Source organism: Bos grunniens, chromosome 19 (assembly GCF_055505025.1).
Source record: "Bos grunniens cultivar Pamir isolate PY7600 chromosome 19, Bosgru_T2T1.0, whole genome shotgun sequence".
NCBI classification, from domain to species: domain Eukaryota; kingdom Metazoa; phylum Chordata; class Mammalia; order Artiodactyla; family Bovidae; genus Bos; species Bos grunniens.
The window spans coordinates 24504378-24630707 of record NC_141183.1 but is presented as its reverse complement, the minus strand read 5'-3'; the positions used below and the strand labels follow the sequence as shown (position 1 = coordinate 24630707).

General features: G+C 38.3%; 1 protein-coding gene and 1 non-coding gene across 5 annotated transcripts; both read right to left on the bottom strand.

Annotated features, from left to right (window-relative positions):
* Positions 1 to 8415: 8415 nt before the first annotated feature.
* Positions 8416 to 118724, bottom strand: NPEPPS (aminopeptidase puromycin sensitive). 4 transcript variants are annotated; one of them, XM_086358002.1, is made up of 24 exons: positions 118471 to 118620; positions 104724 to 104808; positions 102401 to 102533; positions 56723 to 56800; positions 47527 to 47648; positions 39720 to 39827; positions 38259 to 38459; positions 37717 to 37813; positions 37568 to 37601; positions 36024 to 36138; positions 33638 to 33802; positions 32696 to 32800; positions 32205 to 32265; positions 30552 to 30661; positions 27729 to 27792; positions 25823 to 25962; positions 23836 to 23970; positions 22368 to 22587; positions 17501 to 17643; positions 16828 to 16884; positions 13692 to 13799; positions 13057 to 13212; positions 12739 to 12786; positions 8416 to 9893 (listed from the first exon to the last, which is right to left on the bottom strand). In XM_086358002.1, the coding sequence occupies exons 5-24, from the start codon at positions 47599 to 47601 to the stop codon at positions 9741 to 9743; spliced, it is 2295 nt and encodes a 764-aa protein (XP_086214128.1). In that variant the 5' UTR covers positions 47602 to 47648; positions 56723 to 56800; positions 102401 to 102533; positions 104724 to 104808; positions 118471 to 118620; the 3' UTR covers positions 8416 to 9740. The 4 variants fall into 4 exon arrangements, with proteins under 4 accessions (XP_086214128.1, XP_086214127.1, XP_086214126.1 ...); XM_086358001.1 differs by lacking the exon at positions 118471 to 118620 and adding an exon at positions 112508 to 112895; XM_086358000.1 differs by lacking the exon at positions 102401 to 102533 and having other exon boundaries at positions 118471 to 118724.
* On the bottom strand, positions 48671 to 48774 carry LOC147351765 (U6 spliceosomal RNA). The gene has a single exon (XR_015148527.1). It is a non-coding gene; the product is annotated as a U6 spliceosomal RNA (small nuclear RNA).
* Positions 118725 to 126330: the final 7606 nt, after the last annotated feature.

Here is a 126330-nt window from a genome sequence, read left to right as displayed (position 1 = left end):
ATTTCAAAAAATGATTCGAGGCCATTGTCTCAGCACCTTCTTAAGTATATATATATATATATATATATTTTTTTTTTTTTTTAAAGGTTCTGAATTTTGAATGAATGAAAAAAGGGCCAGAGAGGAGACAACAGAAAGGAGTGGCCTAACAGAAGTCTAGTGGGATCAAGTTTTTTATCTTTACCCTGGGGAAGTAGCTGCAAATAATTAAGACCCACCAGCGGTAGACTGGAGTGGCCATGGCATTTTTTTCTCATCTACACTAAGATCTCCAAAACATTCTCAAAGTTGCATCCAAACAGAATAAGCCCTGTGCATATGAAAGAGTCACAAAGGGGGGATTCCATATTCATGATGCCTGGTGTGTATGGGGGTAGGTATACAAACTCATATTCTGGAACTGTCATGGGACCTTCATAAAAGATCTAGTCAGAGTAGGGACAGAGGTAGAGTGTGTTGGTCAGAAGACTCTGCTCATCTCCAAAGACTGAAGTCAGATCTGATTTTTCAAGAAAAGCTGGATACAACTGAAACTTAACACTGTAAATCAACTATATTCCAATAAAAATTTTTTTTAAAGGGAAAAGCTACAAATCTGAACTTTGATGTGCAATCTGACTTTTAAAAACTGGCATTAAAATTTTCAAAAAGTTTTAAAGATATTCTGAACGTCAAAGACAAAAATGCAAGTTTGCAACCTCTGGTGTGTGGTAGTGTGGAGCACTGATGATATTGACCTCTGGGGAAGAATTAAGTCTGGTTTGGTTGACCAGATCAAATGCTACACTTGCAGAAACTCTGCCCTTCTATTGTTGGATAGAACTTAATGTGCTGCAGGCAGAGAGGAAATGGCCTAAAATGAACCATTAAGTTCTCCTGGTAGCATATCTGTGCCGGTCAGATAGGAGAGCTCCCGGTTTTGCATCGTTTCTATGATATTCAGTTGTGCCTACTTCACAGAACCATTGTAAAAGTAAAACGTCACAGAATTGGAAAGGTGTCAAATTTTTTGTAAAATGTAATGCAGGTGCTAACTGGGATAATTATCTTGCCACGAAGAGCTCAGAAAAGTGTAATGTTTTGGGAACAGTGACAGCTTCCACAAAAGCTGACCTAGGAAGGAGATACTGGGAGCCAGCTCTGGCTGGAAGAAATGAAGAGGAAAGAATGTGTCAGCCATTATGCTCTGGTGGGTCTGAGAAGGAGGCAGAATACTGATCTTTTCTGCAAGTGGTGTTGGGGAGTCAGTGTGGAGTTGAGAAACACACATGGCCATAAATGGTGTGATCCTGCTCCAAAGAGCTGAGCTAACGCCTGGGTTTCATGAACCTCACACTGCAAGTTTCAACTAAAATAAACTTCTGACCTTTCTGTCAGTTCCCTAGAATAAGTCAGAGTTTTATACTCTATAGACTGTTTCAGGGACTTCCCTGGCTATCCAGTGGTCAAGACTCTTGATTTCACTGTGGAGAGGCACAGGTTCGATCCCTGATCCAGGAGCTAAGATCCTGCAAGTTGCACAGCATGGCTGGGGAGGTGGGGTGGGAATGACTGCCTCATGTTCCCATTTAGAAGATTTGTACTGTTACTTCTATTACTTGAGAAAGCAGCCCTGCTTATTATTACTACTAATGATATTGCAATGTTAGTAACATTCCTATCATGCTTTGTAACTTACAAAGACCTGTCACTTGCGTTTTTCTCATCTTGTTTCCTGGTAGCTCTGAGATTATTATTTCTCACTTTACGATAAGGAAACTGATGGTTTCCCATTGTCCTTTAGTTGAAGTTTAGAATCTTCAATGTGGCCTAAGTCCCACCCTAGCCTGGGCCTTCCCTACCTCTCCAGAGCCTCTTTCACCACCTTCCCAGGAACTCTCTTTGTTCTAGCTGTTCTGGGTTTCTTTTGGTTCTTTCAATAGGTCAGGTTCTCTCCAGCCACAGGCCTGGCATCGCATGTGCTGTTTCTTCCATCTAGAACACTCTTCCCTGTCCTCTTTGCCTGGCTAGCATCTTTTGAGTCTCAGTTTAACAACATTTCTTCATGGGAGTCTTTCCTAAACATTGAGGCTATGTGAACTTGCCAGTAACATCCCTTGTACCATCCAGCACTTCCCATTCCAAGACTCATTCAGGACTTCCTTGGTGGCTCAGTGGTGAAGAATCCACCTGCCAATGCAAGAGATGTGGGTTCAATCCCTGATCCAAGATCCCACATGCTGTAGGGCAACTAAGCCCCATGTGTCACAGCTACTAAGCTCATGCTCTATAGCGTGCGAGCCCCAGCTACTGAAGCACACTCGCCTAGAGCCTGTGCTCCACAAGAGAAGCCACTGCAGCACGAAGCCTGTGCACTGCAATTAGAGAAGAAGACCCTGCTTGCTGCAACTAGAGAAAGCCCACATAGCAACGAAGACCTGTGCAGCCAAAAATAAAAGTATATATTATTCATTCAGTAGTTCTTGTTCCTGCTCTGTGTCTTGTATAATATACTTTTACTCTGAATGCTTTTGTAACGAGTCTGCTGTCTGGATTCCGTGGCCATGAGACTAATGCATCAGAACCTTGCCTTCTAGTCCAGCGCTGTGGGGCTTCTTCTGATATTACAATAATCAGGGTCCTTTGTGACCAAAAGGCACACCTCCCGCATCAAATAGCAGGTGGGGAGGTTGGAACACAGTGCCACTGTATTCTTTGTTAATGACTAGAAGAGACTGGTGCTGTTCTCACCTCTTCGGTTGTCTCTGTGATGCTCCTGTACCAGTGACCACCTTTGCCCAGCACCCTTTTGAGATAGTCAAGGGTGGATCACAGATGACAGGGACATTGAAAGCTACTCAGACTACTCCTGTCTCAGGTCTTGCCTTGGTTTGATGCACACAGGTGGGTCCTTTAGAGTTGTGTGGCACATTTGTTTTCCATGTTGGAAGCAGTGAGGTATAGTTACCAAATTAGTGGTACAAGCACAGGAGTGGAAGTAACACAGTGGCCCAAGCTGGCAAGGCAGGCATCAAGCAGGTAAGCAGGGGCCAGTGGGAGGAAGTCATGGCCTTATTTCAACAGCTGCAGCAAGCTGACCTCCCTGTGGGTTTTCAAGCCAGCTCTGTCTCTGCATAGCACTGTCTTTGTGAAATCCATCACCATATACCTTCCTCAGTCCAGTTCATGGTAATCAAAATGTGTGGCTAGATAGCCAGGCAGTGGTGTATAAGGTTGCAAATGTTAGTTCCAAATATAGTGCAGTTCACATTGCCAGTGAGGAAAGAACATTGAGTGAATTCATTACATGAACCACTTAAACTAACTGAACCCAAGAGCTTAAAGCCACATTCTTCAAATATGTACACTCCACAGAACTGGCACTTAGCGTCAGGCAGTCAGGCTGATGAAAACATTTGTGAACCAAAGAATCTAAACAAGGAAGATTTTCTCAAGGTGTGCATTTGCCAACTGTCTTTGTTTTCCAGTCATCTTTGGTGGTGAGTTCCATGACTTAGAGCTTGACATCAGGGGTTGCAGGTGTATGCCTGGCATACTTAGATGCATAAGGCAAAGACTGAAACTCTGTGGCACTGGTTACAAAGGGGAACAGGCAAAGAGGGCACAGCCTGTCTTCGTACTAAAAATAATTAGATGCCTAGTGTATAAAAACATAGCTGGAAGAATATGCCCCAAACTTATCTGGGAAGCATGATTGTCTTCAGGAGGTGGATTTATAAGAAGGGATAGTCATTCTCTGGGATGGTTTTTTTTTTTCATTTCAAAATTTGGAAAATGGATATGTATTACATTTGTGAACAGAATTAAAAATTTAAGGGGATACTTTGTTAGATGAATAGCAAATTGTTACAATGAGGTTGGTAAAAGCATGCATGCGTGCAAAGTCACTTCAGTCCTGTCCGATTCTTTGTGACCCCATTGTAGCCCATCAGGCTTCTCTGTCCATTGGATTCTCCAGGCAAGAATACTGGAGTGGGTTGCCATGCCCTCCTCCAGGGGATCATCCCCACCCATGGATCAAACCCATGTCCCTTATGTCTCTTGAAATGACAGGCGGGTTCTTTACCACTAGCGCCACCTGGGAGGCCCAAAGAAGAGCATGCTGCTGCTGCTGCTGCTGCTGCTGCTGCTGCTGCTGCTGCTCAGTCGCTTCAGTCGTGTCTGACTGTGTGAGACCCCATAGACGGCAGCCCACCAGGCTCCCCTGTCCCCGGGATTCTCCAGGCAAGAACACTGGAGTGGGTTGCCATTTCCTGCTCCAATGCATGAAAGTGAAAAGTGAAAGTGAAGTCGCTCAGTCGTGTCCGACTCTTCGCGACCCCATGGACTGCAGTCCACCAGGCTCCTCCGTCCATGGGATTTTCCAGGCAAGAGTACTGGAGTGGGGTGCCATCGCCTTCTCCGAAAGAAGAGCGTAGACTATCTAATTATTCTCTACCATACACAAAACACACATTTGCACATACTGGGTATAGAACAGGGTGCTCAAATAGAACTGTCTTCGGCTATGGATATGATCTATATCTGTACTGCCCAACATGGCAGCCATGACTGAAGCGACTTAGCAGCAGCAGCAGGAGCAGCCATGGGTGGCTACTGAGCACTTGAATGTGGAACTTACTTTAAACTTAAATAGCTGCATATGGGAAACTTAAATAGCTGCATATGGCTGGTGGCTACTGTATTTGGACACACAGGTCTAGAATTTTCCATTTATAGGGAGCAAAATGTCAGCAGAGGCAGGGAAAGACCAGCTTTGGTAGCCAAGAGATCTTCTATAAGACATGCTGTCCATCCAGTGGAGATAGAGTCTTTTTGTTTCGAGGATGACATGAGAGGAGGCACTTCTTTACACTTGTAAAGGCCACAGCATTAACTTCATCCTTCTACATCCTTCATAGTCTCCTGACTTTAAATGCTCCATTGATAGAAGAGCCACTGACCTATTAGGAAAGCAGCAGTCATCTCACGCATCCTCATTCATGTCAAATATTTTTAATGTTTTGTATTTTTTTTCTTATAAACTGTTTCTCTCCACCTCTCCTCCACTATCTGGTATCCTGTGTTGTCTTAAGATTTCTCCTATTAAATCATCAGCCATTCAGTGTACTGTTTCCTTCTTAATGTCTTTAAAAGTCTAATAAGCATGAAGAAGAGTATATCCATAAGGTTAGTATACATAATACAAGGTAATCAACACCTTAATGAATCAGAGTGGGTTAAGATTGCAGTGTAATGTATACCTGTACAATTAGTCAAATTTATGATAAAGGTTAAGGTTGTTTGGAGGTGAGAGGAGGTGGATGTCACAGAGGACCATACTGGTATGATCAGCCAAACTATGGCAAGACTGTTTTTCCCTTCTTGGTTTTCATTGTAATTGGTGTATAGCATATCTACTGGCAGCTGGCAGCAGCTTCCTGAGAAAGCACAAGTTACAATAGATAGTAAGCTATATTCCTTCTCTGTTGCTAATTCCACCCCAGCATTGTACCAGGAGCTCAGGAGTGAAGGCTACAGCTGCCAGGTATCAGCAATTAAATGAGAGAAGCAGAGTTCTCTTTGGTTACCTTATGTGAAGAGCCAACTCATTGGAAAAGACCCTGATGCTGGGAAAGACTGAGGGCGGGATAAAGAGGTGACAGAGAATGAAATGTTTGGATGGCGTCACTGACTCAACGACATTCGAGCAAACTCCGGGGGATGGCAAAGGACAGGGAACCCTGGCTGCTGCGGTTAATGGGGTCAAAAGAGCCGGACACGACTTAGCGACTGAACAACAGCAAGACTTATGTACAAGTGGCAGTAACAACCCAATCAACTTTCCTTCCTGACACTACCATTCATCACAAAGTTAACCATCAAACCATTAGAAGGACCAATCATCCTCTGACTTGGTTTCCTAGGGAAAGGAAGTTATTTGGCCCACACGTTTCCTTACTATCAGGGTCCCCTGTCTCACTCTTGGATTAGAAACCAAACACCTTGACCACTTCACTTGTACTAGGATTGTTCTAAGAAGGCAGGTCAATTTGGGGTGGGTACTAGGATTGTTCTAAGAAGGCAGGTCAATTTGGGGTGGGTATTTTGCATTACCAGAAAAGATGCATGCTGAGTCATGCACTCTTTGCTATCCTACTCCATGGACTGTAGCCCACCAGACTCTTGTGTCCATGGGATTTCCCCGGCAAGAATACTGGAGTAGGTGGTCTATCCCTTCTCCAGGGGAACTTCCTGAATCAAACCCGAGTCTCCTGCATCGGCAGGTGGATTCTTTACTGAGCCACCTGGTATAAGCCCACAGAAGGCAGAGTCTTATTAAAAACAACTCCGAGATCCTAAAACTAGTATCTAGTAACAGCAGCTTTATTCTTCAGTCATGTATGATACTGTAAGTATAAAGTCAACATTATATTACCAAAAGCTTATTTTCTTGCTGAGAAAAAAATCACTAGCCCTACAAATGTGGCTCCAAGTCCAGGACTCATTTGGATAACAGAGTTGAAAGACTTGATTTAAAGCTATAAACCCCCTCATACTCCCCAAATTGCACACTACAGAGATACATTCTTTATAAAGGGGTTCCTTACTTCCTGAAACTCATTCTTAGAAAATGCCAGATAAGAATTCATCCACCGCTGCCCACTGTCCCAAAAGCCTCTACTGCTTCCCATGAATATAAAATAACATTTTCTATAAGAAACTAACACTTTTGTGTTTCTTCCTAACTTCCTCATTTCTAAAAATTTTAACCAAGGGATATTACAGAAAAGGGGTTTCCCTGATATCTCCATTGGTAAAGAATCCACCTGCAATGCAGGAGACCCCGGTTCGAGTCCTGGATCAGGAAGATATGCTGAAGGGATAGGCTACCCACTCCTGTGTTCTTGGGCTTCCCTTGTGGCTCAGCTGGTAAAGAATCTGTGTGCAATGCGGGAGACCTGGGTTCAGTCCGTGGGTTGGGAAGATCCTCTGGAGAAGGGAAAGGCTACACACTCCAGTATTCTGGCCTTGAGAATTCCATGGACTACTGTCCATGGGGTCGCAAAGAGGCAGACACAACTGAGCAACTTTCACAAACATTAGGGAAAAGGAGAATCACTAAGTATTTTTAAAGCTATTGCTTGTATCCATTGTGACTGCATGATCTTCTAATTGTGGAAACCTAACAATCAGCCGGAAGAACACAGGTTTGTGCAGACTGGCAAGCTTGAGTTGACCACTAGGACTGAGAGTTATTTGCTGTTTAACTAGCTAATTTTTCTGAAAGCTAATGCTTTCTCATCTGTAAAATGAGTATATTACCTAGGATAGGGAGCTATTTGGAAGGCAAACAATAAACTAAAACATCTGACAGGGAATTCCTGTGCAGTCCAGTGGTTAGGACTCCATGCTTTCACTGCCGAGGGCATCAGTTCAATCTCTGGTCGAGAAACTAAGATTCCACAAGCTTCACGGCGCAGCCACATAAAACAAAACAAAATATCTGACATGGAAAAGGCTGGATTAAGACCTTTAGAGACCCAAAGCATCAAGACTATGATGCCCAAATCAATCAAGATATTAGTGGAAAACAGAGAATACACTTAAAACTGGGTAATTTGAGGAAGGTTTAATAAAGGGACTGTTCACAAAGACATGGGCAGAGTTCAGGAGCTAGTAAATAAGTGGTCCATTCTATCCCTATGTCTGGAAGCTAAGGAGGGCTGCTTGTTAGGAGTCACAGTCTTTGGTAGAAGAACACAGACAACCTATGTGACCTGGCGACTTAGAAGCCAGGGAAATAAATACCCAGGCTTCTAAATATCCATTCCTCAGCCTTTTGATCTTCTGAGGGTGTTACTAACTGGATCAACACAACCTGAAGTCAGAGGCAACGGAACCTGTTGATGCAGTCCACGGGGGTCAAGACCTGGGACACCAAACAGGACGAGCAGCAGTTCTGAAGAGGAATGCAGCCAGCACCATCTCCTCCCCAACACGATTCAAACCACTCAACTGTTATATACACACAACTTGCATGTGTGCTAAAACTGAGACAACTTCTTTCCAGCATTTGATTGTGAGTTCTTTCATTAAAACAATGTCTCTTAGTCTGTTGGTGTCTTTACTTTGCTGGTACCGTAAGCACATGCCTAGATAAAAGGAAGCCTCAGGACATAGGAACTGACAGGCTAAGGTTAGCTCCTTAATGCTGACTCTAAGGAGCTATAAGAAGTTTCTGAGTTAATCCAGAAGTAATTTAGGAGGAATCTTAGGGTATTTCTGGCTAGGTACTATTCATTAGAAATTCAGCCACTGGATTTTCTTAGACTCAAAAAACCCCTATGGTAGTAAAACTTCTTATAATCCTACTGAATGACAGAAAAGGTTTTAGTTGCTTACCGAAGAGAATAAAGGACATCAGGACATCAATTTCACATTGACATTTTTATTAACGCCAACTGTTTTTTAATTATTATTTTTTTAAAACAATAGCACAAAAATGTTTCAAGGAAGCAGTCTCACAATCTGATGACCTTCTGAAATACAGTTAAGCCACACCAAATATGAATTCCTGTTAATAACACACAAAAATATTTTTTTTTTTTTTAAAGAAAAAGAAAAGAAAAAAAGTAGGGAAAGAGGAAAGGAATGAGATTTAGAGTTAAAACTCACTGGATTAGGTTGGTGAGGCTTGTTAGTAGGATACACTGTGGAAGCAGAGTGGCACACACAGGCTTACAGTCTTTTTTTTAAATCAGTTACCACTAATACATGGGCCCTGCATCAGCAACCACTGACTTCTTACAGGCCGAACTGAACCAGAAGCCAGTGCTGATACTGTCAGAAAGAGGGTCAACAGTTGGCCTGTCATTTTTAGCAGAATAACTCCTTCAGAAAGGCCTGGCTGAAAACTTTTCATTTCTATTGTCTCACCTATATGCATTTCAGGATTCTTAAAAGTCATCTTAAAAAAGAAAGAAAAAATAATGTATATCAGTTTCTCTTATTTAATGTGGCTATAAAAGATGTTTCCTTATTATTTATCTCTAAGAAGGACACCGGGGTGGTGGGTTGGGATGGAACTAAGGGAAGGAAAAAACCCAGACCAGGATAGGTTTTGTTTGTTTTTTTCAAACTTTTTTTTTTTTTTTCTTGCCAAGGGGTCACACAGAAGGGAAGGCAAGGAGGAAAACTACAATCCTTGGTTCAGATTGAGTTATGCAGGAAAATATATCTTCCTGATCAGTCCCCATGCCAAATAAACAAAAAACAAGAAACCCCACTTGAGATTATGCACAGACTCTATATTATACCAGCTATCAGCCTTTAATGTTAACCATTCCCAGCAATGGACACTTGGCTTGTAGGCTGCTTGGAGAACCCACTTCACAAAAATCCTCTTTACAGAAGCCTCTAGTTTCCTTTTCGTAGGTTATAAAAACAGAACATCTGTCATTAACAGGAGAGTGTTAAATACTTTTAACCACTGACAAGGCTTCAGGAAGTTTCACAGTTTCGTTATGCTCTATTTTATTACTATCATATTTACATTTTTATTTTTTTGCTGAATTGCTGATTTTCCTTTTTCAATAGAATTTAATTCTGGAGTGTGAGCAGGAACCAGTTAACTACATTCATTGTCCAACCCCCACTGGCTTGAAAGAAGACTCCAAATTCTTGGTGTGTGAATCAGCTGTCAGCCGCCCCACCTTCTCCCTGCACAAAGCAGGACCGCAGTGGCGGTGTGCTCAGGGTCACGCTGTGGGCGGCGAGGCCTTGCGCTGCAGGAGGTACTGGTGGATGCTCTCAGCATCGCGCTTTAGCCAAGCAGCATTCAGCAGGATATTTTCACAACACTGCTGGATGGTACGCTCAGCTGAAGGAGCTGGGTGACTCTCGAAGAAAGCCTGGCATGAGACAATCCAGAATGTAGGATCGTTACTAGCAATAGTAAGAAGCTAATATCACAGGTCATGAAAAAATACCCACCGTCTATGAAGGATTCATAAGCTTCACTCATGAAAACTGACCACTGCCAGGCTAAAAGAAAACAAGCTGCACCTTAGACCTGCAGATTCTTCCCCTAATGTATTATATGCTCAAGAGCCTAATCACAGAGAAAGAACCTATATTCTTTAAGGTTCATTGTCCAAGCAGCAAAAAACAAAACAGAACGTTTATCAAGGACCAAGCCCCCTGTGTTACTTCATCTAAATGACGATCTTATCACCCAATTCACAGGGGTTAAAAAAACCTACTTGAAGTCTAGACTTTGAAATCAGCCTTGGGACTTGATCTAGCCCCCATTATGTACTAAAGTGTGACTGAGTAAATTAACTGCTCTGTTTTATCATCTATGAGAAAATATAATACTTGGCAGAGAGTAGTTAAGGATTCAACACATTTTGGCTACTTCCAATAAAGATTAATTTGTAAGGGATAATAAAACTAAGAAGCTTAAATTGCTGCCATATTCTAATAATTTAAAATTTTATAGACACATTTTCATACAGTAAACTACTTCAGAGTTCATTGTAATTATTGCAGTGCTTATTGATTAAAGGTTGAATAAACCGTTTTCTAATGAAGTACACCTGGTTTCATAGAAAATATCAACCAGCAAAAGGATGGGGACCGGGGGGCGGGGGGGTCTTTCCTTTGAAAGAGTCATCACAGGTCTATAAGAGAGAATGACTAATTCATCAGATTAAGTCTAAACCTCTTAGAAATCAGTTACTTTATTGACATGGATGACAATGGCTCCTGCTCCAAGGCTCCTATCACAGTTGGGTTCTTAGGGCCTGAGTAAGACTTCTCATTCTATCTCAACAAATAGTACCACTGCTTACATATAAGAAACCCTTGACTACTTCCCTCTTCCTCCCCCAGATATGTTCACAATACAGACAAAACATTCAATAAATACTGGCTGTATTAAAGACTAACAAAACAAGCCCTGGAATCAAGATTGCTGGGAGAAATATCAGTAGCCTCAGATATGCAGATGACACCACCCTTACGGCAGAAAGCAAAGAACTGAAGAGCCTCTTGATGAAAGTCAAAGAGGAGGGTGAAAAAGTTGGCTTAAAACTCAACATTCAGAAAACTAAGATCATGGCATCTGGTCCCATCACTTCATGGCAAACAGATGGGTAAACAATGGAAACAGTGACAGACTTTATTTTTTGCGTCTCCAAAATCACTGCAGGTGGTGACTGCAGCCATGAAATTAAAAGATGCTTGCTTCTTGGAAGAAAAGTTATGACCAACCTAGACAGCATATTAAAACAGAGACATTACTTTGCCAACAAAGGTCCGTCTAGTCAAAGATGCAGTTTTTCCAGTAGTCATGTATGGATGTGAGAGTTGTTGGGACTGTGAAGAAAGCTGAGCGCCGAAGAATTGATGCTTCTGAACTGTGGTGTTGGAGGAGACTCTTGAAGAGTCCCTTGGACTATAAGGACATCCAACCAGTCCATCCTAAAGGAAATCAGTCCTGAATATTCATTGGAAGGACCGATGCTAAATCTGAAAATCCAATACTCTGACCACCTGATGCAAAGAACTGATTCATTTGAAAAGACCCTGATGCTGGGAAAGATTGAAGGTGGGAGGAGAAGGGGACAACAGACGATGAGATGGTTGGATGGCATCACCAACTCAATGGAGAAGAGTTTGGGTAAACTCTGGGAGTTGGTGATGGACAGGGAAGCCTGGCGAGCTGCAGTCCATGGGGTCGCAAAGAGTCGAACACGACCGAGCAACTGAACTGAACTGAATCTCTTTCATTACTCTATCTCCTCCAAGCTACTTTATCATTTTTGCTTCCCAATATCTCCCCTTTCCAAATTGCATTCTCTATACTGCAGCCAGATTGAAATTCTTATCATATAAACCAGATTAAGTCACCCCTTTGTTTATAAGCCATTTCAAAAAGGGCTTCCCATTCTTAGGAGCATTTTCATATGGGCTACAAGGCCCTCTTCAGTCAGGCCTCTACTTTACACTAGCCTTAACTTGGCCACTGGCCTCCCCTTGAACTAATTATATGTATTTCTCCTTCAGGAATATTTATTACCTTTACAATAAAGTGATTATTTACATAATACAATGCATAATATTGAATCTTGATCTAGACTCTCTGTTATGTACTAACCTGTGACTGAGTAAATTAACTCATAATGTGAACCAAACATTATAGCTCTCAGAATTTCCAAATCCACCCCTGAAACCTTCTTGCTTTCAAGAATCAAAGTGGAAGTGACACTTAAAGGGCCAGGAGTAGAGTCCCTACGTAGTCATCTTGTCTCTCTGTGCACATAAAAGACCTCTGAAAGGTATTAGAAGGGAAAAAGAACTAATATGAAAGATCTACTATGTTCCAGGCCCCCTATATTACTTAGTCTAGACATCTTATCACCTCATTTTATGGAAGAGGAGACGGGCTCATAAAGGTTAAAAAGCCCGCTTGAAGTCACGCAACTAACAAGGGGCAGAGCACAGATTTACATCCAGGTTGACTGACTCTAAAGTCCACATTCTTTCAACCACTTCAATGCCCTCAAAGATGATTCCAACTCTAAATTCTTCAGGCCTTAAGGATACAACCTAACCTTTCTCCCAGAAAAACATGGAGACACTACTAAAGTACATCACCCCAATAATCTATGATTATAATTGATTAGTATTTTTATTTTCTGGATTGAAAATAAAAGTGAAATAAAAGTGAAAAGTAAACTGTATTTTCCTTACCTTAACTTCTCCAGCCATTTTATCAACTGCAAATCCCTCAACTGATAGCTGAAAAAACAATGGTTTATAAACAGTAAGTACAACTAAGAGGTTAGGAACAAACTTCCATTTACCATAAAAACAAATCATTCCACTCTTTCCCAACTTCAGTTTATTCTACAGGGTACAGGATGGGCTATGGAGAAACTGTTTAGTAAAGCTAGTAACTACTTAAGGAAACTTTTAAAAAGCAAAGACAATAATCTATGGGTTGAATGAATCATGAATGTCTCTCAATAATATCCACGATAAGCAAACTACTCAAACATTTTCACCTACCTTTATTAGTCTAGATATTAAGAATCCTCCCTGGTATCGATTATAAAGTTCTTCCCAGTTGTCCTTTATGAATTTCCAAGCAGCCTTCCTTCCATGCTTACTGCCTCCAGCCACTCCACCAATTACTGACACAGTGTCCTGTGGACGTACCTCTTCCTAAAAAAAGAGAACTATAAGTCTAGCGTATCCAGAATATTGTCTGATGCCAGAAAGGGCAAATGCTGTTGAGGTACCCAAGTAATCCCCTTCTTGTTTCAGGAGTAACTGGCACCAGAAGCTTCTAGCAAAGAGGAGAATGTTTAACCTACAGATCAGCCAAATTGAGAATGAAGCACTGAGATGGGTACAATAGATGGCTGCTCAATAGATACCTGCTCTAGGGTAAAGAAAGAAGAGCCAGGAAGTAGGCACAGGGATGTGCCAACCTTACAGTTTATTTCGTCTCCCAACTATTCTGATTCTTACCGTTAGAGGGAAATACAGTGGCTAGTAACAAAAGCTTACTCCAGTTTTTCAAGAAAGAGGAAGCCTTTAGTCTAGGATTAAGACAGATCAAGAGAATACTGAATCAAAGACACTTGCTATAGATCAGTTGGTAGTAATTCCCTCTAAAAGCAGTTTTCACTGTAACTTACTGAAAGTGCAAACGTGAGGACTTTTTGAATCAATTCAGGTGAAAGAGTAGCCCCAAGGACTCTTTCAATTCGGTTTTTCTCTTCCTGCATATCTGCTTGTTTGTGAAGCTATAGTGAAAAAATACAGAAAGAGACAATTAATTTCTCGCTGAATAAGGTGAAACTTTTGCTTTACATTCTCATTGGCTAAGATTGCAGGATATGAAATTAACAATATTTTTCAAGAGGTTTGAGCACTAAATTTGTCCTGTGCCCCTAGAGTAAGTCATTAATTGTTAAGTGCTCACTACATAAATAGCTTGTCATCAGTTCTGAGCAGTTCAACCTCAGGATCTAAGGGGTGAGCCCGTCATGACCAAATTCTTTATTCATTGATGTCTGACCAATGTTCTATGTTAGATAGGCAAAATGATCATTACTAATACCACTGGAAATCAATTCAACTCATCAGTTAAAAAATACAGGAAACATTATTGAAAGTAATATTTTGAGAATATTTGATGACATAAACATGCCACTGATATATTAACTAAAAGAAGAGATACAAAGCAAAATGGTTCTAAATTTTAAAAAATTTAATGAGAAGGGGAGACAAAAACCCTGAAAACACATCAAAATGTTAACATTAATAATGGTCTCTGATCAGTAGGATTATGCAGTATCACATTTTTAACTGCGAAGTATTATGAATGCAGAGCATTAAGAAAATAGAAAAGCATAAAGAAAAAATTACTATATTTACATTAACCAAATCATGAATAAGATTATATTATACATGCTATATTTGTGATCTTTTTAAAATTACAAGTAAGTTCTATTTTCTTCTTTATACTTTTCTAGCCTCTAAATCTTCCATAGTGAGTATACCAAAATCTCTTTTCATAATTAGAAACAAAACATTATTATGTTTTTTAAAAATTAGAACTTCAAATGTAGATGAGATACTTCTCTAAGACAACTTAATTTATAGACTCTCTTGACCTTTTTTTTTCCCTCTGAAGAGTTAACACTGACCAGTGTCTGGAGACCCCATCACAGCTCCCAGTTTCCTCTTCCTTTCCTTTGGACTCTTTTGAGCAGCAGTGTAGTAAAATAGATAGGAGGTCAGAAGACCTGGGTTCTAGACCCAGTTTTGCCTCTAACTAGCTGTGTGATCTTGACTAAGTCCTTAACCTCTCCAGGTCTCAGTTTCCCCATCTGTAAAATGAGCGGGGTGGACAGATGATTTCTAAGGTCCTTTTCAGCTCTAATATTCAAGGTCTGAACTCTGGCATTTAGGAAGCATTCCCCACCCCACCCCCAAGAGGACCTGTTATAGGAGTCCACTAGATGGCACCATAACACTACATTTCAAATATACTCTGAATTAGTTATTTAGCCTACTTCATTATTCTTACACAAAATCCTCATCTCTCATCAACTGGCTTTGTTTCCTTTAATTTTATATAGGTATAGTTGATTTACAATGTTGTGTTTTCAGTGTACAGAAAGTGATTCAGTTATACATATATAATAATAATTTGCACCTGCTAACCCCAAACTCCCAGTCCATCCCTCCCCAACCTCTCCTAACTGGTTTCTTGAAGAACCCTGATTCTGCCTTCATTAGAGCTCTTTGCATAGTAAAGTTGAATCATTGTGGGCTCCCTTGTGTTAAGCAGATGCAAACTCTTATTAAATAAACACACTGGTATAAATTCTTAAACGTATGCCATGACATGAAAATGTCAAACGACCTGTCATGAAATTTTCAGAACCCTTATTTTTCCCATATCTTTATGGAATAGACAAAATATACCAACTATCTCATTTCACATGCAAAGAAATGCATGATTTATAGTGCACAGGTTCACAGAATATTAAGAGTGAGAAAGAGACCTTAATGTCATTTAGTTGAAAGGTAAACCCAAAGTATAATTTTTTATGTTATTAGAAAGGAAACCCTTATACAACATAGGCAGTTAACGCAATACAATTGCAATTTAGTTTCTTAAATAAAGTTTGTGTATTTTTAAAACATTCTAGTCATTTAAATATGATTTGTTTAAAACTAAAATACCAGAAGTTAGATTTGTAATTGTGATGCACTTGGGGTCAGAAAAGTATTCTGATTAAGATCCCTAAGTGTGGATCTTTTAATGAATGGGTCTGATGGATGATTTGGGTATTTAGGCACGTATTGCATGTTTTATTTGATAAGTAGAATCAGCTCCCTCCACCTCTAATGCAACCAGGTTAGACTAATAACTGCATGGATACAGACTGGAGACAGCACTTGTTCTACAGTATTAGGACTTTCGAACAGATCACTGCCATTATAAGGACATGGAAAGTTTTAAATATATATTTTTTCTAAGTCAGAGTTTAATTATATGCCAACCACCCTGGGAAACTACAAGAGGCTATGAAAGCAAGTGAATTAATTTTCTGTCTGTTCATAAGAGGCACCAGCCTAGACCAAATCCTTGAGGCACCTATTCATCTATCCCTTTCCTAGGCACAGAAATAAACTTAAAATGGGCAGAACCCTGAGTAAGTTTGCATTGATGGGAAAATTTTTAAGAACTGGACTTTTTAATCTAACTTAACATTTTAGTATTAAAATTGAAGATACATAAACTTGTGATTTATAAAAGTGAATAAATGAGATGACCTGGCATTTGTATTGGTAGTATAGATGAGCAGATATTTCTCCTGCTGCTGCTCCTGCTAAGTCACTTCAGTCGTGTCCGACCCTGTGTGACCCCATAGATGGCAGCCCACCAGGCTCCCCTGTCCCTGGGATTCTCCAGGCAAGAACACTGGAGTGGGTTGCCATTTCCCTCTCCAATGCATGGAAGTGAAAAGTGAAAGTGAAGTCGCTCAGTCGTGTCTGACTCTTAGCGACCCCATGGACTGCAGCCCACCAGGCTCCTCCGCCCAGGGGATTTTCCAGGCAAGAGTACTGCAATGGGTTGCCACTGCCTTCTCCAGATATTTCTCCTATAGCTTCCTAAATATATGCATGCCTACAGTATGCATATCAGCATATATTTCTTTTGTTATGACTTTTTTTTTTAAACCATTCAAGGTCATACCCTCTGTGTCAATTCAACTTCAAAAGCAGAAAATAGGAGCCCTTTCCAAATTTACTCACCTTCAGCATAATGTCTAAGGTAGTGCCATCACCATGCTTCAAAACAGTCAGATAGACCTACAAGAGAATACGGAACAAAAAAGAGGGCATCTGATTGTATGTAACTTATTCCAAATATTCTAATGTTAAGACAGAAAGCAAGTTAAAAAAAAAATTGTGTGGATATTACATAGAAATTATGGCAACAATCTAAGAGCCCACTTGAACAACCAGAAAGGTAGATGGCAGGTAGTAACAGCAGAGCACAGGAGACTGTGCACCGATAATCACCTTTTAGTACCCTAGTGTGGACTGAGAAACTACACAAATGAGATGTTGCCTACAGGCTCCCTAGATGGTGTGTGTTAAGAGAATTAGGCATGATTTGTAGGTCAATACTTAGGTCTACTTAGGTCATTTTTGTTGTTGTTTAATCAGAGTCGTGTCTGACTCTTTTCAACCCCAAGGACTGTAGCCTGCCAGGCTCCTCTGTCAATGGGATTTCCCAGGCAAGAATACTGGAGTGGGTTGCTATTCCCTTCTCCAGGGAATCTTCCCAACCTAGGGATCAAACCCAGGTCTCCTGCACTGCAAGCAGACTCTTTAGGTCATTTTTGGTTATTATTAAATACATTCCACACTACACAGAATGATGCAGACACCTAGAAATCAAAGTACTTTATTATGAGCCTACCGGACTCCTCAGATCAGCGGAGAGAATCTGTTTCCCTTCTACATGGTCCTTAAACCGACGACGGGCTTCTTCTAATGTTGCCTTATGTCCTGCTTTTCCTAGTTTGCCCAGGACCAAGCCCCTCAGGAGTGCATCTAGGTGACCTGATTGAGAAGTAAAAGAGATACAGAACTACTTAAAAAGCTTAGTTTTTACAAATATGCCACCTGGATATTGTATAATTGTGTTAGACCATGCCTACAATCTTGAACAAACAAAATCAATTACCTTAGTACTTGAGAGAACACTTAATTTAAATTTATCAAACAATAAGAATGAACTACGTAACACACTAAGATAGGCAAATACGCTGACTCTGTCTATGCCAACTGTATTTATTAAATATTTATTAAATGCCAACTGTATCTATTTAAATATTTATTAAATATTCTATCTAGGTAGTTACACCTGTAAGAATTATGTGTGGAAGGAATACACTTAGATCATACAGTTTTGACCCAAAATTTAGAGGAAGGCCACATACAAAACTAGTATGCCAGGGAGATTAAATTGGAATCTTAGATTTTTTAAATCAAAATCTGATGGATTATTCCAAAGATATGCAGGTGGCTGATAAGCACATGAACCAATACCATTAGCCATTGCTGCTGCTGCTAAGTCACTTCAGTTGTGTCCGACTCTGTGCGACTCCATAGACGGCAGCCCACTAGGCTCCTCTGTCCCTGGGAGTCTCCAGGCAAGAACACTGGAGTGGGTTGCCATTTCCTTCTCCAACGCATGAAAGTGAAAAGTGAAAGTGAAGTTGCTCAGTCGTGTCCGACCCTCAGCGACCCCATGGACTGCAGCCTACCAGGCTCCTCTGTCCATGGGATTTTCCAGGCAAGAGTCCTGGAGTGGGGTGCCATTGCCTTCTCCCCATTAGCCATTAGGGAAATGCAAATCAAGACCACAATGAGATGCCACTTCAAACCAATTAGGATGGCTAAAATAAAAGACAATACCAAGTGTTGGCAAGGATGGAGAGAAATTAGAACCCACATATACTGCTGGTAGGAATGTAAAATGGTGTGGGCACTTTGAAAAAAAGTCCAGTAATTCCTTTTGAGGAATTAATAAACACAGAGTATGAACCAGCAGTTCCACTCTGGAGAAATGAATTCATAACAGTAAAAAAGTAGAAACAATCCAAGCATATATACACTGATGAACGAACAAAGAAAATGTAGTATAATCATGCAATACAATGAAATATTATTTGACTATAAAAAGGAAGTACTGATACATGCTGTAACACAGGTGAACCTTGAAAATACTGTAGTAAGTGAAAGAAGCCAAATAAAAAATGCCACACAGAGTACGATTCCATTTATATGAAATGTCAGAACAGGCAGATCTGTGAGGCACTAAGCAGATCAGTGGTTGCCTGGGACTGGGTTGCCAGGGAGTAGAGAGTAACTGCCAACAGGTATGGAGCTTCTTTTGAGTGTAAAGACATTTTTCTAGAATTAAGATAGTGGTGGTGGTGGTCGTTGTACAGCACTGTGAGAAAAGACTGAACTGTATATTTAAAAGGGTGCATTTTTTGGTATATTGATTATATCTTAAAAAAAAAAGTTAATACTAGCACACAAACTGATAGATTCCAACAGTACAACAAATAAATTGTGATATATTCATACAATGAAATACCACTCAGCAATAAAAAGAAATGAACAACCTATATGTATCTCTAGAACATTATACTGAGAGAAGCCAGATAAAAGAACAGAATATATATTATGATCCCACTTATATAAAGTTCTAGAAGAGACTATATTAATTTAGGTTGACAGAAGTCAGAATAGCGTTTGCCTGCAGGGGGTGGAAGGGTAGGGGGGTGGCAGGAACTGACTGGGAAGTAGCTTCAGAACAACCTCCTGTGGTGACGGAAATGTGGTATGCATTTGTCCAGTCACTGAACTGAACGTATGCGTTTTGCTGTATTTAAACTGTAACTCCATAGAAGGTTTAAGGAAACCATAAGAAATCAATAGACAACACAACTAGAGACTAGTTAAGGTTCTTAAAAGAACCAATTTATAATTCTGGTGCTGATTTGCTGTGTTTATGTAGAATCTTTATTATTTTGCTATATTTGATTCTTCCATCTGTAAAACTGGAAAACTGAAGACATTCTCCCTATTTAAAAAAGGTGTTTTTGAGCCCTTGAAGTCTCACATATTATCATCATGAAAGAAAAGTGCAACACCCATCAATTTACCTCCATCTGTGTCCATCTACTTCCTGTCTTGTTCTTAGGGATCTGCTGTTTTACAACCTAAAGCCAACTCCTCTCAAGTATTCAGCCATCACTCCAGCAGCTACCTCTCTCTTTCACATCATGAATTTTTCTTTACTGTATCATTTTCATCAACAAAGACATATTATAAAATTCCCCACCATAAAAAAAAAAAAGTGCCTCCTTGGTCCCACATCTCTCTCCTAGTCCCTTTTATCTGATTTTCTTTTTAGCAAAACTTTAAAAAGTTGTCTGAAACTGCTGCCTCCTTTTCCTCTCCTTCCATTCTGGTGGTGTTCACCACCACGCCATGTGAAGCTGCTCAGTCATGTGTGACTCTATGTGATCCCACGGACTGTGGCCTACCACACTCCTCTGTCCATGGGATTTTCCAGGCAAGAGTACTGGAGTGAGTTGCCATTTCATTCTCCAGAGTATCTTCCCAACCCAGGGATCAAATCCGGGTCTCCCACATTGTAGGCAGATGCTTTACCATCTGAGGATGGGAAGTCCTGGTGGACTTCCACCATGCCATAGAACCCAGTTAATGTAACCACCAGTTCATCATCATTCTGCCTGACTTGGTACAGTATTGGCACAGTTGATCGCTTTTCCCCCTCTACTGCTTAAGGCTTCTAGGACACTCCTCTTCCTCCTAACTCTCCTACATCACTGGCCAGTCAGTCTCCTTTGCTGATTCCCCCTCTTCTACCCAATCTTTGAATCCTGAACTGCCCAAGGACCCAGTCCTCACACCTCTTTTCTCCACCTACACTCAAGCCATAGGTGGTCTCATCCAATCTTATGGCTGTAAATACCATCTACGCACTAAATGTATTACTCAGCCTGCACCTCTAGGCATGGTACTCTACTTGGATGTCTAAAAGGACCTCAAATTTAACATGTCCAAAATGAAACTCCTGATTCCCTTTTGCACCCAAACCTGCTTCTACAGAAGTTTTCCCTGTCTCTGTATATGGTAACTTCACTCTTTCAGTTCTTCAGGCCAAAATTTGATGACTCCCCTCTTTCTCCACCACACAGTCAGGCCACCACCAAGTAGTTTTAGTTCCACCCTCAAAACATACCCAGAATTTACTACTTGCAAATGCTAGTCGCAGGCAGCATCCAGATGCATTACTCAAACAGCTTTCTAACTTGTCTTCCTACTTCCTCTTTTGCCTCCCCCGCTGCAGCCTGTTCTTCACACAGCTGAGTAAATCAAGTCATGTTCCTCTGCTTCAGACTTCCAAATGAGTTTTTCATACCACTAAATGTGAAAGTCCCAAAGGTCCTGTTGGAGCTGCTCTGCTCTCACCCTCCTCTCTCCCACACTTACTCTGTCCTGACTTTACCAGCCTCCGTGTTACTCTTTGAGCACCTAAGCATGCCTCTATCTCAGGTCTCTTGTACTTGCTGTTTTCGGTTTGGACCATTTCCCTACTACATGGCCTCACAGTTCTCTTCTACAGGTCTCGGCTTATGGTTAAATATCACCTCACTGGTTTTCCTGCATTTTCCCGTCCACTCTCTATCCTATAAAACAGTGGCTTATTACTCCTACTCCTGACCTACCTTACCTAAACTTTTTCTTCATGATACTTGTTGCCACCTAAAATATTATCTATTGAATTGTTTGCTGTGTCTTCCCCCAGAATGAAAGCCACACAGGGCAACTTTTTATTCACTGTTATACTACCAGCTCTTAGTGTAGTACCTGGTATATACTGGGTGCATAAGTGCTTGCTGAATCAGTGGAAGAAAGATATAGAGCTCTAGACAATTTTTACTATTATTCTTATTGCAAAAGACTCCCAGAACAAGAAGGGCAGGAGGAAATACAACATTCAGTTATTAGCATATGGTAGAAAATATATCTAAAGCCTGTACTCACTATTCCTAACATTTACATGATAGCAAAAGAATACATGATTACAGAAATAAAGAGAACACATGTAGAAAGCAAATAACTCCTTTAACGCAGAAAACTGGCCTCTGTGTCTCTCAACACCATTTCAGGTCGTACATAGGTGTCTGGTATTTATGGTAACAACAAAATAATCCAAAATCCCCTTTAGCTTTTCTTGATTAAAAATGGGCCTTTGGAACTCTGTACAAGACTTATTTCCACCATTTGCTCTGTGCGTAAATCATATTTAGCAACAAATACACATACTACTGTTTTTATGTTGGTTACCCATGTAAATTCACCAGGAGGCTTAAAAGTCCCAAGTCTTAATTTCTAGTTAGCTGAATACATAGTAATGTCCAATAGATACAAAGATGATGTTACTGTTAACCACAGCTGAGTTTTCAACTCATTAGAAAAGACCCTGATGCTGGGAAAGACTGAAGGCAAGAGAAGGGGACGACAAAGGACGAGATGGTTGGATGGCATCACCAACTCTATAGACACAAGTTTGAGCAGGCTCCAGGAGATGGTGAAGGACAGGGAAGCCTGGTGTGCTGCAGTCCATGGGGTCGCAGAGTCGGACATGACTGAGCAACTGAACAACAACAGCAGCAAATAGCTGAGGTAAAAAGGACCAATTTCTGATCAATTCTTTCCGCATTTAGTACATTCATTACCTTCTCCAGGTTTGGGGTCCCAGCCCAGTCTCTCCCCTATAGGTGAAAAGACATCTTTCACAAACTCTTGGATTTCCTCATAGAAGTCTGTGTGGGACAAGAGAGTTGAGAGAATCCCCAGGTTACAGCTCAGGTCGCTCCATACAGTATAATTGGGCTCATTCACAAAAGCCTCCATGACTTTTAGAACCTCTACAGTGCTAATGATTCCAGCTCGAGCCTGGGATAGGAAAAAACATAAATCAATCTAATCTTCAAACAAAAACAAAACAAAAAGCACAAGCATGCATTTTTGGCACTGTCTTATGCTAATTAGTCATTCCTTAGGGAAGAGACTAAGACTATATAAGTTCAGAACACTGTAGAATTTTATAAAGTAAAAACTGTATTATGACATTCCTTACTTTTTTGCTACTTGTAAAACAGCTACTTTTTAAAAATGTTAAAATTTCACCAATTTAGAAAGAACAAAGAAGAAAGAACAGTTAACTTCCTATTTCTATTCAGTTTCTAGGGTCTTGGTATTGTTTGTCTTTTGAAAATTTTCATACTGTCAGAAAAGGTACAAAAACAGTTGGGGCTTTGGTTTTTGACAGAGGCGCTTTCTAAACTGGAGCTGCAAACTGTGTCAACTTCAGCCTGTCCTTTACTCATTTCTAAAAGAAGACAAACTGGAAGGTACTACAAATTCATCCCTTTCAGAATTAACTAACAGAGTTAGGAAAAAGAACTTCTGTTACAGCAGCCAACTGCACAAACACACCACTCTCCTGGGACAGGTCTCTCTCAGCAATGAGCTCAGCAGATGTGAGGTTTTGTGCATCAATGCTAATCTGTGTTTATACAAAGGAGGAATCCAAAACCAGTTACTATAGACGGGAATGAAAATTTCAAGTCCAATTAAAGGAACATTAGGAGGAATCTGACAATTTTATCACAAAGACATCTAGAAATTATCTAACCTATGTTTTGGAGTTATAAAGATAATACTACTAAGTGCTCCTTTAAATTTTTTCTTGAACAAAGCTAAATATAAATATCATTTTAGAATGATAATGGGCTATTATAATTTGAATAGTAATGGAATGTTTAAAAAATTCTAGAGTCTCCCAGCAAAGTACAACCACTATTTTAGAAAAATATAAATCACTCTGAATTATTTTTAAAAAATCATCAATAGAGAAATCTCTGCAAGGTTCATGTCTGTGTCTATTGAAAAGAATTTATGCCTTACAAATGATTGGTTATGTACAGTTGCAGAAAGCTGGCTTAAGAAAGTGAGATTTGTTTCTGGAAAATTATATAGGTTCAATCTTGCATATCAATTAATAATTAGTCATTTTCTTTAGTCCCAAAGGCATGCACCTCTCAGGAAGAACTATATTCTTCTAATTATGTTCTAGTCAGCCATTCCAGGAAAAACAAAACCATTTAATCAACAAAATCCATCATACTACTTGAGGCTCACCAAGGAGAAGAGGTCATTCTGTAGTCCAAGTCGATCCACTGGGGGGAGAGAAAGGTCGCGAATCCCTGGTAATAAACTCTCCAGCATGGCTGAGCTGTACTGGGTCCGGTAAAACCCGACTGTTCCCAGGTTTAACTGGAAAGACATCCAACAGGTATTATTAAACAGTTGCAATTATTTTTTAAATCAGTTTTTTGTAGATATGAAAAGAGTTTTAGCTTTAGTACACCTGGATGAAAAACAATGAAGCTCATTTATGTTAACAGACAGGGAATAAAATGAAACAACACATAAAGATAGTAATCACTTGTCAAAGATAAAAACAGAGGCAATACAAAACAGAAACTTGACATAAGTGAGAGGCAAAGTGAGTGACAGTGGGAAGAACACAGCTGAAAAGGAGGAAATAATCGGGCTAAGTTTCTAATTTCAGTGGATAGTTTTCAGTTCATAGAAAATATTTACTGTATATAAAAACTCTTGGATAATAAAGTCTCCAAGGAAGACTAAACCTTTACAAACATTGATCTGCTGAACCCAGAGTCTCAACAGAATAGCAACTGCCAGGACCTAGATTTTAAAGAATTATATGGACTTAAAAGGCAACTTCATATGATTTTTGGAGTGAGGTAATAATCATTGACTATCACTATTTTCTATGCTCAGTCAGTAAAGAGTCTGCTTCCAATTCAGGAGATTGCCTGAGATGCAAGAGACCAGGGTTTGATCCCTGGGTCAGGAAGATCCCCTGGAGGAGGAAATCACAACCCACCCCAGTATCCTTGCCTGGGAAATTCCACGGTAGCAAGAGTCAGACACAACTTAGTGACCAAAGCATTATTTACCAACACTCAAAAATATGTTTTATAATACTTATATACAAAATATTTTAATGATAAAATGACAGTATAAGATATACATATTTTACTATTTATATGTACTTAAAAATCACTTCACATTTCTAATACAGTAATTGTTTTGATTCCCTGTATCTTTTACTATAGGAAGAATACCTTTATTTACCTAATTATAACCATACTGTACTTTTTTCTTATAAGAAAAATTTCATACTGCTACATATGCTCCAGGTTATAATTTCAAATGGCAATATAGTAGACCACTGAGAATATTTTAAAATATATTTAAAACAGAGTAAGAAATAGTTCTGCAAGCATGAAAGGCTGAGACAATATGTAATTCTATTGCATGTGTGCATGTTTAGTCACTTCAGTTGTGTCCAACTCTTTGACTCAATGGACAATAGTCCGCCAGGCTCCTCTGTCCATGAGATTCACCAGGCAAGAATACTGGAGTGGATTGCCATGCCCTCCTCCAGGGGACCTTCCCAACCCAGGGACTGAACCTGTGTCTCCTGCATCTCTTGCATTGCAGATGGATTGTTTACTCACTGAGCCACCTGGGAAGCCCATAATTCCTATCAGGAATCTATAATTGGGAGAAAAATTTGTAGCAGATATTTTCATTATGAAAGGTAGAGTACAGAATGATGAAAAATAATATTTACTGTTATTTTTGTGAAATGCCTTTAAAACACCAGCTAAAAGGAACTTCCCATTTCAGTGACACAAACTGATTATTATGTCTGATCTCACTTGATTATAGTTGTACACACACAATGACAACATACCACTGAAGTTAACATGTCACTACAACGACAGGGCAGTTTGAAGTTGCAAGACTACAAATGTTTTGGTTAATGCGACTTTATACAGAGACTACTCTTTTTTTCATCTTTAATCCTATCCCTTTTTAATTGCTTATTGACCACTCCCTTACCTGACATAAAGGCAAATATCTAGACAATACTAAATTTCACATAAGAAAGTTTAGAAATGTCTTTTTCTTTTCAAGTCCTAGACCAAAATGAATCAGTAGAATTTAGAGCCAGCCATAAAATGCATACAGGAAATGAAAGAAATAAATCAATTTAGTTAAGATAAAAATGGAACGGCCTTTCTGGACTCACCTTCACCCACTGGTCTGGTTTGACATCTTTTAAAACTATATTCATCTCTGGCTTGTCCATCAGAATCTTCATTTTGGCATGGCTGGAATCTTCACTAGTAGAGATTGTGATAGGAACCATCCATTGGGGACAGTCTTCTCCTTAAGCAAGAGAATAACAAACAGAAAACTTGAAAATAATTTTTCACTGGAAGAAATGTAAAGTAAGGTAGAGAGGGGACTGGTGTCCCATGTATGGGCTTGAACCTGTTAAGCCAACAGCTCCTTTTTAATGATGCATGAACTCTTCTAGGTAACCTGAGTAATAATGAATAAAGAACTTACTAACAAAATCATAACAGCCTATAAAAAAGAGAACAACAGAATCTGTATTTGTGTAAAATCACAAATACAATGATTTTGTTGTTTTTCCCTTTTCAGAGCAATATCACACTTAGTCTGCTTAGTCGTGTCCAACTCTGTGTCACCCTATGGATTGTAGCAATAGAGATAATGATTTTAATGATAAAAGACATTTCGAGTGGGTTAAATCTCTCATACAGCACTTAAACAAACTCTAAAGTGCAGTCCTTAATAGGTATATATACTGCTAAGACACTGTGATAGGATACACCTTGGGAGCTGTTGGATTCCGTCACTGAGGAGTCATAGCTAAAAGCCAAAGGTTTTGTAAGACAAATACATATACTCTCTCAAGTATTAGCAAAACAGATTTTGCATTAAGATGCCAAACAAAAGAAAGTCATAGCCCAGTACATTAATGGAACTATCTTAATCACTTAAATAGCTTTATGCTATCAGGCTAAACCACAAATGAAAATTCTCTCCTGACGCTAGGATAATTCAGGTTTTAATACAGCCTACAGTGGTCACAGAGCACTAGAAAAACCCGCAAAACCTGTCGGTCATACAGTGCAGACTGCTGGTATATGTGGAAAATAGCATCTGCGATATTATTTATTTAGATAATAAACCTGTCGTCGGACTTGTCAGGCACATTTACTAAGACAGCAATTCTCGATGCTGGCAAGGCTAAGAGTTGAAGGCTGTAACCTTGGTAGAGTGCATCATCATTTGGTGGGTCGAACATGAAAAGGCACTGGTGGTTCTGATAAACCTCTCTCCCTGTTGACAACGATTTTAAAGGAAGTGATAAAGGTGCATAAAAATACTTCTTAATTTTTCAATTTATCTGTAATTCCCTGGGTACAAGAGTCTACTGTCATGTAGAAATATTTGAAAAAGCACAGTTGAGTGGCAGTTAAGAGTATAAACTTATATAACGCAACTATTTCATTTGAATTCCTACTCTTTAACTCATTATATAGGTGATCCTGGACAATCTAACGTACCTAGCTATGCCTCAGCTCCCTCATTTGTAAAACAGAAATAATACGACCCACTTAGTAGGGTTGGTAAGAGTATGAAATAAGGATCGGCTATAGTGCTTACTAGCACAATGACTGGTACAAAATAAATCTAAATAATCATTGGGCTTTATCTGCTTAGTTACTTACTATGACCAAGAGTTTTTTTTTTTTTAAAAAGTCACTGTGTATACACTGGGTACACAAGTATACCAAATGTACTTAGCACACAGGGGCATAAGACTTGGTACAAAATTGCATACCAAGTTTTCTTTCAGGGATTCAGGCTAGAGACATCATTTCTTGATGTTCATATCTTTATCCATTCATTATAGCCTCCAATAACACAGAGAGACGCAGAATACTACAATACCCCATGAACCTCCTTTTCCTTCCCTATCATTTTTATTCTATTACCATTTCCTTGTTTCTATTTAATTCTATTATTTTTACATGGATAATTATTTATTATTAGTTTGAACACTACTGGTATAGTATCCAAATTTACTGATTAGCTCCCATGTATAGCCATTTGCTTACCAACATATGGTCCACTGGCACAGAACTTCTTTTGGGACAACCTCAGTAATCTGTCATCTTCTACCTAAAGAAGCAAAACAAAACAAAGGTTGTAGGAGCATTAACACTTTTTTTCCTTAGAGGAGACATTTCTGTGACAAAGCAGAGGTGAAACCAGTACAGCCAAATGGCTCCCGAATACACAAAATGCAATGGTGATAAACATGATGATACTACAGAATGGAAGAAAACTCACTATTTCTCAGTAAGGTCTCAAAATAACAATACTCTAAAAATAAAAGGCCAGGTACTGAGTAATATTGCCCATGAGAACAGAGATGTATCCAGATGAGAACTTCAAAATTTCAAAAGGGAGACACAGTTAACTTATGAAGGAGGGTTATATGTTTAGTCTTTTCCATTTCCAAAAAGTGGCAACATTAAATTAGCATGTGGATTCAATATTCAAAGTCATTTAGAATAGATACATGTATATGGATGGCTGAGTCCCTCCAGCTGTTCACCTGAAACTACCACAACATTGTTAATTGGCTTTACCCCACACAAAATAAAAAGTTTCAAGTTTGGGTAAAAAAAAAGAATGACAAACATGAAAGCAGAACACAACCTATTTCAAAGGATAAGCTTTGCAAAGAAAACACAAAAAAGGCAGGGGGAGAGACTGCAATCAACTAAAAAACAGAAGCAACAAAACCAAGTACATTAAAAAAAATACTTCAACAATACTCAATCTTTTGCTTATTGTTTGTTACTATACTGTAGAACATTTTAAATAACACAAGCTATAACAGATTTAAGATCACCTGAATCAAATGTAAAGTTGGGTCAATGACCTTTATAAAGGGATCAACTAGAGATAGAACTGAAAACTTAAAAATCTGAGTGGGGAAGCAATGGCCACTTCAATGCCATAAAGGAACTACTAATGAACTTAACTACATCACTGATTAGTTATGTATCACACAGATTTCCTTGAAAAAGTTATTAGGTAACCTTTAAATAGATTCAGAAATAAAGCAAAAATATTTAAATTTAGGGACTATAAGGTGAGAGATCATAATCAAGATGCTATGTTGCAGAGCTCTCCTATTTGTAAAAGAACTAAGTCATAGGCATGCATTTTATTGTAATGTAAAAAGGAGGATGAATTTGGCTATGCTTGCAGACGAAAAAAGTGCAAAAAAAGTAGCTTGAAAGTAGCTTGATGTTTTAAGTTCCTTGAGTCTCAATAACATTGGGAGGAAGTGGAGTATTAGTGTCTTCTCTTCTGATAAATTATTATGCTCTTAAAAGTATACTCTACTTGAAAAAATTATGGCCTTAGTTTGCTTTATGTATAATCATTAAATATTTTAATAGTTTTGAGGTGTTGACAGTTTTTGAGGGATAGAAATTCCCAGAAGTAAAAGCAACAATCATCTTTGTATATTATTCTTTAAACAGGTAAAATGAAAACCATCTGTCAATCTGTATAGAGTGTCAATGTCAAGTTTGATCAAGTCATCTCCTATAACAGACTATAACTCCAAAGTGGAGAAAGAAGACTAGAAAGAAACAGAATGGTCACAATGGTAGCTCATTAAAGTTTTAGATATCTTTTCCCACCAAGTAGGATTAATTGTGTTATCTAAATTGCCTTTTCAAATGCTTGCAGCCAATCTGAGAGGTCCTCCAATGTGTATACTTTATTATAAAATACAGTCATATTTAAGCTTAAGATGTGTCTCTAAAAGGTTAACTTGCAAGCACTTGGGTGCATTCTGAGAGTACACGGGCTGATTTAAATGTCATCTAGATTCTTAAATTACAGAAAAGCAAATTTACTAACTTAAACTGCCACAATGAGAAGGCTCTGTAAAATATTAGCTTTAGGGACAATGCAGAACCACAAGGACAAACACATACAAAAAAAGAGCTATGAATCTTCCTCCCTAAAAATGAATAGAATTAATTCTCTATGCAGCTCATAAAACCATGGCAAAGAATTTTTTTTTTTTTTTTTAGTTCTACCAGTTTATTGCTACCAACCCGTCACCCTCCACCCTCACGCACACATGCTCAGTCATGTAACCCCATGGACTGCAGCCAGCCAGGCGCCTCTGTCCATGGACTTTTCCAGGCAAGAATACTGGAGTGGGTTGCCATTTCCTTCTCCTATGGCAAAGAAATTTAAGAGAAAGATTTCACAATTTCATACAATTAAACTAAGTTAAGACAAACTTTCTGATGTGCATTATAGGATGATGTGTAATTTTCAATCCTTCTGGAGGACAACTCATTTTGAACTACACCTGCCTGAATTCAGATAACAGTTCAACTAATATGAATGTAATTCTAATCAAAGTCACATCACACTGCCATCCAATATTAAAAACTAATTTTGAAGAATGGTATTATAAATGGGTGTTGAATTTTATCAAATCTTTTTTATGCATCTAGTAATGCATATGGTTCTTCTAATTTGATTCTGTTAATGTAGTAATTATGAGTCAATATCTTGCTTAATTTGTTTAATATTAAACCAACTCTGCATTCTTAGAATAAATCTCCTTTGGTGATTTTAGAGTTATATCAACAATGTTACAGTGTTTTCCTCGAGGACAGTAAGAGCAGACAATATTTTGTTTTCTACCGTACCCATGTATAATTTTAAAGATGTGGGGCAAACTTTTGGGTATAGAGATAATAAATCACTGAGAAAAGAGTGTAAGGGCTGGTTTAAATCTTACCTAGAATATTTAAAGTACAGAAAAGCAAATTTGTAACACCGACTGAATTTCATTTAATATATCAGACAAGTTGAAGAACTTGGTAGAAGTTTACCTGTTCTGCTTCTACATAAATGAGAGGGAATCCCATTTGTTTGGTCCAGGTATTCATCACAGCTGCTATAGGTTTACCACTAGCATTTTCTAAACTTTCCCAGAGATCCTCTAGAAGATAAATACAAACAATGAAAATCTAAAATGTTTACATTTTTATTTTTGTAAACAAACCAGAAATTTTATATAACTCGAAACTGCATCATTGACCAATTTTGTATTTTTTTCAGGTTCAGGAAACAAACAGTGGACCAAATTAATGTTACCCTTGCCTTGCCATTAAGTGAACTATATTATAATTTGTTCCAATTTATTAAAAAATTACAGATTATAAACAAAAGACAAACAGGTGAGTTCAAACAAGAAACAGGAACAAACAAATGGAAACATATTCAAGAATACTACAAGATGATCATTCACAAAATTAAAACCATTATACCCATTCAACTAACAGAAGTTAAAAAATATTCAATGCTGATGAGGCCGAGGTAAAGTCCATATGGTCAAACAACTCTGGTGGCTGAATAAGCAAAACAACCATACAATGTAGCATAACTATAACAGAGGAATGAACAGAGGAAAAAGTCCTTAAAGAAAAATCCAAAGAATAAAGTTTCACAAGACATAATTTTTGTTCTGAATCTTGAAGAGGAGTTGCTTATTAGACAGGGGAGAAAGGAACATTCCAAATATACGGACTATATGTACAAAAAGGAAAGTACTGGGGAATTCCCTGGCCGTCCAGTGGTTAGGACTCTGCCCTTTCACTGCTGTGAGCCTGGGTTGGATCCTTGATCAGCGATCTATTAAATTCCTGATTGGGGATTCTATTAAACATTAATGACGTTACACAAATCTTCTTGCTTTTTAAACTATTTTTGTTCATTAAGGAACTCAGTTTCATAATCAATCAACTGCTGCTGCTGCTGCTAAGTCACTTTAGTCGTGTCCGATTCTGTGCGACCCCATAGACGGCAGCCCACCAGGCTTCCCCATCCCTGGGATTCTCCAGGCAAGAATACTGGAGTGGGTTGCCACTTCCTTCTCCAATGCATGAAAGTGAAAAGTGAAAGTGAAGTCACTCAGTCATATCCGACTCTTAGTGACCCCATGGACTGCAGCCTACCAGGCTCCTCCATCCATGGGATTTTCCAGGCAAGAGTACTGGAGTGGGGTGCCATTGCCTTCTCCGAATCAATCAACTAGTACACCTTTATTCTTCCTTTTGACTCTAATATCTAATAAATCATAGACTATCATAAAATTTTAAGAATTTCCTTCAATGAAAATCTGCAGTTCCACAAGTTCAACTCCTACAAATGGTTAATCTGCAGCTATTTTAATGTCCAATGGTCAATTAAGGGCAACAATACCCACAAATCACCAAAAAAGAACAAGCTCTGGTAAAGTAAACAGAACTTTTCAGACTCTTCAGCAAAACATTGAGCTGTGGAAAGCAGACTACTAAAGGTTGACCAAAAGGATAACAGGTCCTGATTCATACTGATCTATGATGTAATATATCTTCAAAAAAGTCGACTTTATTTCCTATCCATCACATGGAAAATCGAGTATTTAGAAAAAAATAAAATATCGTACTCTGGATAATGTGCCGACATTCTCTCCATTTCTACCTCAAGTTATTAAAAATTACCTGTGGCAGCATTCTTTTGTTGGAACTTGGTTAAATACATGTTCATTCCTTTCTTAAAGTCCTGAGAAAACACAATTTTTAAAATCCAGGAGAGTGAGAACTCAGAATTATAGTATATTTTGACTACAGAGTACTCAAGAACTAATTTACTCAAGAACTAATTTACTCAAAATTAATTGAGTATTAGATTTACTAAAACACAGTAATGTCTATTGTCTTTCGTTTAAGAATGTATACGCTTTGCCTTCTACTTTTGCTTTTAAGTTTTATACCAGACTTCCACCAACCCCCAAAATATATTTGCAAGATCATTCATTTAAGAGACCAAAACAGTCAACATAAAAAGAAATAAAGATAAGCCAGAGTAATATTCTTATAGATTCTAGAAAAATTACTTAGGAACTTAACCTAAATAAAATCAAACTTTTCTTTTTTATGTAAAACTCTGTGGGATCACCATAAAAGAATTAATTATTATTTTTTTTTCTTACCTTATCTCCAATGTAGTCATGTAGCATTCGGATGACAGATGCACCTTTGCTGTATGATATTGCATCAAATATCTCATCAACTTCAGAAGGATGGCCCACACTGACCTGGCAGACAATATGATTCAAGGTTATAACAGGAAGCAGACAAACTGTAATAATGAATTACATAAAGAGCTTTCTAGGAAAACTCTTCTAACTCAATAAGATACTTTTTGCCTTTAGGTGACTCATACTGTGTAATTGTTTAAAAGGGTGTAATAACTAATACTAATAAAACAGAATACATAACACAATCCCCATCATCTCTTTAGGGCCTGGGTTCCAGTCTTGACACTGCTTTGCTGGAAGGCAAGTCACTGTGGATCTCTTTGGAGATAGGGAGGTGAAGGTAAGGAAGGGAGAGATGAAAAACACTGGACTTCTTGCACTTATTGTAATGGCTAACAGTTACATAGGACCCAGGTTAAATATGTCAAAGTAGACTGTAAGTCTAGCTCTTTGGAGGCAAAATTTATACATATAAACTAGCCAAAATAGGACAGATTAAGTCAAAAGAATTAAAATATATATAAAGCAATGACAACAACAAAAGAGTATGTTTAGAATTTTCTTTGAAACAACAGAATCCTAATATTACCCAACAGGTATGGTTCCCCCATTACAATTCAGTAAAAATCTATTCAGTGAATGTTTATGGATACAGAAAACTTGCTTCTACAAAGATACAGATTTTAAAATGAAATAGAACTAGAACTTTGTAGAATTTCAAGGGGATCTCCTTTGTAGCTCACTCAATAAAGAATCTGCCTGCAGTTTCAAGATGGAAATATAAACTATAAAAGTGACATCACTCATGCAATTTTCTTTTCAAAGAAAATTTTAAAAACTACATATTTCATTGAAAGTGAAAGCAAAGGCCAATGACTGAAAATTACGTCTCACTTCAATGGGATGGCTGTTATCTAAGGCGTCAAGCTCCTGAGCTCGTGTATAATCAGCAGAAACAAACTGAGTCCAGATATCATACTCTGGGAAGCAGTGGTCTACACACAGATACTCAATCCATGATGCAAAGCCTTCATTTAACCAAAGATGAGTCCACCATTCCTAAAAACAGAAGATGGAAATATGTAAAGAAAAGAAGATGCTTGTCACTCCACTAATATAAAAAACTCTTATGTCCCTTCCATTATACTCTAAAACTCTTAATGAGCTAAAATTCAATTCAAAACATTTAGTAAATAACTCACATCTATAAACAAAAGAATTGCCAAGAACAGCCAACTGGTGACACTCGCATTATCACCACTGTTAAGTAACTTTTTGGTACTAAAGGTAGAAGAGGAGGAGGAAGGGGGATGAAAAACACCCTCAAGATGGAAAATGGGAAGGGAGTGCATAAATGTGTGTAAGAGCTACACTGTCATATAAAATTCAGTTTAATAAACAACTCTCTTTAAGAAATCAGAAAGTTATTAGGACCAAACAAGGAAAACTGGGAACTATCTCCATAATGACAGGGGAAAAAATCATTGCTGAGTGACAAATTAAACTTTCTAGATAAACAGAAAAGCAGTATTGCTTATACAAGAATTGCATGAAATTAACAAAATGTCATAGCAGTAAGTTTAAATACAACTGGTATTTAAACATTTATAGAATATAAAATTCTCATTTGTTAATAATAAGAATAGTGGAGTGGACAAAGAATATAATGGGTCACAGACAAAATCAACTTTTTAAAATAGAAACAAACTTGCTAGAAAGAGATTTCAATCTAATTTTCATTAAAGTTGATTAAATCTCTTATTAAAAAAGCAATACTATATGAATTCAAGATAAAGGACAAATGTAATGGTGAAAAACAAAAGGGTATTTAAAAATTCTGAAAAGATCAAATGTTTTCAATAAAGTGATAAATGGCTATCTGTCCACATGCTTTGCGTACTTATTTAACTAACAGACTCCATTGGGATAAGCTGGTACAAAGCTAGTAATTTTCCAACTCTCTCTAAACCCCTGTATTTCAGTTAATGAAAAAACTGACATCCAATAACTAGAAGTTACTCGAATACAACAGAAAGATGTTTAAAAGCAACATGAGAATGCACACATTTCCCCTACTAAAATTTAATACTGGAAGTTTAAAAATAAAATCATAAAAAATAAAATCTGCTCACACAGCAAAAAAAAAAAATTGTTTGGTAGCAACAAATTTGCTGCGTTAGGAGAAAGGAACATTTCTGACATATTTGAACACAGGAACTAGCATACTTAATTTCATGTAAAAGTATATTTCAAACAACCTTTTCTTCTTTTTTCTTTTAACCCTTAAGCAAAATTTTAAACAACCAAAGCAAAAAAGAAAGGATTTACTTTCAAGGGCTGACTTTCCTTAGGAACTCTTTCAGACACATTGCTGTTTCGGTTGCTAAGACATGTCCAACTCTTTGTGACCCCATGAACAGCAGCATGCCAGGCTTCCCTGTCCTGCACAATCTCCTGGAGTTTGCTCAAACTCAGACATTTAAGAGTTGCTAAATGTTTTTCTTTCTTGCTTATTTCTGTGACATGTGGTCTCAACTAACATCCAAGTTGGGCTCTGCTCTTTGGCAGCCTAAAATGCCATCAGGGAATTTGGCTGGCTCCACAATCTCCAGTTCTTTCTTTGCAGAGGTACTTCTAGTTCACTTATTAAAAGCTGTGCTTCCAAGCTCTAACACAGTTGGTTGCTATAGATAGTACTCATTTAGAGTAAAAGGGAAAGGTCAAGACTAGAGGATAGAGATCATTCACTACAAACATTACAATAAACAAGGACTTCAATAGGAGAGCTGGACATTTTAATATTCTTCAGTTATTCTGTAGTTTCTTTGCCTTCATTTCTATCAAATATCAGCTTAAAACTTTAGGCAATGAAGAAAATGACCCTTAAAAACATTTCAACCTTATTAAAGATAGTTTGCTATTCATCAGGTTACTTTACAGCAAGTGACATATGACACAAGAAACTTCAGTTAGCCTGAATCTCACTGCATGGAAATTGTCTATCTAAGTGGAATCTCTTCCTTTCACCCAAATTAATATCCTGACTTGCCCCATTTACAGGCAGTATTTAGAACAGTTTAGGTAGTATTTTCTGTTGAATAAAGATTACCTGTATGTTCTTAATTAACATGGATATCCTGATAAAACCTTTTCAAAATAAAGTTTTTCTATCAAAAAAACTTTTTTGGTACAAATTGCCAGCCAAACCTGAAATACTATTTAGCCAACATAAAGTGTAGCAGGAAAAAAATATATTTGAGCACTTAAAAATATTAAATACCATAGTAACAAGATTTCCAAACCATTGATGGGCGAGTTCATGTCCCACAACCAGAGCAACCCACTGGCGTGATGAAGAACAGGAGTTTTTTGGATCAATAAGCAATGCAGTCTCCCTGTGTTTAAAAAAAAAAAAATTTTTTTTTTTTTAAATAAAAGTATTTCAATAAAAGCAGGCATGCAGAAGTGGGGGAGGGAGATTCAAAAAGTAAATAAGATGGTCAAGTTAGGCTTTAAAGATGTCAAGAAAACATTTCCTCAGAGTACACAGGATAGAAAAAGCTCTGCGAAGATTAAAGACTACTCCAACTGAATTCATACAAAAGAAGATCAAAGACGTGACACAAGTTTAATTATCAGTTTGTTTCTAGGATAGCTGCCTGAAATTTTAGGAAAACTATCTAAAGGAATTAGGCATTACTGTGCTAGACAGAAAGAGAAGACAGTTCTTCCATTAAAAGCAGAGAAGTGGCAAGCTGGGGGAAGATGCATTCCACAGTCCCAAAAAGAACACTGAACACAGTGTCCAAAACTTAGCTCATCGAAGAAGGCAATTGAAAGTAGAAGGCCAAAACTTGTTTACAGACACTGCTTTTAAAATTATACAACCCACATGTTTGTATTGTGGTGACAGACATGTAAGAACTTGGCTGCTTCGAAGTCACTTCAGTTGTGTCCGACTCTGTGTGACCCCATAGACGGCAGCCCATCAGGCTCCCCCGTCCCTGGGATTCTCCAGGCAAGAACACTGGAGTGGGCTGCCATTTCCTTCTCCAATGCATGAAAGTGAAAAGTGAAAGTGAAGTCGCTCAGCCATGTCCCACTCTTCGTGACCCCATGGACTGCAGCCTACCAGGCTCCTCCATCCATGGGATTTTCCAGGCAAGAGTACTAGAGTGGGGTGCCATAGCCTTCTCCGAGAACTTGACTGCTGCTGCTGCTAAGCCGCTTCAGTCATGTCCGACTGTGTGTGACCCCACAGACAGCAGCCCACCAGGCTCCCCCGTCCCTGGGATTCTCCAGGCAAGAACACTGGAGTGGGTTGCCATTTCCTTCTCCAATGCATGAAAGTGAAAAGTGAAAGTGAAGTCGCTCAGTGGTGTCCGACTCCTAGCGACCCCACGGACTGCAGCCTACCAGGCTCCTCCGTCCATGGGATTTGCCAGGCAAGAGTACTGGAGTTGGGCGCCATTGCCTTCTCTGGAGAACTTGACTAGAAGACATTAAATCAGGGGAAGTTCTTCAAGCTGGATATGTAACTATGTAACTACCAGGAGGAAGAGAAGGCACTGAAATGAGAAACTCAGCCAAAAATACATTTAGAAATGCTACTAATGCCAGATGCTCACTTTAAAATCTTACACTCTCAGATAGTAGCACCAGAGGGTGTTCATCTGCATTCTTGAAATGTTCAAGGAAATGGGGGAAGGTAGGAAAATTTATGGCAGATCATAAAGCAGAAGCTACTGAACTGTAATTAGGAGTGAAGCACTCATGAAATCAGTGATTTAAAAGACAAGGTAGGGTAATACATCATTAACATACCTATAAGTAACAAGGCCCCAGTTCTCCATGGCACCTTCATAAAATAAAATACAAACATTTATTGATATTTATACATACTTCTTCTTGAAAATCATAAAATTCAAAATAAAAGTTATTACAATTTATCAATAAAGTGAAATTTACTTTACCAGCTGCAAAGTCTGCAATAGCAATGAGATCAATTTTAGGTAGAGGATAAGGAACATTGAAGTAGTCCTTATAAAAAGGCAGAGTTTTAGCAGCAACCTATAAAAGTATAAAGAAAAGAACCATCTGATAAATCCTATTGCCATTCCTACAGAAATCCACAAAGGAATCCAGTTGCAAGCCAAATATCTCAAGTTATAAGAAACCAACCCTGGGGGACCCCACCTCCAGAGACTGCTTTAGCCCTAAGCTTTGTATATGTCAGCCAAACTTTAATCCATTTATAACTCAGTATGAAAAGTACAATTATATATGTCCCCCCCCCCAGGTTAATAAATTCCATTCTAATATTCTCTTAATCATTATCTTTCAAAATGTTAACATCAAAGTTGCTAGTTCCAAGATTCTATTAAAAGTAAAACCAAAGCAGCACAAGATATTTCAGATTAGATTATAAATAACTGTACTAATAATTGATCAGAAATGTAAATTCCCCAACCTGGAGTTATGGACTGTTGGAACAATCCTCTTCAAGTACATTTACCTCTAACGCAAATTTTCCTTGCTCTGCTTTGCCAACAGGGGTGTAAACACGGACACACACACCATCTTTTGACCTTGTTTCTACAAAGTCATATTCACCCACAACAAATGCCACCAGATATGTAGACATGACAGGTGTGCGAGCAAACTTCACTTCCACTACATTTTCATCATCAGGGTATGGTTTCCGATCAATTACATTCTTTAAAAAAAAAAAAGGAAAATTTAACAGATTTACATTAAATACCTTAAAGCAAACACTACCCCCAAACTGTAGGCTTTGTAACCTTTTCTTCCCCCTTTCCAGCACTGCTTACTTCTCTATCCTAATTTACCCAGTACTATTACACTCTCAAGGCTTTTCCTGTTAATAAAGAAAGTGAACTGATGAAGCATACACAATAAGAAGTTGGAGCTGAAGTGTTAAAACTACCAAGGATTTGTAAGGTAAAAGAAGCAACTTTTCTTGAATACCTATTAACATAACAGGTATTGGGATGTTTTAAGACTTTAATACTTTTCAAGTGAACGAAGGATAGAAGACAACAAATATTAATGAAAATAAAATGTAGTTGTGAAACTGGACATTTCAAAAGGGCACAGATTTCTAGATTTAGAGCATATTCTATATGAAGGTTGGCTCTAAGCAAATTTGTGACAAATCTCATTTACTTTGAGAGTTCCCTAATTTCCCTCTTTTTCCTATTCAGGCTCTCAGTTTCCTCAAGTTCTTGCTATTTTTTCTTCCAAGCAAGACTTATTCAAGAACTGATCTGATAAATTCATTTGCATTAAACTGCAAATGAACATTTCAGTGTAATTTATTAGCTTCCTCTCTAAGAACATTTGAGAAAAGCATCTTTAAGAAGAGAATCTACAGAATTCTCTCCACTAATAAAGGAAGCAAAAGCCAGTTATTTCAGGTCCAGTAGGTGTTTCCAAGTTCCCTAGACTCCTATTATAGTCTACCGGCTACTCTATGTCTTAAATAAGGCAGTCTTAGACAACACATTTCAAGTAGTAAATGCTTATTCTACTATGAATGACATTCAATGACATCAGTGAAGGGAGCACATCCAAGAACACAATCAGTTAAAACCTAAATACACTTCATTATGTGGCTGTAACTTTTGTCATTTAGTAACAGTATCAGATTTTTTTTCTCTCAAGTAATAGTTATTAAGTTCATTTCTTACTTAGATTTCCAAATTAAAGAAAGCAGGTAATCTTGTTAACATAGCTTACAAGAAATTTCTTCCAGGGTGCGGGAAAACTCCGCAAATGAGGCAATAAAAAAAAAGAGGGCTTATAAGAAACTAAGAACACTAACATTTGTGCTCCCATTATGTGTCAAGTACTGTGCTGGGTGACTAGGTAGTTCCATGCTATCCCATCTAATCAGCAAACAAAATATGCTAAATGCTTATTCAAAATATAAGAATACTCATTAACACATACATACCATGTTTGATAAAGCTACTCTGTCTTTAGGAACAACCAATGAAATATCAAAAGTTGCTTTGATGGCAGGTTCATCCCAGCAAGGAAAAGCTCTCCGGGCATCAGTAGCCTTAAAAAAAGAATATGAAATATGAACTATCACTGAATGAACCTACCGGACTATTTCACGTAACAACCATTTCTTTCTATCATTCATTCATTCACTTTTTCAAATATTTATTTTCTACTTAGCGCTAGGCAATAAGCTAGGCACTGATAACAAAGAAAATGCAAGGTAGCACTTTCATATACAACACATAAAACTGTCAGCATTTGGCCTACTTATTTAGAGAGATCTCATTCTTTCTGTAAACATAAAAGTAATAAACTTTAAAACAAAATAAGATTTAGTGGTGCAGCAGAATATTAGTTATAAAATAAAGAATCTTTCATAAAATAGAAATAGAACCGCTGACAAGATTCTGTATCTTGCCCCTCAGTCACGTCCGACTCTCTGTGACCCAATGGACTGCAGCATACCAGGCTTCCCTGTCCTTCACTATCTCCCAGAGTTTGCTCAAACTCATGTCCATTGAGTTGATAATGCCGTCTATTCATTTCATCTTCTGTTGCCCCCTTCTCCTCCTGCCCTCAATCTTTCCCAGCATCAGGGTCTTTTTCAGTGAGTTGGCTCTTCCCATCAGGTGGCCAAAGTATTGGAGCTTCAGTATCAGTCCTTCCAGTGAATATTCAGGGTTGATTTCCTTTAGGATTGTCTGATTTGATCTCCTTGCTGGCCAAGGGACTCTCAAAAGAGTCTTCTCTAGCACCACAGTTCAAAAGCAACAATTCTTTGGTGCTCAGCCTTCTTCACGGTACAACTCTATACAGACCTTTGTTGGCAAAGTGATGTCTCTGCTTTTTAATACACTGTCTAGGTTTGTCATAGCTTTTTTTCCAAGGAGCAAGCATCTTTTAATTTCATGGCTTCAGTCACTGTCCGCAGTGATTCTGGAGCCCAAGAAAATAAAGTCTGTCACTGTTTCCACTGTTTCCCCATCTATTTGCCATGAAGTGATGGGATCGGATGCCATGATCTTCGTGTTCCGAATGTTCAGTTTTAAGCCAGTTTTCTCATTCTCCTCTTTCACCTTCATCAAGAGGCTCTTTAGTTCCTTTTCAATTTCTGCCATTAGGGTGGTGTCATCTCCATACCTGAGGTTATTGATATTTCTCCCGGCAATTTTGATTTCAGCTTGTGCTTCATCTAGCCTGGCATTTTGCATGAGGTACTCTGTGTATAAGTTAAATAAGCAGGGTGACAATATACAGCCTTGACGTACTCCTTTCCCAATTTTGAACCAGTCTGTTGTTTCACGTTCGGTTCTGTTGCTTCTTCATTTTTTTTTTTTTCCCCTGAATAGCATGTGGGATCTTAGTTCCTCATCAGGGATCAAACTCATGCCCCCAGCAGTAGAAGTGTGGAATCTTAACCACTGGCCTGCCAGGAAAACATATACTTCTGAAAAAGGATTTCTTGGGGCTTCCTTGGTGGCTCAGTGGTAAAAGAATTCGCCTGCCAATGCAGGAGACAAGGGTTTGGTCCCTGATTTGAGAATATTCCATGTGCCATGGAGCAACAAGCCCCCTGTGCCACAGCTACGGAGCCTGTGCTCTAGAGCGCAGGAGCCGCAACTACTGAGCCCACATGCTGCAGCTACCGAAGCCCAGGTGCCTTAGAGCCTGTGCTCTGCAACGATAAGCCATGGCAATGCCTGCACACCACAGCTAGAGAGCAGCCCATGCGGACCACAACTAGAGGAAAGCCTGCACAGCAATGAAGACCCAGCACAGCCAGTAAATAAATATTTTTAAAAAAGGATTTCTCGAAGGAAAAATGTGACATGTCTGACTGCACTGTCAAAGAAATTAAATAAATTATGAATTCTACTAAACAGTAAATAAGATGTTTGAAAAAGTAAGTAGACTGTAAGGAAAACAATACACAGAAAAATTCAAATTAGGAGTAGCACTAAATAAAATGACACAGATAGTAAGATCTAAGTTTATTTATCTATCTGGCTGCATTGGGCCTTAGTTGCTGCACACAGGATATTTTGGTGTGGTGGGTGGGCTTCTCTCTAGTTGTACCTAGTTGTGGGTGACCCACAAACTGGAGAACAATAATACCAAAGAAGTTCTTGCACTATGGTAAAGGTTCTAAACCCCAAGTAAGGCTTCCCAGCCTGGGTACTGGACAAAGGGACTGGGAATCCCCAGGAAATCTGGCCTTGAAGGTCAGTGGGATTTGATTACAGGACTTCCACAGGACTAGGGGAAACAGAGACTCCAGTCTTGGAGGGCACAAACCAAATCTTGCACGCACCAAGACCCAGAGGAAAGGAGCAGTAACCCCACAGGAGACTGAGTCACAACTACCTGCTAATGTTGGAAGGTCTCCTGTGGAGGTTATGGGTTCACAGGGGCTCACCACAGGGACAGAGGCACTGGCAGCATCAGACAAGGAAGGCCCCTCCCTTGGCATAGTAAACCCTCTTGGAGTTTGCCATTAACCCTACCATAGGGCAAACAACTACCAGGGAGGGAGTGCAACCACACCCATCATCAGATAATTGGATTAAAGCTTTACTGAGCAAGGCCCTGCCCACCAGAGCAAGACCCAGTTTTTCTCACTGCCAGTCCCTCCCATCAGGAAGCTTACACAAGCCTCTTAGCCTCCTCCATCAGAGGGCAGATCGAAGAAGCAAGAAGCACAGTCCCACAGCAGCTAAGACAAAAACCATAACCAAACAGAAAGTTAATCTCGATGAAAAAGCAGAAAGGTATATCACAGATAAAGGGACAGGATAAAACCCCAGAAAAACAACTAAATGAAGTGGAGATAGGCAACCTTCCAGAAAAAGAACTCAGAATAATGATAATGAAGATGACCCAAGATCTCGTGAAAACAATGAAGATACAAGAAATGTTTACCAAAGACCTACAAGAACTAAAAAACAGATGCATAATATACTAGAAGGAATCAAGAGCAGAATAACTGAGGCAAAAGAAGAGATAAATGACCTGGAGGACAGAATGGTGGAAACCACTGCTACGTAACAGAATATAGAAAAAAGGATGCAAAGAAATGAAGACAGCCTAAGAGACCTCTGGGACAACACTGAATGCACCAACATTCACATTATAGGGGTCCCAGAAGGAGGAGGGAGAGAAAAAGGACCTGAGAAAATATCTGAAGTAATAGCTGAAAATTTCCCTAACATGGGAAAGGAAACAGTTAACCAAGTCCAGGCAGCACAGAGAGTCCCAGGAAGGATAAACCCAAGGAGGAACACACTGAGACACATAGTAATCAAACTGACAAAAATTAAAGACAAAGATAAAATATTAAAAGCAACAAGAGAAAAACAACAAATAACATATAAGGGAACTCCCATCAGGCTATCAGCTGATTTCTCAATAGAAACTCTACAAGACAGAAGCAAACAGCATGATATATTTAAAGTTGTGAAAGGGAAGAACCTACAACCAAGAATACCCAGAAAGTCTCTCCTTCAGATTTGATGGACAAATCAAAAGCTTTCCAGAAAAGCAAAAGTTAAGAAAATTCAGCACCACCAAACCAGGTTTACAACAAATGCTAAAGGAACTTTAAGAAGGAAACACAAGAGAAGGAAAAGACCTTCAAAAAATAAACCCAAAATAATTGAGAAAAAGGTAATAGGATCATACATACTGATAATTACCTTAAATGTAAATGGATTAAATGCACCAACCAAAAGACATACACTGGCTAGGCAGATGAAAACATGTGCATGTACGTACTTCCACTTACATCACTGTGCTTGACCCCCCCAAACTGTATGGAACTATTTTATATTGTTAAGTTAATCATGTTCCCATTATGGCTTAAAATTATAATTATCTTTTATTTTTTGTCTGGCTATTGATTGGGAAAACTGATAAACACCTTAACTATGGTGATTATATAACTATTACTCACTTTATACCACTGTATCATGATTGGTCAACAGAAAATTAATTGAACTCTATATCACCAAACAAAACTACAATTTTACAGAAAAACCTATAATCACTTTTTAAAATCCAGATGCTTATTAGAATTATCTTGAAATTTTTTGAAAAATACAAATGCCCAGGTATTGCACTTTTTCCTCCAGAGCTCAAGGTATGCTTCTAATGAGCAGTCATGTTTAAAAACAACTGGACTACATGATGATCTTTTATCTAGTTTGTTTTACTTTTTTTCTATTTCACATTCAGTCCTCCCATTTCATTTAGTTTATGCTTTCCAATTTCTCCATCTTTTTCTTTCTTTTTAATGTTCTTTCTCAAGCCTTTATCAAGCATAGTAGAAAAGCTTATGTATACACATAAATAGTATGTATGACATATATATTTTAGAAAACTTATGAATTTTTGCCTAACTAAAAACGTATGATATTTTGATTCCACTTGTTTGACTTAGTATGAATAGAATGCTAGATTTCTAATTAGGAAGATGAAATAAGCAAAAAAGGTTTACTGTATAGCACAGGGAACTATAGTCAGTATTTTGTAATAAACTATAATGGAAAATAATTTCAAAAATAATATATGCGTAACTGAATCACCTTGCTGTGCACCTGAAACACTGTAAGTCAACTATACTTCAATAATATACATATTAAGCAAAAAGCAAACAAACAAAGGACAGGTGATAAAAGCAATCACAGGTACATTTAGGGGACAGACACTAGAGCTAAATCTATTATTAAATGATGTTCCTGAAGAAGAGATCAGAACAGAAACATAATGAAGATGCAACAGAAGAAAATACTGCTATACTGATGAAAGATCTAAATCTGAATGTGAGTAGGGTTCACCAATTATTAAAAGTTAATGAAAAGTGAACACTAGGTACAAAGAAATAATTTAACAAGCAATCACAAAGAAAATACAGCAAAATTTTAAATTGTGTTACTCTACAAAGGGATAAGACACATTTTAGTCTGACTCCTCCTATTTGACAAAATGAGATGTAAAAGACTTTAGAACATATTTTGTAATATTTATTTTTATTTATTTATTAGGCTGTGCCAAAAGACAGAGAACTTATTATTAGCAGACCTGCCTTATAAAAAATACTGAAAAGAGTCCTGTAAGCTCAAGTGAAATACAGTAAATGGTAACTCAAATCCATACAAAGAAATGAAGAACACCGTGAAGGGGAACACGTAGGAATTATAAAGACAGCATAAATATTTTTATCTGGGTTTTGTCTGTTTTTCATTCTTGGCTGCACCACACAGCTTACAGGATTTTAGGTCCCCAACAAGGGACTGAACCCTGACCAGCTCCCTGTAGTGGAAAGTCCTAACCACTAGCCTACCAGGGAATTCCCATAAACATTTTTATTTGTAATTCTTTTCTGTTTTGTCTTTACATCTGTCTTTAAAAGGCAACTGTATAAGGTAATAATTAGAAAATGACTGATAGGCTTAGATGTATTAGTACTATATAAAGATCAAATTTTTATGACAATTATAGCATGAAGGAGTCAGGAGCTACAATGAAGCAAAGTTTTTATACATTAAAAAATTTTTCATATTAACCTGAACTATATTGGGTTTCTTTAATACTTACTTATTTGGCTGTGCCAGGTCTTAGTTGTGGCATGCGAGATCTTCAGTTGCAGCACATAGAATCTAGTTCCCTAACCAAGAATCAAACCTAGGCCCCATGCATTGGGAGCTCAGAGTCGTAGCCACTGGACCACCAGGGTGGTCCCTAGACCAACATTTATGCACCTCTGAAAGAGAAAAACTGTAAGCCAATTGTATCACTCTTACTGAAGAAGTTGGGCTTGTCAAGGGAAAACTCACTCAAAAGAAACTATGGGGTGTCTCAGTTAAAAGAAACTACTATGTGATTTGGAATTTGCCTGAATGATTTGGAGTCGATTTAAGGAAGAAAGAATTCTAAGTTGAGTGCTGTCAGAAAGTGGAGGCAATTTTACCAGCAAGTATTATCTTTTCTGTTAATATAAAGAGGGCAAACTAGAGAAAGCCTAAGACTGCATTTGGTAAAAAAAAAAACAACCAGCAGTCACTCATTTTAACCAAGAAAGGGAGTTGTTTGTCTTTTGTGATGAACAAAATGACCTTGTTTTTGTCTGTGCCTGGAGGAAATTACGAAGGGTCCTTGTTTTGTCTCACCTTATCATGGTGTCAAAGTAGTAACCTTGTCTGAGGCTGGCACTTTGTCTACATCCAACAGGAAAACATCTATTAGCTTCAGTGCTAGGACAACTTATGTCAGGGGCTGCTCTTTCTTCCTTCCCCCTCCTCCAAACAAATCTTTTATATGTTCAGTAAAACTGGTTGTATATAAAGGCAAATGAAAGATTTTCTGATATCCCAACACTCAGGAAGTATACCACCCACATACTCTCCCTTTAAAAATCATTTGGAGACACACTGCAACAAATCATTCCAAGATGAAGAAGTGCTCAAAAGGGCTAGAGATAAGCACTGGAATCACACTCTCACATACACACACATACACACAGGTAACAAAATTATATTTACATATATATATAAAATCCATATATATCTGTGTATAGCTATATATGCATACATACAGGTAAAAAAAACTTCAACACCTGGATTGCTTTTATACTTTGTACCTGTGGCTTTTCCTACTAAATGAATACTGATACTGTTATAAAAATATCATTCCCCAGCCCACATCCCTAATTCTCTCCCCTGTATAATAGAGAGAACTGAATATAGAATAAAAATTCCAAAATCATTAATACAATTATGGTTACAGGCATCTAGCCTCAAATAATCAGGCAAATAAGAGAACAGACCTTTGTCAGAATGTCTCACTGAAGATCATGATTTTTTTTGGCTGCCCTGGGTCTTTGTTGTGGCACACGGGCTCTTCATTGCTGACACGGGCTTTCTCTACTTGTGGCAAACGGGGGCTACTCTCTGGTTACGGTGTGCAAGCTGCCCACTGCCATGGCTTCTGTTACTGCAGAGCATGGGCTCTAGGGTGCTAGCTCAGCAGCTGTGGTGCGTGGACTTTGTTGCCCTGCAGCATGTGGAATCTTAGCACCTGGACCAGGGACCAAGCCCAGGTCCCCTGCATTGGCAGCAGATCCTTTCTTTCTGTTCTTAAAACAATAATTTTATTTCATTATTTATTTTTGGTTGTGCTTTGTTTTTGTTGCTGCACGGACTTTTCTCACGTTGTGGCGAGCGGGGGCTACTCTTTGATGTGATGTGCAGGCTCTAGGGTGCACAGGCTTTAGCAGTTGTGGCAGGCAGGCTCAGTAGTTGCAGCTCCTGGGCTCTAGAGCACAGGCTCAATAGGTGTGGTGCATGGGCTCAGCTGTTCCACAGCATGTGGCATCTTCCCAGATCAGGAATAGAACCCATGTCTCCTCCACCGGCAGATGGATTCTTCACTGAGTCACCAGGGAAGCCTCTGGCAGGCAGATTCTCAACCACAGGTCCACAAGAGAAGTCCCAAGATCATAATATTTTAAAGAATGCATGCATGCTAAGTCGCATCAGTCGTGTCCAACTCTTTGCAATCCCACTGACTGTAGTCCACCAGGCTCCTCTGTCCATGGGATTCTCCAGACAAGAATATTGGAGCGGGTTGCCATTTCCTCCTCTAGGGGATCTTTTCAACCCAGGGATTGAACCAGCATCTCTTAATGTCTCCTGCATTGGCAGGCGGACTCTTTACCACTAGCGCCACTTGGGAAGCTCATATTTTAAAGAATACCATACCTCAAACTGTGTGACAGCAGCATAGCGCACCTCTCCAGAAGGGGTAGTATATTTACTTCTATAGAAACCCTTCATTTTATCATTCAGTTCGCCAACAAAATCTATCTTTAAGGTTCCTGTACCTGTGATTGAAGATAAACGAAAATACTTTCATGGAGATATTAAGTACAAGTTATCAGAAGTATGTCATTAAGCATTAATTCATAGCTATTGACAATGTTCAAATCATTCCTTCGTTTCTCAAACACTCTTCTTGGCAATGTAGAAAATACAGTATTTACTAAAGTAAATGGCAAACTAATCCTAAAGGAAACCTTAAAGTCATGTTTGGAGTGACTGCTAAGAAAGTTCTTTAATTTTACTAGTGAGTTTCAAATCACCAATACATGAAAAGCAGGAAAAGAAATAAATATATTCAATGTATGACCGGCTATTATGCACTGGTGCTTTAAAAATATTTAGTTGGGTAGGCATTGTCTCCATTTTCTGAGATGAAGAAACTAACCCTGAAAAGTTAAATAACTTGCCCAAGGTCACACAATTAGTAAGTAGCAAGAATGAGATTAAAAACTCAGGTCTGTTTAATCCAAAATTCATGCTCTCTGCCAATTATGCCATATACATTGATCCTTTCCTGAAATCTAAGAATATTAAAGAAATAAATTTAAACCAATAAGTATTAAATGCAAATAAAAATACCTAAATACATATTCTATTGTTATATAAGAACAAAATCAATTTAGATAAAATAGGAGGTTTTTTTTAAATTGAAGTATAGTTGATTTACAATGTTGTGCCAATCTCTGCTGTACAGTACAGTGACTCAAGTTATACACAGAGACATTCTTTTTTTATATACAAAATGAGAGTTTTTACAAATATATATACAGCTGACCCTTGAATATTATGGGGGTTAATCCACCTATAATTTATAGGTGCTTAGTTGCTAAGACGTGTCCGACTATTTGCGACCCCATAGATTGTAGCCCACCAGGCTCCTCCATTCATGGGATTTCCCAGGCAAGAATACTGGAGTGGGTTGCCATTTCCTTCTCCAGGGGATCTTCCCAACCCAGAGTTCGAACCCTGGGTCTCCTGCCTTGGCAGTCAGATTCTTTACCACTGAACCACCTGAGTAGCCCCAAAAAACATGGAACGATTCACAAATTTGCATGTTGTCCTTGCGCAGGGCCATGCTAATCTTCTCTGTATTGTTCCAATTTTAGTATACGCACAGCCTAAGCAAGCACAAGAAAAGCAACTAACGCTTCCAGAGACACCACTGGGACAGGGGTCTTCCATATCTGCAGTTCCTCCACATCTCCAAATTCAACCAACCTTGGAATGTGTGGTACGCTATTTACTACTGAAAAACATCTGAGTATAAGTGGACCCATGCAGTTCAAACCTGCGTTGTTTAAGCACCAACTATACTTTCTTTCATAACAGAAAAAACCTTATCACTATTATCTAGTGTCATCTACTAAATTCAGATGCATGACAAAACAATAATCCCATTCTACATTTTATAAATCCAGTCACAAAAATCCCCCAAAATGTTGACTTTTAATTGATCCCTTTAAAGTGCCTATTTATAAAAGAATCCAGAGCATGGGAATCTAACAAATCAGAGATATAGTATGACCATAAAGTAATTAGCCACTTAAATCAGAACTTTCATATCCTAATGCTTCAAACTGACATTTTGTAATGCTTGCAGAGCAATGACACTGACATTGTTCAAAACGTTCTTGACTTTCTGACATATCCTTTTCGAGGTTCACAAAGTCAAATCTTCACCTTCCAAAATTGAATTTGCTTTTTGGAAAGGTCCAAGTCATAAAAAGTTCAAGTCTGCAGATTATGTGAATAACAAATTGCAATCTATTTTTAGCCAAAACACTAATTGTGCCTATTAAGTAATTAAGCTAATTTCCTAATATGCCTCAAACTGGTTCTGAAAGTAATTTCAAGTAAAAATTTCAGACATTTGCAGCAAAGTCACAACTAAGGAAAGTACCACATTCTGAATCATGCTAGGAAAATAAAACCAAATAACTCACCTGAAGGTCCACTGAACAGACATTTGTGATAGTATTTTTTTTTTTTAATCGGACATTCTGGCTGAAGGTGTCAATAAATACATTTTTTTTTTTTTAAAGAGAATGATAGTTACTGGGACAGTAAATATAAAAACACTAAAAGAATCTGAAACAATTCTGACTGATACTAAAGAATTTAGCTATAAATAATATAACATTTCTCTATTTTCATTAGGAATTCATTGATTAGGAAAAAAAGGCATATGTGTTCACAGTAATCAAGTTTTTGTTATTGTTGTTTAGTTGCTAAGTCATGTCCAACTCTGCAACCTAGGCTCCTTTGTCCAAGGGATTTCCCAGGCAAGGATACTGGAGTTGGTTGCCATTTCCTTCTCCCAGGATCTTCCCAACCCAGGGATCAAACCCATGTCTCCTGCTTGGCTGGCGAATTCTTTACTGCTGAGCCATCCCTGGGAAGCCCCAATAAAGTTAGTAAAGAATATCTATTAGACTATGAAAACCTCTTTAAAAATAGAACTGTTTGATGAAATTTTATGTTACAATTCCATAAATGGAATTGGTCAGTCTGTTTTTCAATAAGTCAACTATTAAGATGTCTTCATATTCCATGGCAAATCTACTTTTGACTTTTCCTACTTGGAATAAAAGTGGATTTAAAACTTTTAACTAAATAAGAAAGTCTGCTCACATTTTTACTCAGTCTTAAATCTCCAGGGTCATTAATACTATAACAAGATATTGACAATGACCATTTCTGAAAAGTGGCAGACTACAAAATACAAATTATTGGGAAGGGTTATTACCTGAAATTCAAAAAAAACATGTTTTTGTTTTTTTTAAATATATTACTAAATTTAATTGGTGTCACATTATACAGTACTAATTATAGAATATTTGCTATTGATACAGAATTTTAGGGCAAAAACAAGAGGAAAAAGGACTTCATGATAAATTTCATCTGTCAATTTTATACCACACTAAAGAACCAATTGCCAGAAAGTCTGATTTTATACCTATTTTCACATATAACTGACTTTGCTTCCTCAAATTAGATGCCTTATTTGAATAGCCAAGGTATACAGTATTTACCTTCTTGGGGTGATAAGCCTTTTAATACATATAGGCTCATTTATTAATTAAACAATTGAAAAATTAGGACTTACTCCAAAAAACTTTGGTTTTCAAAGCTTGCTGCTACTGCTAAGTTGCTTCAGTTGTGTCCAATTCTGTGCGACCCCACAGACAGCAGCCCACCAGGCTCCCCCGTCCCTGGGATTCTCCAGGCAAGAACACTGGAGTGGGTTGCCATTTCCTTCTCCAATGCGTGAAAGTGAAGTCGCTCAGTCGTGTCTGACTCTTAGCGACCCCATGGACTGTAGCCTCCCAGGCTCCTCCGTCCATGGGATTTTCCAGGCAAGAGTACTGGAGTGGGGTGCCATTGCCTTGTTGCAAAATCTGAAGTAACAAAATTACTAAAAATTATATTATAAAAAATTTAATGCGTCTAGCTATGAAATTTAAGACAGATTACTTTATATAAAGAGAATAAGTCTCTGACTTTTTGTCACCATTTCTTGTGATCCTGTTTTCTACTCCTCAAAATGTTAGTATCTTCTAGCATTTCACAAATGATTGTCACTCTACAGGATCCTTAACCACTGATTCTAAGGTTGTTAGGCCTTACAATGATCATGGGAAGTTAACCAATATTCTAAAATGGTGCCAATTTCAGAAACGAAGATGTTTTACTTTGTTATATAGTATTTGGCACGACTGTTAAGTTTGAATTGGCTAAACACAAAGGTTACTAATGTCCTCCTGATACATGCTCAGTATTTATTACCAGAAGAGAGACCACTTACTGAAATTTGAAAAAAAAAAATCAGGATTTTATTCTCAAAGCAAAGAATGACTAGGTAACTTTGACCCAGATATCTGAAGAAAATGTGAAAGCCAATGATTTTCAAACAGATATTTATATATATTCAATAATTTAATACAATCACATCTGTAAATGAGATAACTTTTAATTCTAATATTCATATTAGTTACTTAAGTATATCATATTAGCTAAAAATCTCCAAAACTTTGTCAAATATACTTTGTATGTGTGCGCTAAGTCATTTCAGTTGCGTCCAACTCTTATTTAGAGTCCCTATGGACCACAGCCCACCAGGCTCCTCTGTCCATGGGATTCTCCAGGCAAGAATACTGGAGTGGGTTGCCATTCCCTTCTCCAGGGGATCTTCCAGATCCAGGGATCAAACCTGCATCTCTTAAGTCTGCTGTATTGTCAGGCGGGTTCATTACTAGCATCACCTAGGAAAAAAGTATAGTGTATACTAACTATAGTGTATACTATAGTGTATACTATACCAAAGTATAGTGTATACTAACGGTCATAATCTTCAATGACTTGTTCCTGCTTTTATTAGAAATGACTTAACAATTTACCATGTCTACTGTAAAAAGTCCTTATCAAGAATGATGTAGCTCTTATATACTGATAATGCTGCTAAGTCACTTCAGTCGTGTCCGACTCTGTGCGACCCCATAGACGGCAGCCCACCAGGCTCCCCCGTCCCTGGGATTCTCCAGGCAAGAACACTGGAGTGGGTTGCCATTGCCTTCTCCAATGCATGAAAGTGAAAAGTGAAAGTGAAGTTGCTCAGTCGTATCCGACTCTTAGCGACCCCATGGACTGCAGCCTACCAGGCTCCTCCATCCATGGGATTTTCCAGGCAAGAGTACTGGAGTGGGGTGCCACTGCCTTCTCCATACTGATAATAAATGACCTCTTATATATAAAGGAGAAAAGAACGGTAGAGAATACACATGACATGCTAACTTCTGTGTTCTTAAATGGTATAAACATAAATGCTTATAAAAGCATGGAGCAGTTTTGAAAGAATACATAGGAAACTGATCACTTCAGAGAAGTGGAGCTGAGAAAAAGACAGGAATAGAACAAACAACAAATTATCACTATGTATCATTTGAATTTCAAACCATGTACATGTGTTATATTTTTTTAACATTTAAAAAATAAAAGGAGCATAATGTGGTAGTTAGTAGTACAAAGTTTTGAATCAAACTGCGTGTGTTCTATGACTGCCACTATACTAGCTGTTGACCTTGGGCAAGTTATTTAAGTTAAATACATCATTTGGTGCAATAGTTTATCTTTAAAGCGGAGATCATAGAATCTATTTCAAAACGGATTAACAAATGTTTATGATGCACATAAAACAGTACATGGCACAGATTAAGCACTCAGGAGATACATGTGTGAATATATAATACATACATATATTCATATACAGGTATACATCACACACACACGTACACATATACCTTCTGGGAGTTTATGTCCTTTCTTATCTGATGAGTTCCAGCAAATATATTCTGGCTTCTTTTGATAAACACACTAATATTTTTGATTTAAAAAATTATGTCAAATTTCCTAATGCTAAACAATTGAATCTATGCTATTTTTTTTCTATACATGCTAACTAGGTTTATGTATCTTCTTCTTAGGCTATTTTAAGCCACCTTTAAATATTTTTGCTCCTCTCTTCCTCATTTTTATTTCATTAATTTCTGCTCTTAAATCTTTCTCTTCTACTTTCTTCAAGTTATCTATTCTTTTTGTCTAACATTGAGCTTGATGCCCTCTTAATTAATTTTTAGCCTTTCTTCTGAGCTAAATATCCTCTCTGAAAATAATGCTTTACCTGCATCCCACATGCTCCATATGTAGCAATTTTATTATTCAGTTATAAATATTTTCTAATTCCTGTAACAAATCTTCGACTCATTAATTTTCAGAAGTATCATTTTTCCAATATATGAGAAGGCATTTTTTGTTCGTCTTTTGCTACTGACTTTAATCTTTTCACAGTATGAACACAGAATATAGTCTGTAATGATACAGATTTTAAATTTTTAAAAAATTTCCTATCATTTCTATCAAAATAATAGTTCACAGTTTTAAACCTCATATATCTGCCTGCAATGCAGGAGACCCAGGTTCGATCCCTGAGTTGGGAAGATTCCCTGAAGGAAATGGCAACCCACTCCAGTGTTCTTGCCTGGAAAATCCCATGGACAGAGGAACCTGGCGAGCTTTAGTCCATGGGGTTGCAAAGAGTCAGACACGACTGAACAGCTAACACACAATACAGTTCTACAGGCCCACCCATATAAGCTGCAGGCACGCCCAATGCTACTTATTCCCTATACCTGCCTCAGTAACAACTCTGTGATTCCTAAATACCTTGCTTATTTAGCTATTTTTTTCACTTTTCAATTTTCTTCTTACTATAACAAGTGAAGTTTGAGCTAAACTACATCTCCACTACTATATCTTTCACAAAGAATTAAAATTGTCTATAACTTCAAAGATCTAAAAATATTTTCTTTAACTTCATTGCGTGGCTAAGCACAGAATTCTAAATTGAGAGTCAGATTCACTTATAATTTTCAAGGAATGGCTTTATTAAGAGTCCAGTTTCGGGGTACTCTTTCTATCCCCTTCTGATGCCTATGTCAGAAGCTTTCTCTATCTCCTTTATACTTTAATAAAACTTTATTACACACACACACAAAAAAGAGTCCAGTTTCCATTGTAAATCTACTGCTGTTTTGATTTCTGAACCTTGAAGGTAACTTCCTCCTAACTCCCTGTCTCAGGTAGAAACTCTTTGAGAGCCTCACTCTACCCCCTGAAAATTCTAAAATTTGCTTTGGTGTGGGACTTCTTATATTAATTGAGGTTCCTTTTGATAGTGTATTTTTTCAAACTTAAGGCTTCTGTCTCATCAGTTCAAAAAAATTTTCATGTTGTGTGTTTTTCAAAATTTCCCCTTCCCATTTTCTATGTCCTCTCTTTCACTAGCTGGATGTCTGGTCCTGACAGATCAGTCCTCCAATCTTCCTATTTGGAAGATGCCTCTATTTCACCTCTCAAAACTTCTTTTGTTTTTTTTACTCGTAATATATTATAATTTCCAAAGGTGTTCTTACTCTATTCCATCCTGTTCTTATTTAATGAATGTAATATTAGTAATACTCCTTAGGATACTAATCTGTTTGGGTTTGGGGGGGCTTTCTTTTCATTTTTCTTTGCTTCTTTCAATTTTCTATATTTCTATTATACTTATTGCTTTCCTTTTTGCTTTATGTTTCATTTAGAAGTTTATCAAATGTCTGGTAATTGTTGCCCCAGTGACTTTGGGATTGGCCATGCTATTTGCTTTGCACAATGAAATGTGAAGGAACATCACCATCCACGTAGAATCTTTAAATGTTTGTGATTTGTTGCTGTCTCCAGCCCCAAGCTTCTCCCCTCTGCCATATGAGAGAAAAGCATGCTGCACATAGCAGCTACTCACTACAGAGCCTGGCATCAATAGTCATATGAGCTCAGTGGAGTTCAGGGAAGTTGGCAATATGTCTGCAGATGATCAGCAGTCCTCAGGGCGATGTGTAAACAAGAAATATCTGTTGTAAGCCACTGATATTTGTGATCCCATTTGTGGGTTAAAATGTACACATACACTTACGTATACATAGAATATTTCTGGAAGGATTCACTAGACAGTAAAAGTAGAAAATTCACTAGACAATAAAATTTCTCAGAGAGAGAAATTCTCTATTTTCAGGTTATAATCTTCAGTATCTTTTAATACAGGTTTATGGCAAACATTTGTTTTTATAATAATTTCACACAAAAATAATCCTAGTGAGAAAAAGACAAAATGAAAGATCTTTAAGAGTACCAGGATAAAACTTCTCCAATTTAAAATTTTTCTATAAATACTTTCATATTGAGGGAATATATTCTCAATATAAAAATTATGGAAAACAGAGAAGGGTATAAATAAGAATAAAAATCATCAATTGTCAACAACCAGACATATAATATTATTCATACCATTTTAGAGATATGATTCATCACCTTGTATGTGTAATTCTGTATTCTGCTTTTCAATTTTAAATTATAATAAGTACTTTACAGTGTTAAGAATGCATAAACCTTACTTTTAACTGCTGGATGTATTCACCATACATATATGTCATAATTAGCTTAATTATTCCCTTAGTGTTGGACAAATGTATTAATTCTAATTTTTTACTATCTTAGTAATGTCTGAACAGACACTTCTAGGCATAAGGTATTTCTTGTATTTATGACTTTTCTTTAGGATACTATATTCCTAATACCAGAACTTCCAGGTCAAAAGACATGAATATCTTTAGGCTCTTAACAAATACTGCCAGGCTGCTTTCCAAGTAAATTACATGGATTTACATTCTTAGTAGTAATATTAAGGCAGTCACATTGAGATTCATTTTTTTACTTCTGATTACGTGACAGACAAAAACTGGTATTATCAGTAGCAGTTATTTTAATATTTCTCATTACGAGGAGGACAAATATCTTCACACACTGTTATTATTCATTTGCATTTTCTTTCATATTATCTGTGGCTTTTTATATGCTCATTTATCAAAGTCTCAGTACTTTACCAACTGATTTGTATATAATTTCTTCCATTATATTAAGCTCAGAACGTCTAGTTTCTTTGTGCTTTTAAATAGCACATATAGTAATGTATCAACGAATCTTTCCTTTCATGTCCTCACTTAGCATAGCATCTCTCTAATCTCTCTAACTATACCTCAAAATCAACTGTGGAACATTTGCCTCAGATATTTGGATTCAATTAGTAGAAGAACTAGGTAGATGTAATTTTAAAAAACTGAAACCGAAAAAGTGAAAACAATGCATTATGTTCTGGAATAGAATGACTGTCGTTTTTTACTTTTTTCTGGTGGGCTAAAAGTTGAAACGAACCTGACTGTTTTAAGCTCTGTCTTAATACTTTGTTATTGTTGTTCAGTTGTCAAGTAGTGTCTGACTCTTTGAGACCCCATGGACTGCAGCACGCCAGGCCTCCCTGTCTCTCACCATCTCCCGGAGTTTGCCCAAGATCTTAATACTTAATCTCCCTAAAACAAAGAGCTTTTTTTTTAAACAACAACAACAAAAAAGACATGTAATAAATTTGGGGGGAAGAAGTAAGATGTCGCTATTCATTATGGGATTTAATAAAAGCCATGTCTCCTACCTGGTTGGAGAGTACTAGGAAAAGACAAGGTGACTTTTTCATCTTCATTTTGATAGTTAAATCCTGTAGCATGTATTTCTGGAATGGAAAAAAAAAAATTACTTCACAGATCTGACTGGACCAAATCCAGGCTGCAGCAATTAACATTTTCAAGAGCAAAATCTCAAATAAAATTAAATATTCTGAATTTAATAAATTAAGCTCCTATTAACAAGAGTGTCATTTCAAACTAACCTATTTTAGACTATGTAACCTAAGTATGCTCCTTAAAAACAACTACACATCCTACATTAATTCGCAAAACTTCCATGATATAAGGAAATAGGGCTACTATAAATGTGAAAAGGTTTTCTACAGATTCCCAGACACACTGCATCCTTCTTTGTGTGATAATGATACTGCTTTATTCGTTGCAGTCTTACTCCTGAACATTTAAAATACAGAATAGGTTGCCAAGATTTCAGTGTCAGAGATATGTTAGTGATAAAGAACCTGCCTGCCAATGCAGAAGACACGGGTTAGGTCCCCGATCTGGGAAAATCCCACATGCAACTAATTTAAGCCCATGCATGCCCATGCAACACAACTAACGAGCCTGTGCTCTAGGGCCCAGAAACTGCAACTCCTGAGACCACGTTCCGCAACTACTGAAGCCTGTGCACCTAGAGCACAGGATCTGCAACAAGATGAACCACTGTACTGAGAAGCCCTCGCACTGCAACTAGAGAGTACCCCCGCTCCCCATGACTAGAGAAAAGCCAAAGATCCAACACAGTCAAAAATAATTCAAAAAAATAAACAAAACAAAGAAACAGATTTATCAGTGAAAGTTCTGTTCTCCCACTCAAACACAGGTAACAATTCCAACAAGATGTAAGTCGTATAAAAATAAACAAAACAAAGAAACAGATTTATCAGTGAAAGTTCTGTTCTCCCACTCAAACACAGGTAACAATTCCAACAAGATGTAAGTCGTATTTCCACTGAAATTCTTTGTTGTTACATTTTATAGAAATAAGGAAGGTAAAAACAGGTGTGCGGATTAAATTAAGGTTTTGATTTACTCCCTACCAGTAGTAAGAAGCGGAGAAGGCAATGGCACCCCACTCCAGTACTCTTGCCTGGAAAATCCCATGGACAGAGGAGCCTGGTAGGCTGCAGTCCATGGGGTCGCTGAGGGTCAGACATGACTGAGCGGCTTCACTTTCACTTTTCACTTTCACGCATTGGAGGAGGAAATGGCAACCCACTCCAGTGTTCTTGCCTGGAGAATCCCAGGGACGGGGGAGTCTGGTGGGCTGCCATCTATGGGGTTGCACAGAGTCGGACACGACTGAAGTGACTTAGTAGTAGTAGTATTAGTAGTAGTAAGAAGAGCCTGCTTATTTAAATGATACTTCAGAATACTTAGTTGACACTTTAGGAAAAGAGCTAAGCAGATCAACTCCCACCCACATCTTCACTCCAAAAGAAAAAGTGCCCAAAGAGGTAGCCTTAATAAGCACTTGAAAAGATGTTCAACATCTTTAATCAATCAAAACCACAGTGTGATACCACTTCATACCCACTAGGACAACTATAACCAAAAAGACAATAATAAGTTTAGGGAAGATGTAAAGAATCTGGAACCCTCACACACTGCTGATCGGAATGTAAAAATGTTTCCAAATGTTCTGGGTAACAGCCTGGCAGTTCCTCAAAAGACTAAACACAGAATTAACTGTATAACCCAGAAATTAGGTATATACCCAAGAGAAATGAATAAATATGTCCACACAAAAATGTATACACAAAGGTTCTTAGCACTCAAAAAGTAGAAACAACTCAAATGTCCATCAACTGATGAACAGATAATATGGGATATACAATGGAATACTATGTGACAATAAAAAGAAGTGTTAATATATGCTACAATATGGACAAGCCTTGAAAACATGTTAAGTGAAAGAAATCAAACACAAAAGGCCACATGTCTATATGAAATGTTCAAAATAGGTAAATCCATACAGACAGAAAGTAAACTAGTGGCTGCCTAGGGCTGGAAGGTCATGCAGAAATGGAAAGTGACAGCTCATGGATACTTTGTTTTTGGGGTGATGAAAATGTTCTAAAATTGATTCTGACGGTAGCTTAAAAACCACTGAATTGAATTCTATAGTGTGTGAATTTTATCTCAAAAAGTTTTCATTAAAAGAGAGGCAGCCTTACCAGTCACAGGCTTAAGTTTGATACGGGTAACAGTGATTCAGATTTAATAACATTCTATGAGTCAGGCAAGATGCCCACAATTCACTCTCTTCTCATAAATTACCAAAGATTAAATTCCCAATGTTTCTAATATGATGGTTCAAACATGTTTTATAAAGCCAAAATCTTTATAAAACCAATAAGAATTTATAATATGTTTTTAAAAGAACTTTATAATCAATTATTCCTCATTTTACAGATGAAGAAAATGATGTATAAAAAGTAAATGATTTACTCAAGATCACACTGCTGGACTAGAACTCAGTTCCTTTGCTATTCCTATTGCCAAAATTCTTTCTACTATCATAAGATAGCTCCTAAATTTGAACAGAAATTCAAAGTTTGGTATATATACAATACTGATGAAACAAATCTCTACTGAAACAATGACTTTTGCTGGCAAAAATCTGAGATTTGCTCTAACTTGATCCCCAAGAATAGAATATTCCTTAGCCTACAGGGAAGCTAAAAAGCACTTCAAAGATTAAGAATGCACTTTTCTAACTCAGATATAAAGTAGCATTATGGTACCTCTAAGGTACTCTGCGGAGAAGGCAATGGCAACCCACTCCAGTACTCTTGCCTGGAAAATCCCATGGGCGGAGGAGCCTGGTAGGCTGTGGTCCATGGGGTCGCCAAGAGTCGGACACGACTGAACGACTTCACTTTCACTCATTGGAGAAGGAAATGGCACCCCACTCCAGTTTTCTTGCCTGGAGAATCCCAGGGACGGGGGAGCCTGGTGTGCTGCCATCTATGGGGTTGCACAGAGCTAGACACGACTGAAGCAACTTAGCAGCAGCAGCAACAGCAAGGTACTCTGATCAAAAACTATTTCTATAAAAGTTTACTAAAACTAACTTGTTTTTATAAATGCACAAGCTTCAAACTGCTAAGAAATGAAGACAGAAAAGCAAAAGAATAGCAGTTTTTAAATGGAAACAATCAAATACTGTATTGCTAGATTATATCCTACTGCATATCCTTCCAAATGTACACATATCAACTACACCTGTGTATAAAACAAAGAGCAAAATTTCCTCCAAAATTCTCTCTCAGTAAAAAGAAAGTAGCCATATATCTGAATTCTTTAAAAGTCTCCTGGATTATGGGATACTCTTCTAATTGCTTCGCGTGGACAACATACTACGTTTGCAAAGGTCGAGTTTGAAATAACCTCAGTCACTTGTAGTTTTGTACATCACCACCACTATTCAGTGGCGTGAGCCAAAAATAAGAAATCATCCTAACTGCCTCCCCCTCCATGTCTCTTTGTCTCTAACACCATATATTCAACAAGCAAGTTCAACATTCTTAATCCCAGAATTTTCAAGGTTTTACTTCTCTCCTAGGTCCCTATAATAGCTTCTTAACTGGTCTGTTTCCATTTTTGCTGCCTTATAGTCTACGTTATAGCAGCTAGGGTAATCGGTGAGATCAAAGCCTCTAATGGGAGTCCTACAATATTCAGAATGAAAATCTAAATCTGCTTGAGATGGGCAATTATTTCTTGGAGAGGATCCAAAAAAAGCACTAACCACAAAATAAAAAAACTGACAGATCAGATTTCATTAATATCCTACTGTATAACACAGGGAACTATATTCAACAGCCTTTGATAAACCATATGGAAAAGAATTATATAAAAAAGAATATAAATGTAAAAAACACTTAAAACTTGTAATTATCAAAAGACACTATGAAGAAAACGAACAGGCAAACCACAGACGAAGAGAAAATATTTTACTTTGTATAGATGCAAAAAACTTATATCCAGAATATACATAAAAACTTCTACAACCCAGTGATAAAAAGACAGGTAACCAAAAACATCTTTAACAGAATCTTTGACATTGGTCTCAGGAGTACAATATCTTTCTAGATATATTTCCTCAGGCAAGGGGGAAAAAAGCAAAAATAAACAAATGGGATTACATCAAACTAAAGGCTTTTGCACAGCAAAGGAAACCATCAATAAAACAAAACGACAACCTATCAAATGGGAGAAGACATCTGCAAACAACATATCCTATAAGGGGTTAATCTACAAAACATATAAAGAACCCATACAACTAACAATAACAGCAACAAAAACAACCTGATTTGAAAATGGACTAAAAAGAGGAACTATTAAATAGACACTTTTTCCAAATAAGACATACAAATGGCCAATAAGCACATGAAAAGATGTTCAACATCACTAATTTTTAGGGAAATGCAATTCAAAACCACAATGAGATACTCCCTCATGCCAGTTAGACTGGTTATTATCGAAAAGACAAAAAATAACAGGCCAGTGCTCTGTGACAACATGGAGTGATGGGGTGGGGAGGGAGGTGGCGTTCAGGATGGGTGGGTTCAGGATGAGGGGGACACATGTATACCTATGGCCGATTCACCTTGATGTACAGTCAAAGTCGCTCAACTGTGTCCGACTCTTTGTGACCGCATGGACTATATACAGTCCATGGAACTCTCCAGGCCAGAATACTGGAGTGGGTAGCTTTTTCCTTCTCCAGGGGATCTTCGCAACCCAGGGATTGAACCCAGGTCTCCCACACTGCAGGCAGATTCTTTACCAGCTGAGCCACAAAGAAGCCCTGATGTATGGCAAAAGCCATCACAATATTGTAAAGTAATTATCCTCCAATTAAACAAAATAAATTTTTTAAAAAAGGTAACAAATGTTGGCAAGGATCTGCAGAAAAGGAACTTTCACACACTGTTGGTGGGAATGTAAACTAGTATAACCACTATGGAAGACAGTATGGATATGCCTCAAAAATTTAAGAATAGAACTACCATATGACCCAGATATCCTACTTCTGGTATTTATCCAATGAATACAAAAACACTAATTCAAAAAGATATATGCATCCCTATGTTCATCACATTTACAATAGCAAAGATGTGGAAACAACCTACGGACCCATCCACTGGTGAATGAACTAAGATGTGGGATATACAAAAAATGGAATATTACTCAGCCATAAAAAGATGAAATCTTGTCATCTGCGACTACATGGACGGACCTTGAGGCTATTGCGTTAAGTAAAATAAGTCAGATAGAGAAAGGATACATACCATATGATACTACTGAGATTATATACATATAAAGTAATTAGGGACTTCCCTGGTGATCCAGTGGCTAAAACAACATGCGCCCGATGCAGGAGGCCCAGGTTCAATCCCTGGTTGGGAACTAGATCCCATACGATGCAACTGAGAGTCTGCATGCCACAACTAAAGGTCCTGGGATGATCTGGTGGTAAGCACACCGTAAGGGCATACAGAAGTAGAAATACAATGCTGTGCACGTGAAAAATATGACAAAATGCTGTTGTCGATGTGCAGCAACAACTAGAACTCATATTTTGCCACTGATGCCTCACTGTTGTTCCTCAAAGACTGCAAGCATTCTCTAACCTCAGAGTTTCTGCAACTTCACGAAAAATTCTTTATCCAGTTACCTACACATTTTATGTCATTCAGGTCTCTGCTCAAATAATTTCTTTAGAAATCTGTTCCATCACCTTAAACAACAAGCTTCATTCAATATTCTGTTCCTGTGATTTCTGAGTACTTATCACTACATTCATTACATTACATTATTTGTTACTTATCTTCCCAAATTGAATACATGTATCTGGAATGTTGACTCCTAGTTTTGTCCACCACTCTACCTCCAATACTTGAATGATTTCTGGCACACAGTAGGTTTAGTAATCATCAGCAGAATGAATAGCTCACTTCAAAAACAACATTCTAAGTGATTACATCATGAAGATCATCAATAGTACCCATATAAAATATATTAATAAAAAGTACCTTTACTAATGATATATGAATAGGGATTTATGGCTAGAGAGAAAATTTTCAATTAAAACATAATACAGTAATTCAAAAAGGCCTTAGAAGATAGTATTTGCTCTGGAACAATCAGATTGTTCAAAGTGTGCAAAGCCATTAATACTAAAGATACATGAAAAGTATCAATAAATATGCTTCAATAAAGTAGAGAAAAGGCAATATTACCAAATTAATGTTTACATTAATACAGTTATAATTTAAATTGTATATATGTAAATTGACCATTATAAGTAGATAGTTTCCTACATCATGAATAAATAGTATCAATAACCTCATATGCAGATGACACCACTCTTACGGCAGAAAGCAAAGAAGAACTAAAAAGTCTCTTGATGAGGTGGAACAGGAAAGTGAAAAAGTTGGCTTAGAACTCAACATTCAAAAAACTAAGATCATGGCATCCAGTCCCATCATTTCATGGCAAATAGATGGGGAAACAATGGTAACAATGACAGACTATTTTGTTGGGCTCCAAAATCACTGCAGATGGTGACTGAAGCCATGAAATGAAAAGACGCTTGCTCCTTGGAAGAAAAGCTATGATGAACCTAGACAGCATATTAAAAAGCAGAGACACTGCTTTGCCGACAAAGGTCCATCTAGTCAAAGCTACGGTTTTTGCAGTAGTTATGTATGGATGTGAGAGTTGGACTACAAAGAAAGCTGAGCGCTGAAGAATTGGTGTTTTTGAATTGTGGTATTGGAGAAGACTCCTGAGAGTCCCTTGGACTGCAATGAGATCAAACCAGTCAATCGTAAAAAAAATCAGTCCTGAATATTTATTGGAAGGACTAATGCTGAAGCTGAAATGCCAATACTTTGGCCACGTGATGTGAAAAAATGACTCAGGAGAAGACCCTGATGCTGGGAAAGACTGAAAGCAGGAGAAGGGGATGACAGAGGATGAGATGGCTGGATGCAATCACCGACTCAATGGACATGAGTTAGAGGAAGCTCCGAGAGTTGGTGATGGACAGGGAAGCCTAGTGTTCTGCAGTCCACGGGCTTGCAAAGAGTTGGACATGGAGTATGTCAAGGCTGTATACTGTCACCCTGCTTATTTAACTTATAGGCAGAGTACATCACGAGAAATGCTGGGCTGGATGAAGCATAAGTTGGAATCAAGACTGCTGGGAGAAACATCAATAACCTCAGATATGCAGATGACACCACCCTTATGGCAGAAAGTGAAGAACTAAAGAGCCTCTTAATCAAAGTGAAAGAGGAGAGGGAAAAAGTTGGCTTAAAGCTCAACATTCAAAAAACTAAGACCACGGCATCTGGTCCCATCACTTCATGGCAAATAGATGGGGAAACAGTGGAAACAGTGACAGATTTTATTTTTTTCGGCTCCAAAATCACTGCAGATGGTGACTGTAGCCATGAAATTAAAAGATGCTTAGTCCGTGGAAGGAAAGTTATGGCCAACCTAGACAAAATATTAAAAAGCAGAGACATTACTTTGCCAACAAAGGTCTGTCTAGTCAAAGCTATGGTTTTTCCAGTAGTCATGTATGGATGTGAGAGTTGGACTATAAAGAAAACTAAGCGCCGAAGAATTGATGGTTTTGAACTGTGGTGTTGCAGAAGACTCTTGGGAGTCCCTTGGATTGCAAAGACATCCAACCAGTCCATCCTAAAGGAAATCGGTCCTGAATGTTCACTGGAAGGACTGATGTTGAAGCTGAAACTCCAATACTTTGGCCGCCTGATGCGAAGAGCTGACTCATCTGAAAAGACCCTGATGTTAGGAAAGACTGAAGGCAGGGGAAGAAGGGGACGACAGAGGATGACATAGTCTAATGGCATCACTAACTCAATGGACATGAGTCTGCATAAACTCTGGGAGTTGGTGATGGACAGGGAGGCCAGGCGTGCTGCAGTCCATGGGGTCACAAAGAGTCAGACATGACTGAGCGACTGAACTGAACTGAAGCTTAACCAAACTTAACCTTGACAAAAAAATCTTTAAAAAAATATTTTAAATGTGAAAATAGTAACCTTATAATCAGGCATATGCAGTTATTCAAATCTGAGCCTTCACTGTCACATCTATAAAATTAAAATCATTACCTATTCTTTAGTTATTTGAAGATTATATATAATGCACTCTATGTAAAGTGCTTAGCATAGTGTCTGGTTATGACCTTCAAAAAAACGAACACTCTTTTTCTAGATCACAATATATCTAACAGTTCTTTGTTAACTACAACTAATTCATTGTTGTTGTTGAGCCCCTAAGTCATATCTAACTCTGCAACCCCATGGACTGTAGCCCGTCAGACTCCTCTGTCCATTGGATTTCCCAGGCAAGAATACTGAAGTGGTTGCCACTTTCTTTTCCAGGGGATCTTCCGGACCCAGGGATCAAACCTGTGTCTTCTATTTGGCAGAAGGATTCTTTACTGCCACCAGGAAAGCCCACTAATTCATTATACCTGTATAAATAAGGACTCTTGCTGAAATTACTTACAACAGAGCACTACATTTCAGAAAAAAACTAAACATAATTGGCATTTTGAAATATGTGGACATAAACACACATATTTGGGTATAAGCATGCATGTGTTGAGTATGTATTTTAGTAATCAAATAAACAGAAGCAAAACTTGAATATAATCATAGCATGTATAAAACCATAACAAAAAAACCTTATACCCAAAACTACTAACAATATTCACTTTGATTAAAAAAGGTTATTCATGACAATATATATCTACAAAGTTAAAAAATAATTTGATATAATTTTGACTTAGAAGTATAAAGAATTTCAGAACTATATACACAAAATGCTATCATTTATGAGCACACACACAATACATACGTAGATACAGATATATAGACATACATATATCTATAGATATCTGTAGATATATAGACACACATGAACATATATGTCTATAAATGCTTAGAACATCTGAGGAAGGATACACACAAACCTGACAACTTTTTCTCTAGGCAGGAGAGATGGAAGGCTGGAGAGGGGGAAAGCAGGCTTACTTAGTACTGTATAACTTTTGAATTTGGCATCATGCTGCTACTGCTGCTAAGTCACTTCAGTCGTGTCCAACTCTGTGTGACCCCATAGACAGCAGCCCACCAGGCTCCCCCGTCCCTGGGATTCTCCAGGCAAGAACACTGGAGTGGGCTGCCATTTCCTTCTCCAATGCACGAAAGTGAAAAGTGAAAGGGAAGTCGTTCAGTTGCGTCTGACTCTTTGCGACCCCATGGACTGCAGCCTACCAGGGTCCTGAACATATTAATTATGAAAAATTTTGTAATGGTAAAATCTTTTCAAAGATACTCCTTCTGAGATCCTGATCAAATTTGTATAGCATGTCCATTTATCAAACAAATCTAATGATTATGTGTTCTCATTCTGGGCTTTCCAAGTATGGCTTATTAAGGAGGAGGCACTCTTGCCTAGATCTTTAGGACTCTGGTCAATCATAATTAAAAAACCACAGTCATTCTTAGAGAACATAAAAGGTGAAGTGGCTCATCCTGTTTTCACAGTCTACCAGTGCAAAAAGCTTTCACTATAACCAAAAGAAGGCAGACACACTTAATTACTGTACCACTTCAGTTCAGTTGCTCAGTCGTGTCCGACTCTTTGGGACTCCATGAACCATAGCACGCCAGGCCTCCCTGTCCATCACCAACTCCCGGAGTTTACCCAAACTCATGTCCATTGAGTCAGTAATGCTAACTAATCATCTCATCCTCTGTCATCCCCTTCTCCTCCTGCCTTCAATCTTTCTTAACATCAGGGTCTTTTCAAATGAGTCAGCTCTTCATATCAGGTGGCCAAAATATTGGAGTTTCAGCTTCAACATCAGTCCTTCCAATGAACACCCAGGATTGATTTCCTTTAGGATGGACTGGTTGGATCTCCTTGCAGTCCAAGGGACTCTCAAGAGTCTTCTCCAACACCACAGTCCAAAACCATCAATTCTTCAGTGCTCAGCTTTCTTTATAGCCCAACTCTCACATCCAGACATGACTACTGGAAAAACCACAGCTTTCACTAGATGGACCTTTGTTGGCAAAGTAATGTCTCTGCTTTTGAATATGCTACTCAGGTTGGTCATAACTTTCCTTCCAAGGAGTAAGCATCTTTTAATTTCATGGCTGCAATCACCATGTGCAGTGATTTTAGAGCCCAGAAAAATAAAGTCTGTCACTGTTTCCACTGTTTCCCCATCTATTTCCCATGAAGTGATGGGGCCAGATGCCATGACCTTAGTTTTCTGAATGCTGCGTTTTAAGCCAACTTTTTCCCTCTCCTCTTTCTCTTTCATCAAGAGGCTTTTAAGTTCTTCTTCACTTTCTGCCATAAGGGTGGTGTCATCTGCATATCTGAGGTTATTGATACTTCTCCTGGCAATCTTGATTCCAGCTTGTGCTTCTTCCAGCCCAGCGTTTCTCATGATGTACTCTGCATATAAGTTAAATAAACAGGGTGACAATATACAGCCTTGATGTACTCCTTTTCCTATTTGGAACCAGTCTGTTGTTGTGTGTCCAGTTCTAACTGTTGCTTCCTGACCGGCATATAGGTTTCTCAAGAGGCAGGTCAGGTGGTCTGGTATTCCCATCTCTTGAAGAATTTTCCACAGTTTGTTGTGATCCACACAGTCAAAGGCTTTGGCATAGTCAATAAAGCAGAAATAGATGTTTTTCTGCAACTCTCTTGCTTTTTCGATGATCCATCGGATGTTGGCAATTTGATCTCTGGTTCCTCTGCCTTTTCTAAAACCAGCTTGAACATCTGGAAGTTCACGGTTCACGTATTGCTGAAGCCTGGCTTGGAGAATTTTGAGCATTACTTTACTAGCGTGTGAGATGAGTGCAATTGTGCAGTAGTTTGAGCATTCTTTGGCATTGCCTTTCTTTGGGATTGGAATGAAAACTGACCAATCACCACTTAAGTCTCTGACAAAATTTGAGAACCTTTCTCATATGAGTTCTTCTAGAATACAGAGTTTATTTTCTGTTTGATATTTGTGTAGGTATGCTATCTGGATCAGTACCTTTCCTTTAAAATGCTCACTTCCACAAAGAATACCAGGATTCTCAGGTCCCTTCATAAATCTACTTTACTTATGAACCTATCTTCAGGGCAGGAATAAAGACGCAGACATAGAGAAGTAAAGACAAAGTAGAGACATAGAGAACAGAACAGAGAACTGATCTGTGGACACAGCAGGGTGGGGAGAGAAGGTGGACGAACTGAGAGAGCAGCACTGATACACACACATATGCTCTACCATGTAAATAGACAGCTCATGGGAAGCTGCTGTGTAACACAGGGAGCTCAGCTGGGTATTGTGCAATGACATAGAGGGGTAGGATAGGAGGGTGGTGGGAGGGATGCTCTAGAGGGAGGGGATATCTATATTCTTATAGTGAATTCACCTTGTTGTACAGCAGAAACACAATACTGTAAAACAATTATCATCCAATTAAAAATATTAAAATTAAAAATGTCTTCATTGTAATTTTCTCCCTTTCTGCTGGCCTTTCTCATTTTATCATTTAATATGTTAATTCTGTGCTCTCTTCTGCCATAGTAGGCCTCAAGAGGGATACAATGCTTTTTATTTAGTAAGCACCTACCCCTATGTGGGAACCTATAGCTGTTAAGGCCAATTTGCATTAACAATGAGTAACACAATGAGGAATTATAAGTAACTCCTGTTTTCCCTATTAAAAAAATCTAGGTCAGAGTTTCTCCTAACTGAAAATTTCTAAATATATCCATATGCACTTACAATCCTGTATTTCAATTTAATCTTTTATTCCATCTGTACCATGCTACCTAAATATTAAAAAGTAAAGCATTAAATATAAAAAATAAAGAATAAGTAAACAGTTTCCTTCCTATTAAGCACAGGCTTCGTACAGGTCTCACTGGTTATCTGATCTCTTTATTGCACTGATAATGTAAACATAAAACATTATCTGGGAACTTCCCTGGCAATCCAGTGATTAAGACTCCATGCTTCCAATGTAGGGTGCACGTTTCAATCCCTGGTAGGGGAGCTAAGATCCCATGTGCCATGAGGTCCAGCCAAAAAAAAAATTATTTAGATGCTAAAGTGGCTCACTTTTTTTTTTTCAAATTTAAATAATACCAGTAGTCACATAAATTCCATTTTAAAGTAGTACTAAATCCACAGAAGGCTGACCAAGAACTTAATCATCAGATACTAAAGGTATCATTTCCTCCATGTCATCTACTAAATGGAACACTGCAGAGCAGTGGGGAAAGGATCATGTTCTCATAAGCAGTACTGAGACAACAGAATTCCCATTAAGGAGTAAAAGCCAAGCTTTGGGATCTGGATTCACACTGCACCTAAAAAGTAGATTATTTTTCAATCGCTCAGTCATGTCTGACTCCTTGCAACTCCACTGACTGCAGCATGCCAGGCTTCCCTGTCCTTTACCAACTCCCAGAGCTTGCGCAAACGCATGTCCATCGAGTCCGTGATACCATCCATCTCATCCTCTGCTGTCCCCTTCTCCTGTCTTCAATCTTTCCCAGCATCAGGGTCTTATCTAATGAGTCGGCTCTTCGCATCAGGTGGCCAAAGTACTGAAGCTGAAGCTTCAGCATCAGTCCTTCCAATGAATATTAAGGATTGATTTCAAGATTGACTGGTTTGATCTCTGAGCAGTCCAAGAGACTTTCAAGGGTTTTCTCCAACACCACAGTTCAAAAGCATAAATTCTTTGATGCTCAGCCTTCTTTATGGTCCAACTTTCACATCCATACATGACTACTGGAAAAACCCTGATTAGATGGACCTTTGTTGGCAAAGTAATGTCTCTGCTTTTTGATATGCTGTCAAAGCTCGTAACAGCTTTTCTTCCAAGGAACAAGCATCCTTTAATTTCATGGCTGTAGTCACTGTCTGCAGCGATTTCGGAGCCCAAGAAAATAAACTCTGTCACTGTTTCCATTGTTTCCCCATCTATTTGCCATAAAATGATGGGACCAGATGCCATGATCTTAGTTTTTTGAAGCTGAGTTTTAAGCCAACTTTTTCACTCTCCTGTTTCACCTTCATCAAGAGGCTCTTTAGTTCCTCTTTGCTTTCTGCCATTAGAGGTGTTATCTGCATATCTGAGGTTATTGATATTTCTCCCAGCAATACTGGTTCCAGCTTGTGCTTCATCCAGCCCGGCATTTCGCATTATGAACTGCATATAAGTTAAATAAGCAGGGTGACAATACACATCCTTGATGAACTCCTTCCCCAATTTGGAACCAGTCGGTTGTTCCATTTCCGGTTCTAGCTGTTGCTTCTTGACCTGCATACAGGTTTCTCAGGAGGCAGGTAAGGTGGTCTGGTATTCCCATCTCTTTAAGAATTTTCCACAGTTTGTTGTGATCCACACAGTCAAAGGCTTTAGCGTAGTCAATGAAGCAGATGTTTTTCTGGAATTTTCTTGGTTTTACTATGATCCAATGGACATTGGCAATCTGATCTCTGGTTCCTCTGCCTTTTCTGAATCCAGCTTGAACATCTGGAAATTCTCAGTTCACGTACCTTTGAAGCCTAACTTGGAGAATTTTGAGCATTACTTTGCTAGCATGTGAGATGAGTGCAATTGTGCAGTAGCTTGAATATTTTTTGGCATTGCCTTTCTTTGGGACTGGAATGAAAACTGACCTTTTGCAGTCCTGTGGCCACTGCTGAGTTTTCCAAATTTGCTGGCATACTGAGTACAGCACTTGAACAGTATCATCTTTTAGGATCTTACATAGCTCAACTGGAATTCCATCATCTCCTCTAGCTTTGTTCATAGTAGTGCTTCTTAAGGCCCCCTTGACTTCATACTCCAGGATGTCAGGCTCTAGGTGAGTGACCACCCCACTGTGGTTATCCAGATCATTAAGACCTTTTCTGCATAGTTTTTCCATGTATTCTTGCCACCTTTTCTTAATCTCTTCTGCCTCTGTTATGTCCCAAATGTTTCTGTCCTTTATTGTGTCCATCCTTGCATGAAATGTTCACTGATATCTACCAATTTTCTTTTTAAATACATGAAAAAAATTTTTAACTTTACAGTATAAAGAAATGCAAAGTAAAAGAAATGCAAAGTAAAAGCAGTGCAAAGTAACAAATTTTTTACCATCAGATTAACAAAAGATCAAAAAATTTGAGAAGAGAAGCTGCTAATAAGCACGCTGTTTGGCTAACAAGCTGGTAGATGTTGGTACAATCTCTATAAAGTAAATCTGACAACATGATCTCTATAAATTTGACAATATCAAGCAAAATTATGAATATACCTCCTGACCCAGAAATTGCCTTCCAGGAATTTATCCTAGAGACCTATTCACACGTGCAAAATGATGTGAAATATGTATACTACTACTCATTGCAGTATGGGTTCTTAATGATTTATTATAAATTCATTCCATTAAATCATAAAAAAGAGGAAGCTCTTTATGTACTGATTTACAACAAGCTCCAAAGTATAGACCAGTTTCTCAGAAGATGCTACATTTATATTAAGAAGGAAGTCTCAGTTCAGTTCAGTTCAGTTGCTCAGTCCTGTCCGACTCTTTGCAACCCCATGAATCGCAGCATGCCAGGCCTCCCTGTCCAACACCAATTCCTGGAGTTTTCCCAACTCATGTCACAATTAACAAAAGTTGGTACTTCACCAGTAAAATTTACCAGAAGCAGTAAGTTTTAAGTTTAGAACAACACCTCTTCTTCCTTACTTTATCTAACTTTTTAATATTAGTCTTCTACATACACATATATATTCTGTCTCTCTCTCTGCATTCAGAAAGTTTTCCTATATTGATACTTGAGCATGATAATCTTGGGTTGAAAGGTAATCATTAGTTGAGCCATGAAACTAATGAGCCAAGACCTAATAGGCCTTCCCCATTTGTATAAACATAATGAAATTTTTAATCACAGAAAAGGAAGTACAAAGAGAGAACTACAAAGTGGTACACTCAAGAGACCACATTTTTAAAAAGATTGAAATGGAAAAAATTATATAAAATCAGCCAAAGTTGTCAGTGCTTACATCATCTATGAAATCCATAATGGATTCTGCCTTCATATTATATTATACAAAATTCCATAAAAACATCTATTTCTGCTTTTCTGACTATGACAAAGCGTTTGACTGTGTGGATCACAATAAACTGTGGAAAATTCTTCAAGTGTTGGGAATACCAGACCACTTGTCCTGCCTCTTGAGAAATCTGTATGCAAGTCAGGAAGCATCAGTTAGAACTGGACATGGAACAACAGAGTGGTTCCAAATAGGAAAACGAGGGTGTCAAGGCTGTATATTGTCACCCTGTTTATTTAACTTATATGCAGAGTACATCGTGAGAAATGCTGGGCTGGATGAAGCACAAGCTGGAATCAAGATTGCCGGGAGAAATATCAATAACCTCAGATATGCAGATGACACCACCCTTATGGCAGAAAGTGAAGAAGAACTAAAGAGCCTCTTGATGAAAGTGAAAGAGGGGAGTGAAAAAGTTGGCTTAAAGCTCAACTAAGATCATGGCATCTGGTCCCATCACTTCATGGGAAATAGATGGGGAAAGAGTGGCAACAGTGACAGACTTTATTTTTTGGAGCTCCAAAATCACTGCAGATGATGACTGTAGCCATGAAATTAAAAGACACTTGCTCCTTGGAAGAAAAGCCATGACCAATCTAGATAGCATATTAAAAAGCAGAGACATTACTTTGCCAGCAAAGGTCCGTCTAGTCAAAGCTATGGTTTTTCCAGTAGTCATGTATGGATGTGAGAGTTGGACTGTGAAGAAAGCTGAGCGCTGCAGAATTGATGCTTTTGAACTGTGGTGTTGGAGAACTCTTGAGAGTCCCTTGGACTGCAAGGAGATCCAACCAGTCCATCCTAAAGGAAATCAGTCCTAAGTGTTCATTGAAGGACTGATGTTGAAGCTGAAACTCCAATACTTTGGCCACCTGATGCGAAGAGCTGACTCACTGGAAAAGACCCTGATGCTGGGAAAGATTGAAGGCGTGAAGAGAAGGGGACGACAGAAGATGAGATGGTTGGATGGCATCACTGACTCAATGGAGACGAGTTTGGGTAAACTCCAGGAGTTGGTGATGGACAGGGAGGCCTGGCATGCTGCAGTCCATGGGGTCGCAAAGAGTCGGACACAAGTGAGCGACTGAACTGAACAAATGTAAAATCTAAACATCTCAACTTAGAAGCTCCAATTCAACTGTACTTGTAAGGTTTCTTTATAAACTGTCTAAGTGGAACTCAGAATGTTATTTCCTCCAAGCCATTGCTGTATGTAAGTAACAGGAAACCTAGCCTAAGTAGTTCTATATAGCCCTCATAAGCCTGTATAGTTCAGTACTAGATTAAACATGTGATGAGGTGCTTTTTTTTTTTTTTTTGGCAAGCTACCCACCATATTATGTTTGTGGTTTTAGAAGCCATTCTGCTGTATGCACAGTTGCACTTCAAGCAATACCTATATTCAAAGTTCCATATTTTGAAATGGATTTATATAATAATCATCCTACCCTATTAAGCAATCTAAAAATTCTAAAGAGAATTAGCCATATACTAAATACACATGAAACCCAAAATGACTGCTGCATAATTAGTTAAAATGACTTATCAGCAATGCAAGTATCAGAGTAACACAAAAACAGATTCTAGGCCTGGTTCTGCCACTGATTATGTGGTATTATAATACTACTTAAATCTCTGGATCTGTTTTCCTTATGTATAAAACAATTAGAAACTTTATTTCAAATAATGGAGTAGTATGTAAAGAAACTTTCCTCTTCACTTACCCAGCTCCCTTAAAACTAAAAAAGTTAAATGGGGAGAAAAAAAATCTCAAAGGTATGACAAAGAAACAAGATAAGGAAGCCAAGATGAAGAAGAAATAGAATTCCAGAAATAGGAAGCTCTTGTATGCCAGGCCACTTTTGTTCTAAAGTCACTTGCTGATCTGGTATACATGTCTTAAAGGCTGAGTCTGGTGGGCTCCTGGGACAAAAAGTGGAATTCAGGGTCTGTTAAGATTTCGGGGTGGGGGTCCAGGTAAACCAATTCCTCCTGTGGATCTGAACCTCAAAAGGTGATAACATTACAGTAAAGGTGACTAAAAAAAAAAGTCCACACTTGGACTTCAGAAAATCTAAAGCCCTTATACTGGAAAAAGATTGTAACTGAGTACTAGTGACTCCCAGATAAAGTAAACAAAAGTCTTCCCTAGATGAAAAAAATATCATCTTATTTTGATGACACAATTTTCCTAATTGAACATCCAATAATCGAATAAAGCCTGGCATGGAGGACAAGACAAATTAAATAGAAACAGTTAAAACAATGTCTTTATTACTCAAAGACATGTAACTAGCTAAATATACATATGTAGCTAAAAAAATTAAACTATACCACAATAATACCATATAAATCAGAGGATGATAAATAGAGATTAAGTGCTCTAAGATACTTGTACTACCCAGAAGGGTAAAATGATCAATTAATACTGGATTTTTTTTTCCACCTGCAAAGTGTGGCATCCAGGAATTCCCTGACCAGGAATAAAACCTTGCCCCCTGCAGTGGGAGCATGGAGTCATAACAACCAAACCACCAGGAAAGTCCCAACACTGGATTTTTTTTTTAAGTCAGGGATGGCTGTTAATTCCCAGAGTATTGACACACATCCAAAAAACAACTACAAATTAAAAAAAAAAAATTTTTTTTTAACTTTTCTAAAATTACATACGTAAGAAAATGGTACATAAAAAGCCAAATAACAGTAATTACATTAAATGTAAATAGATTAAATGCTTTAGAAGACAAAGATTTTCAGACTGGATTTTAAAAGGAAAAAAAAAGTAAAAAGAGCTCTTTACCTAAAACATAAAGATTTGAAAAGAGTGAAGGTAAAGAATGAGAAAAAATTGCATACAAACATTAACCAATAATTCATAAAACAAACAGGAGGAAAAAATTGGTAAAAAAAAGATTTAAACAAAACTAACAAACGACTTTATAAGACATACATAAAAAAATACATCCAACAGCTATACTCTGTTTCAAGTTTTTTTAATTTATTTCTAAATTTTATTTATTTATTTTTGGCTGTGTCAGATCTTAGTTGCAGCATAGAGGCTTCTCTTTTTAGTTGTGGCTCAAGGGCTCCAGAGTGCATGGCTCTATAGGTGCAGCACATGGGCTCTCTAGTTGTGGTGCAAGGACTCAATAGTTGCAGTGCCTGGGCTTAGCTGCCCTGCAGCAAGTGGGATCCTAGTTCCTGGACCAGGGACAGAACTCCAGTCCTTGCATTGAAAGGCAGATTCTTAACCATGGGACCACCAGGAAATCCCAGCTATATAGTCTTTTGAAGCACACACAAGCATTTTAAAAGTTGACCATATCTTAGGCCATAAAGCAAGTCTTATTGAGCACATAGCACACATACAGACATCATACAGTAAATTAAACTAGAAAATTTTTAGGTACATATAAAAATTCCATAGACTAAAAATTAGAAAATATTTTTCACTGAATGATAAAAACTGAACATCAAAAAATGTAGAGGCAGATCAGTGGCTGCCTGGGGATAAGGAAAGGGAGAGAAACGGATTACAAAGGGGCATGAGGAAATACTGTGTGGGTGATGGCTATGGTCATGACCCTTGCATTCACAGGTCAAAAAGTATCAAATTATACATTTTCTGATATGCAGCTTATTATATATGAATACTGCATATACCTTCACAAAGCTATAAGGGGGGTGGGAGGGGAGAGGAGGAAAGGAGCACCAGCAATAGCAAGTAACAAGAGCTATAGTCATTGCCTGGAGAATTTTCCGCAAAACAAACAAATCCCGCCCCCCCCCAAAAAAATCCAAAAAACTGTGGGATATAGCTAAAATCAGGACATTTTTAGGAGGAAAATTTACAGCTTCAAATGAATATACTAGAAAAGCAATTAATAAGCCAAGCATCCATCTCAAGAAATTAAAAAAACCAAAAACTTACAGTTGTTTTATAAACAAAGCCAAAGAAAGTAGAAGGAAATAATTAAGGTAAGAGCAAAAGTTAAGGAAACAGAAAACAAACATTTAATTAGGATTTTTAAAAAAATCAAAAGTGAGGGTTTCCCTGGTGGTCTTGATATTTTATTATAAGGATCTCAAAGCAAAGATGCCTTGCAATTCTAAAAATCTGAAACTATTCACAGCAGAGATTTTTCACACAATGTTCTACGGCAGTTCTATAGATTACAGGTTTGCCCAAATATTGATTCCTTGGCCTTTGGGTCAGCCAGCAGATCCTGAACAATGAGAGGCTCACCCTTCTGTGAGCTTCTCCTTTCCAGTGTACCAAGAAAATATCCTTTTCTATTAATATCTTGGGGGGGGGGAAGCTAAGAAGCACTGATCTGGAGAACAATTAACTCTTTAGCATATAAGAACAGCATATATATTATGAAAAAAGACAAAAGATACTAAACAAGTGGTGGCAAGGATATGTACAAAAGGGAAACTTGGTAATACTGTTGGGAATGGAAACTGGTACAGCCATTACAGAAAACAGTATAAAGATTCTTCAAAACATTAGAAAAAGAACTACTTTACAGGGACTTCCCTGGTGGTGCAATGGGTGAGAATCTACTTGCAAATGTAGGGGACATGCATTCTATCTCTGGTCTAGGAGGATTCTACACGACGTGGAGCAACTAAGCCTGAGGGTCACAACTACTAAGCCTGAGTGCTCCAACTACCGAAGCCCATGTACCCAGAGCCTGTGCTCCACAACAAGAGAAGCCACGGCAACGAGAAACCAGTGCACTGTAATGAGAACAGCCCCTGCTCGCCACAGCTAGAGGAAGCCCACACAAAGCAACGAAGACCCAGTGCAGCATTTAATAAATGAAAATTAAAAAAAAAAAAGAGAACTTTATAATCCAGCAATCTCACTTCTGTATACATAAAGGAAATGAAATCAGTACCTCCCAAGTTCATTGCAGTTTTACTTACAATAAGTATAACACAGGAACAACGTAAATGTCTGTCAATGATGGATGAATGGATACAGAAAACATGATGTGTTTGTGTGTGTGGCTGTGTATATGTGTAAACAGAATATTGCTCAGGTGCTTCAGCTGTGTCAGACTCTTTGTGACGGTGTGGACTATGGCCCACCAGGCTCCTCTGTCTATGGGGATTCTTCAGGCAAGAATACTGGAGTGCGTTGCCATCCTCCAGGGGATCTTCCTGACCAAGGCATTGAACCCTCGCCTCTTTTGTCTCCTGCACTGGCAGGAGGATTCTTTACCACTAGCGCCACCTGGGGAGCCCTAAATGGAATATTATTCAGACTTAAGAAATTCTTGCCATTTGTGACAACGTGGATGAATTTGGAGGACATTATGCTAAATGAAATAGGCCACACACAAAAAGGCAAGTATTACATGACAGCACATAAGTGGAATCTAAAATAATCAAACTCACAGAAGCAGAAAGTAGAATGGTGGTTTCCAGGAGCTGGAGGGAGGGGGAAATGGAGAGATATTGGTCCAGGGTATGAAGTTTCAGTTATGGAAGATGACTAAGTTCTGGAAATCTAGGTACAGCAATGTGTTTATTGTACTGCATGCTTAAAACTTGCTAGCGGGTAGATCACAGATGATGATGAAAATGGTGATCAAAATGAAGCAAGGAAAAGAAAAATGGTTAACTATGTGAGGTGATAGACATGTTAATTAGCACTGTATATTGTCACCCTGTTTATTTAACTTATATGCAGAGTACATCATGAGAAACGCTGGACTGGAAGAAGCACAAGCCGGAATCAAGATTGCTGGGAGAAATATCAATAACCTCAGATATGCAGATGACACCACCCTTATGGCAGAAAGTGAAGAGGAACTCAAAAGCCTCTTGATGAAAGTGAAAGAGGAGAGTGAAAAAGTTGGCTTAAAGCTCAACATTCAGAAAACGAAGATCATGGCATCTGGTCCCATCACTTCATGGGAAATAGATGGGGAAACAGTGGAAACAGTGTCAGACTTTATTTTTTGGGCTCCAAAATCACTGCAGATGGTGACTGCAGCCATGAAATTAAAAGACACTTACTCCTTGGAAGAAAAGTTATGACCAACCTGAGTAGCATATTGAAAAGAAGAGACATTACTTTGCCAACAAAGGTCCGTCTAGTCAAGGCTATGGTTTTCCCAGTGGTCATGTATGGATGTGAGAGTTGGACTGCGAAGAAAGCTGAGTGCTGAAGAATTGATGCTTTTGAACTGTGGTGTTGGAGAAGACTGCTGAGAGTCCCTTGGACTGCAAGGAGATCCAACCAGTCCATTATGAAGGAGATCAGCCCTGGGTGTTCTTTGGAAGGAATGATGCTGAAGCTGAAACTCCAGTACTTTGGCCACCTCATGCGAAGAGTTGACTCATTGGAAAAGACTCTGATGCTGGGAGGGATTGGGGGCAGGAGAAGAAGGGGACGACAGAGGATGAGATGGCTGGATGGCATCACTGACTCGATGGACGTGAGTCTGAGTGAACTCTGGGAGTTGGTGATGCACAGGGAGGCCTGGCGTGCTGCGATTCATGGGGTCACAAAGAGTGGGACACGACTGAGCGACTGAACTGAATTGAATGTACATGTATATCAAAACATCAAATTACATACCTTAAAAATAGATAGCTTTTGCTAATTATACTTCAATAAAACTGGAAAAAACAATAGCATATAATATAGTATTATATAATACTATGGAATCATTTTTCTCCCCATTTAATCTAAAAAGTATATAATTTACAATTTTTATGTTCTCCATTTCCTTAATAGTAAAACACCATACAGAATCTCTACAATTAGTAACTATCCTTTTTTAATTAACTTTAAACTTTTTATTTTGTATTGGGTACAAGACATCTTGATTGTATTCCTCAAAAGGAAGTAAAATACAAATTAAAGCTAATGAAAAATAATCCCAAATATAATTTTGTTACACATAAAGTCAATAAATAAGCATATGAAGAAATTCATGCCTAACAAATATGACAGACTTACTCTATTCTTTTAGACTCTGCTTTAGTTCACTCAATAAAAATTTACTGAACACCAACTATATGTCAGACACCATGGAAGACTACACATGAAAAAGAATGAATCATGGCTCTTAGACCTTAAGGAACTTAGATTCTAATAGGAAGCAGCACAGACACAAACATATAATTAAAATATGGTATGGTTAAATTAATGACAGGCTGTGATTTAAGGGCATGGACCCTAGGAGCCAATTTTATGACCTAAAAGTAACCTCTCTGTAAGGAGGAGTATCTGTATGATTCTGTATTTAGTGCCTAGCACAAAGTAAACAATGAACTCATTGTTTTTATTATCATTACTATTAACATTATCATTCTTAAGAAAAATGATACCCTTGGTTGCACCTGCTCAGAAGGCTAGGAAACCTAACAGGAAGACAAATATACCTTGTATAATCAAACAATACATCATCTAAATGCTTAAACTAATAGTCACTAAAGCAATCTATATCACCTTGAAGCTGTTTAATGTTTTAAAACTCGCCAAATACAGATGATTTTTTCATTTATTATTTTTATAATGTTTCCATGAGTTTTGCTGGCTTTCTTAAAATTAGTTTATTCTTGGTTGCACTAGGTCCTTGTCGCTGCACACTGGCATTCTCTAGTTGCGGTGAATGGGGGCTATTTTTCCTTGCAGGACATGAGCGTCTCATTGCAGTAGCTTCCCTTGTTGCAGAACACAGGCTCTAGGCGTACGTACTTAAGTAGTCGTACCATGTGGGCTCACAAGCTGGGATGCGTGGGCCCTCGTGCTCAAGGGCTCAGTAGTTGGCGGTGCACATGTTTAGTTATCCCTCGGCATGTGGAATCTTCCCAGACCAGGGATCAAAACCAAGTCCCTTGCATTGGCAGGTGGATGATTATCCACTGCACCACCAGGAAAGTCCCCAAATAAAACTTTTAAACTATGATACACTCATATACTTTATATTTGTACACAGCCATATGGAAAAAACTATTCATTAGTCTTTCAATCAGTCACTCAGGAGGTGTCCAACTCTGCCACCCCGTGGACTGCAGCACACGAGGCTTTCCTGTCCATCAACCCCCGGAGCTTACTCAAACTCATGTCTATCGAGTCGGTGATACCATCCAACCATATCATCCTCTGTTGCCCCCTTCTCTTCCTCCCTTCTATTTTTCCTAGCATCAGGGTCTTTTCCAATGAGTCAGTTCTTCGAATCAAGTGGCCAAAGTGTTGGAGCTTCAGCTTCAGCATCAGTCCTTCCAATGAATATTTAGGACTGATTTCCTTTAGAATTCACTGGTCTATCTCCTTGCTGTCCAAGGGACTCTCAAGTCTTCCAACACCACAGTTCAGAAGCACTAATTCTTCGGCGCTCAGCTTTCTTCATGGTCCAACTCTCACATCCACACATAACTAGTTTGGAAAAACCATAGCTTTGACTATACAGACCTTTATCAGTAAACCAGTGTTTCTGCTTTTTAATATTCTGTCTAGGTTGGTCATAGCTTTTTTTCCAAGGAGCAAGCATCTTTTAATTTCATGGCTGCAGTCATCATCTGCAGTGATTATCTGATTTTACCAATTTAAACTCAGATTTTATCAGTAATCTGAAGTTACTGATATTTCTCCCTGCAATCTTAATTCCAGTTTATGGTTCATCCAACCCAGCATTTTGCATGATGTACTCTGCATAGAAGTTAAATAAGCAGAGTGACAATATGCACTCTTCATGTACTTCTTTCTCAATATGGAACTAGTCCACTGTTCCATGTCTGGTTCTAACTGTTGATTCTTGACCTGCGTACAGATTTCTCAGGAGGCAGGTAAGGTGGTCTGGTATTCCCATCTCTTGAAGAATCTTCCACAGTTTGTTGTGATCCACACAGTCAAAAGCTTTTGGTGTAATCAAAAAACCAGAAGTAGATCTTTTTCTGGAACTCTCTTGCTTTTTCTGTGAGCCAACGGATGTTGGCAATCTGATCTCTGGTTCTTCTGACTTTTCTAAACCCAGCTTGAACATCTGGAAGTTCTCGGTTCACAAACTATTGAAGCCTCACTTTAAGAATTTTGAGCATTACTTTGCTAGCATGTGAGATGACGGCAACTGCACAGTAGTTTGAACATTCTTTGGCATTGCCTTTCTCTAGGACTGGAATGAAAACTGACCTTTTCCAATTCTGTGGCCTGAGTTTTCCAAATTTGTTGGTATACTAACTGCAGCACTTTAACAGCACCATCTTTTAGGATTTGAAATAGCTCAGCTGGAATTCCATCACCTCCACTAGTTTTGTTCACAGTGATACCTCCTAAGGCCCATTTAACTTCATACTCCAAGATGTCTGGCTATGGGTGAGTGATCAACCATCATGGTTATCTGGGTCATTAAGATCTTTTGTGTTATACTTCTGTGTATTCTTGCCACCTCTTCTCAATCTCTTCTGCTTCTGTTAGGTTCATACCATTTCTGCCCTTTATTGTGCCTGTCTTTGCATGAAATTAGGCACTCTTATCTATCAGATCTAGTCCCTTAAATCTATTTCTCAATTCCATTGTATAATCATAAGGGATTTGATTTAGTCATACCTGAATGGTCTAGTGGTTTTCCCTACTTTCTTCAATTTAAGTCTGAATTTGGCAATAAGGAGTTCATGATCTGAGCCACAGTCAGCTCCTGATCTTGTTTTTGTTGACTGTATAGAGCTTCTCCGTCTTTGGCTGCAAAGAATATAATCAATCTGATTTCGGTGTTGACCATCTGGTGATGTCCATGTGTAGAGTCTTCTCTTGTGTTGTTGGAAGAGGGTGTTTGCTATAACCAGTGCATTTTCTTGGCAAAACTCTATTAGTCTTTGCCCTGCTTCATTCTGTATTCCAAGGCCAAATTTGCCTGTTACTCCAGGCGTTTCTTGACTTCCTACTTTTGCATTCCAGTCCCCTATAATGAAAAGGACATCTTTTTTGGGTGTTAGTTCTAAAAGGTCTCGTGGGTCTTCATAGAACCGTTCAACTTCAGCTTCTTCAGTGTTACTGGTTGGGGCATAGACTTGGATTACTGTGATATTGAATGGTGTCAGACTTTATTTTTGGGGGCTCCAAAATCACTGCAGATGGTGACTGCAGCTATGAAATTAAAAGATGCTTACTCCTTGGAAGAAAAGTTATGACCAACCTAGATAGCATATTGAAAAGCAGAGACACTACTTAGCCAGCAAAGGTCCGTCTAGTCAAGGCTATGGTTTTTCCAGGGGTCATGTATGGATGTAAGAGTTGTACTGTGAAGAAAGCTGAGCGCTGAAGACTGGAAGCTTTTGAACTGTGGTGTTGGAGAAGACTCTTAAGAGTCCCTTGGACTGCAAGGAGATCCAACCAGTCCATTCTGAAGGAGATCAGCCCTGGGTGTTCTTTGGAAGGAATGATGCTAAAGCTGAAACTCCAGTACTTTGGCCACGTCATGCAAAGAGTTGACTCATTGGAAAAGACTCTGATGCTGGGAGGGATTGGGGGCAGGAGGAGAAGGGGATGACAGAGGATGAGATGACTAGATGGCATCACTGACACGATGGACGTGAGTCTGACAGAACTCCAGGAGTTGGTGATGGACATGAATCGCATGCTGAGATTCATGGGGTTGCAAAGAGTGGGACACGACTGAGCGACTGAACTGAACTGAACTTGCATGAAATGTTCCCTTGGTATCTCTAATTTTCTTGAAGAGATATCCGGTCTTTCCCATTCTATTGTTTTCCTCTATTTCTTTGCATTGATCACTGAGGAAGGCTTTCTTATCTCTCCTTGCTATTCTTTAGAACTCTGCATTCAGATGGATATATCTTTCCTTTTCTCCTTTGCCTTTGGCCTCTCTTGTTTTCTCAGCTATTTTATCTTCTTTTCTCAGCTCATCAGTCTTTCACTATCATTCAAAACCAATTAAAGTGAAAGTGAAAAAATTCAAGCATGTACAATTGCAAACTTCATGTTCTTTATCTCTGATTTGTACTAAAAAGGAATAAAAGAGTTGGCTAAAGCTATCATTTGTTCCTTCTAAGATTTATTCAGTCTGACTCCAGTTTACTTTCTTGCCACACAGCAGGTCTTGTAGGATCTCAGTTTCCCAAATGAGTTCTCAGTTACCAGGGGCTGAACCTGGACCACATCAGTAAAAGCCCGAAATCCCAACCACTAGGCTACTAGGGAACTCCCGAAGACTACTTATTTTAAAATGGATCCATTCTGGGAGTTCCCTGGTGGTCTAGTGGTTAGGATTTGGCACTTTCACTGCCATGGCTTTCAATCCCTGGTCAGGAACTGAGAGATCCCACAAGCCATGGTGCTGCCAAAAAAAAAAAAAAGATCCATTCTGTACAGAAAGCAGAATACAGTTCACAGATACACTCAGAAATCCCAACAAGATAAGGAATTAAAAATGTGACGTTTTATTTTATTGTTAATACCATATATAAGTTCTCTTGAAGAATATGTCATCTGTTTATCTCTATTCTTTTTGCAATTGCTTTTAAGTTTCTTGTAGATAAAGGATACTTCAGACATGCTTTCACACTTACCACTTAAAAATCAATATTAAATAAAAACCTGAAAGACTACACAACGGCCACTTAAGAAACAAAACAAAACAAAACAAAACTTTGACACTGGGGACAGAAAGGTTTCAAATAAATAATAAACTTCCTTAACTAATTTATCTGAAAAGCAAGCAGAACCTGAGAGATAGAGGGGAACTTTCTGCACATTACTTGCAGTTCCACAATAATCAAAGGTATGCAGGTGCCTCTAACATAATTAACATAAATAATTACTTATTTACACATCAGCAAGATTTAAATAGGAAATTCCTTGGTGGTTTAGTGGTTAGGACTCGGTGCTGTCACTGATGTGAGCCTGGGTTTGATCCTTAGTTGGGGAACTAAGATCCAAAAAGCCACACAGCATGACCAAAGAGGGGAAAAAGAAAAAAAGACTCAAATAAACCAAAAATGCTAAATGTTTATAAAGCAGCCACATAATGTAGGTTTGGAACCAGTGCTTAAATGTTAGAATAGATATACCTTCAGAGTAAAATTCAATTAAAATAGAAAATTGCAAAATATTGGGAGAGAAAAAAAAAAACATACTTTCCAAAACTGTCTCTGAATTGCTTACAGTTGTCAAAGCACCCAAAACACGATCTGCAGGGAATTCCCTGGCAGTTCAGTGGTCAGGAGTTCAGCTTTCACTGCTGAGGGCCTGGGCTCAATCCCTGGTTGGAGAACTATGATCCCACAAGCCATGTAGCATGGCCAAAATAAAAAAAGTATCAACAGGTAATATATCTGGACTAAAAGGTATGAGAAAGTTTTAGTTTCTACTTGAAATGATCTCACTTTCACCTTTTCAAGGAAGACAGGATAGAAGAGTAGACATCTCATACTCAGTATAGTTAGTATAACACAGGACTTCCCTGTGGTGCTAGTGGTAAAGAATCCACCTGCTAATATGAAAGACCTAAACTAAGAGACAAGGGTTCACTCCCTGGGTCAGGAAGATCTTCTGGAGAAGGGAATGGCAACCCACTCCAGTATTCTTGCCTGGAGAATCCATGGCCACAGTAGCCTGGTGGGGTATAGTCCGTGGGATCATAAAGAGCTGGACACAACTGAAGTGACTTAGCACATTGGCAGTTCAGTGGTTAAGACCCCATGATTCCAAAGCACAGGGCTCAGGCTTGATACCTGGTCAGGGAACTATGATTCCACATGCCAAGTGACAACAAAGCCCATGAGTTGCAACTAGAAAGCCAATGAGCCACAACTAGAGAGACGGTGTGCCTCAACTATAGAGCCTAAGAATTCTGGGACCTGTGTGCCACAACTAGAGAGGCCTCAATAAAAGATTCCGCATGCCACAACAAAGATCCTGAGGGCCACAAGGAAGACCCGACACAGCCAAAAATAAGAAAAGAGATGTATACCATATTAGCTTAAAAAAAAAGCAAGTTGTGGAGAGGGAGATGGGAGGGATGTTCAAGAGGAAGGGGACATATGTATATCTATGGTTAATTCATGTTGGGGTCTGAGAGAAAACAGCAAAATTATGTTAAGCAATTATCCTTCAATTAAAAAATAAATTAAAAAAAAGCAAGTTGTAAAACATTATGCATATATATCATAATCTAACTTCTGTAACTACAGGAAAAAACTTGCATGTATAAAAAAGAATTCACATCAGATTATTAATAAGGGTTACTTCTGAGACTAGTGGGGTAGTACCACCTGGTATAATAAAGTGAGGGAAGAAGACTTTCACATCTCATATTTTCTATTGTTGGATTTTATTACAACAAGCATGTATTTCTTTTGTAATATTAAAAGACAGGCAAAACAATATATTAAACACCATGTCAAGAACACAACCTATAATTGTTCATTTTAAAAATTGTTCCTATGCAATGTTTTTGAACGTATTTTACACTTTAATAACAATCTTCGAATCATTAAACCATCATTTTAAAACACTTCCTAATGATCATGTGTGTGTGTGTGTGGGTGTGAGCACGCATGCACACCTCAACTCAGTTGTGTCCGACTCTTTGCGACCCCATGGACTGTAGCCTGCCATGCTCCTCTGTCCATGGAATTCTCCAGGCAAGAATATTGGAGTGGGTTTGCCATTTCCTTTTTTGGGGGGGATCTTCCTGACCCAGGGGTCAAACTCACAGCTCTCATGTCTCCTGCATCTTTAGTACTTTAAGTACTTTAGTGACTTTAATACCTTTAGTACTACCTGGAAAGCCCAAATGATCATCTGTATCTGGCCAGTAAACCGCTGAACTTACACAATCAAGTAAAATATCACCTTCTGCTACAGATTTCATAAGGAAATATATTTCACATTTTAAAATGATGAATCTAATTCACTCCAGTATTTTGCTTGGAAAATTCCAAAGACAGAGGAGACTGGCAGGCTATGGTCCATGTGGTCACAAGAGTTGGACACAACTCAGCAACGAAACAACAACAAACAGAGAAGTACAAAGGAAAAAAAACGATGCATCTAGACTTCCACTCTGGCTATTTAGCAGCTTAGCTGGTATTAGAATAACCGTAAATACTGAATTTTTAAAAATAAGTGTTTGAATGTGAGTCACACACAGATCAGCTCTAGATTCACGGGCTCTTTATTCCCTTGTTGGCATTTGCTGACTTCTAAGCAGAACATACAGGCCAACAGAGAAAGCAGAGTAATAAAGCTTGCAACAATTTCACTAGGCTGAGGAGATAAAACTTGGAATTCAGGACTACCAAAGCAGCCAGTCTTCATATGGCCAGAAAAATGGAATAATAGATAAAGTCTAACATTCTTCATTCAACTTCCCCTCAAGATATTTACTGCCTCCTATATTACAGTAGTTTTATGATGGTAGACAACTAGAAGTTGGATTTCAGGGCCAAGAAAGAAAGGAAAAATCTTAGCAAAAACCTCTAACAGGGCTACAAACTAGAAAGAAGGGCAAATTGGGGGCAGGGGGGGGAGATTCAACAGGACCAAGATGACCTTGCTTAGTGAGAGACTGAAAGCTCTCCCCCTAAGATGAGGAATAAGGATGCCTGATTTTGCCACTTCTATTCAACACAGGACTAGAAGTTCTAGCTAGAGTAACTAGGCAACAAAAATAAATACAAGGCCTTCAATTGGAAAGGAAAAAGTAAAATTATCTCTGTTTGCAGATGAAATAATGTTGTATGTAGAAAACCCTAAAGGTTATATACATATACACGTTAGAACTAATAAATGAATTCAGTAATGTTGCAGGATAAAAAAATCAATTAAAACAATCAGCTGCATTTCTATACTCTAAGAGTAAACAATCTCAAAAGGAAACTTATAAAACTGTTCCACTTGCAATAGCATCAAAAAATCAAAATACGAAAAAATTTAACCAAAGAGGTGGAAGACTTGTACACAAAAAACTACAAAACCATGTTCAAAGAACTTTAAAAAACACAAAGATAAATGGAAAGACATCCTTTGTTCAAAGATTGTGTGCGTGTGTGGGTATGCATGCGTTCAGTCATGTCTGACTCTTTGCAACCCATAGACTATGGCCCATCAGGCTCCTCTGTCTATGGGATTTTTCAGGCAAGAATACTGGAGTGGGTTGCCACTTCCTTCTCCAGGGATCTTTCTGACTCAGGGATCGAACCCACACCTCCTGCATTAGCAGATGGATTCTTTACCACTGAGCCACCTGAGAAGCCCCTGTTCGTGGATTACAAGACAATACTGTTAAGACTGCCACAAACCTGTGTGCTGCGCTTAGTCACTAAGTCATGTCCAACTCAGCCCACCAGGCCCTTCTGTCCATGGGGATGCTCGAGGCAATAATACGGGAGTGAACTGTCACGCCCTCCTTAAGGGGATCTTCCAAACCCAGGGATCGAACCAAGGTCTCCCACATTGCAGGCGGATTCTTTACTACCAAAGGAAATCTATGTTGTTGTTCAGTCACTCGGTCGAGACCAACTTTTTGCAACCCCATGGACTGCCAACATGCCAGGCTTCCCTGTCCTTCATCATCTCCTGGAGCTTGCTCAAACTCATGTACACTAAGTCGGTGATGCCATCCAACCATCTCATCCTCTGTTGTTCCCTTCTTCTGCTTTCAATCTTTCCCAGCAACAGGGAAAGAGTTGCCTCTTCACATCAGATGGCCAAAGTATTACAGATTCAGCTTCAGCATCAGTCCTTCCAATGATAATTCAGGACTGATTTCCTTTAGGACTGACTGGTTGGATCTCCTTGCAGTCCAAGGGACTCTCAAGAAATTTCTCCAATACCACAATATTGGTAAAAACATCAATTCTTTGGAACTCAGCCTTCTTTATGGTCCAACTCTCACATCCATATATGACTTTTGGAAAAACTATAGCTTTGATTATACGGACCTTTGTTGGCAAAGTAATGTCTCTGCTTTTTAATATGCTGTCTCGGTTGGTCACAGCTTTTCTTCCAAGGAGCAACCATCTTTTAATTTCATGGGCATAGTCCATAAGCAGTGATTTTGGAGCCCAAGAAAAACCTTGTCACTGTTTCCACTGTTTCCTCATCTATTTACCATGAAGTGATGGGAACGGATCATGATCTTGGTTTTCTTGGCTGTAAGCCAGCCTTTTCTCTCTCCTCTTTTACCTTCATCAAGAGGCTCTTTAGTTCCTCTTCACTTTCTGCCATAAGGGTGGTGTCATCTGCATATCTGAGGTTATTGATATTTCTCCCTGCAATCTTGATTCCAGATTGAGCTTCATTCAGTCCAGCATTTTGCATGATATACTCTGCATATAAGTTAAATAAGCAGGGTAACAATATGCAGCCTTGATGTGCTCCTTTCCCAATTTGGAATCAGTCCATTGTTTCATGTCTGGTTCTAACTGTTGTTTCTTGAACCTGCACAGAGGTTTCTCAGGAGGCAGGTAAGGAGGCCTGGTATTCCCATCTCTTGAAGAATTTTCCAGTTTGTTGTGATCCACACAGTCAAAGGCTTTGGTGTAGTCAATGAAGCAGAAATAGATCTCTTTCTGGAATTCTCTTGCTTTTTCTGTGATCCAATGGGTGTAGGCAATTTGACCTCTTGTTTCTCTGCTTTTTCTAAATCCAGCTTGTACATCTTGAAGTTCTCCGTTCATGTACTGTTGAAGCCTAGCTTGAAGGATTTTGAGCATTATCTTGCTAGCATGTGAGATGAGTGCAATTATGTGGTAGTTTGAACATTCTTTGGCATTGCCCTTCTTTGGGACTGGAATGAAAACTGACCTTTTGTAGTCCTGCGGCTACTGCTGAGTTTTCCAAATTTGCTGGCATATTGAGTGCAGCACTTTCACAGCATCATCTCTCAGGTTTTAAATAGTTCAGCTGCAATTCCATCACCTCCACTAGCTTTGTTCGTGGTGATGCTTCCTAAGGCCCACTTGACTTCACACTCCAGGATGTCTGGCTCTACGTAAGTGATCACACCATCGTGGTTATCCGGGTCATTAAGATCTTGTATAGTTCTTCTGTGTATTCTTGCCACCTCTTCTTAATCTCTTCTGCTTCTGTTAGTTCCATATCGTTTCTGTCCTTTCTTATGCCCATCTTTGCATGAAATGTTCCCTTGGTATCTCTAATATTTCAACAACCTCTAGTCTTTCCCATTCTATTGCTTTCTTCTGTTGCTTTGCATTGTTCACTGAGGAAGGCTTTCTTATCTCTCCTTGCTATTCTCTGGAACTCTGCATTCAGATGGGCATATATTTCCCTTTCTTCTTTGCCTTTTGTTTCTCTTCTTTTCTCAGCTACTTGTAAGGCCTCCTCAGACAATCATTTTGCCTTTTTGCATTTCCTTTTTGTGTGGATTGTTTTGATCACCACCTCCTGTAAAACGTTACAAACCTCTGTCCATATTTATTTAGACACTCTATCAGATCTAATCCTTTGAATCTATTTGTCCCTTCCATTGTATAAATGTAAGGGACTTAAGTCATAACTGAATAGCCTAGTGGTTTTCCCTACTTTCTTCAATTTAAATCTGAATTTTGCAGTAAGTATACAGTACTAAGTAAGCCTGCTTTTCCCCTCTCCAGACTTTGTACTCCAAGGCCAAATTTGCCTGTAATTCCAGGTAGCTCTTGACTTTCTATTTTTGCATTCTAGTCCCCTATGATGAAAAGGACATTTTTTTGGTGTTCACTCTAGAAGGTTCTGTAGGTCTTCACAGAACAGTTCAATTTCAGCTTTTCAGCATTAGTGGTTGGGACATAGACTTGGATTACTGTGATATTGAATGGTTTGCCTTGGAAACAAACTGAGATAATGCTGTCATTTTTGAGACTGCACCCGAGTACTGCATTTCAGACTCTTTTGTTGACTATGAGGGCTACTCCATTTCTTCTAAGGCATTTTTGCCCACAGCAGTAGATACAATGGTCATCTGAATTAAAATAATCCATTTCCATTCATTTTAGTTCACTGATTCCTAAAATATAGATTAGTGCAATCCCTCTCAAATGCCCAACAGCATTTTTTACAGCAACTTAAAAACCCACCCCAAAATTCATACAGAATCTCGAAGAACCCTAGAGAGCCAAAACAATCTTGAAAAAAGAACAAATTTGGAAGTCTCACATTTCCTGATAATAAAGCTACAAGTCTGACTCTTTGTGACCCCCACAAACTGCAGCCTGCCAGGCTTCTCTGTCCATGGAATTCTCCAGGCAAGAATACTGGAGTGGATTGCCATTCCCTTCTCCAGAGGATCTTCCTGAGGCAGGGATCAAACCCTGGTCTCCTGCATCACAGGCAGATTCTTTACCATTTGAGCTACAAGGAAGTCCCTAATAAAGCTAGTGTTAATGCCAAAAAGTGTGGTACTGGCATTAAGACAGACATACAGACCAACGGAATAGAATGAAGAGCCCAGAAATAAACTCTTCGACGTGCAGAAACAATTTTCAACAAGAGTGCTGAGACCATTCATTCATTCAATGGGGAAAGTTCAGTTCAGTTGCTCAGTCATGTGTGACTCTGCAGCCCCATGAACCACAGCATGCCAGGCCTCCCTGTCCATCACCAACTCCTGGAGTCCACCCAAACCCATGTCCATTGTGTCGGTGATGCCATCCAACCAACTCATCCTCTGTTGTCCCCTTCTCCTCCTGCCCTCAATCTTTCCCAGCATCAGGGTCTTTTCAAGTGAGTCAGTTCTTCGCATCAGGTGGCCAAAGTATTGAAGTTTCAGCTTCAACATCCGTCCTTCCAATGAACACCCAGGACTGGTCTCCTTTAGGATGGACTGGTTGGATCTCAGGGCAGTCTTCAAAAAATAGTATTTGGGAAACCAGATATCCATATGCAAAAGAACGAAGTTAGATCCTTTATACCATATACAAAAATGAATCAAAATGTGGGAATTAATGCTATAAAATGGACCTAAATGTGGAACTAACACTATAAAACTCTTAGAAGAAAATAAAAGAGAAAAGTTTCATGACATTGGATTTGGCAATAATTCCAAAAGCACAGGCAGCAAAAGGAAAAATAGACAAATTAGATATCATCAAAATTTAATGTATATTCTTCATGAATGGTAAACTTTTGTGCATCAAAGGACACAGAGAATTCCAGTGGTTAGGACTGCTGAAAGCCAGGTTCAATCCCTGGTCAGGGAACTAAGATCCCAAAAGCCATGCAGTGGGGCCAAACAAACAACAAAAATACACAATCAACCAAGTGAAAAGCCAACCTACAGAATGAAAGAAAGTATCTGCATAATATATCTGACAAGGGGTTAATATTCAGAGTATATGAAGAACTCCTACACTCTACAACAAACAAACAATCCAAAATGGCAAAGAACTTAAACAGACATTTCTCCAAGATACACAACTGGCCAATAAGTGAATGAAAAGATACTTAGTATGACTAATCATTAAGGGAATACAAGTCAAAACCACAATGAGTTACCACTTCAGACCTATTAGGATGGTTATTACCAAAAAAAGAAAATAATACATGCTAGCAAGGGTATGGAGTAATTGGAACCCTTGTGTACTATCAGTGGGAATGAAAAATGGTACAGCCTGTACAGAAAACAGTATGGTAAAAAAAGTAAAAATAGAATCAGCATATGATCAAGCCATTCATTTTGGAGTATATATCCAAAAGAATTAAAACAGAGTCTGAAAGAGATATTTATACACTTATGTTCATATCAGCATTATACACAATAGGTAAAAGTTGGAGACAAACCAAGTGTCTATTGATAAAGTATACAAACTACATTTCCTTTAAAACGAAACACGCCGCAACATGGATGAACCTTAGAGACGTTACTGAAGTTAAGTTGGTCATGAAATGACAAATGCTGGAAGATTCCACTTATATAAAGTACCTAGAGTAGTCAAATTCATAGACAGAAAGTATAATCGTAGTTGCCAGAGGCTGAGGGATAGGGGAAATGGGTGTTATTATTCAATGTGCACTGAGTTTTGGTTTTGCAAGACAGAATCGTGGAGATGGATAGTAGGAATGATGGTTCTACAAGGTAAACATGTACCAATGAACTCTACGTTTATAAATGGTTAAGACGATAAATTTTGTTTTGTGAATTTTACCACAATTTTTTAAAAAAGATGACCTAGCTGTATTCTGTCTGCAGAAGAAAAGAAAATTCCTCTCTAGAACAAGTTAAAATCTGCTGAGAGAAACTAAGGAAGATCTAAATAAAGGGAGAAATGTATGTTCTTCATGAATGGTAAACCTCAATATTGCTCTCCCCAATGGAGTCAATGCAATTCCTATAACAACATCATTAGGCTTTTCTATAGAAATTGACAAGCAGATTTTAAAATGAAAATTAAAGGGACCAAAATAATTTTAAAAAGAACAAGTATGGAGCCCTCACACTACCTGATTTCAAGACTCAAAATACAACAGAAAGAGTCTAGAAATTCAAGGGGGAACAAATAACCTCTATAATAAATATTGCTAAAAAAAAGTAGACACCCATATACCAATAACTAATCAATTAATTAAAAATAGAACCTTTACCCTTATCTCATTACGTAAACAAAATTTTTAACTCAAAATGGATCAAAATATCTAAATGTAAAAGTTAAAGTTATAAAACTTCTAGAAGATAATCATAATGTCCTTGAATTCTGCAACATCTTAAGTAAGTCATTAAAAAAGCCATACACTGTAAAAGAAAAATTCAACAAACTGGAATCCATTGAAATTTAAAACTTATGCTCTTCAAAAAATAAAAAGGCAAATCACAGAACTTTCCTGGTGGAGCGGTGGATAAGAATCCTCCTGCCGATGAAGGGGACATGGGTTCAATCCCTGGTCCGGGAAGATTTCACATGCCATAGAGCAACTAAGCCACAACTTCTGAAACCTGCACGCTCTAGGGTCTGCGAGCCACAACTAATGAGCCCCTGTGCTGCAACTACTGAAGCCCATGAGCCTAGAGGTTGTGCTCTGCAACAAGAGAAGCCACCACAATGAGAGACCCGTGCACCACAGCTAGAGAGTAGTCCCTGATCTCTGCAACCAGATACAGCTACACATAGCAACAAAGACCTAGTGCAGCCATAAATAAATAAATTAATTTTTTTTTTTTTTAAAAAAAGGCAAGCCACAGACTGGGAGAGTATGCAAAACATATATCCACCAAAGACTTAAACCTGGAATATATGAAAACTCTTAAAATTCACTTAGAAGATAAACAACTTCCTCCAGTTGGCAAAAGGTATGAACAGACACTTCATCAAGGGAAGATAATACAAATGGCAAATAAGGACTTTACATCAATAGCCATTAGGGAAATATTAATTAAAACCACAATAAGACACTACTACACAACCACTGGAATAGCTAAAATTGAAAAGATGAAATATAACAAATGTTAGTAAGGATATGGAGCAACTGGAACTCTCACACAGTTGATGGGAATATAAAATGGTACAGAGATTTTAGAAAACTGGCAGTTTCTTTTAAAATTCTCCATTTACCATATGATGCAGCCATTTTATTTACAGGTATTTACCCAAGAGCAATGAAAGCATATGTCCACAAACGGCACAGATTGCTTTTACATCTTAAAAATAACAACCTTTTATGTTGGAAATAAAATCACCAAGAGGATTTCTGATATCTGGTCACACATGTAAACATCTTAGAAGCTGACATCCCATCCTAAGACCACAAGTAAAAAGCTGGAGAAACTGGAGATCACCAATTCTCCTCAGATCCACCAGAGAAGTGAGGACAAATAGTAAACCACTGCTGAAAAATTGGAGACAGGCAGAAAATCACAACTTATCAGTGCAGAAACCCAAAAGAAGAAATCACCTCTGGCAACCAGTGCTGGGGGAGGAAAACCTGAACTGTAACTGAGGAAGTGCTGGAGGCTCAGTGTGAAAAAGTTTGAGAGTTTAAAATTCCAGGAAGACCTCGTCATAGGGGGACCTTCACGCTTTTGTGAGTCTTACCTCTAGGAGCTATACAAGGTCCTAAAAGTGAATATCAGGGAAAAATCCCCTCAAGCTTTTGGCAAGGGGAGGGTAAAAGAAACCATTCTGAAATATGCTGGCATACTCTGGTTCTTCTTAACAAAACCTGCTCTCAGGAGAAACTGTTTTATCCAGAACTTAACCTGCTAGGGTTTTATCAGAGCCTAACCTAAGGGAAATGCCTAACTCCAGCCCTTCCAGTCATCCTGTCCCACCTAAGCGGGTAAGAAAACTTGAGAAGCACCAGTGAAGCTCTGCCCGGGAGTACTAGCTCACCAAAAGAGTAAGATTTAATCATAGGACTAAAGAATGTTTCTCCTCTGCTCTTACCTCATCACTGCATTATTAAAGGTCTATTTATCACAGTTCCTTTTACCCAGGACGTCATGTCTACCTTTCACCAAAAAATTGCAAGGGATACTAAAAGGCAGAAAACACTATTTAAAGAGACTGAACAAGAATCAAAACCAGAATCAGATATGGGAGGATATGGCACAAATGTTAGAATTATCAGATCAGTAACCTTTCTAAAAATTGAAGCTCCAACACTTTGACTACCTGATGCAAAGAGCCTACTCACTGAAAAAGACCCTGACGCTGGGAAAGATTGAATGCAGGAGGAGAAGAGGGCGACAAAGGATGAGATGGTTGGAAGATATCACCGACTCAATGGACATGAATTTGAACAAACTCTGGGAGAGAGTAAAGGACAGGGAAGCCTGTTATGCTGCAGTCCAGGGGGTTGCAAGGAGTCGAACACAACTTAGCAACTGAACAACAACAATAACATCTAATGATGGATAACACAAGCAGGGAGATGGAAGTTCTAAAGAAATAGAAATGCTAGAGATCAAAAACACTAACAGAAATAATGTCTTTGGTGGGCTCACAATTAGACACAGCTGAGAAAGGAATCTCTGAGCTTGAGGATATGACACTAGAAACTTCCAAAACTGAGAAGACAAAAAATAAGAAAAAAGCAAAAACAAAACAGAACAAAATATCCAAGAACTGTGAAAAAAGTACAAAAGGCATTGCTGCTGCTGCTAAGTCGCTTCAGTCGTGTTAGACTCTGTGCGACTCCATAGACGGCAGCCAACCAGGCTCCCCCGTCCCTGGGATTCTCCAGGCAAGAACACTGGAGTGGGTTGCCATTTCCTTCTCCAATGCATGAAACTGAAAAGTCAAAATGAAGTCGCTCAGTCGTGTCCGACTCTTTGTGATCCCATGGGCCACAGCCTACTAGGCTCCTCCATCCATGGGATTTTCTAGGCAAGAGTACTGGAGTGGGGTGCCATTGACAAAAGGCATTAAGTACATACAAAAGGAATACCAGAAAGACAAGAAGAAGAAACAGAAGCAGGGGCTTCCCTGGTGGTCCAATGGTTAAGAATCTACCTTCCAATGCAGGAGACATGGGTTTGAGCCCTGGTTGGAAAAGGGGCAACTAAGCTCGAGCACCACAACAAAGAGCCCTTATGCTGTAAGGAAAGATCCTGTGTGCTACAACTAAGACCTGATGCAGCCAAATAAATAAGTATTTTTTAAAAAAGAAAGAAACAGTATTTACAGCAATAAAGAGTAATAATTTCTCTAAATTAATGTCAGAAACCAAACCACAGATCCAGGAAACAGAAAAGATCGAGAGAATAATGGGGAGGTGGCAGGGGGTGGAAAGAAGAGGGGAGGAAAAAAAAACCAACTACACTTAGCCATATCAGAGTCAAAATATAGAAAATAAAAGCTAGAGAAAAAAAAAATCTTGAAAGATGCTAGAGGGAAAAAATACCTTAAGTATAGAGAACCAAAGATAAGAATTACATTCGACTTCTCAGAAATTATACTAGCAAGAAAAGAATAGAATGAAGTCTTTAAAGTGTTGAGAGAGAAAAACTACTAACCTAAAATCCTGGACCTTTCAAAATCGTCCTTCAAACTGTAGGAAAATCTTTCAATCTTTTCGTGAATCTAAACTGCTCTTAAAAAAAAAAGTCTTTTTAAGTGAAAAGAAATAGACTTTTTCAAACAAAAATTGAGGGAATCTGTTGCCAGTACACATACTTTCCAAGAAATGTTAAAAGTTCTTTAAAGAGAAGGAGAATTATGTAAGCCAAAAACTCAGATTTACGTAAGAAAGGAAGAGCATCAAAGAATGAATAAATAAGAGTAAAATAAAAATGTTTCTCTTATTCCTAATTCATCTAAAAGATAATCATTTGTTCAAAATACTAATAGCAGCAATGTATTTGACTATGTTGGCTTCTGTGTGGAAGCGTATGCATAAGTGAAATGAATGACATCAATGATACAAGGAATGGGAAAGAAGAATTAGGAATATATTATTATAAGGTACTCACATTACCTGTGAAATATTATCTTTTTATTTGAAAGTGGACTAGATTAGAAGTAAATGTGTACTGCAAACTCTAAGGCAATCACTAAAAAAATTTTTTTAAGTATAACTGATATGCTAAAAAAGGAGAGAAAGTGGCATCATACAAAATGTTCAATTCAAACCATAAAAAGGCAGGACTTCTGTAGTGGTCAATGGTTAAGAATCCACCGGCCAGTGCAAGGGACATGGGCTTGATCCATTTTCTACAATCTCTTACAGAAGACAGAGGCAGAGGGAATATTTCCAAACTCATTCTATGAGACTAGTCATTACCTCACTATCAAAACCAGACAAAGACATTACAAGAATATTATAGACCAAAATCTCTTAGAGACACAGATGCAAAAATTCTCAACAAAATATTAGTGAATAAAATCCAACAATGTATATGTATATGTATGGCTGTATCCTTTCACTGTTCACCTGAAACTACCATTATATTGTTAATCAGCTATACTCCAATACTAAATAAAAAGTTTAAATTTGAAAAAAAAAATTATAAAAATAATTATGTACCATGACCAAGTGGAATTTAACCTAGTATGCAAGGCTGTTTCAATGTTTAAAAATCAATTAATGTACTCCATCACAGTTAGGCTAAAGAAAAACCACATAACCAAATGAATAGATGCACAAAAAACATTTGACAAAATACAACGCTCTTTCATAATAAAAACAATCAACAAACTAGAAATGAAGATGAACATCTTTAACTTGATAAGGAATATCTACAAACACCATACAGCTAACATACTTAATGAGAAACTCTGAGTTTTCCAGCTAAGATGAAGAACGAGCAAGGATGGCTCCTCTCACCTCTGCTTTTCAAAATCATACTGGAAGTTCTAGCTAATACAATTAAGACAAGAAAAGGAAAAAGTATACATACTGGAAAGGTAGAAATAAAATTATCTTTGTTCACAAATGATATGGTCATATAGAAAATTCAAAGGAATCAACAAAAAACACTTGCAACTAATAAGCCATTAAAGCAAGGATGCAGGATACAAGGTTAACACACTAAAGTCAACTGCTTTCCCATATACCAGCAATGAATAAGTAGTATCTGAAATTTTAAAAAAAGTATAATTTACATTATCACCCCACAAAATGAAATACTTAGGTATAAATCTAACAAACTATGTATAAGATTCATACAAAGAAAACTACAAAACTCTGATGAAAGACACTAAAGGAGTAAAAGAAGAAAAAGATATTCCATGTTCATGGATAAGAAGACCCAATATTGTCAAGCTATCTGTTCTTCCCAACCTGAACTACAGACTCAATACCAATTCCAATCAAAATCCTAGAAAGTTATTTTGTGGATATTTTTAAATTGACTCTAGAGTTTATATGGAGAAGCAAACAATCCAGAATGTCCAACTCAATACAGAAGGAGAAGAACAAAGTCAGAGGACTGACACTACCCAACTTCATTCAAGACTTAAAAATAATAAAGATGATGTGGCATTGGAGAAGTAAGAGAAAAACAGATAAATGAAAAAGAACAGACAGCCTAGAAACAGACCCACATAAATACAGTCAACTGATCTTGAAAAAGGAGCAAAAGTAATACAATGGATGTATCTTTTCAATATATGGTGTTGGAAACTGAACACCCAAATGCAAAAATAATAATAATCCAGGCAGATCTTACCTGTTTTACAAAAATTTACTCAAAATAGATTACAGTCCTAAGAAAACTCTTAAAGAGATGGGAATGCCAGACCACCTTACCTACCTCCTGAGAAACCTGTATGCAGGTCAAGAAGCAACAGCTAGAACCAGAAATGGAACAACAGACTGGTTCCAAATTGGGAAAGGAGTACGTCAAGGCTGTGTATTGTCACCCTGCTTATTTAACTTATATGCAGAGTTCATAACGCGAAATGCCGGGCTGGATGAAGCACAAGCTGGAATCAAGATTGCTGGGAGAAATATCAGTAACCTCAGATATGCAGATGACACCACCCTTATGGCAGAAAGCAAAGAGGAACTAAAGAGTTTCTTGATGAAGGTGAAAGAGGAGAGTGAAAAAAGCTGGCTTAAAACTCAACACTCAAAAAACTAAGATCATAGCATCCGGTCCCATCACTACATGGCAAATAGAAGGGACAACAATGGAAAAAGTGACAGACTTTATTTTCTTGGGCTTCAAAATCATTGCAGATGATGACTGCAGCCATGAAATTAAAAGATGCTTGCTCCTTGGAAGAAAAGATATGACAAACCTAGACAATGTATTAAAAAGCAGAGATATTACTTTGCCGACAAAATCCGTCTAGTGAAAGCTATGGTTTTTCCAGTAGTTATGTATGGATGTGAGTGTGGGACCATAAAGAAGGCTGAACACTGAAGAATCGATGCTTTTGAACTGTGGTATAATCCTAAAGGAAATCAGTCCTAAATATTCATTAGAAGGACTGATGCTGAAGCTGAAGTTCCAATACTTTGGCCACTTGATGAGAAAAGCTGACTCATTAGAAAAGACCCTGATACTGGGAAAGACTGAAGGCAGGAGCAGAAAGGAATGACAGATGACGAGATGGTTGGATGGCATCCCTGACTCAATGGACATGAGTTTGAGCAAGCTCCAGATGGTGAAGGACAGGGAAGCCTGGCGTGCTGCAGTCCATGGAGTAGCAAAGAGCTGGACATAACTGAGGGAGGGACTGATCAATGACCAAAGTGTAAAATACAAAGCTATAAAATTCTTGGAAGATAACATACAAGAAAATTTAATTGACCTTGGGTATGGTGAAGACTTTTCACATACAACACCACCAAAGACACAATCCATGAAAGAAGTAAATAACCTGGACTTCATTAAAATTAAAAGCTTCAGGAACTTTCCTGGTGGTCCAGTGGTTAAGAATCTCCCTTCCAATGTACGGGACACGGGTCTGATCCTCAGTCCAGGAACTAAGATCCCACATGCTGCAGGGCAAGTAAGCCTGTGCACCGCAACTACAGAGCCTGCACTCTAGAGCCTGTGCACCACAAACCAGTTAGAGAAGCCTGCATGCTGCAACAAAGAACGTGTGCACCACAAATAAGACCCTATGGAGTCAAATAAATGTACAAACAATCCTTAAAACTCAACAATAAGAAAAAGAACAATCCAGCTAATATTGTTCTATTGTTCTTTTTCCAACTAATATTGTGCCAGGCTTTCCAGGTGGCTCAGTAGTAAAGAATCCGCCTGCCAATGCAGGAGACGGAAGAGACACAGAATTCGATCCCTGGGTTGGAAAGATCGCCTGGAAAAGGAAATGGCAACCCACTCCAGTGTTCTTGCCTGGAAAATTCCATGGACAGAGGAGCCTGGCAGGCTATAGTCCATGGGGTTGCAAAGAGTCAGACAAGACTGAGCACGCATGAATGCAACTAATGTTGTGCAAAAGACCTGAACATACCCACCAAAGAAGATATTTTGATGGCAAGAAATCATTACGGTCCTGTAAATTAAAATAATGCCACACCACTACACATCTATAGAATAGCTAAAATCCAAAACACAACAACAAATGCTGGGGAGTATGAGGAGCAACAGGAACTCTAATTTATTGCTGGTTGGAATCCAAAATGATAAGAGTCCTTTGGAGGACATTTTGGCAATTTCTGACAAAACTAAACACACTCTTATCATAGGATCCAGCAATCATGCTCCTTTGTATCTAGTGAAAGGAGTTCAAATCTTATGTCCTCTACAGAAAGAACCCTTATTCATAACTGTCAAAACTTGGAAGCAACCAAGAAGACCTTCAGCAGGTGAATGGATAAATAAACTTATGTACAGACAAGGGAACAGTACTCAGAGATAAAAAGAAAGGCGCTACCAAACAATGAAAAGACATGGAAAAATGCTTATTACTATATGAAAAAAGCCAACCTGAAAAGGCAACATACTGTGTGACTCCAACTAACGACAAACTGGCAAAGACAAAACTATGGCAAAAAGATTAGTGGTTGCCAGGGAGAAAGATAAGTAAATAGGCAGAGCACAGGAAGATTTTTAGAGTAGTGAAAAGATTCTGTACAATACTATAATGGCAGTGGCAGATACACGTCATTACATATTTGTCAAAACCCATGGAATGTGTAACAGCAAGAGTGAACTCTAAACTATGGACTTTAGGTGAGAATGACATCAATGTAGGCTCATTTACTGTAACAAATGTACCACTATGGTTTGGGATGTTGATAGTGGGAGAGGCTGTACGTATGGGTACGAGAGAAATCTCTGTACTTCCTCATCAATTTTGCACTAAATTTAAAACTCTAAAAACGAAAGCTTTTTAATTTAAAAAATAAAATCAACATTTAATTCTGAAAACAAGCTGCCCTGATAGTTACCAGAGAACCAGGAAAATATTTGGTTCCTTAATGTAGCCTGGACACTATGGCAAGCTTATGCAATAATTTATCTATTCTTCAGAAGAGTAACAGCACATAATAGACTTTATGTTCAAAATTTCCAAAACTTGGGAGCTCCCTGGCTATCCAGTGGCTAGGGTTTGGCACTTTCACTGCCACGACCCCAGGTTCAATCCTGGTTTGGAAAATAAGATCCCATAAGTAGAGTGGTGCAGTCCAGAAAAAACAATAGCAAATAAACAAGTGGTGGTGGTTTAGTCGCTAAGTCAGGTCCGACTCTTGTGACCCCATGGACAGTCTCCTCTGCCCATGGGATTCTCCAGGCAAGAATACTGGAATAGGTTGTCATTTCCTTCTCCAGGGGATCTTCCCAACCCAGGAACTGAACCCAGGCCTCCTGCACTGCAGGCAGATTCTTTACCAACTGAGCTATAACGGAAGTCCCCAAATAAAAAAAAGACAAAATAAAAACAAGTTCTCAAAAATAATGCCATTTTAGTGTTCAAAAACTCTAAAAGCTACCTAAAAAAAGATGTTATGTTACATTTTGAATTTTTTAAAAATACATACCATGGAACTCATATCGCAAACTAAAACTATTTGCTTAACATATTTAATAGTAATAGCATATTATACATAATTTGTATCAGTTTCAATTAAGAACCAAGAAGAATCTAATAAGGGATTTTCCTCTTTTTAATGATACATCTATGCTCAAGTCTTATCTTCATGTCCAAGTGATAAAGAATATGCACAACACACCAGAGTTCCCTGAAATCCCTCTTCAGAGGTTGCAAAATCAACAGCATTCTGACCCACAAAAATGTTCTGTTTGGCCAGAAAAGTTGTTTAAAATGTTAATATATTTATGTGAGATATAGACTCTTCGGTTCAGCCTCTGCCCCGATTTCTTATCTTCCTACATCCAGCCCAATTCATTCAAGTTTGTTGAATGAATTGGTTTTAGGCCCTACCCTATATTGTTATTAGTATAACTAAAGTTATATTCAGATTTCTTTAAAAATTTTCATATGAATAGTGGTATCATATTTTAGTACATTTGTACTGGAAAAGGTACCTTCCCTTCTTTCACTCTTCCCGATTTGAGAGCTAGCACTTAATTAGTCACATATGTATTTTCAGAACAATGCCATAAACAATTCTATCACAAAGAGAAAGTGGTATATTAATGTTTTTACTAACCCACACATAATTGTATGGAAGAATAAAGGTTACTAATAATTGTATAAAAGCTTATAATCAAATGCGAGGAATCTTCTTTTTGAATAGTTTTACTCAAAATTAATATTTGGCAATATTTGTTTGTTTTATCCTTTCATGAAATACACATGCACATATGCGTCATACTGAAATACACAATTCTACTTCAAGAATAAATGTGTTAAAATTTACATGCTTTATATGGCTAAACCAAAGTGATGCTGGTGGATCTGAAACTATATAATAGAACTTTGCGTGATATGTAACCAACGGAAAAGCTTTTTCTTACATAGCTAATTCTACAAACACATACCTGACAGAGTATACTAAGGGAAAAGTTGGTACAAAACTTTCAAGTGATCATTCTCTATGTGATTATGCCCAAGCATCAACTATTAATGATAAATTAAAAGACTATTTACCTGTCAGGACCTGAGTTCAGGCACTCAAAAGTTTCGTATTTCTCTTGCAGAAGCTGATGACAATACTAATCCCTGCACTGTGTAGGGAGGTGCATTCCTTGCACTGGCTTAAGTGCTAATGATTTCACCAACCCTTGAAGTGCAGAACAGTAAAAAAACAGTTTTCAGCCGTTTTTCTTACTGATTTCTCATTTTAAAAATTACAAAGTAAGATTTCAAATAGGTTTTAAAATAAATTATTTCTGTTTAAAAGGCAGTGCCTTAGTTTAAAAAGACATGCCAATAGATCTATCTGGATTACTGCACATATCACAAGATGGCCTTTTTCATCAATTAAAAATTTACACACAGAAGCAACAATTTCATGCCTTCAAATAATTTTCTGATTTTACCTTAAAGCACCAAGATTTTGGCTACAGATACGTAAAGCCGTCTTCCAGAAGGCAATCATAAATATTAATAGGTACTGGATAAGATTAGCTGGGTTAAAAAATCCTATCTCTCCTATTGACTCATTTATTACCCTGCCACCGGCTTACAGCCCTGGAAGAAGCTGATAGTCAAGTTCATAACTACTAGTTTCTAAAGAAACAGTGCTATAGTCTCCCAATAAGATAAAAATCAAGAAATACTTCCATATCTAAGGGCAAAATTAAGCTTTGTATATATCTGGAAGGCCAAATCTGTTTCTGTCTCCTTAAAGTATCAAATTAATGTAACTTCCTATTCTGTTATACTCTAAAATTAAGTGGGTTTACACATGACTACTGCTATGAGTTGAGAAATGTACCTTAGCTAGTTCTGAAGAAAATATTTTATGTATCTAAAAACATTTAATGTTTTATATGAATCTCTCTCCAAATCCTATTGCTTATCAATTTTCCTTAAGAATACTAACACTGCTTCCTTAAGATTCAGATCTTTATGCACTTGGCACATTCAGTTACACATATTCAAACATTTAAATTCTCTGAATTCTTTTCCTGCCACTTTAGTAGAGGAGGATAAAAACAAACCTGAGCTGAAACTAGGCCAACTGGAGGATACACATTTATGTTGCTAGTTCTATCTAGCTAAACTTAACAACATTTTGAAACCCTGCATTGAATTTAAACGCTCTCTACCTACAACAAAGAAAGCTTGCCTTGATATGCTTACCTAAGGTGCTTCCATTTTTCCTCCGTTAAAGAAATTAAATAATCTCTTTCATTTACCAAAGATTTTTTTTTAAGTTGGCACTCAAACAAAGTCCATTTGAAGGATCTGTTCCTCTAACTTAAAATGGCAGCAGTTGACCTCATTTACAATCAACTGAACTTAAGTACTTCTTGGCAATAATATGCTCAACTGATACGTATCTTATCTTTCTATAGACAAGATAATTTAAGAAAAATTGAGGAGACACATATAGCCAGGCCTTAAAATGTTACTTGTATGCTTATTTTCAGTATACTATGAAAAAGGGAAATAGCAATACAGAATGTAAATCAAAAGGTCAAATTTCTAACAATGTATAACGAAAGAGAAGATTTTCTAAGAGGCAAAGTCTGAGTAGCAAAGACTAACCAATAAGCCATTTTAACAGGGAATGTCAAGTCAAAAGTAAAGCGCAATCCAGATCCAAAACTGATATACTTGTGAGTTCATGACAAACTTGGTAACTTTTTCAAAAGCAGTTTATGTGGAATAAGAATTCAGGCAGAAATGGATTATTCAGTTTAATTCTTATTGTAATTACAAGATCTAAAATATTTCTTTGTTAAAGATGCTGAGTTCCCACACATTCTATGCTATGTTTCTTTTCAACATTTTCTTCCTCTATAACTAACTCCATCATTTAGTTTCTAACCTTCACATTAGATCTCATAAAGCAAATATTTTCTCCCAATTATGAGTAACACTATCTCAATTTTAATCTATTGTTTAAGAGAATTAAAAAAAACACTTTAAGAAACTCACGTATAAACTAGTCTGCTTGAGAAACTTTTCATGTTCAAAGTATTTAATTTTTCAAAATAACTCTTCAGATCTATGTGAATGGTATTATATTTATTTTACACTCATGAAAATGTGATCTGCCTAGGGTCACAAAATAACTTAATGTTTGAAGTAGAAATAAAATTGTGACATTTTCTTTATTTCATATTATTCAAATATCTCCTATAACCATCTAAAGAATTTTCCTATTTTGAAGGTAACAAACATTGATATCTTAATCTGAAGTGTATGTATTAAACACACACACACACACCAAAGCACACACAAAAGTACATATTATACACAAACATGGAGACAGCAAACTAAAAGGGAAAACAGCGCTTACCTTCATCTCCTTCTGGTACATATGAAGCTGTAATAATGTCAATATCAGCACAATTCATCACAATCTGATTGGTTGCCTGCCTCACCTAAGATGGCAAAAAAAAAAAGTCAGCAGTGTCAGAAATAGCCTAGATTATTAATATGTACATCTTCATCTTGGCCTAATATATGTCATAGGCAATTTTTTAAAAAATCCAGACATGACTAAAACCTAAACTAAGTATTTATGCAACAATGGTAGAAATAAATGACTAGTTCTAAATATCCAAAGCAATTCACATTTTTGTGGTAATATTCAAAGCAATAATAAATACTTAGGTATTTCACAGAATTCAAGTATCTGACCAACGAGCTAAATAAAAGCCCTTTTTCCCCCCACTTAAACCTTGATTTAAAACAACTTAAATTTTTTAATTTCAAAAAAATTTTAATTAGGAAACCTTTCTTACATGTTGCAAATAATTATGTATCTCAACCTGCATATCATACCCATCATGAGTGTACACTCTTTTTGTAAAAATAGAGGAAGAAATCTGGTATCGTAAACTATGTCAAAACTTCATAAAACACTCTTTAAATTTTTTATTTTCCCAAAGAAACATCTTGAATGTAACAGACACTAATGACTCACCACCAAGATTAAATAAACTTTTACAGCTTTGTCTTATTTGACTTAGATCCAAAAAAGTAAAATATAGGTACAAAGAATGCCCCTTCCTCTCTTCCTCATTCCTTAGAGATAACCACTATCCTAAGCTAATGTATATCTTTCTCATATATGTTTAGTACTTTTGTTAGTTATATAAAGAACAGCAATGTTTTTAATCTTATACAAATGATATCAAAGTGTGTATAACCTTTGCACTGTATTCCATTGTTGTTTAAACGAGAATTTTTCTGATCGCTAGTAACATTAGTTATCTCTTTTGTTTCTTCTTTCTCTCTCTCTCTCTCCCCAACTTCTACAACCACCCCCCCACCTCCCTTCTTCCCTCCCTCCCTCTCTCATTTTCTTTCTTTTTTGGCCCTTAAGTTTTTCCTCTGCAACTTATTCATAACCCCTGCTCATTTTCCAATTTGGTTGTAACCTTGTTTTTATATAATTGTTCAAATTCATTTTCAGACATTTGAACAGTCTAAATCTAAAATAACAAAAACACAGATGTCCTAAATCACAAACAAATGCCCACAGAGGCCAATGAAACAGGTGAGTACAGTAGGCCAGGTGAAGGCTATGCATAAAGGAAAGCTATGTGCAAAGGAAGGAGGAAGTATACATTTCCTGGAGCCAACCAATTATTGGTAAATACGGGGGAAAAAAAAACAAACAATGTTGACAGATCTTTCCATTTTAAAAAGCCACAAATACAAATTTTACGTGCAATCTCCCAACTTTTAACTAATGACAATTAATTCAGATTCTTTAAAAACACTGTGTAGATCAAACAAAACCAACTGTAGCCAACAGTGCCTTGAGGTCACTGAACAGACCACAACACTAAGTAAAGAAACAGAGTAATATAAAATCTGTATGAAAAACCTACCTAAGAGTAATTATTTTATTAGGAACCAATACATACATATGATTAATATTAAATTAAAATTACCTGGCCTAAATTATAGACAGTATGTTATTAAACTTAGATTGTCAAAGTCTCTAACATATAAAGAGAAACTATTTTGGCTTATAAAAAACAAAATCTTCTCATAAATCTTCCTGTTTCTAAACAAAAATACCATTCAGTGAACAGTTTTTTAATTTTGTAAGTGGTAATATTCCTTTCTTCACACTGTTTATTTTGCCAGAACACATCTAAACAACACTAAAACTTTTAGTCCCAACTGACTGTTTATAGCACTACATTTAAACAAAAAGAAAAAAACAACCTTGCCTTTTCACAAACTGACTTTAAAAAATTTTTTCAGAAACACAGGAATAAAGCATTTTCTAGCACATGCACCAAAGGGTAAAATGAATAAAAAACTTTCCAGGGTTTGAAGTTAGCATACAGAATAACAACAGTGGTTTAGTTACATGTCTTAATCTTTACCTAGGCAACTTTTATTTTCATCCATCAACATCTACAATGAATTTAATGGTAGCCAAGCAATTAATCTACTATGTCAAGATACCTGTACTACACTACATATGCCAAATGACATTTATCTCACTATTGTACCGTTTTGAGGAAAAGTGTTTGTACTTTGGAAAGGCACAGGACACAACATCCAGTTACAAGTACATTCCAATTCCTCCTGGGTTTAGAGAAAACCCACCAGTTTGTAGAAAGGACAGGGAAGCCTGGTGTGCAGCAGTCCGTGGGGTCGCACAGAGTCAGCCACGACTGAGCAACTGAGCAACAAACACCAAGACCAGTTTATACTAATGAATTAAGCTGCTTGTTGAACAGCAACTAATTTTTTTTCCAGAGTACTGCCATTTCTGGAAGGCAATACTCAAATTTCAAAAACCAGACAGTATATTCTGTCTCATATTAGAAATGCACTTTATAGACAACAGAATAATCCATAGAAAGTATTTCTTTTACCACTTAGTGCCTCACACAAGGTAATCTTTTAATAGATGTTATTATTCAGACACATGCACAGAGAACAAGACTAAATGTGCTCTACTCATAAAGATATTAATCTGAATGTCATCTAACAGCATTCACCTAATGGTTTACAAAGCACTTAATCAAAAGGATAGCAAACTTAAGAATAATGTGCTGTATTATAAAGCACATATATATTATATTGGATATCAGCATACTCTTATGTATCATCCAAGGAATGTAATTTAAAACATCCAGGACTTAAGAATGCACTCAACTATCACACTGATCTTTTTGATGCTTTACCAACAAGAGCTCTAACCTGATGATTCAGTGATTTCTCACAGGTTAACATCATCATGTTACTGAATACTGCTTGTATGTTCCACTATCAAAAATACAGGTAATAATGTAAGTCAACTATACTTCAATTAAAAAAAAAAAAAACAACTAGTAATAAATCAAAAGAATTTCAGCATTAAGATCTTCACTTTCCAAGCTTAAAATAGAAGCAGAATGTTAAAGGTGGGCATATAAATTGTTTTGATAACAAACTTACTTTCAACCTTTCCATCTGAATAAATGGGTTATTAGTGTATTCTTTCTTTAATTCAAACTAGGGCTAGTTAAGTCTTCTTGGGGTCCCATACAGACTGTATTTCAACTAAACCAAACCACCCTAAGTAACGTTTCTACTGAAGAGACAACTTGACCACTGGTAACAATTTTGCAATGGAAGTTTCCTAAGAGAGAGAAAGGGAGCCATCTGAGACAATTTTTTTCCTGAATGAGTCTTTACCACAGTCACTCAGGAACACGCCTTACGTGTACTATTAAGACTCAAAAGGGTTTTTTCCTGATTGCTAAAACCCTGAGATTTTAGTAAAAGGAAACTTCCAGTCTGACAATTCCAAAAACCAGTCAGTCTGAAGCTTGACAAGTTTCACTTTGCCTAACAAGCAATTTCATCATTAAAATTTTGTAATAATCATTGCCTTTGTGGAACAGTACTATAATTTCTAAAGACAATAAGGAGCAAATAATTAGTAAACACAAATTGAGCCAAGTTTTCTAACAAAAGAGCCACTAAAAACAGCAAGCTGCAGAAAGTCAAACAAGTAAACATACAGAACGTTACTATTTATTGTTTATATACCATAAAACTTCAAAATTATACATAGAAGTAACAGCTACCAAAAAAGAGAATTTACCGCTCAGGGTGAGGGTGGGAAGAGATGGAAATGGACTTTAGTGGTATCTGTGACATATTATTTTCCAAAAAACATCTAAAGTCTAAAACAAAGGGGACAAAGCACTAACATCTGCTAAATCTAAGTGGTAGGTTACTTCTCTGTATTTAAAATATTTCTAAATTTAAAATATCAAAATGATTGCAAATGGCCAAATAAACTGAGAACTACATACTTGTATGGTGTTCAAAATGGAATTTCCAAGATCTAGAGAACTAATCTCAATTAACAACAAAACAGCTATTTGAAGGCTCAGTCCTTTGACACCGACTCACATACAGATTACAGTAAGATTTACTTTACAGTAAGAACAGTCTCATTTATGTAGCAAAGTTCAGAGACGTCTCACTGATAATTTACTATTCAAGACCACATTTATGTAGGCTGCATTGTACAATATCAATTATCAAGAACCAGGAAGTTAAAAAAAAAAATAAAGCCTTTATGGAAACCAGAAGTGATGACACAAAGTCCATACAATAAAGCTCATACCTTTCACTCAGAAGAGAATCCATCAAACACATTTAGAAAAAAATTTTAAGCTCAAACAAGCTTGTTTATTTGGTTACTTAGAGCTATTCAGATCAAATTTAGTAAAACAGAACAGGGAAAAAATTGCACAATAGGGAGCAACAACACACAGTAAGCAGCAAGTAATAACCTGAGAATAAGAAAAACAAAAAAACTTTATAAAGAACAAATATGAAACTAATAAATTATAGTACATAGTTCTGGGTAATCTATGGTTATAAGTATCAGTGACATATTGAGAATGCTTTTCAGTATTTAGAAAACCTAGAATATGAGCAATCACAGAGTTTAAAAAGGTAAATATTTCCATAGAATCAGTAAATATTTTTTAAAGTCTGAGTGTCTCAAAGAGTAAGCTTCATTTATCTGGAAAACTCACCGCAGAATTCACTGCCAGTTGATACAGGATAAAACTTACCAAACAAAACTTTCTTATACTCGGGGGTTTCCTCAATGATACATTTCAAGAAACATAATAGAAATCTGAACAAATTCAATTCCTTATGACCAATCTTTCAAATTTACTTTAAGACCATTTAGTGATCTAGCATAATGCTGGACAAAATTGATTACTTTTATCTTTTTTAAAAGTAAAAAAGAAAAAAAAAAAAAAAACCCTACCAAAATGACTGCATAGAAAATCTGCAAAATTTGGGCAGAAACTTCTGTAACACAGGGCTGACAATAACATCCATTTAGGTGCCAAGTTTCAGTCTGCCAAACAATCTACTGTATCTGTAACTCTCCTCAAAGTGCCAATTTAGTCATCTCCATCATGAATATTTTGTTGGCAGAGGCCAGGGATTGTTTAGTATATCCTGACTCCTATTTCTCTGGCACAGGTAAACTATTTCCATAACACAATTACTGTATAAAGCACTATACACTCATAACCAGGAACTGTCACCACTCACATAAACTTGTAATCTATTTTTAAATGAATTACCTACAAAGCAAGAGAGTCAGAATTTGAAATAGCTATGAAAGTCTATTCCTCTCACATATCCTAATGTAAAACGAGGGGAAAGGGAATGTCCCATTTTTCTAGGCCCATGATAACACATTTTCAAAACCTGCTGAATTAGACCACACACACTTATGTAAAAGACAACTACTTTTTAAATCAGTGCACACTGACTAATTCATCTTCCCCAGGAGTCCACACCCAGGCCTGGTTAAAAATCCACTAAATTTCTAACATGTAACCTGTACAAATACTCTGGGCTTATTACAAAATTTTGTAACTAAAGCAACCAAGCAACTTGCATACTTTGTGCAATGTAATTCCAAACTGTTAGGGGACTGACACAATATCAGTTATCAATTTGGCTTCCAGAGATATAATTGTGTTCACATTTTTAGACTTCCACAATCAGATACCACCTAATCCCACAGGTTAAACTTACTGCTCCAATCTATTTCAAAAACATCAATATATGCTAACAACTGTTAACTTTTTACTAATGTTAACTCCTCTTTACATTTTCAAAAGCGGCAATGTGTACAATTAAAAAGTCCATTCTTCCTTTAATAAAACCTGTTTTCTTCCTTGTATAAGATTAACAAGTCCCTGCTAATACCTTGTACATTACCATGTGCTCCCTCAGTGTCCCGAACCAGCCTGCCATATATTTCTCATTTCTTTCAAAAAGCCAAGTAGAAAATGGGCCAAGTAGAAAACGGATAAGCATGTCACTGCTTGCTGTTCTACGCTAACACTTAAATAAAACCTTTATTAGCAATTTTTTTCTGAAAATTTTCCCTTTACCTCTCAAAATCATGAACCCATTATGGGGTATACCTCTCAAAATTATGAACCTATTAGGGTATACTTTTCAAAATTATGAATCCATTATGGGGTAAAACAACTATGGAGTTAAAAAAAAATGATTTTTTCAATGTTAGCCTTTTGACATAATGCGAACTCATTCATTGCTAGGTCCTTCTTCCCGCAGGTCTGCCAAGTCACAAGACACACTACTGTTTACACTCCCTCCCATCTGCCCCCAGCCAATATATATCAAACATTCTATAGTCACTTGGCTCAAACAAACAGTCTCCCAAATAACCCTCTCAAATCCTAATTTAGACCCAGGGTGCACTCTTTCTGATTCATATTCTCAATGGAAAATTTTTTCATCACCTGACTTTCACAGGGGTAAGTTTCGTCTTTAGATGCAGAGCCCTCATGCTTTCCTACAAGCACCCCAAATTTGACAGTATACTTTTTAATTCTACACTTTTAGACACATTTTCAACCTGAGTACTCGGCTTTCAAATACAACTGCCAACTTTCAATTCATTCCAACGCTATGCTAGTCTACATTTCTTTTATTTCATTGCTACATACACCCTGTTCTTTAAGATTGAGGCCTACTGATTTTTCCCCCTAACTGCAGTAGGAAAAGAAATGAAACAAAATATATTTATCATCATTCTTTTTCAAGGTAACAAGACATTTAAAGCTATCGTTACAACAAGATATTTAAAGGTACTAGTAAACAGTTCCCATTTTTCATCAGGAACTTCACATAATACATCACATAACACGGTATCACAAATGTCTATTGTTCCTGACCTTTGTAGGGCATCAATACTAACGATCTCCAAAATCAAACAATACTTTAGATAATCTGCGGGGGGAGGGGCGGGGGAGCATGATTCACCAAAAACTGCAATGAAGAGTAATGGAATATTTTCACCAGTGGTATACTAAAACTAATGGCTTCTTTCAGAGGAGGGTACTGCTAAGCAACCATCGCTGTAGCAATAAATCCACCTGCTTCAAAGGCTGCAAAGCCAGAAGATGGGAGGAAAAGCGGAGACGAGGGTCCTCCTTCAGCTTCTCTAGAGGTTAGGAGAGAACAAAGTCACTGCTGCACTGTCACTAGAGGGGAAGGGGGAGGGGGCGGATCATCTTAGAAACCCTGCCCCTGGGCCGGAGCAGGCGGGGAGAACTCAGCTAGGCTGCACGGGATTAACATTCCCCTTCTCACTCTCTTCCCCCTTCTAGAATCCCCTCCTCTCTTAACGCGCGGCAACCGGAGTCCCAGATGACTGCCCCTTCCAAAGTGTCCTCCGTGGAGCGTAGGGAGAACGACGGAAAAGGCTGAGCATGGACTCCGATGACCCCTCGGGCCTCCCCAACACCCTCCAGCCTCTCCCAGACCACGACCAAGCCCAGAAGGGCCAGGGTCTGGGGGAGGCCCCACACAGGTGTGCTGGCCCCAGAGGCGCGCGGCCCGGGCCCCAGCCCAGCAGGGCAGAGCACATAGACCGGGCACCCAGCGGCCGCCCCAGAGGGGCGCGCCCGTCCCCGAGCCGGCCTCCCCAGCCCCAGGTCCGCAGCGCCCAGGCCCGCCCGCCAGGTCGGGCCCCCAGCCCAGCCCGCGGGCGCGGCCTAACTGCTTGCCCGGCAGCTCGCCCCCGGCGCCCGAGGGTCGCCGTACCTGGGCGGAGGCCTCCAGCTTGCCCTCGAAGGTGAAGTCCAGCAAGTCGGGCTTGAGGCAGAGGCTGTAGTTGATGGGGGAGACGTCGGCAGGCAGCCGCTCGAAGGGCCTCTTCTCCGGCATCGCGGCGAGGCCCAGGCTGTGGAGGCGGCGGCGGCGGCGAGAGGAGCGGCTGAGGAGGAGAAGGAGGAGGGGAGGAGGCGGAGGGCCGAGGAAGAGCAGGCGGCGAGCAAGGGAGGGGGCGGCGGCTGCCAGCCACATCCACCGAGCGCCGGCGACCGCCTGAGGAGAGCGACCGGGGGAGTCTGGGGGCGGGGGAGAGACCCAGCCCGAGCGCCAGGGGCCAGCAGGGAGGGAGTGCGGGCGGGCTGGCGGGCCGGCTGCCTACGGGGAAGGGGGCGGAGGGGAGGGAAGGGGAGGAGGGCCAGCGGGGAGGGAAGGCGGTGGCGGCGGCAGCTGCGTGCGCGGCCCCGCGGGGCGGGCGCGCCTCCGCCGATGTGCGCGCACGCGCCGAGGCAGGGGAAGGAGCGGCGAGGGCGCGGCCGGCTGGGCGGGAGGATGCGGGTTAGCGAGCGAGCCTTGGAGGCGGGAGGGGGCTGCTGGCGCTGCACCTGTCCGCGCCGCCGCGGACAGCGGACTGCTCCCGGAGCCGGAAGAAGCCCGGAAGGGTTTGAGAAGCAGAGAAAAGGTGTGAGGGCTCCCTTATCACACCCCCACGCCCCCCACATTCCCTTCACCACCCCAATCTCCACCCCCGGCCTGTCTTTGGAGTAGAAACCTATGCAGTTGGTCAGTCCAAAATGTTAAAATACCAATTTAGAGCAAAATCCCAGCCTAGATTTTTAGCTCCAGATCAACAGAAAGCCCTGACTGGAGTCTCTTTGGCCGTAATTATTCTTGTTATTTTCAGTGTAACTTCAAGGGATGATATGAAAAATTTTGTCAGAAAATCTTTTAATAATCCAGGTTACTAAAATCAGTAAGATTTGGACCTTTGGGCAAGTGCTTTCAAAAGTTAGAAGTTTTGTTTTCATGATTTCATGTTAAAAAGTAAGATATGTTTCACTTTTTTTCTGCTTTCATCTTTGTTTCTACTTAAAAAAAAAAAAAAAAAAAAGACCTGGGAATTCCCTGACCGTCCAGTGGTTAGGACTCTGTGCCCTCACAGAGTCTGGGTTCTATCCATGGTGGAGGAACTGAGATGCCACAAGCCCTGCAGTGCGCCAAAAAAATTATAGTCATAAAGACCTTTTACCAATTGTGGCCTCTTTAAAGGTAAATTAGCTGTGGCTCCCTCAGTTTTATAGCCATCTCACTGAGGCATATATTTTTTAATATATATTATACATAAATGTGTATATATTTAGATGTTTTAAAGTGTCAAGGATGAGGAGATTTTATCTATCCCCATGTTCCTTTATAAAACCTTCTTATATAGCACCCCTTGTCAAAACTCAGTGCTGAAGGCTGTACTGAACCAGCATTGTCCAATAGAAATATAATGCAATCTGGCTAACTTTAAATTTTCTAATAGCCACATCAAAAACAGGAAAAAGGTGAAATTGATACATCTTATTTAACCCAGTATATGCAAAATATTATCATTTCAGCATGTAACCAATAAAAAATATTAATGAAAGAGTTCCATGGTGGCCTGATGGTTAGGATTCCTTTCACTGCCATGGCCTAGATTCAATCCTGATTGGAGAAACTGAGATCCCACAAGCTTCGCAGCCAAAAAAAAAAAATATATATATATATGCATATAGTATATATATGTGTATATATGCAACTTTTTTTCCAAAATAAGAGTTTGAAATCCAGTGTATATTTTACATTTACAGTACATCTCAATTCTGACTTGGCACATTCTGAGTGCTTAACAGTCACATGTGACTAGTAGCTATTATCAATATATTGATCAGCACCATCTTGGACTCTAGGCCTGTCCTGCTATCCTCTGAATCCTACAAACCTTTTAAGACAGACTGAAAAGCTGCAGTCCTTTCGAACTAAGATGTGAGATGGGGCCTTTTGTTGCATGGATGCATTTCTGTGACCATTTTTGGTCATAAACTAATAATTCTAATATAATTTGTTAATCTAATAATAATGTATTGAGTGCTTACTAAACACTTTACATGTACTAATTCATTTAATCCATTCAACAATTCTTTTAGGTCAACACCATTATCCCCATTTTACAGATGAGAAAACAGACACACAGAGATTTAGAGACTTGCCCAAGGTTGTACAGCTAGTAAATGGCAGAGCTGGCATTAAGACTCAGCCATTTTTTTTCCCTCCTGGAAAATTTTGTTGCAGCTTCCCTATTTCCTAATTCTTCAGAACTATACAAAAAAGATCTTAATTACCCAGATAACCACAATGGTGTAATCACTCACCTAGAGCCAGACATCCTAGGGTGCAAAGTCAAGTGGGCCTTAGGAAGCATCACTATGAGCAAAGCTAGCAGAGGTGATGAAATTCCAGCTGAGCTATTTCAAATCCTAAAAGATGATGCTTTTCAAGTGCTGCACTGAATATGCCAGCAAATTTAGAAAACTCATCAGTGGCCACAGGACTGGAAAAGATCAGTTTTCATTCCAATCCCAAAGAAAGGCAATGCCAAAGAATGTTCAAACTACCACACAATAGCACTCATCTCACACTCTGCTGCTGCTAAGTCACTTCAGTCGTGTCTGACTCTGTGCGACCCCATAGACAGCAGCCCACCAGGCTTCCCCGTCCCTGGGATTCTCCAGGCAAGAACACTAGAGTGGGTTGCCATTTCCTTCTCCAATGCATGAAAGTGAAAAGTGAAAGTGAAGTCGCTCAGTCGTGTCCGACTCTGTGGGACTCCATGGACTGCTGCCTACCAGGCTCCTCCTTCCATGGGATTTTCCAGGTAAGAGTACTGGAGTGGGGTGCCATTGCCTTCTCCCATCTCACACTCTAGCAAAGTAATTTTGAGCTAGCTTAGCTCAAAATTCTCCCAGCTAAGCTTCAATAGAATGTGAACCAAGAAATTCCAGATGTTCAAGCTGGGTTTAGCAAAGGCAGAGGAACCAGAGATCAGATTGCCAACATCCATTGGATCATAGAAAAACCAAGAAAATTCCAGAAAAACTTCTGCTTCATTGACTACACTAAAGCCTTTGACTGTGTGGATCACAACAAACTGGAAAATTCTTCAAGAGATGGGAATACCAGACCACCTTACCTGCCTCCTGAGAAATCTATGTATGTCAAGAAGCAACAGTTAGAACTGGACATGGAACAATGGACTGGTTCTAAATTGGGAAAGGAGTACATCAAGGCTGTGTATTGTCACCCTGATTATTTAACTTATATGCAGAGTACATCATTTGAAATGCTGGGCTGGATGAAGCACAAGCTGGAATCAAGATTGCTGAGAGAAATAACCTCAGCTATCAGACGCCACCCTTATGGCAGAAAGTGAAGAGGAACTAAAGAGCCCCTTGATGAAAGTGAAAGAGGCGAGTGAAAAAGCTGGCTTAAAACTCAACACTCAAAAAACGAAGATCATGGCATCCGGTCCCATCACTTCATGGGAAATAGATGGGGAAACAATGGTAACAGTGACAGACTGTTTTCTTGAGCTCCAAAATCACTGCAGATGGTGACTGCCGCCATAAATTTAAGACACTTGCTTCTTGGAAGAAAAGCTATGACAAACCTAGACAGCATATTAAAAAGCAGGGACATTACCGCCCAAGGTCCATCTAGTTAAAGCTGTGGATTTTCCATAGTCATATATGAATGTGAGAGTAGGACCATAAAGAAAGCTGAGCGCTGAAGAATTGATGCTTTTGAACGGTGGTGTTGGATGAGACTCTTGAGAGTCCCTTGGACTTTAAGATCAAACCAGTCAATCCTAAAGGAAATCAGTTCTGAATATTCATTGGAAGGACTGATGCAGAAGCTGAATCTCCAATACTTTGGCCACCTGATGGGAAGAGCTGACTCACTGGAAAAGACCCTGATGCTGGGAAAAATCAAAGGCATGAGAAGGGGACAACAGAGGATGAGATAATTGGATGGCATCACCAATTCAGTGAACATGAGTTTGAGCAAGCTCTGGGAGTTGGTGATGGACAGGGAAGCCTGGCGTGCTGCAGTCCATGGGGTCACAAAGAGTCAGACACAACTGAGCAACTGATCTGTACCTGAACTTCTTTATTTTCATTATGCAAGAACCCATGAGGCTCCCTTTTTCTGTTAAAGCAAATTTAATATATAACCATTTAAGGCTCTCCATGAGCTGTCGTTACCATTTTCTCAGACTTGTTTCTCTTTACCCTTTAACACAGATTCTCCAGTCTTAGCAAGCTAACCTGGTTCTTAGAGCTTGCTCACTATCTCTTCTTTACCACTGCTCATGCATTATTGCTTGGAAAGACCTCCTCATCCTTCTTGGCAAACCCATGCCCCTCCCTTCCTTCAAAACTCACCTCTTCCAGAAAGTCCTCATTGACTGACTCCACCCAGCTGTAACCCATTTCCCATCATCTCTCACATACTGGCTTTTGCTGACTTATTTGTACTTGTTCTGTCATTTTAATTTGTCTTATATACATATCTTTTTGAGATGTAAGACGCAAGAGCTTGACTACTTCTCCTGTAACTGTCAGGACTGAGCCCTGCACAAAGTACATCTCAATTGTTATTGACCTGACTAACCAGTTGACCAAGAGATAATACTTTACCCTTTGTATTGAAGGGTAAAAAAAAACCCTTTGTGTTGTGTGCTTCATAGAGAAACTATGTGAACCTAAGGTTAGAGGCAACCTTCTTTTATAAAATCACAGGAATTTTTGAAAAGCAAAACAAAAAACCTACCAGGGCTAATGGACTTCATGGCAACAGTAATTGTGACCCTGCTGAGGATAACGGGGAGAAACTTACTTGGCCCCATCCCTAGTCCCATGACCCAGAGGTTCCAATGCAGCAAGTCAAGACTGAACCCAGGCCTCCTGGGATAGAGGAATGGAAGATAGCATATAGTTCCCATAAAAAGACTAAGGATCTGACATATGTTCCAGACAGTCTTCTTTGGGATAACTTAAATGAAGTTTAAGGCTCTCAGAAATTAATTTCCTTCCAATGGGGCTTCAGAAAGAATGGAAAAGGCAATATATCTCAAGGTCATTAGCAGCACTTCCAACAGATTTCTTGGCTTCTCTCTTTAACTGACAATAATGGCCTTAAAGCAGATAAGTGCATAATGTATACTTTTCTCAAAGAAATATATAATTTCTTATATATATTTCAAAAAGTATAATATACTTTTCTCAAAGTATATTATATTCACTTGTGGTTTGAGAATTTCTAAAAAAAAAATGTCATGTTCTTAATATCAGAATGATCTTCATAGCACCAGTTGGAGTAAAAGGATATACAGTTGGCACCTAACTGGACAACCCAAGTTTGAACTATGCTAGTCCACTCCAGTGTTCTTGCCTGGAGAATCCCAGGGACGGGGGAGCCTGGTGGGCTGCCGTCTATGGGGTCGCACAGAGTCGGACACGACTGAAGTGACTTAGCAGCAGCAGCAGCAGCAGTCCACTTATATTTGGGTTTGTTTTTTTTTTTTCATTTAATACAAACTATACGACTACATGATCTGTAGTTGAATCCTCAGATGCAGGGGACTGACTATAAAGTTATATTAAGAGACAGATTTTTTTGACAGGAGGGAGTAGTCAGCGCCCCTAATCTCTATGCTGTTCAAGGTTCAACTATATAGGGCAAATGTAAGTCATTGAAGATGTTTCACAGCAAAGAGAATATGAAGGAACTGGGTTATGGATCCAAAATATTCCCCACATTACATGAAAGTAAATCGTTATTGTAACCATTTAGTTTCACTGACTTAGAAATTATAGGCTTCAATGTCAGTTTTGAACTTGTAACTCTAGTTCCACTAAGGAGAGTCTTACCTGCGGAAGATGGTGAAGGGGTTCCAAAAACCAGGGAAACAAAAAGTTGGAGAGCAATCCATAGGTAGCTGATGCCATGAGATCCCAGCCTTCACTCTTTTCTGTAACTTAAAATGGCTGTTGGAATGACCGTTGGGGAGTAGATAGAATGTTGCCTACCTATCCTGTGTTCTTCATTAAAGAGAAGTAGATTAATTCCATATGCTTTATTTAAAATGTGGATAATAACGATACATAACAGGTGATATATGTATGTGTGTCTGTATGTATTCATTCCTTTATTTATTTGAGGATGGCAATATGACATTATATACATCCAAATATGGCCAAAGAAAGGCCCTCAGAGTTGGAAAGAGTTTTATTTCTCTTGGTATCTTTCCATCAGGAAGTTGAAAAAGTCATGCATTTCCACCTCCACCTGTCTTACTTCCTTTCTAGCGCCTCTCCTCTTTTTTTTTTTCCTTTCCGAGTACTTCTGCGTCCTTTTTCACTAACACCAGTCCAGGATTATTTACCAATCCCAAGTGACTGGGCAACTCTATGACTAAACGCACACCCTTTGTTGATGATCTTCAAGTTGAGATGAGCCTGTTTGGCCCTGTCCTCTCATGAAGGGTCAGTCACCAGGCTCTTGCAGAACATGAATTAGAAAATAAGGCCAACGCCCTCTGCTGCAGGGAAGAATGCATATATCTGTGTCTGATGCGTGGGCCCCTGGAATGCTGCTACATTTCCCTTGAAATCATATGTCTTTAAGGGTTACAGTGTTCTTCTGGAGCTGGCATGTTAGAATTAACTTAGCAATGGTGTTGCCTTGACTTCAAATCCCAAAGAAATAAGTGAGGGCTCAGATTGAACTAGACCAGTGAAGTAGCCAAGAGCATTGTCTTAGCAACTTAGCAACAGTCACATAGCCTCAGTTTCTCCACCCTTGGCTCTATTTCTATTTGTTTTTTAAATCCCTGACAAGAATAATTTACATCAGAATTAGCCCTCCCTTAAGTCTTGACCCCTTACCTCAAAGAGAATAATCTCACCCATGTCTAACCCTAGGTTAAGGGTGGGGTGAAGAAAAGACACTCAAAATACTAAGGCCTGCCAACCTGCCTTTGAAATTTTAGCCATATCTTAAATAACAGGATGAAAATCTGCTGCTGCCAGGCTCCCTACAGAATTTGCATTGGAGTCAAGATAAATAAACACTTAAAAAGTGTAGGGGGAGCTAGTAATTAGCTTGTGGTCTGCTTATGCACAGGACTGAACTGAAAGTTATCTTGTTCTCAATAAAAAATGAATAAGATAATAATGCCAGAGGGGAAGAGAGATTGAAAGGTAGGCATCTAGTCCCCTTTCATTTGCAGATGTTCTGCTTTATTCTAGGAAAATAGTCTTGGAATATGGAGGCTAGCCTTTGAGATCTGGTGCCTGTTTTTTCCAAAATAAAATTTAGAGGGTATCATCTCTGTATTGTGGATTGACTCAAGAAGAAGCCACAGAAACAAAAAGCAATTCAGACTATTCATATTCTTTAGTCCTTGGGAAGCCATACCAGCAGATTTCTAGATATGGTCTATTTTAGTTCAAAGTGCGATCACACTGTATAAAATATACATTCACTGAGAAGGAGGCAGAGCACAGATACCCTGGGGACCTGACATCAGAAATTAGGGCAGGCCAAAAAAAAAAAAGACAAAACTCTTTAGGCAAAAAGGCACAATTCAGACATTCAAGATATATATATATATTTATTTATTTATTTATTTGACTGCATCAGGTTGTAGGCTTAATTGCTCCCTAGCATGTGGGATCTTAGTTCCCCAACCAGAGACTGAATCCACGTTCCCTGCAGTGCAAGGTGGATTCTTAACTGCTGGACCACCAGGGAAGTCCTGGGAACAATGTGTGTGTGTGTGTGTATATATATGTGTATATATATATATATATTTTTTTTTTTTTTTTTGCCCCAAACCTAGATTAGCTACTTAGTAGGAAAACAATCTTAGGAACTCTACATCAGGAAGCCCTGAACTCTCTGTCCTGTTCTGATATGTCTCAGTGCCAAGTGATGCCAAAATATGACATCTTTGTTTGGCCCTATGTACTTTTAATAAAGTGATTCATTACTATCTTATCTCAGTTTAAAAGGCTATCATGTAGAGGGGAGGCTGACAGGATCAAAGGAGTTGAAAAGGTAGAGGAGGGAAAAAAAAGAAAAGGTAGAGGAGAGGAAAAGGAGTTGCTATTTTACCGATAGTGCTATTCTTACTGTTTGACAGGGTAAATCACTTTCTTTGGTTTATAAGCCCCTTTTATTTTTTCTGGGAGTTAGAATACTGCAGTTCTGTCCAGGTTGGGTTCAAACTTGAAGTTTACAAATTGCAGTCCTGAAAGCTGACACTTGTTTTATACTCCTAAACAAGAAATTAAAACTAAATGGTAAAATCTTTAAAATCTTAGTTTTCTCTGGCTTTTCCCACCCTCATGGTAAAGGGACAGAGAAGCCCAATATGCTGTATTACAAACACTAGGATTCAAACTTAAAGGATAGGCACAGTAAATTGAAAATAAGTTCCTTTTGCTTTGTTCTTTTTTTATTATTTTTATAAGGGATTTCAAATAAAAAGGATCAGAAAGTTACAGAGATAGATTTTTGCAGTTAATTTGGGGGAGAAATTTGCCCCAAATTAACTGCAAAAAAAAGCCATGAAGAGAATTTCTGATTCCCGGTCCTGTCTCCTTTCAAAATATCCATGCCATCATAGGTAACTGTCAGAGGACAAGTGCTGAAATATTAGGAGGACTGACTACATGTCCTAGATTTTACTGGACAGTCCTGTTTTCAAATATTCTCCATGGCTGTTGTCATAACCATGTAAATGTCCTAAAAATTCCAAAATTCTGGCATTTGAGTTTAAAGAAAATGAAAGAAGAATTGTGGGCCTGGGAGTCAAGATAAAGAGGGCACATGATAGCTGGTGTCAAGGCCAGGTAATAGGAAGGAGACAGAAAGATCTGATTGCTAGAATAACCAGGCAGCTCACAGCTCAAATGAAGGTAACAGAATCCCACACCATGGAGCATCAGCTAATGCTAAGAAGAATGCTCCCTCCATGAGCATTCAAAGCAGACTCAGAACAATGTTGCTGTTTTCAGCCTGCCTCTGGAGTACTGGTACTCCAGCCTCCATTAAACAGGGTGAGACCTGACAGAGGGAGATCTGCCATAGTAACAAGTCCTATAAAGTAGAACAATGCCAGGAATCCTTTAGTGAAAGAGGTGAGGGGGGATAATCTCATTAGAAAAAAAATATTTTCATGCAGCAAATTTGAAGTCTTCCAGGTGCTTTACAAATCAGGTCTGTTCATTCCTCAGGACTAGCAAACCTAACAAGAGAAACAAGTTCTCTAGGTTCATAAATCCATATGGTTAATCCTAGGCTGTCAGCCCCTATACAAACAAACTCTAGAGATCCAACTGAAGTATACTCTTTACTTAGTATAACTAACCCATTACCACTCTAAATAATAGGGACACATTAAATGTTTTTCACAGTATTTTTTGTGTGAGTGTGGGAATCTGTGGAGCAGAAGAAAGGTTCAGTTCTTTTTCTTTTATCATGACCATTGTTGTTTTTTGGTCACTAAGTCATGTCTGACTCCGTGCAACTCCATGGACTCTAGCCCTCCAGGTTCCTCTGTTCATGAGATTTCCCAGGCAAGAATACTGGAGCGGGTTGTCATTTCCTTCTCCAGGGGATCTTCCCAACCCAAGGATCAAACCTGCATCTCCTGCAGAATTGCAAGTGAATTCTTTACTGCTGAGCCCCCGGATAAGCCCCAACATGAGTGTTGCTAACCTTGTAATTCCATGCAATAACCCTCAAGGTACATTCTCATCAGCCAGATTGGCAGGCATGGGTGGGGGGTGGCAGGGGGCAAGGGAGGGCTCCTGTTCTGTGGAGTAGGCCAAGTAGCTTTCCCAAATACTAGGATTGCCAGATAAAGTACAGGACGGCTATTTAAATTTGATCTTCAGATAAAAAATAAGTTTTTAAAGTTGTTTTTTAGTACAAATATGTTTTAGGTATTTCATCAGATCAGATCAGATCAGTCGCTCAGTCGTGTCCGACTCTTTTCGACCCCATGAATCGCAGCACGCCAGGCCTCCCTGTCCATCACCAACTCACGTTCACCCAGACTCCCGTCCATCGAGTCAGTGATGCCATCCAGCCATCTCATCCTCTGTCGTCCCCTTCTCCTCCTGCCCCCAATCCCTCCCAGCATCAGAGTCTTTTCCAATGAGTCAACTCTTCGCATGAGGTAGCCAAAGTACTGGAGTTTCAGCTTTAGCATCAGTCCTTCCAAAGAAATCCCAGGGCTGATCTCCTTCAGAATGCACTGGTTGGATCTCCTTGCAGTCCGAGGGACTCTCAAGAGTCTTCTCCAACACCACAGTTCAAAAGCATCAATTCTTCGGCGCTCAGCCTTCTTCACAGTCCAACTCTCACATCCATACATGACCACAGGAAAAACCATAGCCTTGACTAGACGAACCTTTGTTGGCATAGGAGCTGTTAACACTAAAATATGCAATATTTGGGAGGAACACTTATACTAAAAAACTGTTTACCTGAAATTCAAATTTAATTGAAGATTCGACTCTAGAGTTTTATTTGCTAAATCTGGCAACTCCACCAGTAGTCTACTTTCAGATTTTGAAGATGGCAGCCATGGCTTTTGAACTGTTTGATTTTATTAAAGGGAATTTAAAAGTAGCTTTGTGTGTTTGCAAAAATCTTTCTCTTGAGAGTCATTGGCATTCTGTCTTGTTTAATTTTTTAGGTTATGAAACCCCTAAAAGGATTCTCTCTCTTCAAATTTTCATATTCCCCAGGGTATTAACTTTACCTGGAAAGTAAAACAGCATAGGTTGATATCAGCTGGCTCCATAAAAATCAACTTGTCTCTTCAAATATTTCAAACACTTTAAATACTTTTTCTGAGATTAAATACCCATGTTCAAAATAGGGTGGTGATTGTGCCATATTTTGTAAGAGAAATTGCTTTGAGAGTGATGTTGGCAAGATTATGTGGAATAGCAGCCAAATGCTATCTACCACACTGGGAAACCAATGATGGTTTTTTTCTTTCTTTCTCCTACCACTGTTACTATCTTAATATCCTTTTAACGTTTCCACTCACCTGCAAATGATTCAGGCAGACATTATAGACCCGATTCTGCCACTTTGGGAGAGATCAAAGCTTAGCCATTTCAATGTGGGAGGGAAAAAAACAACTGTGAATAATAAATATTTACAGAGCTGAAATCAAAGAATATCTCAAGAGAATCACATCTTGCCATAAGCCAGGGAGAGAAATCTTTTCCATAATTATTAATAATTTGGTTCTTAAGAAAAATCATCTCTTCACCTGTTTATTAAACATTTACTGAATGCCTAGAGGAACTCATTGTGTGTGTATGTGTATGTGTGCACACTCAGTCGCTCAGTTGGGTCTGCCTCTTTGCAACCCCATGGACTGTAGCCCACAAAGCTCCTCTGTCCATCAGATGGTCCAGGAAAGAATACAGGAGTGGGTTGCCATTTCCTCCTCCAAGGGATCTTCCCGACCCAGGGATCGAACGTGTCTCCTGTGTCTCCTACATTTGCAGGTGGATTCTTTACCACCGAGCCACCTGAGAAGCCCCATGTATGTGTATAACTTGACTGAAATATAATGTTCAGGAATAAAATGGACAAATCTTAAATGTTTAGGTCAGTACTTAGTGACAATTGTAACCATTGTGTAACTACTAGTCAAAACAAGATACAGAATATTTTCATCACCCCAGAAAGTTTCCTCATGGCACTTTCAGTCAATCCCCACTCCTGCCCCTACTTCACCCACTTCACCCAAGCAACCCGAGGACTTCCTGCTTTCTGTCACCATAGATTTTCTTTGCCTGTTCCTGTACTTCATGTCAGTGAAATCATTTAGTATGTGTTACGTGTGTTTGTGTGTATGTGTGGTGTGTGGCTTTATACAACATAATGTTTCTGATCTACATGTGTTGTATCTGTACTCCATTCCATCATATTGCTGAGTAGTATGGTAGGAGGATACTGGAATTTATTTATTCCTTCTCTAATTTAAATGACATTTGTATTATTTCCAGTTTGTGGCTATTATAACTAAGGCTACTTATGAGGATTCTTATACAGTCTTATACATATATGTCTTCATTTCTCTTGACTACGTACTTAAGAATGCAATTCCTGGATCATGGGTTAAAAATATGTTTAATTTTGTAAGAAACTGCCAAACAATTCTCCAACGTGGTGGTTCCTTTTTACACTCCCACCAGCACTATATGAAAGTTCCACTTTTTCCACATCTTCATGGACATGTGGTGTTGTCAGTCTTTTTTTAGCCCTTCTAGTGGATGTAATTGATAGCTCCTTATGGCTTTAATTTGCATTTTCCTGATGATTACTGGTGTTGAGCATTGTCACAGGTTGAATTCCCTTGGAAGCAGACTCATTGGGAGATTAGTTAGCAGTAGGTTTTTTCAGGGAGAGCACTTGGGTTCAACCTCTGTGCAAGAAAAAAGACAGAAGCACTATTGGACAAGGGATGAAGTTGATTTGTTGTACAATGGAGTCTCAGAGACCTCAGCTGACCTTAATCAAGAGCACTGAAAATGCATTTGAAAAAATACAAAATATTCTGAGTTTAGGCAAGTGGCTGGACTTCTCTGCCCCCATATTAATGGCCACTGTGACCTTGGGCAAGTCAGTGCTCTTCAGCATAGGCAGTCAATGAAGTGGATTGATTGAAGGCTGTTTCCTGACAGCCTCTCCAACATTGAAGAATAAGTCCTTCATTCCAAAGGAGAAAGGAGAATCAGAGTGGCATATCATAGCATTTGCTACAAGCACTTTTCATGCCTTATTGGCCATTTATATCTCTCTTTTTGTGAGGCATCTGTTCAAGTCTTTTGCCCATTTTTTAATTGGGTAGCTCAACTTTTTGCTGTTAATTTACAGGCACTCCATAAATTATCCGGATATGACTCCTTGGTCAAGTATATACAGTGATTACTATTTTTCCCAGTCTGTCATTTGTCTACTCATTTTCTTAGTGATGTCATTTTGATGAAGTCCATTTTTCAATTTTTTTCTTTTACGGCTAGTGCTTTTTGTGTCCCGCTCAGAAATGTTTTCCTTCTTCAAATTTACAAAGATTCTCTTCTGTAATTTTTTCTAAAAGCTGTTCTTGTGCTATTTTAAAAACTAAGGTTTAAAAAAAATTTTTTTTAAATAAGGTTTACTGTAAGGAGGTTTTTGATTATAAAAGGATTACTTGATCAATGTAGGGAATACAGAAATTTTAGATGAGCATTAATAAAATAGTATCAGTAAATCTAAACAAAATCACTGTTAATAGTACACTGACCACCTGTATTTTTTCCAGTGATACACAACACATGCACTTACACACACACTTACCATTTAGGGATCATAACCAATTTCACTTACTATATCATTCATTCATTATTAAATATTCTCCATTATGACAATGGCTATAAATATATGCGAACTTATTTAATTAACTTATAAACTAGTTAACTTATTTTCAGTTCAGTTCAGTTGCTCAGTCGTGTCCGACTCTTTGCAACCCCATGAACCACAGCACGCCAGGCCTCCCTGTCCTCACCAACTCCCGGAGTTCACCCAAACCCATGTCCATCAAGTGGGTGATGCCATCCAACCATCTCATCTGCTGTCGTCCCCTTCTCCTCCTACCTTCAATCCTTCCCAGCATCAGGGTCTTTTCAAATGAGTCAGCTCTTTGCATCAGG

Coding starts and splice junctions, on each gene's coding strand:
- NPEPPS (XM_086357999.1), bottom strand. CDS start 112,768: ATGTGGCTGGCAGCCGCCGCCCCCTCCCTTGCTCGCCGCCTGCTCTTC. Junction 56,801..104,723: donor TGTACCAGAAGGAGATGAAG/GTAAGCGCTGTT, acceptor TTTCCATTCCAG/AAATACATGCTACAGGATTT. Junction 13,800..16,827: donor CCTTAGACATTATGCTGAAG/GTGAGTAAATTT, acceptor TTTTCACTATAG/CTTCACAAACAAGCAGATAT.